Source organism: Talpa europaea (genome assembly GCF_964194135.1).
Source record: "Talpa europaea genome assembly, chromosome: 11".
Classification (NCBI taxonomy): domain Eukaryota; kingdom Metazoa; phylum Chordata; class Mammalia; order Eulipotyphla; family Talpidae; genus Talpa; species Talpa europaea.
The window spans coordinates 53,264,869-53,409,047 of record NC_140078.1 but is presented as its reverse complement, the minus strand read 5'-3'; positions in this window follow the sequence as shown (position 1 = coordinate 53,409,047).

Here is a 144,179-nt window from a genome sequence, read left to right as displayed (position 1 = left end):
TATTTTATTCAATATATCTTTTAGTTACATATTTCCAAATTTAAATCTAAACATTCAGAAGCATTTCAGTGTGTAATTGATAATCTATCATAAGTGTCTTTAATAAATGGTACCAATAATTCTCATTTTGACATGAATTATTCATTTATTTTCTTCTTAGTAGTTTCTGGCCTTTGTTTTTCCTATACACAATTTAAAATTAGATATACTTATGTTCATATATTCCAATACTTGCTCTGTAAGTATATATTTCCCCTGTTTCCAGGTTCCAAGATGGCCAACATTTTGTTTATATTGTTATTTAATATATTACAAAATAAAAGTTAAAACTCCATTGCACTTGCTCATTTTGTAGTTTAATAAAGACTCTATTGTATAGCCTTTGGTCACACAGAGCATATGAAGTGAAAATATAAATTGACAGGAATGAAAGCTCTATGGTTTCATTATGGTCTGAGTATAATTTCACTAGAACTTCTGTTTTGTCACAATGTTGTGTGTCTAACTCATTCCCCTCTGGAAACCAGGAAAACTTAAGAATGGATCAGCTATTCTCAAACTTCAGTATGTGGGAAAGGCACTTAAAAATTTAATCCAGAAACTCTGTGAACCCTTGATTCACTATGTATATGCATAGACTCTGTTCTCTTGACAAAACGTGACAGCTTGGTCCCCAGTCATCCAAGCATAGAAAGGAGTAAGACAAAAGATCAAATTTTCTCTTGTCTAAAGTGATTTCTAGAAAATCTAACACAGCATAACTATATAACATTGATCAAATCTTAAATACAGTGGAAGAGAGATGAAAATTTGGTATTTTAGCTGGATAGAAGTGAGCTCACTAAATGGAAAAGTAAGAGTTGGTATGAGATAGGCAGGTAGTAGTCTCTGCTATAGGAAGCGAAGGAGGGGAGAGGCACAGAAGCAGGCAAGAGGGATAGTAAAGGAGAGCTACTGTCTCCTGAAAAAAAAAAAAAGGGAATGGAGGCATCACACTCCCAGATTTCAAACTATACTACAAAGCCATAATCATCAAAACTGCATGGTATTGGAACAAGAACAGACATACAGACCAATGGAATCGAATAGAAAATCCAGAAATAAACCCACAGATTTATGGTCAACTAATCTTTGACAAAGGAGCAAAGACTATGCATTGGAGCAAAGAAAGTTTGTTCAATAAATGGTGTTGGGAAAACTGGGTCGCTACATGCAAAAGAATGAAGCTTGACCACTACCTCACACCATACACAAAAATCAACTCAAAATGGATTAAAGAACTAGACATAAGACCTGAAACCATAAAATATATAGAAGGAAATGTAGGTGAAACACTACGTGATATGCACATCAAAGACATCTTTACAGACACATCACCCAAAGCAGTGATAGTGAAGGCAAAGATAAACAGCTGGGACTACATCAAATTAAAGAGCTTCTGCGCAGCAAAAGAGACAATAACAAAAACAAAGAGAAACCCCACCAACTGGGAGAACATTTTTGCCCACAACACTAATGATAAAGGACTGATCACAAAAATCTGCAAAGAGCTGATGAGACTCAATAACAACAAAGAAAATAATCCAGTCCAAAAATGGTCAGAAGAGCTAAAAAGAAACTTCTCTGAAGAAGAAATGCAAATGGCCAACAGGCATATGAAAAAATGTTCAACATCACTTGTCATCAGGGAATTGCAAATCAAAACTATCATGAGATACCATCTCACACCAGTGAGAATGGCACATATTAAAAAAACTAGCAACAACAAATGTTGGTGAGGGTGTGGAGAAAAAGGAACTCTTCTGCACTGTTGGTGGGAGTGCAAACTGGTCCAACCACTATGGAGAGCTGTGTGGAGATTTCTTGACCTACTACACATAGAGCTTCCATATGATCCAGCAATTCCACTCCTAGGTATTTACCCAAAGGACACAGAAACATCAATTCCAAAGAGCAACTGCACCCCTATGTTTATAGCAGCACTATTTACAATAGCTAAGCTTTGGAAACAACCCAAATGCCCAAAAATAGATGACTGGATCAAGAAGATGTGGTACATATATACCATGGAATATTACTCAGCATTCAAAAAAGATAAACACATGCAATTTGCAGCAACATGGATGGCCCTGGAAGGGGTCATGCTCAGTGAAATAAGCCAGAAAGAAAAAGAAAAATACCGGATGGTCTCACTCATAGCAGGAACCTAGAAAACTTAAATAAGGGACCAGGAAAATGAATAACTATAAGAAAGTGAAAATCAAAATCAACAAAAAAATATGAACCAGAGACATTCTATGGGGGGTAGAGGGCGGGAGGGGAGGGATTGGGGTCAAAATAAGGGGGTTGCAATTGTAAGGGGAATATAAAAATAAAATTTATTAAAAAACATAATAAAAAAATAAATTAAAAAAATAAAACATCAAAGGCAGAAAAAAAAAAAAAGAAAAGAAAAGGAGAGCTACTGAGAGGAACTGAGACCAAGAAGGATTTGGGAAATAGGAAAGGCTGAGACAGGGACAGTGATTTTAAACAATATAGGAACAGAAGAAACAAAACAGCTCCCAGGAATTTTTTTCTTTTCTTTTTTTCTTTAGCCAAATTTGCTCTAGGTCTATCCAACTTGATGCAAATGGCAGGATTTCATCCTTTCTTTTTTTTTAATGAATTATTTTATTTTATATAGTTATTACATGATTTTTCATTATTGCATAATGTATGCATTTTCACTTTGGTTATATTTCCCCATACAATTCCCACCCCCTTTTTCTGACCCTAGCCCCTCTTCTCCTCCCCCTGCCTCCCACTGTAGTGTGTCTCTGGTCTACAGTTGCTTGTTGATTTTGATTTTTACTTTATTGCAATTAGTCTTTTTTCTGGTCCCTTATTTAGGTTTTTTTTTTTTTTTTTAAAGTTTTATTGCAAAGTTACTTCAATAAAATTTTTCAAAAAGAGTATCTGTTTTTGCTCTTTCTGATTCCTCACCTTTCATGCTCTTTTTTTTTTTTATAAATTTTATTGTTATATTCCCCATACAATTGCAGCCCCCCCATTCTGACCCCAGTCCCTCCCCTCCCTTATTTAGGTTTTCTAAATTTCTCAGGAAAATATTTTACTGAAATGTTGCTGAGCCTGCCACCACCTAGAGTAAGATCTGGTTACAGGATAATTAGGGAACAGAAAAACAACCACCATGAAACTTCCCGAACACCTAGTGCCTAATCAACAGTCTGGCACATTGGGCAACAGGAAGTCTGCCGATATATAATCATGGACAGGGCTGGAGAAAATGGGCATCCTCCCTTGGACACCCCCCCCCACCCCCTTCCTGCTGTCAGGAGTTCTTTCCTCTTGCTTCAGTAAATCCATGCTTGCTCTCGAGTTTGCTGTGGTGGCTGTTATTCTTCAACTGGCTTACACACCCAGACCCACGAACATCCACTCTCCTAACACTATCAGTTCTGATTCCTTATAAAACACAGGGATTAATTTCTACCAACCCTCAAGGATTTAAATAAATAAAATTTGAAAATTCAACTAACTGGTCATTTATAAAATTACCTGAGGATGATGAAGCACAACCAAAATTGATGATTGTCAGCAGCAGTAATTGAAAATATTAATACTAGTTGTTGCAATAATACCAGTTCTTTTGTTAATCAATCCTCATTTCCAGAAAAACATGTGTAAGGAAAATGAGTTAAAATCAGACTATTTTTCGCCATCCACACAACAAGGCAGCACATAACCTTGAAATGCTATGTTTTCCAGCTTTTGAATACCCAACAAACAACAGATGGGCTTTGCATTTGCAATGCCCAACACTGTATTAGTTGTGTGGCTATTGGGCACTTAACAGGTTAAAGGGGGGTAGAAGTTGAGTTGCTGATCTGCCTCTCTCAGAGTGGCAGAGTTTCAGTCTCTCTGCCTGCTTTTGTATACAGTCCTCTTTTTCAGCATTAAAGGTCTGCAAAATCCACTGAAGTCTCCAAAATTTCTTTTTTCCTCTGCGAGAATTGACAATGAAACTACCTAACCCAGGGTGGTTGCACAGCAGCACATAAAATCATTTCAAAGGATACCAAAACTGAGCTTCGATTTCAATAAGCATACACATTTGTTCTTTATGCTTTTATAACTCTTCTAATAAGTATATATAATTCATTATGCTTCAAATAAACTGATGGACATTTGTACTGTAACTAATTAGACTGAAAAAACTTTCAAAATGCTAACGGAATCAGTATATCTTGTGGTTAAGAATGTGAAATTTGATGTTGAGTTTAAATTTAGGATTTACAACTGAAGAGCTATGGGTGACCTCCCTTTTCAGTGATTTAATCTCTAAGCCTCAGTTTCCTAAATTATAGCACAGAGATAACAATAAAAATTAAACTTGAAGGGCCTCCCCGGGGGCGCAGCAGTTGAGCGCTGGGTTGCGAAGCTGCCCACAACCTCTGCAGCACCAGTTCAATCCCTAGCCACCAGCGAGTGTCCTACATGGTGCACATAGTGTCCTACATACTGCTGTGCCCTCTGCTCCACTCAGCAGTGTACTTCATCAGTCTGTCTGTTCTGCTCCCTGCTCTGGCTCTGGTGAATTCTCTCACCCTCCCGCGCTTCTGACTGTACCCAGTGCTTGTGTAAATAAATAAATAAATCTTTAAAAAAAAATTAAACTTGAAGATCTATAATGCAAATTAAATTAGATGATACATAAAATGTATAGGATTTAATAAATAGTCATAAATATCATCTTTCAAGATCCTCTCAACCAAACCCTAAAGAGTTATCAGAGATTAATTTTTAAAATAATAATCCCAAGAGCAATATGTCCCCAAATACATTGGCAGTATACTTAGGGAATATAAAGAAACATAAATACTTATAGTTAGGCAAATTGTGCCTCATGAGATACTACAACTGAGCAAAATAAGAATTTTTTCCCTACAGCTGAAAATAATTAATGGATTTTAAAACAGCAGAAAATTAAGTATTATCTAAAAGAAGAATGGTTCTAAAATATCAAGTACTTGTTTTTAATTTCTAATCATGGTATAATTAAGTAATACCATCAAGTTTTATTACTTGGAAACCAAATTTCTCTCAATTACTTGAATCAGGAATAAGCTGCAAAAAATCCTTAGAGTCTGGCCAATAATAGTACATTTTCTTTAATAATTTTCCAAATATAAGGCAAAATCTTTTTTAATTGAGGTATACTTAGCATATAACATTGCATAAGTTTAAGGTATACACTTGTAGATTTGATATGTCTACGTATTACAATATGATTACCATTATAATGTTAGTTAACTACTCTATCATGTCACATAATTATTATTTTTTTGTGGTATGAACATTTAGATCTACTCTCAGCAACTTTGAAGTCTATAGGACAGTATTATTGCCTATAATCATGACACCTTGCATTAGATCTCTATAACTTACTAATCTACTAGTCACAAGTTTGTTCCCTTAAACCACATCTCCCCACATTCCAGGCTCTGGTAACAATCATTCTATTCTCCATTTTTTACAAGTTTTGCTTTTTTAGAGTCCACATATTAGTCATATCATGTATTATGTCTTTCTCTGCAAGTACTTCTGATGAATTAGCCTTTTATGTATAATGCTAAGCTCTGAGATCTTCAAATTTTCTTATTCATTTGACTTGAATGATTATAGTCTCTCATCGCCACTCATTATATCATCACATATTTTGGGATTTACTTTTTCTTAGGAATGTTTTCAAGGCTCCTTAGTAATAGGGCAAGCATTTTTTTCAAAATCAGTTTTATAAGCAGGTATTTCAAGTTGTATAAAAACAATTCAGTGTCTGTTAGGCTAATGTGGGCCTCTTGACCATTTTCATCAATTACACATTTCTCCTCTTCTTCCTCTTCTTTCCCTTTTATACAGATATTTCTCTTGTCTGTTTCTTTTGCTTTCTCTTTTCTTTTGGCAGTGGACAACTTCAATTCCTGCCTCCTATGGATAGCATCCAGAAAGTGTTTGAATAACTAATTGATATATTTATATAACCATTTATTTAAAAACACACAAGCCCTGAAAACCTACTGAGACCCATTAGATATTTAGAAAAAAAGATAGTCACTGGCCTCAAGGACTCCACAATTACAGTCAACAGACACATAAAGTATTTTAAGGGCATTGGTAATGATAATCACAGGTTACTATGAGATCATGATCCTATAGGAGTAATTTATAAGCTACCCATAAGGCAAAAAGACTTGGTTAAAAAGGTTGAAATACCGAAGTTATTTTTATGTTTAATTAATATAACTAGATTGAAAGATCCTTCAAATACAGAAAAATATTTTGTTCATCTTTTTTTTTTTTTAGCTTCTCTACCAAGGATATTAGAGTTGTACAGTTGTTTATTGAATAAAGGAATTACCCAGACTTACTGACGATGTTGATGCTGGCACATCTTTAGCTGCAAAGAACTTCTTTAGCTTGCCCAAGGGTATATGGTTCACTTTTTAATGCTAGCCATTCACAGGAGCAATTTACTTATAGAGTAGAGAGATATCATGAGGACACTCAGAACCTATAGATATTACTTATTCCCAAGTAGGGGGAAAGCACAGAAAGGGACAGCTGGGATGTCTAGAAGATAAACTTTGCTCCAAGGACTCCTAATCCGAGCTGAGCATAGTCTACGAGCATATGCAACTACCCGAAGTGGAGTTTTTGTCCTATGAATAATGAAATCTTTAACAGTGACTTAAAACCTAGAAGGGGCCTCAGATACTGAAGATTCAAGAATAAATGATGGCATAATAAATGTTTTAGTAATCAAGTTTTAAAGGATTCGAGGTTAGCCTCTAATCAGAAAAATATGATGCTATTATGAAAATCTCAAATAATTAACTAAATTTTCCTAATCTTATTCACCTCTCAAATTAATTTTTAAAAGAGATATGAGTGTCCCTTTCTGGTTCTTTTAAAAATGAAATTATTTAGGAGTGATGATAAAATACTGATTGTTTTGTTTTAAAATAATTAGATTAAAATATTGTTTGAAGTTATTCATTTTACCCACTTGACATTTTAATGTATAAATATAATTACAGACTCTTTAAGAATGCTTAATTTTTGCTTTGATATATATGTTAGCAATTGTGTGCTTGAAAAAGAATCATAAAATGTAAAACTTTATGTTTAATCACCAGTGTCAAAAGTTATTAGGTAATAACTACTGGAGAAGAGAATGTGTGAAACATACAAAGGTCCATATTTAAGACATAATTTTTCTAATAGTTTCTCTGATTTTAAGATGTCATGGCGTCATATGAAGGTTAACAGGTCAGATACCAAATGGACTTTTCAAAAAATGTTAAGTGATCAATTTGCACTCATAAAAGGGTTAAGATTACTGGAAGCTAAAGTCCTCTTTGACCAGCATCTAGGTACATCACTGGCTAGAGAGACAATAAAAGCTGCCTCTCTTGAGCGTTCATCTGGCTAAACAAAATAAAAAAGAGAAGCTTCTTATGGAAGATGCCCCCAAATTGTTGGCAGAATATAATTCCATTAAATATTATAAAACTCAAATTTTGACATCGGAAAATATTATTTGATAAATCTGCTTTGTTAATCCTGGTGTCCTTGTGTCCCTCTCTGAAACCCAAGTCTGGTCCTCCTTTTTCTGCTGCAAGGCTAAGCAGAAAGCCCTGATAACACTGCTAAGAGGTTGCATTGGGGAAAGAGAACAGTCTTTTGACAAAGCTGATTTGTTTTTTAAATTGCATTTTTCACTGTTGAAAGTTTTGGCTAAGAGTGTGTTTAAAATCCATTATGATTGTAAATATGATATACTTTATTCAGGCTGTGCCTAAGTGCCAATAAACAAAACTTAGGAGTAGGAATAAATAAGAACAAGGGAATTCTTTCAGTTTCCTAACAGTAGAACTAGATTTCCCCAACAAAATATGATACCTAATTTTTTTAAGATGGGTTTTAGTAAAATTATAAGAAATTTGCTTTTCACAAAGATATTCTAGGAACATTGTTTTCATTTATTAAGGTAATTTTTTTTCAAATATGTAAGTATGCTTCAATTTGGTTTTGGGTTTTTTGTTTGTTTGTTTTTTAATGATTCAAACGTTCTAAGCGATTGGGATGAGCAATGTTGAGGAATCACAGTGAATGAGAATAATTTTGCACATTTTGCCCACCTCCAATCATTGCACCAAATACCTCACATTTATATTTGGTGATGTTATGATAAAGGCTATGTCTGGGTAGTGTCAAAATATCCAGATGCAAAGAGAATAGCCTACTCAATCAGGCCGCTTTGTTTATCAGCCACCAAACTCCTAGGGTTTGAAGGCTCCCTGCTGATCGTCTGAAATGATCACTTTGCATCTGGATGTTTGGCTTTGTGTAGCCACAAAGAAAGACAAAGTGCTAAATTTTACAGCTGTTAAGGTAACACCCTTTTTTTCTCATCTTATGCTTCACAGAAATAATCTTTTACAGGATAATTTTTGTATTGAATTATACAATTGATGCTCCAAGTCCAGCAAGTGAGAATCCTGTTTGGAGCAAATGCTTAGAGTAGCTTCAAGGTGAGAATTCCATTGGAGGCAAGGGGGGAGATAATGGAAACCATAGTTTATCCTGAATTCTCAGTTTGAAGTTAATCTGATAGATGTGGCAAATCTAATTATTTTTTAATTTAGAATGACTTTGCAGGAAATTATAAAAGTGAAAATAATGGGGATTTATTTGTGCTCAGGGTGGGGCATAAGAGGAGCAACTGGAGTATATTACTTGGAGTTGCAGCAATAATAAACCTTACTGATTCAACTAAGTAAACTGCAGTAAAATTAAAAATATATAAAAGTCATTCAGATTTATCACGGCTATTGCATCTGTTGAAATGTTAATGACTTCATGTTAAAATGGATGTTTATTGTAAAGGATTAAAATAAAATCACCACTTTTCTCTGAAAATACATGTATTTCTATGGCAGCTTTAGAAAATCATTGCCATTTAATAGAAATGTGTCACAGTTCCTTCGGAGTGTTGCCTTATGATTTTCTGCGTGTACTTCAGTCATGATTAACCTTTATCTGCCTTGCTGTGCCCAACTGCAATGTGGAAACAAATACTTTACTTTTCACTGCCTTAAATTCTCTATTCTTTCCAATTTGACAGTTTGAAAAAAATTAAAATATGAGAAATGTTTTGAGTTGCAGAATATTGAATTCACAAGACTTTTACTGCAAACTATCACACAAAAAAATTATCTTTGCTTAGTATAAAATTATCTGGGTTAAATTTGATAACATCTATTATAATATTTTATAGTGTAGCAGAATATATCATCAACAAACTTCTCTTTTCTAGTTAATGTGAATTCATGAAGGAGTCATGACTTGCAGTATACCCATTTAAAGGGCATTATATAGGAACAACACAAAGCACATTAAGCAAGTTTAACTTCTCAAAAGTGAAAAACGGTTAAATAATAAGAATTAATTTCTACTGACACAAATAGCTTTTATGTAAAAGATGGCTTGTCCTTAGGAAAATATATTATTTGTTCTTCCTGGATATATTCTTTTAGAATAAGGATGAGAATTCCATTTATTTAATGGAACTAAATTGAGCAATCAATTATAGGCTCAGCATTATATTCATATCTGTGGATGAGGAATAAAATAATAAAACATTATCTTTACCATTGATAATTTACAAGTTTATGATTGTTGTATTACTATATTTTCAGGCATAAGACTTGACTTGGATTAAGAAGTTACTTGGTCTCTCTGAGTCTTAGTTTCTTCACTGTTCAACTGTTTGAGAATGTATTTCAACTAGTAAAGCATATCGAACATGATATAGTAAAAGAAATATGCTTGTATTCTAGATATCTTACTTGCTAAAGAAGCTAATTGAGAAGAACAATTTTTTTTTAATGGATCAAATCTCTCCATCCAATCACACCACCCTTTTCCTCACCTCCTAGACACTGCCAACATAACTCTTTCCATCACTGTGTCCACTCTGTTGTATATCTGGTGTAGTGAGTAGAGAGGAAAATCAAGAAGACCAGGGAATTATCTTGAAGTAGAGAGAGAAAAATTATATAACAAAGGTTTGGTGGGACAGCAGGAAGACAATACTTTAATGGATACGACAGCTAGGAGACTATTGATGGAGAGATGTGTGATTAGACCAAAAAGAGTTAACAGAGGCTGTTTTGAGAGGTATGAATAAAGAGAATTTAAGAAGTCTTTGATGTAAATAATTTATTAAAAATTTATATGGTATCTAAGAATTTTTTTTTTAAAGATTGTAGTTATTTTTAGCTTGCATTGCAATTTATGGTCTCTTTCTTTCATTATAATCCCAAAATAAGCCATTAAAAAACAGTTTTATTTGGCTTACATTGAGATCATGGTAACACAGAATCTTTGAGTTGGAAGGAAACTTATTTAGTCCACTATTTCTCCCAATGCAAGGGTTTTTTTTTTTTTTCTTTTTAGCTCAAAAAATTTCCCTTACCACTATTTCAATTGGTTTTATAGTGAAATATTAACTTCTGATGAGTCAGAACATTTCATTTCTACACAAAACTTTCTTAAACTGAATGAAAACCTACCTTCCTATTTCCACAAATAAACTAAAAATCCTGTTCTCTATAGAAGCACTTTAATTTCATCTAGTCACCATATACTAGTTCTTCTGATTTTTCAAAGATACTCATTATCTTTTTGCACATTTTATTATCTTTTGTCTAATGATAGAGTCATATTTAGACTTACTCCTCACCTCTAGTTTCTAATCACCCTTTGAACAAAATTTACTTCCAAACATATTATTCCTGATATCTCTGATATGTTTAACATCTCTCCAATTTTCTATTGCCCCATGTATCTGTAAATGTGTAAAAACATAAAACAGATGGGATACTAAAAAAGGGATATTTTTTTTTTTATAAAGATTTATTTATTTATTTATACAAGCACTGGGTACAGTCAGAAGTGCGGGAGGGTGAGAGAATTCACCAGAGCGGGGAACAGAACAGGGAGGCTGACGAAGAAATACACTGCTGAGGGGAGCAGCGGGCGCGGCAGGAGAGGTCTGTCACGCCATGTGGGACCCTCGTGGGTGGCTGGGGATCGAACCGGCGCTGCAGAGGCTGTGGGAAGCTTGGCAGCTCAGCGCTCAACCGCTGCGCCACCAGGGGAGGCCCAAAAAGGGATAATTTAAGGAAGGTTTATTCATGAAGAGAATTTTCAAAGGTGTGTGTGTGTGTGTGTGTGTGTGTGTGTAACTGTAACTTGGCTGATAGCGTCTGAGCTACAAACTCCCAAGGCCTAAAGAAACAGGCAAAGACCTGTTTATGAGAATGTGAGAGGAAAGCACGGTATAGAATGAACCCACCTTGAAAGAAGCAATTACCTTCTGAGAATGTACACTATCAGCTCAAAAGGACTCACCAGGAGGGAACCAGGAAATTGATACATGTCCTCAATCTTTTCACTTCTACCGATCTCCTGAAAGGGGTCTCCATTGACTGAACACAGTGAGAAGCCAAAAGATCAGCCTCCCAGAGCAGAAAGCAAATGGAGAAATGTGGAGAGAAGATCTAGAGTAGAAATCGAAGACATCTGACACATTTCATAATAACGTTGTACATTTCCCAAAATAAAATCTTCCACTCTGCTATGAGGTCACCAGAATCTTTCAACTAGTTGTGTTACTATTTAAGTTGTACGCTTTCTGCTAAGCAAAAAAAAAAATACTATTTTCCACACTTATTAGAACTCTATTGGTATGGAAAAAATTGTCAAAAGTAATCATAATATAGAACTCACTTATGTACTGTTATACTGTTTCTAACATTTCACACACTTAAATTTCTTAGTTGTCCATAATAAAATTTAGCCTGAAAAAAACACCATTTTAGAATCTGGGCAGGGTGGACTATCATAGTCACTGATACTGCCTATCATAACAAATAATACTGAAAAATTAAAACTTCTAATAGAGATAGGTTGTTTTGTTCTTTTTACAAAAGAAAGGGGAAGGAACAGAAAAACAAGTTGGGGAATTGACAGTAGAATGGGCTACATGCCATCACTCTTTTAGCTTGTCTTTAGTAAGCTTTTTGCCAATACAGAGTACAATAGACCTCTCTGCATACCTGATGTTATCCTGGATAACAGCCCAAACCTCCAGAAATCTAGGTTGCACACATGAAAAACTTGAAATATTTGCATTTATTAAAAAAACTCTCTGAATAGAAGTATTTTTTATGCAACCCAGTCTGCTAATTATGAGTTCATTCATTTATAGGAAAATGCACTCTCTTCTTGCCTATATACTTGCCTTAAAAGAGTATAAAGAAAAGTGAAATAATCCAGAGAACCTCATGTACCCATTATGGTACTTTAAAAAGAAAAAGAAAACATTCCATCAAAAAGAAGCTGAGATTGCTTTGCATGTATCATCCAATTCACTTTCATAGAGCTTCTGAGATGTGGCTAAAAAAGGTGTCATCATTCCTTAAGGTGTCTTTTTTTTTTTTTTAATAGAGGCATGTTTTATTTATTTATTTATTTGTTTGTTTGTTTGTTTGTTTATACATGCACTGGGTACAGTCAGAAGCGTGGGAGGGTGAGAGAATTCACCAGAGCCAGAGCAGGGAGCAGAGCAGGCAGAAGGACTGAGGTACACTGCTGAGGGGAGCAGCGGGCGGCAGGAGAGGTCTGCACACCATGTGGGACCCTCCTCCGGTGGCCGGGGAGCAGCCGGGGATCGAACCGGCGCCGCAGAGGCCGCGGGCAGCTTCGCAACCCAGCGCTCAACCACTGCGCCACCAGGAAGGCCCCCTTAAGGTGTCTTGATGCCATTGTTGCCCAGTAAATTGTAAGTATCACAGGCTTAAAATAAATACTTCAATTCTAGTTATGCTCTGGTCAAGTCCAGTGCTTAGTAGCTCATAATGTTCCCTCAAATCAAGTATGTCCAATTTTTTCTTGTGCTTCTCTCCTGAGACTCATTTCAAACTTGCAGTAATCATTTATTTTAACAAAGTCAAAGCACTTCAGATCTGGTAGGCTTTAAAGCTAAAAGAGAAATTTGGCAGCTATTTCCATGATTGGCTTGGGAGTGGTATGCTCAGTCACCCTTCATAAGACCTTGCTCTACTTCTGTTCAGATTCACGTTACAATACAAAATAGGAAAAATGCCATCAAGCATAAAAAGAAAGTCAAGTAAGTTGATATCCAAAAATGAACTTTACTAGAAAGTATAGCAAGTATGGGATATCAGTATCCAGATTTTATTCAAATCTGAAGATAAGTAATTTTTATGTTAAGCAATTGTTAGAAAGGCATGGGAGATGGATGTGGACATGTCAATGTAAAATCATGGTTGATAGACACCGACAAATGGGAGCATAAACTTCAGTTAGCTCTTGTCGGCAGAGGAGCCCAATAGAGCCTCCAAGGACCTTAAAGGTTAACAATAAAATCTCAAATTGAATCTTCATTTTCAATGTGAGCCAATCTGTTATAAAGCAATGAATTGGCATGAACATACCAAGGCCAATGAGTACAGTTAAGCAAGAGCCTGTCAGCACAGCAATACTTTATCACCCATGCAGAGAGTAACTCTCCATGACATTAAGGATGCTCTATTTGATGGAATGTCACAGTTAGTTGACACTGGCCTTATCCCGGATCGTAGATTCTCTGTCACATCCTGCCAGTTTAGAGCAGGACCTAATGATTACAGTGTTTTACCTTACAAGCCCTTATGGAAAACCAAAGCTGAGTTTAGCTGTGTAAATTGCTGCCCGGCACCAGAGTTGCCAATTGGAAATGATTGATAGAAGAGATGGTTAGTCATATAGAAGAAAAGAAAGTGAAAAGGATTGTGCACTAATCTTAGGGGGAAAAAAACTTATATTATAATCAAATAGAAGGAAAATGATTAACGAGAATCTCAAAGAAAAGAAGTAAAATTGTCACTACATGCAGATAACATATTATTTTTGGAAAACCCTAAAGCGACCACTTAAAAAAATGTTAAAACTAATAAATGAGTATAGTACAGTTTCAGGCTATAAAATCAACATATAAAAATAAGAATTTCAATATGCAAACAATGAACTAGCAGAAAGGGGAATGATGAAAATAATATCATTGTTATCATAGCAAAAGGAATAACATACTTACGAATAAATTTAACCAAGAAAGTGAGGGGCCTATACTTTGAAAACTAAAAGGCACTGTTTAAGAAATTGAAGAAAATGCAAAAAAGTGAAAAGATATTCTGTGCTCATATATCAAAGAATCAGTATTGTAAAAATGGCCACTTTACATAAAGCATTGCACAGACTGAATACAATCATTGTTAAGATCCCAAAAGCATTCTTCATAGAACCAGAACCAAAAAAATCCTAAAATTTATAGAACCACAAGAGATCCTGAATAGCTAAGACAATCTTGAAAAAAATATTAAGGTATCATGCTTTCTGACTTCAAACTGTAGAAAAAAGCTAAAATATTCAAAGAAGTATGGTACTGAGGTGGGAGGGGGAGAACAGACACACATATCAATGGATTACAATGGAGATCCCAGAAATGAAGATAGATAGAGAGATAGATAGATAGATAGATAGATAGATAGATAGATAGATAGATAGATAGAACTAATTGATGACAAAGGTGTCAAAACATACAAAGAAGAAAGGAAAGTTTCTTCAACAAATTGTGCTGGGAAAATTGGGCAGCCGGTTGCAAAAGACTGAATCTAGACTACTATTTACACCATATATTAAAATCAATTTAAAATGGATTAAAGACATGAAACCATAAAATACATATAAGAAGACATAAATGATAAGCTCTTTGACACTGGCCTTAAAGATGTTTTTGTTGATTAGTCTTCAAGAGCAAGAGAAACAAAGTATCTATCTATCTATCTATCTATCTATCTATCTATCTATCTATACCTATATATAAATATAGATACATTGTATATGCACATATATGCATATATGTGAATATCATATGAACATATATGCTACATGTATATGAAAGATATATATATGAAAAAGAGAGATAATATAAACAAATGCGACCAGATCAAAACAAAATGCTTCTGCACAGTGAAAGGAATCATCATTAAAACAAAAAAAGCAGCTTACTGAATAGGAAAAGATTTGCAAACCATGTCAGACAAAGAGTTAATATCCAAAAAATGTAAATAACTCATACAACTCTACAACAACAACAAAATGCAACCCAACCAAAAAATGGGCAGAAGATCTATATTGACATCTGTCTTTGCTGAAATGCCTAATAAATACATGAAAAGATATTTTGCTTTGCTATCATTAGGGAAATACAAATCAAAACAAAATGAGATTTCACTCTATACCAGACTTTTACCAAAAAGTTAATAAATAATTAGCATTATCTAGGATGTAGAGAAAAAGGAACTTTCATTTACTGTTGCTAGGAAAGTATATTGATGCAACCACTATGGGAAACAGTGTAGAGATTCCTCAAAAAAATGGTAATCCAATTTCTGAGTATTTACCATAGAAAATGAAAACAGTAATTAGACAAGATATATATACCCCTATGTTCATTGTGGTACTACTATTTACAGTAGCCAAGATATGGAAACAACTCAAGAACATTCTGATGGATGAACACATAAAGAAGATGTTTGCAATAGAATACTACTCAGCCATGAAAAAGACGAAATCTTGACATTTTCAACAATATGCATGGACCTCGAGAAGATTATATTAAGTGAAATAATCAGAAGGAGAAAGAAAAATACCATATGATTTCACTCATTTGTGAAAGATAAAGGAAAAAAGGACTTGAACAAACAACAAAAATAAACCCCTAACTCTGAGAATATAATGGTGCACAGAGGGGAAAGATCGGGAAGGGTATGGGCAGATGGGCTTGTTGGTGGGGGCTGACTAGACATTTGATGGTGGGTGTGGTGTAACACACACACACACACACATACACACATAAAGATATATTTATAAATATATATATTTCTCACCTCAGCATACACACACAAATACACACACACACATACACACACACAGTTGCTGAGGTGAGAAATTGTACATCTGGAACTTACAAAGTATTGTTAACTAATGTTACCTTAATAGAAAGAAAAAAAATAACCCTAAGGATACAAATGAACAGCCAGATGAAGAGGTACAGAAGGCAAAATCCAGAAATTTCACAAGCAAAAGAGCTTTTTTCCCTTTGGACTTAGTTGTGCTGTCATCTTGGCAAATAGATGTGTTCACTAATCCAGAAGCTCTCCAAATTCCATTCTTTGAGGATTTTTATGAAGATGTCATCATGCAGGTATTATCTATCACTAACTCAACCTCTAACTCCTCTACCCTTCCTAGAGAATGTGTGTGACACTGAAAATTCCCAGCCTCTCATCATGACTCCATGCAGGAGCCCACCAACAGTCACCTCATTAGAACAAAAGACAATCCTATCACCCAGAAAATTCCAAGAGATTTAGGAACTTGGTGCCAGACACACCTCTCAGAGGAAATTAATTACACAAGTCTTAGGAGCTCTGTGTCAGAAACTGGAGACAAAGATTGAACTTTATAACTAAATATTTTCCCACCATCCCTATTTATAAAGGTTTGAAGAACCCAATGTCAGGAATTGGTGGCAAAGACTAATATGTGTGTGTGTGTGTGTGTGTGTGTATGTGGTGTATTTCTCTCTCTCTCTCTCTCTCTCCCCCCCCCCACACACACACACATATGCATGGTGCGTATTTCTATTTCATCGCACTAAGACTGAGAACTAATGCTCAAAAAGCTGTGATTTGCACAGACAATTTTGTGTCCAGTTTAGAACTCTGTCAAAATACAATTTAAGTCCATATGGAAGCAAGGCCTATTTTAGGATTTTAGGCAAATTCCAGGTTCTAGAGGTGGCAGTCTATTAGGTATCAACACCTCTGTCTTCTGTAATGCTGAAAGAAATGTCAGAAAGTAATTTGCAAACAAACGAGGGACCACAGTTTGGCCCTAGGAGCTTCATCAAATGCTCTTTGTCATTCCTAAGAAATAGGTACTAGGTGTCAAACTGGAGGGTCTAATACACTCCACTGAGCCCACAGACACGCCTCCTCCTCCCCTTTTTCTCTGACCAGAAGTCCTCCACAAATTCTCTGGTTGTTGTATGTCTACTACACAACTCTCCTGCCAAACAATGCCAATAGCTGGCTAAAGAGCAATACATAATTTTAAAGGGAATGACTTAAATTTAAGAGAATAAATACCAGTAACTCAGAGCCTGGGGAACAAGGAGGCATTCCATAGAAAACCTAGGGAGGAGAGTGGCCGGGAGAAGGGAAAGGGACAATGAGGAAAGAAATGACAATATTCAGGGAGCAGAGCCAGTTTAGTTATGGCAGCTAAGTAATTTCAAGCCACAAAAGGAATTTTAGGCTTCAAAACTCCAGCTTTCAAATAGTGTTATAATTAGTATTATTTTCAGATTAAAGAAAACACCACTTTTGTGTAACAAATTACCTCCATTTTAAAAGCAAAAATAATATATTTCACTTCATAAAAAAATGCCCAAACGGAAGCATTCTTACATTAATTATTTCAGTCTATTCAAAAAGCATATCCCTGCTTGCTTTTTATTATGCCTTCCAGCTTCTACTTTGAAAAACATGTTAGGAAGCTGGAAGGTATTTTTTTTAAAATGAAAGGAAAATAGAAAAATAAATAATCTTTGAAGCAATTAGAGCCAAAACACAGAATACATAAATATACATGTACATATTTCTTTATTTGCCCCCTAGATTCAACTCCCCATTTTCTTCCACCTCCCTTTCTTGGCACCAGAACATGAAGTATCTTTCTTTCCGTGAGCTTCAACAGCAGGCAAGTATTCGCCCCAGAATTGAATCAGATTCTGTTCTGTGGATTGATTGGCAAGAGTTTTCATAAAGGGGGTGGGGTCCCCAGAGGGCAAATACATAATTTTCATAATGCATTTCTTTTTTCCCCCCAGCCTAGGAACCTAAGTCTATTTCTGAACCATTTTCTCTGAGAGTAATAATTAGCAGTACATTGCAAGAGACAAAACACCCTCGTCATTGCTTTGTGGGGTCTGTAGTTGCTCTTGTAAAATTACCAAGAATATAATTTTACTGTGGGAACAAAGAACATATGTAAAGTAAATATTGTTACAGGTTTTAGAGTTTCAGGAAGAAATTTTTAAATTTGGATATTATAGAAAGCCATGGGAAATAGAGTATAAAATGGATTCTCGCAATGCTTCTCTTCGCCCAGTTTACGTGGCTGAGTAAATGTTGTCACTTTGTATGAGGAAAAACTTGAGTACAGGTCTTTCTACACATCGAAAATTGAAGCACTTCTATTGAAAACATCTGAAAAAAATAAGATGTCCCCCTCAAAAGAGCCACAACATATAGAAATCCATCTCCGAGTGAAAAACAAATACACCCCCATTTTTACAAGACTTTAATATACAATATTGAATAATAAATAATAAATGATATATTAATGTGAAAAATGATATTTAAGTTGCATATGTATTTAATGGTAACCAGTAATAAGGTGAAAATAAGTGTGTGATAATATTATTTGTACTGTGACTGAAATGGTAACTATACCTAAGAGGTTTGACCATTTGTTACCAAATCTGGAAAAATGTGCAGCTCTCAGGATGGAACCCAGCCATTCACAAAGGTAAAAGCACCCTATTTTCTGGATGGTCAGACTTCTGGTAAGACAACATTACCAGTCCAAAAACATAGCTCTGAACTAGAAAGCCTCAATCCTATACCTTAGTGAGTTCCAGATGCTCCTCTCAGGATCAGGTAAAGCTTCCTGATTCAGCTTTAACCCAAATTCTGACAGTGCCAGCAACCTGATTAATCATATCACAGCACAATTAGTCAGTGCCAATTAGAAGTAGGGATGGGGTGCCACAGAACAAGGACAAAGCTGTAGATTTGAGGGACAACAAGAAGACAAAGCAATAAAACTGCTGTTCAGTAATCACTGGTCCTCAGGATGTGCCTGAGTCATTAGGGAAAGCAAAATTATGCTCTTATTTTCCACTTAAGAAGAAGGCAAGTATATCAGGAGTCCTGAAACCTGGCTGAATCTCAGAAGGAAAAAAGGATATTCTGGTTCAATAGGTCTGGGGAAGATGTGTTCAAGGTCACACATTTTAACATAAGTCTCAAGAAAGATTTCTCTCATCTACAGAATGATATTTTGGGAGCTTTATAATTTCATAAATGAAGAAATGGTGGCACTGAAATAATGTGCTCAAGGTCCCCTAACTAGGTAATAAGTAAAAGAGCTAGTGTTCTAACCCAAGCCAGTACTACCTAGATTCTTCTTGGTTCCTCTGCAGCTTTTAGCTCATGGCACCCTTACATTGGCTTCAATCAGGACTTCTGTATCTACTGACCCAGAGAATCTTAAAGTTCATCATCTGGCACTTGTTAGAATGCAAATTAGGCACAACCTAAGTAAATTAGAATATGTGGGTGTAGGGACCAGCAATCTTTTTGCAAACTTGTCATGATAGTCTGATATATCCTAGGGGATTCTAAATCTACTGTACTAAATCATGTCAGACGTAATTTAAATAAAGCTAAAGGAGCAGGAAGCATAGTGTCTGATCTGACAACTTGCAGAAGTACCCAATCACCTTTGTTTCTAGAAAAGGTAGATGTGTCCCCAGATTGTCCTTTTGTGCAGCCCAGTCCTGGCTGGAAATCCCCATCTCCAAATCTGAGGCACTCATTCTTCTTACATTCTTTTTTTCACTTCATCTCTTTAAAAGTCCTCATCAAGAAACAGTTTATAAAGAAAACTTTATCAGCCAGCGTCCTGATGTCAAAAAAAAAAAAAAAAAGGAAGAGAAACCAGCCTTGGAATGACTTGAACAAAAAAAAAAAAAAATCATTAGAAGCAAATCAGAAGTCAGCTAGAAGTCTCGAAAAGAAGCTAATAAGTCATCAAGGAACAAAAGGAACCTACTCAGCAGAGCACGGAGCACATATCTGATACCACACTCCATGAAGCACCCATTGGTGCTGGACACTTCCCAAAGCCACTGGTAGACATAGCTCAAGGTTCCATGAATAATCTTCAATTACCTACAACGTTTACATCACTCAGTGAAGATTCAATGTTCTAAAAGAAAGCATCTAAAAGTTGGACAGGGCCTCCCTGGTGGCGCAGCGGTTGAGCGCTGGGTTGCGAAGCTGCCCGCGGCCTCTGCGGCGCCAGTTCGATCCCCGGTTGCTCCCCGGCCACCGGAGGAGGGTCCCACATGGCGCGCAGACCTCTCCTGCTGCCCGCTGCTCCCCTCAGCAGTGTCCTTCGGTCCTTCTGCCTGTTCTGCTCCCTGCTCTGGCTCTGGTGAATTCTCTCACCCTCCCGGCTTCTGACTGTACCCAGTGCATGTATAAACCAAACAAACAAATAGATAAATAAATAAGACATGCCTCTAGAAAATTAAAAAATAAAAAATAAAAAAAATAAAAGTTGGACAAACCTAGATAAAAACTCCAAGTCCCAGCAGCTGAAGGTTGGGGAGTCAGACCCTCTCTGCCCATGGTAGAGAGGTCTGCAATTAATACCTGGCACCCAGGGCCTCCCTGGTGGCACTGCTCTATGAAGCTGTCCACAGCCTCTACAGCAAGAGTTCCATCCCTGGCCAGGGAGCTACCCACATGGTACAACAGACTTCTCCTGTCTTGCCGGCTGCTCCCCTCAGCACTGTGTTTTAGTCAATCTGCCTGTGCTGCTCCCCACTCTGGTGAATCCTCTCACTCCCTGGCCCCTCTGGCCTGCATCCCAGTTCTTGTGTGCAAAAATAAATAAATCTTTAAAAAATAATATAAATAAATAAATACTTGGCACCCAGCTAAGAGGCCTATGACACGCATAGTCCCCAAAAGACCCTGTACAACTAGGCTTGGGTTTCTTAGTATTTCCTTGCTGTTGTTCCTGTAGAAATAAATTAAAATACAGAGGTGTCTGAAATCTTTGGGATAGGGAACTGATATCTATGTGGGTTTTTTTTCTTTTTTTGTTATTTACTAAGCTGCTAACCCCATAATCTTTTTAACAATGCAAAGGCAAACTACCTCTCTGCTCTGAAAATCTCTGCATGCTTTAGAATAAATTAAAGCCTCTATTAGTCACACATGTTTTAGAAAATTAAGATCTTTAGAAAATCAAGGTATCACAATTGATACCTCTACTTAATTTTAAATCTTCTGTTCCTGTATATCATCTTCTGCACCTTTCCTGCAATCCCCCTTTTTTTTTTAATTTTTTTGGAACAAATATTTTTGAGAAACTCTTTGAGGTGAGAAATGGTACTGGATTCTAAGAATATGACAATGTTTAAAAACACTCTACCCTCAAGATGTTTCTAGTCTATTTTCACTATTTTTAACCTAAGATCCATAAATGCTTTCAAGAGTTTAGTAACTTATCAATATTTAGCAATATTTACTTTTACTTTCAATCATACTCTGGACATGTAATAGATAGCTAGAAATCCCATAACTTTCCATCAGTTACTCAAAGTGATTCTAGGTCTCTCTCTCTCCCCCCCCACCCCCCCACCCCCCCACCTCCATGATATTACCTCTCTCTGTCTGCACATGGCAGGCAGGAAGTGCACACCGATGTCCGTCCCTCCAGCAGCCGTTAATCACTAAAGGATGGGAGTTATTGTTTAGTCCACCCCCATCTCCCATCTGGTGAGATAGCTCTGAGGTCTCAGTTCTGTACTAAATTCCAGAGCTCCCAGGAATTAAGTTCCAATTATCCGCAATGAAACCGCTTAATGACGTCCTCTTTGCTGTCTGCCTCCACTTCCAGTCTCCCTTCTCTACTGCCTCCCACCCACCCTGTTTCCTGGGGCTGCCCCCCCCCCGCCCCCCATAAGCCACACCCAGTGTAATTCTTGTCTCAGGATCTGTTTCTTCAGGAACTAAACTAAAACAGAATGTTTAAGCCAAAGCGATTAAAATTTACTAGTCTTGTGGAAACAAACCAGAAAAATTTCAATTTTCTCCTAATGTGGTCAGCACTCTAAAGGGATGGGCATAGTGGTTATAGACCTGAGTAAATAAAAGAGGTTTGTAAGGTAAGTGGAAATGGCCTTAAATAGGTATCATTAAAAAAAAAAAACAAAAACCTAAAGAGTTTACCAAGTAAATACGTTTAAAAAGCCGTCAATCCAAGTATCTTTAATGTTTCCAATCTCTTCACCTAAGAGAATGTCATTTTCTAAAGTCAAAACTTCAACTCAGAGGACACAGGAATTTTGCAGACATGATTTATGTTTGATGAGGGGAAAAGCACATCAGTCTTGGTAATATAGAAAGGCAGCACCTCATCGGAGGCTGAGATTTCTGAGGCACGAGGGTCGAGTCCCACCGTGCGGGGTGCCCCAGTCAGGGAATCTGTTACTACATATTTGCTTGCCAGCCTGCTCTATGCTGAGTGGAGAATACCATGATAGGAACTGTTTGTTATATTATTTACTGTGTCTTTAATCTAAGCTTTTCATGTGTATGGGCTTCCTACAGAGTGAGGAGACAAATCTACTCCCAGAAGAGACTTTACAAGAATGTTAGCTGAAATGTTGAATAACGATAAATTCCTCTGAGTTCCTTGCGACTCTAATCCACCATGATGAAACTTTCATGTTTTGTCAGCTATTGTAATTTTGCTTTCACAAATGCAATACAAATTCTTCCCGTATAAGTGACTTTCACGTTTAGCGGTAACTTTCAGGAAAATTCTACTATTGTGATTTTAGATGGCATGTGTTTTAGGAGCTCTATAAAACACACATACCTAAAAGGTTTATATTTGAATTCCTTTCATTTTAGTCAGCCGTAGACAAGTTTTAGTCTACATTTTTAAATAATTGACTCCATTATATTTGATAAAATATAGGTTAGTTCTGAAGGCAATAGTTAGCACTTACAGAAAGAGCTTTTTTAAAAAAATTTTCACAGAGCTTGTAAACCTAAAATAATTTTCATGTCCCTGTAAGGCAAGAAAGAAGCTCCAGTTCCCTAGCTTTTGTTAAAAGAAACTGAGGCAGGAAACTGGGTTTGAATTGAAAACACTGAACACAGAAAAATTACAGGGGCAAGTGTTTATTATTCAGCCTAGCAAAAGTTGCTATGTCTTATACACTCTCATCAGCATCAGTTGACATAAGTGGAAACATCCTGGCTTGTAGTAATTGCAGAGGTTAGAAGCTGTAATTAAAACTACATAAAATTAATGGATGGACTTAGAAAGATTTATGTGCCTTGAAATAAAAAAAGTACTTTTAACTAGTTGAGATTTATATCTATGACTTGTCAATTTTGCGTGTGGGTGTGTCATTTTTAAAATGAGGTAAGTATGCAATTTTTCAAGTGTGCAAACATTCCCAAGTTCTCTGAGCTTCTGGTTTGCACCAAAGAGGACACAAGAGGGCCATTTGGGCCACACTATTGGAGGTTTTAACCATGAGCCAGGATTACCATTTTTCAAATGACTATAACTTACTTGTGACAAACCACTGGAATTCTGTCAAACCAGCACATCGGAGGTTTACAGATTATTCTGCCCTTCTGGATGTAAGAGAGCGTGTGCCTGATTTTGTTAAACTGAATTCTCTTAGTTTTAGAGATTTGTTGGGAAGAGAAGACATAGAAGTAAGTGACCAGCTGGGTTGTAAACCAGGAATTAATTTTTCTTCTCCCCAAGATAAACATGAAAAAAGGAGCATGTGAAGACAAGGCAGAGAAAGCAGCTCTCAAACGCCCCAGGTAGGAACTGTAAGGTCTGGACACAGAGAGAAAAGTGGAGGGAATGATTCCTATTTCTAGCAATAAAAAATATTCCCCAAGAGTTTTCTAACCCTATATCATTTCTCCAGATATTCTTACCTTTAATCTCATTATTTTCTGATTAACCACCCTTATTAATTTTCTTAACCCATGTAAATTACTCTTTGGAATTTCAAATATTTTTCAATCTAGTGATTCCTTCAAAGGGGTTTTTAAAGGCTATCTGTAAGGATGAACCTGTTGTAATGTCCTCATTTTTCAAGTCTCTGAAATGATAAATAAGGGTAAAGATTGTTAAACTTTTAAAAGTAGTTGTTATCTTGTATAGTTTTTATTGCAAAATCAAACACATATGTAAATGTCTCTACTTGGATCACTTAACAGCAAACATTTTATGATGTTAAATGTAGATGAATAGTAATGCTGTAGAATTTTTTTTTTCTCAATCCTCACCCCTCCCCCAATTAAGAAAGCGCATTTTCCAGATGGAAGCAGGTGGTTCAGAATCTGACTGGTATTTCCAGGGAGGCGGCATTGGAAGTGTGAGTTCAGGAGTAATCACGCCGTGCTAAAAGAGGGAGCTATCTTCACAGCTCAATCTGCATAATTGATCCGGTATGAAATAAGTCTTGTAGCAGATGAGCACTCTGGGGATCCCTTGTTTGTCTCGGTGTATTCAATGTCTGGGACGCATTAGCCATCAGATAAATGTATACGTGCATTACTCTTCCTCCCCGTGGTTCTGGAGCTCAACGAACCTTCTTAAACTAATGACAAAATAATCAGAGACATAAAGATGTTTCTTTTGGACAAATTTGACATGTTACAATGATGGAGTGTTTATAACTCAGACTCACCCCCTCCACTGCCACTGCTTATGAAAGCAGGCAGTGTGGGGAAGCAGGCAGCCGCCAAAGTTTCCTACAAAGATAAAAGTCGTGAAATTCTTGCTGAACGCAGTTTGGCTATCAATGATGAAACGAGTCTAGATTCTTGGGGTTGTGACTCACAGAGGCTCCATTGTCCCCATCTCATGTCTGAATATTTTAAGGTCAGATTGCAATTCAGACCGAAGCAGGTGGAAATCTAAAACTGAGACACAGTAACATTAACCTGACTATGTTGTTGGGAAAACCAGGGTTGGCGGCAGTTGGTTTTCATTTTCTGTGAAGCTATTTATGGCTCATATTTAAAAACCAGAATCTTGAGGGCATACAAGCATACAGAACTATAATAAAAAGTAAAATAAATTAAAAAAAAAACCCTCTAGGAGTTTCTAGACCATAAGCAGTGGACACACACTTTGAAAAAGTTATACCAGAGAGGCAAATATGAAATTACCTAGCAGTAAACAAAGCAATTAAACTATTTAGAGTGTAATTGTGACACATTCACAAACTCTATAGAAAATGACTTTGATATACACTAAATTAAGGCACTCACTCTGAAGCCTGGGAAAATAACCTTCAAAGTGTGAGGAGAAGTGAGCCAAGCATAGGAGGTGGGTGTCAGAAGTGCATCAAACAAGAAACACAGGATGATCCCAGGCAGGAATGAAGAGGCTGGAGTGGTGTATGCAAAGGTCAGCCAAAGAAGGACATTATTTGCATATCAGAGAGTGAAAAGGTATCCCACAGATAATGGAAATATACTGCTATACTGCAGAAGTCAAATAAACAAACAAAAGGAACACTCACAGTTGCCTTTTAGAAAGTTTTCATATATAGGATTCCAGGAGCATAATTAGAGGAAAGAAAACAAACTAGGGCGATGTTTTGAACTGAATGCCAAGTTACGACATTCAAAGTCTTATACTGGAAGAGAAGCAGGGTCTCAGAGGGGAGGTAGTGTTCGGGAGAAAGGATGTCCTGAGCAAACTCTATACAGGTTTTCAACCCATTTCATATCGGGGTTGCCCTGTAACAGTAGGAGTTCCCTCGGATCTGGAAAGTTTGAAACCCCTTGCAGTATTTTCTTTTTTTAAGATTTATTTATTTCTGCATACAGGAACTGGAGTACAGGCCAGAGATGTGGGGGGAAAGATTCACTAGAGACAGTGGGGAACAGAACAGGCAGACTGACTGAAATACACTGCAGAGGGGAGCAGCAGGGAGACAGGAGAGGTCTGCTGTGCCATGTGGGTTGCTCCCTGGCCGGCTGGGGATCGAACTTGTGCTGCAGAGGCTGCAGACAGCTTCATAGTGCTGTACTTAACCCCTTGCGCCACCAGGAGTCCCCCCTTGCCATATTCATGAGAGATGTCCAGCTATGATTAACTGTACAAGTGAAAAAATTCGATATTTGAATACTGGTGGAGAATTTCATCAACACAAACGGAATCATAGAGGTGAGAGAGAATTAAATGATTAGTATCTGCACAATATGTAGAAACAGTTTCTGATGCACAGTATGCACTAAATAAATGTTTTCTCTTTATGATTGTTTTAATTAAACTCTCATGCAGTTTCTTTCCTAGAAAGCACTTATTGGGCCTCCCTGGTGGTGCAGCGGGTTGAGCGCAGAGCTGTGAAGCTGTCCACAGCCTCTGCAGCGCCGGTTCCATTCCAGGCCAGCTGGGGAGAAACCCACATGGCACAGCAGACCTCTCCTGCCTCGCCCACTGCTCCCCTCAGCAGTGTCTTAGGTCCGTCTGCCTGTTCTGTTCCCCACTCTGTCTCTGGTGAATCCTCTCACCCTCCCGCACATCTGCCTGTATCCCAGTTCGTGTATAAATAAATAAATCTTAAAAAAGTGCTTATTTATGCTTATAATAATGTAATCATTCATGTGATTATTCGATTGAATATCTTCCTTACTAAAGGGTAAATTCCATGCAAGTAGGGACAACATCTGTTTCAGTTTTAGAGGTTTCAGTTTTATTTTTTATTGAGGTAACATTGGTTTACACCATTGTTAGTATTTTAGTTGCCATGGCTATACCAACAAAGCACCCCTGGTCCACCACCATGGTCATCTTGCTCCCTCCCCATTTTGTGCTCACCCCTTTCCCTCTGCTCTTGTTGCCTCAGTTCTGGAGTCAGCTTTCAAGTGTTATTTTTCCATTTGACTTTATCTGACCCTTTATCTGGTTTCTCTATACTCCACATGTAAGTGACATCATCCCCTATTTGTCATTCTCCTTCTGACTTATTTCACCTAGTATTGTGTATATATAACGCATCTTCTTGATCCGCTCATTAGTTTTTGAGCATTTAGACTGTTTCCATAGTTTAACCATTGTAAATAATGTTGGACTGATTATGGAAGTACGAAATTCCCATTGATTTAGTGTTTTTGTTTTAGGTAGATACCTAAGAGTGGGACTGCTGAATCCTATGGCAGATCCCTTTTTAATCTTTTGACAAACCTCCATATTGTTTTGATAGGGGATGGGCCAATCTACATTTCCACTAACAGTGTAAGAGGGTTCCTTTTTCTCCACATACTCACTGACACTTGTGACCTAGTCTTTTTGATATGCGCCGTTCTCACAGGTGTGAGGACATATCTCATTGTGGCTTTGATTTGCATTTCCCTGACAATAAGTGATGATGAACATTTCTTCATGTGTTTTTATGCATTAGACTTCCAGAAATGTTGCAAAAATTATACCAAAAATCATGTATCTTCCTTCCCAAGTTTCTTATAATGCTGTCATAGTACAATTATCAAAACCAACAAATTAACACTGATAAAAATAATACATTGAGTGGAATAACAAACCTCACTTGAATTTCAGCATTTTCCCAAATATGTATGTATATGTGTGTGTGTGTGTGTGTGTATATATTTATATATGCATTATTTATACACACACATACACACACACATATTTTTGTCTCAGGATCTAATCCATAATCCTACATGCACTTGGTTGACTTGTCTTATTCAATCTGAGAATGCTCTTATCCTTTTTCCTTCACAACCTTGTTACTTTTGAAGGGTTCTGTTCTCCAATATTCCCTCTGTTTGTTTTGTCTGGCATTCTCTCATGATTAGAATGTCCTTATATTTTTGGCAAGAATACTATAGAAGTGATGTTGTATTTTATCAGTACATCCCCTCGGGGGTACATAAATAAATGTCCATATGTTTTGTTACTAGTGAGGTTACCTTTGGCTAAGATAGTCTGCTGGGTTTGGCCACTGTACTTTTTTTAGGTTTGTTTTTATTTATTTATGCACACAAGAAATGGGTTATAGGCCAGAGGTGCGGGGGGCAAGAAGATTCACCAGAGACAGAGTGGGGAGCAGAACAGGAAGATCTACTGAAATACACTGCTGAAGGGAGCAGAGACAGAGACAGGAGAGATCTGCCACACCATGTGAGTTAGCTTCCTGGCCAGGAATGGATGTTTACGTTTCAGTGGCTGGCAATAGCTTCATAGTCCTGTGTCTTTAACCCTTGCATCATTGGGGAGGCCCTTACCACTGTACTTTTTGATGATCATGATATTCTAATCTCAACATAATGCTTGGGACATAATAACTGTTCAGTAAATATTTGTCCATGAGTTAATGAATGCCAACTGACTAAATTTCTCTGTTGAGTCAGACAGCCGAGTAATATGTTGTCTTTTTGTTTGCCCAAACCCCAACAGACTTTTTTAATGTCTCAGATAGTCTCTGAAGAGATTATGTTCTTCACTTCTCCCACTGCTGTATCTGTTCAATGCACAAGGATTTATCATTATCCTTTTGTGGGAGTGGAACTCCAATCCATTTTTCATTGAAGATAATGGATAGAAGTAGCTGGGTTGAGGTCACGTGATCCTGGAAGTCACAATCAGGAAACACCAAATTCAACTTTTCATTTCTTCCCTTTGCAACATTGTTCTTTCCATAAAGATAAGGGCAAGGTCCACATTTCAGGAATTCTCCCATGATGAAAGTTTACAGGCAGGAGCCCCAGTGAGGTTATCAAGCTTTTGCATAAATGCTTAAGCCTTTAGAGATAGTCATTATGAATGTTATACATTTCTCCATTTCCATAGTTGAAGGGGAAAAATATCTACAATGTTCTTGTACCAAATTCTAATTTACTCAGTAATTAATCTGAAATGAAAGCTAATTTCTTTGCTTACTTTGACAAATATTTTAGAACAAAGGGGTTACTTTAATTTTTTAACTGACTCTCTAATCTATTTTTGATGACACTAATCTTTTTTGGCTGCAGGCAGTGGCTGAGTGGCCTCCACATCACGTAGTCCGACCTAGACTCCCTGGAGCCAGAGGTTCAAATCTGCGCAGGGTCAATCCAGAGGAAGGCTGATAAATTGAGTGCCTTGTGATGCAGTCCTGACAGAGCAGTGATCTTTCAGCAGAACCCTTGAAAGCTGATGTTTTCTCTAGACATTAATGATCCCCAAATAAAATAGACCACAGTATCCAAAGCATATTTCTCATTAGTTCTCTAACCCCAAATGCATGAGAGAATGTTTATGATAGAGGGGGACGGTAAAAGTGTTGAAGAAGTCAAACTGTGTCAAACGCCAGCAGATCCCAAACAGGTGCAAGGGGAGGCAGATCTGCTGGGAGCACTTGACAACAAGCTCACATCTAGTCTCACTGGCATTACTGAAACCCTGATCTCTGTGCCATTAAATATTCTGGAGCAGTCAGTAAAGAATGCTTAGAATATATAGAGAAATAAGTGTGCTTTGAAAATTGTGCTCCTGTGGAAATGGAGAAAGTGAAACTCGTGGCTCAGCCCTGTGTTCTGTCTTAAGCCGATGATGTCCCATAAGATCTCCACTCTCACCACCTCATACAGACACACCCCAGCAAGCTCAGGATGTGCATGCATGAGCAAGAGAGGTTGACAGTACAGCACATCATTTCCTACCATGTTGTTCAGTAAGCATGGGATTACAGTAAGGAAAAAATCAGTCAGCTGGAGATGGGGATAGGAAATAAACACATCCGTTTCACTTCACAAATTCCACCAGTGAAAGCAATGCAGTTTGCATTGCTCTTCAATTGTGTACACACACACACACATCCTTGTTTCTTAATATTAAATAAGTGATCTATAAATTCATGTATATATATATAGAGGTCTAGTAAATGCAAAATCATATGTACGGTTTCTGATCAATTTTGTAGGTTTATGTTTTCTACTTAAAATGATTAACAAAGTAATAGCTCATAATCAAGTCTAACTAATAGAGTCATGTTATTTATGGACTTTAAAAGTAGTTATTCAACTATTAACTGAATGTGACTGTTCTCCCTAGGGGTCAACACATTCATTTATTTTTCATTCAACAAATGTTAATAAACATTTATTATGTTCAATGTAGCATTGTAGTCATTTTACCTTTGTTCAAGTTTTGCTGTTTGTATGTATGTGTGGGTGCATATATATACACATATGAAAATATTTCCCAGCTTTAACCTTCTAAATGGCAGGGATAATAAAGAGAAGAACAACTAAAATTATTGGTACATTACAAATGCAATACAATTATACAATAAAGGAATTACATTTCCGTATTCCGATGATTACCAAACAGAAACAATGTTCATAAAACTATGAAAAAATATAAATGTATCATTTGACCTCTTTTGATTACATTTGTTCTAGACTCAGTTTAAAATGGAGTAAGTTGTATTTAAAAAAAAAAATATTTAAGGCATTAGGGAGAATTTCCTGGCTATAAACCTTGTGAAAGAACAGACTATCATCTTTTTTTCAGAATAGACTCTTATAATTTAAGAGCTGAGGAGAAATACAGAGATCATCTAATTCACTGTCTCTTAATCTTTTGAAGTGTCAATTGCCTTATAAGATCTATTTAACACTGTAGACTTCCTTCTCAGAAAAAAATTTCATATACAAATGTGGTATAATATTTCAAAATGTTTATGGGCACCCCCACCCCCCCTTAATCCCAACTAAAACTCAAGATTATAAATCCTTGATCTCATTCACTATCCCATTTTAAAGATGAATAAACTGAGATCCAGAAGTTAAATGTTATAGGCTTCCTTGTATTTCCCCTACCCCAAATCCATATGTTGAAGTCTACCTTCTAGTACCTCAGAACATGACTATATTTGGAGGTAGATTTTTTTTTTTTATGTAGAAGAACTGGGGTGTAGGCCAAGGTTGTGGGTGATGAGAGGATTCACCAGAGACACAGTGGGGAGCAGAACAGGTGGATCTACTGAAATACACTGCTAAGGGGAGCAGCAGGTGAGACAGGAGACGTCTGCTGCACTATATAGGGGTTAGCTCCCACGCAGGCCAAAGTGGTGATAGCTTTGAGACTTAATCCCTAGGCCACCAGGGAGGACCCTGTAGGTAGAATTTTTTTTTTAAGATTTATTTATTTATACAAGAACTGGGGTACAGGTCAGAGGCTCAGGAGGGTGAGAGAATTCACCAGAGACAGAGCAGGGAGCAGAACAGGCAGACAGACTAAAGACACTGCTGAGGGGAGCAGCGGGCAAGACAGGAGAGGTCTGCCAAGCCATGTGGGAATCTCCCGAGCTGGCCGGGAATCAAACCAGTGCTGCAGAGGCTGCGACAGCTTCACAGCACGGCACTCAACCCGCTACACCACCAGGGAGGCCCTGGAGGTAGAATTTTTAAAGAAATAATGAAGTTACAATGAGGTCATGAGGGTGTCCCGAATCCACTATTATCATTGTCCTCATAAGAGATGGACATTTGGACACAATTGTGTACAAAGGAAAGACAATGTGAAGATACAGGGAGAAGAAAGCCATCTGCATAGTCAAGAAACTACCCCTGCTGATACCTTGATCTATTGCTTCTAGCCTCCAGAATTGAGGAACTAGATTTCTATTGTTTAAGCCAACCAATCAGGTATGTTATTATGACTCTCCTAGCAATCTTACGTAAACAATGAATCCAACTTGTTTTACTAATGTTAGAGCCAAGACAGGATCCCATTTTTCAAATCTTTCTCTACTTCAGTTCTCTTTTAACTGTTGTATGACTTTGAGTGGAAATTAATGAAACAAATCTAATGATCTTCCAGCATTACTTTTTTCCAATGACTCTATTCACTTAAAAAGTTTAAAATGACTTTTGACAAATCTTTTAAACATTCATAAAAATAGGGTGATAATTCTCTCTTTCTAGTCATAGTAAAAAATCTGATCTGGTAAAAAATAAAAATGAATTTCTTTTCTATGTAACAAACAAACAAAAAATTCAATAGTCTTTGTGACTGGTGAGTCCTCCTATCCCAACTTTTGAATAAATACCTATAAAACTAAGATGCTCTAGTGTGAGTACTTTTCTATAATAGCTCAAAAAGTCATTGCAATTACTAAGACTCATACTTGAGTACAGGAGCCAGCCTATGTAGAACCTCATCATATCACAGATAAGGTAACTCTGCAGGTATAATGTAGTGGTCAATAAGCCAGACTCCAAAATAAAAATATCTGAATTAGAATACCTGCTTCTCAAATAATTAGAGTAATGACCTTGAGTAAATTTATTAGCCTTTCTAGGCCTCAACATCTGCATCAATATGATGGAAATGATAGTAATATCTATCACATTGGATTATTGTGAGGAACAAATAAAATAATGTACGCATGTGCCCAAAGTAAACATTTAATATACGTAATATGTAAATATATAAAAAATGCATTAAGCTGAAATTGATGGAAAACTTAAAACTATAAAACTTCTTTAGGGGCCTCCCTGGTGGCACAAGGGATTAAGATGCAACTTATGAAGCTGTCCGCGGCCACTGCAGCAAGAGTTCGATCCCCGGCCAGACAGGGAGCAACCCACATAGCACAGCAGACCTCTCCTGTCTTGCCCACTGCTCCCCTCAGCAGTGTATTTCAGTCAGTCTGCCTGTTCTGTTCCCCACTCTTTCTTTGTTGAATCCTCTCACCCCCCCATACCTCTGGTCTATACCCCCATTCTTGTATGCAAAATAAATAAATCTTAAAAAAAAAAAAACTTCTATAGGGCCTCCCTGGTGGCTCAGCAGTTGAGCGCTGAGCTGCAAAGCTGCCCGCAGCCTCTGCAGAGTCGGTTCAATTCCAGCCGGCTGGCGAGGGTCCCACATGGAGTGGCAGACCTCTCCTATCTCGCCCACTGCTCCCCTCAGCAGAGTATTTTGTCAGTCTGTCTGTTCTGTTCCCGTTCTGGCTCTGGTGAATCCTCTCACCTTCCTGTGCTTCTGACTGTACCCAGTGCTTGTATAAATAAATAAATGAATCTTAAAAAAAAAAAATAAATTCTATAAAAACCAGAAGTGTTAATCTTGTTACTTAGTGTTATACAAAGACTTTTGGATCAAACACAAAAATGCAAATCACAAAAGAAAAAAAAATACGTAATTGGATAACCTCAAAATTAAAAACCTCTCTTCGAAAAACTACTGTTAAGAAAATAAAAAGCAAAAACAAAATTAAAAACTGTAATTTTTAAAAAAATGAAAAGCAAGCTACAGACTGGAAAAAAAAATATTATCCTATCTGACAAAGCACTTGTACCCAGAATATATAATACATTCTTAGAATTCAATAGGCAAATGACAAACAATGGCATTCTTAAAGGAGAAAAATATTTGAAGACATATGAAACACAAATAATCAAATGAAAATATACTTAAAATGTTAAGTATGAGTGATTAGGGAAAGGAAAATTAAAACCACAGAAAGAATTTATATCCACTGGAATAGCTGGAGTGAAAAAGATTGGCAATACCAACAGTCAGAGAGGATGTGTGTGAAGCAACAAGTACTTCATATGTCATTGATGGGAAAGGAAAATTGTACAACCATTTTGAAAAATGAATTTTCCATTTCTTAGAAGGTCAAATATAACATCTACTACATTATCCTTCCAGTCCATACTAAGTATTTACCAAAGATAAATAAAAACATGTGTCCTAATATGAAAACTCATACACAAATGCTCCTAATATGCTCATCGTGATAATGAATGTTAAGGGATGAAGAAGGAGACAAAAGCATCTTTGGTGTCCATAGAAGTGTTCACTATCTTGAGTATGACTGTGTTTGATCAGTATTTTCATCTCTCAAAAGCCAACAAATCGCATGCTTTAAGTAAATGCAGGTTTTACCTCTATCAAGTTTGAAAAACAAACAACACCAGAACAGGAGTCAGGACACCCAAGTGTGACTTAAGTTCTTATAAACTATTTGCTGGTTAGTTTTTGGATTCTGATTTGCCATGGACTAGATTATTTCTCAACCGTGTGCTTATATGAGATGTCCATCACATTAGGAACTAATGATTTAATGGTGCACAACACAAACTTTGAAGTTAGACTGTTAGGGATTACAATGTGCTTACACCACTTACTAGCTTTTTGATCTTAGTAACTTTAGCTTTCTGTGTGATGTTTCCTTGATCTGTAAAATGAGAATATTAATGAAACGTTAATAGGTTACTATACTAACAGTACTTAGGAAAGTGCCTTGGCACATATGTAATTATTAAATGTATTTGTTATTAAGGTGAATGAGTTGGTATTGCAAATGAGCATGAACTCAGGGTTCAAATCCTGATTCTGACACTTAATGGTTTATACAAGCTACTTAGGTTAACTAGCATAAGCAGTTTGCCTAGTGTGTAATTTGCTAATGCCGTCATAATAAAGAACCACAAAATGAGCGACTTAAATAGTAGACATTTATTTTCTCACAGTTACAGAGTCTGGAAGTCCAAGATCAAAGTGTTTACAGGGTTGTTGTTGTTGTTTCTGAGGACTCCCTCCTGGACTTGTAAATGTCTGCTTTCCTCCTTTATCGTCACATTGTCTTACCTCTGTACACATCTGTGTCCAAATTTTATCTCCTTATAAGGATATAAGTCATAGCAGATTGGACCATGTTATTGACCACATTTTAAATTTCTTTCTTTCCTTCTTTCTTTCCTTCTGTCTCCTTCCTTCCCTTCCTTCCTTCCTTCCTTCCTTCCTTCCTTCCTTCCTTCCTTCCTTCCTTCTTTCCTTCCTTCCTTCCTTCCTTAGTTTTTATTTTTACATCATTGTTCATTTTTAAACAATATTTATTTCCTCCTACTCCCTCAGGTGGAGTCCCCATTGAATTTTCTTCCCCAAGGCACCCGTGCACCATCAACTCAGTCCCCTGTGCTCCTCCCTTCCTCCCTCTGAACTTTCTCCCTCCTCCTCCCCTGCAGTATGTCTCTGATTTATAATAGTCTGTTTTTGCTTTGTTGTGTTTTTAAACTGTTGTGTAAAAAATATTATTATTTTTTATACTGATACCGTTCACAGCAACGTGGATGGAGCTAGAAGGAATTGTGCTCAGTGAAAGAAGTCAAAAGGAAAAAGAAAAATATCAGATGGTTTCACTTATAGCAGGAATATAGGGGAACCAAATTACTTTCTTAAAGACACTACCTTCATATATAGTCACATTCTCGAGTACTGAGGGTTAGGATTTCAACATATGAATTAAGGTAGGGGGGCATAAATGACCCCACAACACCAGAATTGAAGGGGGGCCCATGGATCTGGGACTGTCAGTGCTAAATCATAGTTCTGGGTAAAATGGAATCGTTGATTACTCTAAATTTAGTTCTGAACTTCTCTGATCTTAAGTTTGCTTATGAATAAAATAAAGATTATAGCAGAATCTATCATCAAAGTTGGTTCAGAGAATAAAATTGAGCAAGTGTATTTATGTACTTAGCCCATTCTATGAGAATTTGTTAACATGGAAATGCAGTTAAGCTGAGACGACACAAGGGATTTTAAACTAATGACCTCAGGATCGCTTGAAGGTCAAATAGTCTAAGGGTCTCCTATTAAATGAAATTTTGAAAAGTACAATAAATCAATAAGAAAATGAGATAGTAAAGGTTTTAATAATTTACTAAGAAGTTTAGCAAGGCTAGTTCTTACCTGCCCAAAGTTTGACTGTCGTAATTATTCCAAGCCAAGAGCATCTGATCTAATGTATTAGAATAACCTTAAATATCTCCTTGAGTCAAGGCAGAGTTAGAGTCTGCATTTGTGATGAATGAGTTTTCAAAAAGTAAATAAATATACTGAGAGTCTGGAGGATTTTTACATCTATGTTGGTTATAGCTTAAATGCTTTCTCTTTAACTCATGGCAAATTTCCTGTTTCCCATAATGAAAAATTAGTTGACTAACTTTCTATTGTCCTGACATCCTTGCTATAATTAACAATAAAAATATATACAGCAGTTGTTAAAATAGATCTCATTTCTTTAATTCAACCACTTCTGAAATTAATCTCTTTTTTAAGAAAAAAATAATTGCATTAGAATATAGGTAGTTTTGAATTCCAAGAAAATCTTCTGCTTTTCTTCAGGACTTTTGTAAAGTAAATAAAGTTGGATTTCTCTTAAAAATACTGAGATTTTGAAATGCTGACCAAACTGACAATGAATATATTCTCTACTTATAGAATAAAAATAAAGCAAACTTGAAAACTTTATTTTGAAAAGTCCCAAAAGGGCTACCCCAATCCATCCTAATGATAAAGAAGATGGGAGCAAAAATGTTTTGGTTTTGGTTCTTGGTTGAAGTTGGACAAAGTGGAAAAATATTTACTGAAGTTCTTGTGAGTCTGATAAGAACTAGAATTATGTGCTCGGGTGCGTGAGACTGTACGCATATCTGAAAAGAAACATTTTAATTAGAAGGATTTTGAATGTCTGATCAGCTCTGAATATGGTAAACTGTAGAAGGAGGAAGTTTAATTCCTTTATCCCAGTGCTGTTCAATATGAAGTTCCAAAAAACATCTCCAAGCACAATAGATAGAAGTCAATTTGCACAGCAGCATCGAGTGAGTGAGTTGCAGACCTCAAAGAGGTTTATAACATTTTGGTATATACAGTTTCAGTAAATGCCAAGGATCCAAGAACAGGATAGCAACAGTATCTGCCACACTCTCCAAAACAGTTTTTCCTTCAGATAATCCCACCTCAGCTAGTGATATCTCCATTCATCAAGTTGTGTAGGCAAGACAGGCAGCCTTGATTGATTCCTCCCTTTCTTTCTCCATCCCCGCCCAAATTCATCCATCAGCTTCCGGTAGCTCTGCTTTGAGTTAGTATAGTGAGTCTGACCATTCTAATCACCTGCACAGCTACTACCTTAGTATCAGAGTCCTCATATTTTACCTAGATCATAGTATGTTGCCTTCTAATGTCTCATCTTTGATCTTATACTAAGAACAATATTTTGGAAATGTAAGTCAATCATATCCTAGAATTAGAGTAGAATTTGAGCTTCAAACTACATCCTACCTGGCCCTATGTGACCTTTTCTGCTTCCAAGACTTCACAGCCAACGTTTACACATTACCATACTGAAGCCATATAGACCATCAGGCTACTCTTTGACGTATCATGCCCTTTATTCCCTGTAAGGACTTTGAATTCTTTCTTTCTTTCTTTCTTTCTTTCTTTCTTTCTTTCTTTCTTTCTTTCTTTCTTTCTTTCTTTCTTTCTTTCTTTCTTTCTTTCTTTCTTTCTTTCTTTCTTTCTTTCTTTCCTTCCTTCCTTCCTTCCTTCCTTCCTTCCTTCCTTCCTTCCTTCCTTCCTTCCTTCCTTCCTTCCTTCCTTCCTTCCTTCCTTCCTTCCTTCTTTCTTTCCTTCTTTCTCTCTTTCTCTCTTTCTCTCTCTTTCTTTCCATACAAGAGCTGGGGTACAGGCCCTTCCTCCCACAAATACTCTAACACTTTCCCCCAACTTAATTTCGTTTTTTTTTTTTTTTAAAGATTTATTTATTTATTTATACAAGCACTGGTTACAGTCAGAAGCGCGGAGGGTGAGAGAATTCACCAGAGCCAGAGCGGGGAGCAGAACAGGCAGAAGGACCGAAGTACACTGCTGAGGGGAGCAGCGGGCGGCAGGAGAGGTCTGTGCGCCATGTGGGACCCTCCTTCGGTGGCCGGGGAGCAGCCTGGGATAGAACCGGGGCTGCGGAGGCTGCAGGCAGCTTCGCAACCCAGCGCTCAACCGCTGCGCCACCAGGGAGGCCCCCCCACCCCGACTTAATTTCTTCATACCATTTATTAATTGGAATTTATTCACATTTCATTTTGTTTATTTTGTCTCCCCCACCTAAATTTAACCTTCATGAGGGCATGGATATTATTTATCTCATTCAGTGCTCTATTCACCAACCCACAGCCTCAGGACATAGTAGGTGAACAATTAATACCTGTATTTTGAATAGATTAATTAATAAACAACATAAAGCATACAAAAAGGAACGCTCCCTTCCACTATTGGATTTTGGCAAATGTTTCCTCTGATGATAATCTACTCTCCCATTCTGCTTCACATGCTTTCTTTCTTCTCCCAATATTTCTTACTTATTCTTTAGTTATCAGCGCAGACATTTCCTTAGAGAGGTCTTCTTCTGGCCCTCAAAATTAGGTTAGCATACCTTTTAATGATAAGTTCTTTCCAGGTTCTCTGTACCTTTCCTTCATTCAAACACTTATCATTGTTTGTAATTATAATTTGTTCAGTTATTGATTTAAATAAATCTCTATCTTTTTGCAATGGACACAAACAGGAAGTTTGGTCTTGTTTATTATTTTATCCCCGGCTATGAAAAAGTGCCTGGTCCATATTGAGTATTCAATATACTTTTTTTTTAAAGATTTATTTATTTATTTATACAAGCTCTGGGTACAGTCAGAAGCACAGTAGGGTGAGAGAATTCACCAGAACCAGAGCGGGGAACAGAAAAGGCAGACTGATGAAATACACTGCTGAGGGGAGCAGCGGGCATGACAGGAGAGGACTGTGCACTATGCGGGCCCTCCCCGGTGGCTGGGGATCGAACTGGCACTGCAGAGGCTGCGGGCAGCTTCGCAGCCCAGCACTCAACCGCTGCACCACCAGGGGAGGCCCTGTATACTATTTTTTTAAATGAATGATTATAAATGAATAAAATTTTAAGAGGAAATGACATAAAGAAATGCAAAAAATGGAATGAATTGAATGAAATTGATTAAAAGATACAGATTTTTTACCTCTGGCTTCAAAGTAGTAAGGAGATGTCTAAATTAAATGATATGTTGAAATCAAGTTAAGTTAGAAACAAAAAGAAACTATGGTAAAACCAGCCACACAAACATTTATCTCATCAAGGCACATGTTTTCAGTTTGTTTCCTAGTGAAAATTTTCATTCATTGGAAAATTGTTAGCTGAGAATATGAACACAATTTTCAACCCATGTTATAAACTCAGAAAATCTTTTCTCGTGTAGCATTCAATGGGCATCATTTTTTTTATTCTGTTGACTTAATATTCAAAGCTTGAAGCTGAGAGTCCATTTGGAAGACTGGAACTAAGTAAAGAAGAGGGAAAAGGGCCTCCCCTGGTGGCGCAGGCGGTTGAGTGCCACACTGTGAAGCTGTCCGCAGGCTCTGCAGCGCCAGTATGATCCAGGCTGGCCAGCGAGGGTCCCAAATGGCAAAGCAGACCTCTCCTGTTGTGCCCACTGCTCCCCCCAGCAGTGTATTTCATCAGTCTGCCTGTTCTGTTCCCTGCTCTGTCTCTGGTGAATCCTCTCACCTTCCTGCAATTCTGGCCTGTACCCGGGTTCTTGCATAAATAAATAAATAAATAAATAAATCTTTAAAAAAAAAAAGAGGGAAGAAAAGGATGGAACAGAACCTACAATTGTGAATGATATTAGATTAAACTTAAAGGATGACTTCTAAGAACACTACTTGCAGCTATCTTAGCATATATATGCAGACTCCAGAACCCAGGGCACAAAATTCTAAACATAGACCTTCCTAAATTAAGATATTGCATTAGAATTGATTAAAGAGCCACTTAGTGAAAATACACAGTCCATGATATGGCACAATAATGTCAGGTACTCTTGCAAATTTCCAAGAGAATTGGAGAAAACATTCTAAAAAGCTGTTGACAATATTTGTTATGAACTTTGAAAATATGCCTGCCTTTTATCACAATCACATTTTTTAATTATTGTAAGGAAATTTTCACAAACATGGACATTTTTACTAAGAAATATTCCTTGTAGAAACTTACAATGGTTAGATTGGAAACATCTAAATAACAATAGAGGGATACTTACCTAAGTTACGTAACTGGACAGTGGGTACAATGTAACAATTAGGAATTATAATTTCAAAGAATATTGGATCAATTCATCCATCTCTGAACAAATTACTGTTATCTGACAGGTGGAACTCAGCTGAAGTCTTCCCACTTACCCAATCCTTAGAATCATGAGTGTACTCAACCTTCCCTGAAATGCAAGGAAATACTCTGGTTGTATTTACCCACAAAAGGTATAAATACATTTGCAAAGACTTGAATGTGGATCTTAAGTGGAACAAAACATCAAATGGCTACTATGTTGTGCTTATTCTTAAATAAATGGTACAAAGAGTGGTTATATTTTTTAAATAGTTCTTTTCCTTATTCCTGATTTTTTAAACATTAATATTTATTATTTGTTGGTAGCATACTCCCCAAAACAATGCAAATTTTTAAAACGATTTTCTATTCCTTGTAAGGAAAACTCGGAATTTTAATATTTCCTATTCCCTCTCCATCTGCTTTTCAGTCTCACTAACATATAATTCCCCACTGCCACTATTTTCATATTTTATAACCCTATGAGATTCTTCTTCCTAGTCTCCCAATTGAAATTTTTGTTCCTATCTTCACTCCTTACTTCTCCCATTTAAGATCTGAACTGCTTACCTATTTTCTCCTGCATAGACAGAATTTCTCTGTTCAAATCTATAGTATGATACAATTCTCATTTTAGTATAAGTTGTAATGTCACTTTGTACAACTCCTAACATGATGGTTCAAGATATTTGTGTGTAACTTTCAAAAATCCCAACACCTTCTAACCTTCAACAAAATCAAATAAATTGGATTTATCTCCTGCTTTTTCAAAAATTACCCCAGAGATTTTTCAATATTAACCATGTATGTATCTAAATCAACACCTGATTGAAACTATTTAAAATGCATTAAATTAAATAGTTTCTGTCGTGTATGAATATGCTTTGTGCTTACAGTTACAATATTGGTTCTATCAAACTGCACTATAATAACCAGTTATTCCTTAAATATTTGGCACTTGCAAATGTAACAGAAAGACCACAAACTGTACACCAGGCTGCATGAGTCAGATGGTTTAAATTTCTCAATAAGCCCCTGCTATTTGGGCCACTCTCTGATTATGGAATCCCTAGTGAGCACACTCAGGAATCTTCATGTACCTCCTGGATTATTTATCTCCCATTCTCAAGGTTAATTCACATGAAACAATTTCTCTTGTTAAATGCCAATCTTGCCCTAAGGTATGAATGTTTAATCCTCATGAAGGTAGTGGGAGTTACATGTGTGCAGTGGTAACGGTCCCTTAACTAATTAGTGGAGAGGGAATGTTAATAAGAGAGTGATTTATATAATACTAAGAAACTGCCAAATACAGTAAAATCTAATTTAGACCAACTGGTGAAAAGCCAGACTTAACTGTTAGAAAAGTAAGAATTATAGAATATTTTAGAGGAATTATATATCACCACTTTCCAACACATTTGGTGATTCAAAGTGCTCCTCAGCTTTAAAGGAGCATGGGACATGATGTATTACAAAGTAGAGAAGATTTTGAAAACTCCTTTAAATGAATAGATAATCATGATTGTGACTATCATAATGTAGTATTTTCAATATAAATTAAACTATTTTTAAGTTTGAGACTTTTTAACTGATCCTCTTGTGCTCTTGCATAATACTACTCAGGTTAATGCATTTTTTAAAATGTCATCTAAAGACTTGTCCTGGAGACTCAAAAAGCCCAGCAAGCAGCCCCTTGTTGTCCCCTGGCTTGCAAACTAGCTAGTGACATGAGATATACAAATTTGTTAATGGCCCAATGAGAGTTAGTTACTCCTTCAATGTTTGGCTATAACACATTTATGGAATGCTTACTATATTTCAGTCACAGTTCTAGGCACTGTGGTGAAAAATTGGGTTTTTAAGGCTAGGTTAGTATCTGAATTTGATATGAAGTATTGTGGGTAGTCACTAAACAGCTTTAATCAACAAAATCTGATTTGTATCCCTGTGCATGAAAGGGGTCAGTGAAATAAGTGTCCATTGAACCAAAGGTGCAGAGGTTTGAGTTAATCATACTTTCCAGATCATCATACATTGTGAGCGTGGTCTGTGTGAGTTCTCTTTTACCTCATTCATTCAATTTTTATATTCGCTCTTATTCATATAATCCACTCCCATCCTTCCTCCCATCCTTTCCTTCCATGGAAATCATTCAAATAGGTTTGATATCTTTTATTTTATTATTGATATTTTATTTTACTTTATCACTGTGCTCTTATACAGCATGCATTGCTAATTGTGTTTACATGCATATTTGATGCACATGTAGCACTATGCTATATCATTGTTTTACGACTGCCTTTTATTCAAAACTATTTTCTTAATGCTGCCAGTTTGTTATGCATTTGACTGGTTGCTTCTAATGGTTGTACAGTATCCCAAAGCCTGAACCCACTATGATTTCTATATCCTTTAACCATGTTACAAACAACTAGATTGTTTTAACCCCACCCCCACTATTATAAAATTAAGAAGATTCTCATACTTGTTCCCTTATCAATCTGGAGGAGACTTTCTGGTACGTACACCTTGGAGTACAATTGTTCCATTATAGGGGTATAAAAATATTTAATTTGATAAGCAACTCTAGATTGCCCTCTAAGAAATGCCCCTCTTATTGAGACCTCAAAAAGAAGCATCTGAAAACTTCTCTGTTCCCAGATTGCTGTCAATAACTTCCATTGTATAGCTATCTAATTCATATCAACATAACAAGTATAAACTGATACCTTGTTATTTTGATAAGTACTTTTCTGAATATTAATACAATGAATATGGGTAATTTGATTTATGATTGTTAAACTTTTGAGCTTTTAATTCTATATACTTTTAATTAAAGTATTTTAATTCAAATACTTTCCTTACTTTTCCATTGTTATTCCTACTTCTTGAATTGAAGAAATCCCTTGTACGTGTAAGTTTCTGAAATTGAAAATATCTCTTTTTCCAACCTGCCTCTCTTGACTATGCATGTTATATCTTTCATTTAACAAATGTTTTGCTTTTGTTGTAATCAAGTTTATCCATTTTGATTTATTGTTTAGACTTTGTTGCATTTAATTTCGAAATCCTTCCCCAATTTAAGCTTTAAAGTTATGTTCCTACATTGTTTTTTATGTGTCATTTAATTGCCAAGATATGTGTTGAGAAATGCATCATTTCACTTTTATGCGAATTCAACATGACCACTGGATTTTGTACATTTAGGGCTCATGAGGAGCAAAACAACAAGAGTAAATCAAATCAAGTAAAAAAAGAAAATTATGCTATCAACAGATACAGTAAACATGAAATGCATGAGCCTGCTGTAAGTGCAAAATGCTACAACATTCTGTTAGGTACAAAGGATTTTGGAATCACCATTGTATATGTAGTTTGTCCTTAACAGAAATGTTGTTTTGCTGTGCATGACTATACACATTTATATGTTTAGCTTTCACACTTAAGTCTTTAATTCATTTAAAGTTCACTTTTTGGGTAAAATATTGAAGAAGGATCTAGCTTTCTTTATTTTTTTCCATTTGCCTGAGTTAGTTTTCTCAATATAAACCAATACACAGGTTTTAATAATTTGTTATGCTGAGCTCACTTAACTGTTCCATTGGTTTATTTGTCTATTCTGATACACATTTTATACAAGTTCAAAAACTGACTTATTTTTTAGGGCATGCCAATGTTCACTATTGTCTTCCTGAGTTTTGAATAAATTAATTGAATTGCTAAGACAAAAATTCTTACTGGAATTTTGATTGGCATTCCTTCACCTTAAATATTAAATTAGGAAGAACTGTCTCTCATTTTTTTTCACTTCTATTTTACTTTTAAAGTTAGTGTTAAACTTTCCTCTGATAGGATTTAGATTAATATTTGTTAACTCTCAGGTTTGAATTGTTTATTGGTAATGTAAATCAGCAACACTGCTGAAACTCTTACTGGTTTTATAACTTATATTTAGAAGCTACTGTATTTACTGTTTTGGTCTGCCCTGCCCAATATGGTAGCCAGTAGATACATAGTAGTCGTGAGTATTTGAAATGTAGCCAGTGCCACATGTTGAAGTACAAGTATTTTTAGAGAATTAAGTTAAGATAAATTATATTATTAAAATCACCTCACCTGTTTAATTTTTTATGTTTACAAAATTATAATTACATATGTGACTTACATTGCGTTTCCTTTGACCAGCACTGATATAATCAAAAAAATCATGTCTAATAATAGAATCATCTCTTCTTTTTGATGGTCAGATACATTATTTCTTCCTCTTTGTATAGGAACCTCTCTGGCATAGCTAATACAATATTAAATAGAGGTAGTAAATAAACAAGGTAATAAATCAAGGAAAAGATAGGACCCCTCTTGCTGTCAGGAGTTCTTTCCTCTTGCAGCAATAAATCCACACTTGCTTGCTCTCACATTGGTGTGGAGGCTGTTACTCTTCAACCAGTGTACACACAACAAGCATCCACTCTCCTAGCAGGAGCAAGGATTCAAATTCCATTTTAAAATGATTTTTTTTTCTTCTTAGAAGCATTTATTGTGTTTTTATTCATTTTCCATATAGTTTTTTATATTAATTTTTTAAATGTATTTATTTATTTTAACCCGGGGGGAAACTTTAATGACACCTATAACTGATAAAAATAACTTTTTGTCCTATAACATATTTTTGTAATCTTTTTTATTTTATTTTATTTTTTACATCATTGTACATTTTTAAACAATATTTGCTTCCCCCCACCCCCTCAGGTGTTGTTCCCATAGAGTTTCCTTCACCAATGGACCCGTGCACCATCACCTCAGTCCCCTTTGCTTCTCCCTCCCTCCCTCTGATCCCTCTTCCTCCTCCTTCCCTGCAGTATGTCTCTGATTTATAATTGTCTGTTTTTGCTTTGTTGTGTTTTGTACTGTTATTAATTTTTTTACACTGATGTCTTATTTGATCCCCCTATATTCCTGCTATAAGGGAAACCATCCAATATTTTTCTTTTTCCTTCTGGCTTATTTCACTGAGCATAATTCCTTCTTATTCCATCCACATTGCTGTGAATGGCATGAGTTTATCTTTTTGATTGCTGAGTAATAGTCCATTGTGTACATGTACCACATCTTCTTGATCCAGTCATCTATTTTTGGGCATTTGGGTTGTTTCCAGGTTTTACCTATTGTAAATAGTGTTGCAATAAACATAGGTGTACAGGTGTTCTTTTGTATCAATGTTTTTGTGTCCTTTGGGTAGATCTCTAGTAGTGGGATTGCCAGGTAATATGGTAGCTCCATTTTTAGTAGACTGAGGAAACTCCAGACAGCTTCCCACAGTGGTTGGACCAGTTTGCACTCCCACCAGCAATGTAGAAGAGTTCCTTTTTCACCACATCCTCGCCAACATTTGTTGTTGCTTGTTTTTTTGATATGTGCCATTCTTACTGGTGTAAGGTGGTATTTCAATGTGGTTTTAATTTGCATTTCCATGATTAAAAGGGATGTTGAACATTGTTTCATATGCCTGTTGGCCATTTGTACTTCCTCTGTGAAGAAATGTCTTATAAGTTCTTCTGCCCATTTTTTGACTGGATTGTTAATTTTGTTTTTGTTGAGTCCTATGAGTTCTTTGTATATCTTTGTGACCAGTCCCTTATCAGTTGACTGGGGTGCAAAGATTTTTTTTCCCAATCAGTGAGGTATCTCTCTGTTTTGGTTAATGTCTCATTTGCTGTGCAGCAGCTTTTCAGTTTGATGTAATCCCAGGTGTTTATCTTTTCCTTGATTTTCTTTGCTTTGGGTGATGAGTCTTTAAAGATGTTATTGTGATGTATGTCTTGTAGTGTTTTACCTATGTTTTCTTCTATATATTTTATGGTTTCAGGTCTTATGTTTTGACAAATGTTTTTTATGACTCTCAAGATAGTCATATCATATTTTTCCTTCAAATTATTATTACAATTAATTACAAAGATAGTCTCTGCTATTGAACCATCCTTGCATTCGAAGCATACATTCTAATTTATCATATCAAAGTTTCTGTCTGTATGTCTCCCAGAATATTGGTTTGATTTTGAGAGATTGCTGTGGCTATTCAGTGGCAACTCATTGGCAAGGAATGTGGAATCAGTTGTTTTATAATATATTTTTGCTATAGAATCTTTCAGATGTACTTTCTCTGATCATTATGAACTGTCCCACTTTATATATATATATATATATATATATATATATATATATATATATGAAGAATTCTTATTTCAGTGTTTGTATTGTGTGATAATAATTTCCCATTGCTCCAGTCAGTCTTCCAAAGCATCAGATTTAATCTAAGTCTGATTCTTCTCTTGGTTATATGATGACTATCATTGCCTCTATGTGTTTACTCATTTAAGTCCAGAAGGGAAGCATTTCTTTCTCAAACAAAAGGCAATAGCTGCTCTCTAACTGACCAACTTGATCAGATGTTCACTCATAAGCCAACTACTTAGCTAAGGAAATAGGAGAGTGTTTATCAGCCTGCTTCTGTGAGTCAATTCTTTGATTAGGGAAATGGAATAACTTGCAGTGGTGCAATCAAATTTGGGCTAATTTCCAGAGTTGGACTTGATGTTGGCAACATTTAAACAACCTGGCTATGGAGGAAGGTTACAACAGATAGTGGGATCAATAAATTCATGAAGACTGAAATCATATCAACTATAATTCCCATTCCAATTAGGTTCAGAATCTTGAACTAAAGAATTATGAATTCATTAGTTCTGGGTGTGGCCTGAGATTTTACATTCTTAACAGGTTCTCTGGTAATGTCCAAACTGCCAGTACTCTACTTTTTTATTCTACATTTCAGTTACTGTGCACATTCAAGGATACAATAATTTTGACATAATTTCTCCCACATTACATTAACTTTATTTGGTTGTTTGTTTCCTAATCTCTTGTTCTTGTGGTTTTTAGATTCTGGTTAAGTCCCAGTTTATAAAAAGGCTGAGAAATCTTCCCTCAAGTCATTATTTCTTGTACTTTCTCCAGTCCATTGCCCTAAATGGTTTTCTAGTGGTCTAAACAAGTTATGTCTAAACAAGTAATGTCCTTCCCACTTTGTAATTTAATTTTAGGGAGTAAATAAGCACAAAACAAAATCTGTAATCATATCAATCCATCTACCAAGGTTTTGAAAGCATTAAAGTAATTTATCATAAAATTATGTCACATGAATAAAAAGCCTCTGTAAGCTCTTGGTTTCATTTTAAACTTGATTTTTTCCTTTCTCTGCAGCTATATGAATGGGTTGGTAATAAATTGTCCTATGGGGCTCTATTACCTTAAGTACAGATTTTCTCTTTCATTACTGACTTTTTCCACCAACCTCAATGTTTGGCCTAGAAGATTTTACACAAGTTGGCCAGAGACAACATACAGTGTACTGAGTAGCAAAATGTATTAATACTTTCTGCACATTCCATTTCTCAGATAAGAATGATGTGTTCAACTTAGAAGGACTGATCACCCTAATGAGTTCAAGTCACTCTCCAGTTAGTTACTGACTATATAAGTCTGACCAAAAGGTAAGATTCTTTTTTCCTAAAATTATTTTTCAAAATAAGAAAGAACATCCTTAAATATCTTGTGCAGTGGTGAACCCCAATTATTCTATATTGAATTAGATAGTAGTTAAAGCAAATGTCTTCACATTATACAAATGGATTCTTGTGATGGGGTGTTGACTTATGTTTAGATATATAAGGAAGTTCTATCATTTTTAGTTCTAGAATAGTTAAGATCTAAGAAATTGAAATAAGTTAGTTTAATTAAAATGCTTTTGTTATAAGAAATGGGCATCTACTCAAGTTATACTAGATTAAGCAAGAAGGAGATTGTTTTAAGACTGCAGAATGTCTTCAGGGTAAGGGCAGAAAAGACTGGGGGTCTGGAAACCACCAGAATAAGGAACTGAATACCCAACACAAAACCAGGCAGCTCTCTCTTTTTGCCTTTTCTCTTCTCTTTTACTTGAGTTTTTTCTCTCTGCACATCACCTTTTCAAATTCTCTGTGTATGTAGAAGAAATATAACCTCCTCCAAGGCTCCTGAGAACACATTCTCCTGTCAAGAGAATAGTCCAGATGCTCAATCACCTCTCAGTCCCATTCCAAGTTCTAATAGAAAAAAATCCAGTTGTTTCATCTTAGATCAGATATCTAAGGGTATGTCATGCAGATATGATTACTGGGACCTAACTTAGGAAAGTAATAAAGTTTTCTGATAAAATTGGGCATTAAAAGTTACTAGAAAATTACAAAATACCTATTGAACAAATTAGTTTTTAAAATAGAGTAGCTGTTTTTAAAAAAATGTTAGTGTCAAGAGAACTGTTAGAAATAGTAGAGAACATAGTGGTATTCATTTAGGTTTTCTGTTTGTTGTTGTTTTTTGTTTGTTGCTTTTTTGCCTACCCAGCATGTTTTCTATCTCTCCTTATAAGGCCACATCATTTTATCATTAGATTTTTAATTTTTCACCATTTCCTAAAGTCCTTTTGATACCAGAAATCACGTCTTTTCCTTATGTCATAATAAGCAGGTTATATGTGTTACCCATGTTAGTCAGAAACACCATGGTTTGGGGATTCACATGTAATCAAGCCCATCTGATTCCCCCTGAAATCTGATATATGCAAAAGGAATGTCTTTCCTTTTGGAAAGGGAGATATTCCTTTGCATCATAAACCATAAGGATGTGAGCATGGGGTTGCCACCATTCTTACTATTTGGTACAAGACTATACCCTCAAAATAAAGCAAAAAGGCCAAAGAAAGTAGCACCAAAAACAACATTTGGGCCACTGGGACCTGAGGTACACTTTCAAGTTAGGAGTGCCAGTCACATCACTTTAGTGGTAGTGGTTGTTGTTATGTTTAAGGTTGTTTGGGTTGTGTCTCTACTTGCAATGGAAAGAATTTAACTAATGTAGTCACATTATGTGTCACAAACTGGACTATTAAATATTAATGGAAAATACAGGTCCATATTCTTTTATCCAAAATCTTTTAAACTATATTTGTTTCAGAATTCATAATTGTTTGGAGTTCAGAAAGGTGTGGAGATGTACTTATCACATATCCTATAACAAAACCCAAGGATCTGAAGTTCTGGGCAACATGCCATAATCAAACATGGTAGTATTTCTTTAACATATTGTAAGGATATTCACACCAAGTGGGATAAATAAAGTATATTAATGACCTCATCTTAGTTCAGCTTTAGTTACATTTTTACTTCCAACAGAGGTTAAGAAAATAATCTTTTAGTATTAAGTGTAGTATTTTGAAATTGTGGATAAGTAATTATGGACATAATGCTCTGTATAAAGCCACGGCCAGGCTTTATTCAGAGACTCTCTGTATCTTTAGTTGTGCTTCTTCTAAGCCATGCTCAGGTGCTGTAACATATGGAACTTACTAACCTCTTTTTGGTACCAATTAAGTCATAGGAACCCTGTCATAATGGAGTCACATAGTGGATCAGCAAAATCAGATACCTGTTTTTTGGATCTCCAATCTCACTAATACATACATGTTATGTGATCTCAGGGTTATTTTGTGTGGGTTAATGAGATGGCATACCAGTTATCTAGTATTCACTGAAAAATATTTGATTGATTCTTCTCATTCTCTACCAGTTTAGGGATCTAGAAAAATTACTCTAGGTTGTTCTTCCAGCCGTGCCTGTTGTTGTGACTATTTACTTTCCACTCCCAAAGAAATACTGAACTCTGGGCCTCCCAGGTGGTGCAGCAGTTGAGCACTGGGTTGCGAACCTGCCCGCGGCCTCTGCGGCACCAGTTTGATCCCTGGCTGCTCCCAGGCCACCGGAGGAGGGTCCCACATGGCGCACAGACCTCTCCTGCTGCCCGCTGCTCCCCTCAGCAGTGCAGTTCGGTCCTTCTACCTGTTCTGTTCTCCGCTCTGGCCCTGGTGAATTCTCTCACCCTCCCGTGCTTCTGACTGTACCCAGTGCTTGTATAAATAAAAAAATAAATAAATCTTTAAAAAAAAATGCTGACATCACTTGGCTTATGAAGGAGGTCATCCCTAGATGAGTTCACACCCCAGTTCATCCCAAGGAAGTAATGGGAAAATGTAATGGAGTCAGCTCCGTGTATCTCATGCCATTTTGCCAATGATCAATTTCAATGTGAGGGTTGAAAGATGCCTTTCCAAATATGTTCATATGCTAATCTCTGGAACCTATGAATATGTTGCCTTACATGATAAAGGGAATTTGCCAGTATGATTAAGTTAAGGACCTCTAGATGGAGTAAGATGATTCTGGATTATCCTGTGGGCCCAATATAATTACAAAGGTCCTTATAAAAGGGAGGTAAAAAGGTCAGAGACTGGATGGATGCACTTAGAAGATCAAGGAAAGCAGGGAGTGTCAAAAGAATGTAGGCTATATTTCCTTCTATATAATTTATGGTTTCAGGTCTTATGTCTATTCTTTAATCCATTTTGAGTTGGTTTTTGTGCATGGTATAAGGTAGTACTCAAGCTTCATTCTTTTGCATGTAGTGACCCAGTTTTCCCAGCACCATTTATTGAACAAACTTTCTTTTCTCCAGTGAATAGTCTTTGATCCTTTGTCAAAGATTAGTTGACCATAAATCTGTGGGTTTATTTCTGGATTTTCTATTTGGTTCCATTGGTCAGTGTATCTGTTCTTGTTCCAATACCATGCAGTTTTGATGATTATGGATTTGTAGTATAGTTTGAAGTCTGTGAGTGTGATGCCTCCATTCCCTACTTTTTTTTCAGGACAGCTTTGTCTATTCAGGGTTTTTGGTGATTCCATATGAATTTCATCAACAATTGTTCTATTGCTCTGGAAACTGAAAAAGGCAAGGAAGCAGATTCTATTGCAAAGCCTCTAAAGGGGTCAGCCTTGGGAACACCTTGACTTTCCAAATAGTGAGACTGATTTAAGACTCCATAACTTTAAAATAATAAATTGGTGTTTGAAAACCATTAAGTTTTTGGTAATTTTGTTACAGCAACAATAAGAAACCAAAGAAAATGGAAAGAATATACTTTCTGAATGGTGTATAAATAAAAGGGGAATGTTCATAGCAGCATTATCCATAATAACCAAAAGGGAGAAACAACCCAAATGACTATCAACACAGGAATGGGTAAACAAATTAGGTATGTCCATACAATGGAATATTATTTGGCCATAAAAAAGGAGTGAAATTCTGATGCCTGCTATAACATGGAAGAAATTTGGAAATAGGTGAAATAAACCAGAAAAAAAGGACAAATAATATATTATTCCTTTTTTATAAAGTACATAAAAGAGTCAAATCCATAGAAACAGAAAGTAAAATAGATGTTATCAGTGGCTAGAGGGAGGAGGTGAAGGAAGATAATAGGTACATAGGGTCTGTTTAAAATGATGAATAGTTCTGGCAATGTATTGCGGTGATGGTTGCACAACATTGTGAATTACTTAATGCCACTAAATTTAAAAATAGTTGAAATGGTAATTTGTATGTTATGCATGTTGCACCAATTAAAAACAAATAACAAGAAGGCTGGTGTTGTCCTATGCACTTCTTGGCGGCACATTCAGTAATACAATGAGTGAGCTGTTTGTACATATACAGTGCTTTGTTTTGCCTTTTTTTTTTTTTAAAGCACCAGTAGATAGGGTTGCCTCCTTTTCCTCTACTATCTCTGAGTTGCTCTCTAACTCTCTGATTCCAGCAAGCAACGACCCCACCCCATATCCAACCAAGCTTAAGATTAGTAAATTAATAACATCAGAATACAGTTTCCCCTAAAGGCAAGTTTGCTGAGATTGTCACCAGAGTGTAAATTGTTTCCCTTAGAAATGTAGACTGTTAGATCAATTTAGTATTCACCAAATTTTAGTTGTTAACAACCAAGATCAAGATTTTTGCTATATTTGTACTTTGCTTGTACCATTTTACTTTAAACCACATATTTTTGTTGGGCAAATGGTATCTGTCATCTATTGTCATTTGAAGTTCAAACACTCTGCCCTCTGCATCTTGGCATTAGTCACCAAGGAAAACATTATTTTGCCAAGCACCGGGTAGAACAAGGTATCACTCACAGAAACACAGTGAGCTCTGCCTCAGTAGTGGGTATTGCTCCCCATGACCAGGGAGACCCTCTTGCCAGCTGACACCTTTACATACCCCTGTTGTGCCATAGGATAAAGGACACCCTCCCTTCCCCGCAGAAGACAGATATAATAGACATGCGGGCCAAGTGCAATATCACACATGCCTAAGTAGAGCAAAGCAGCACACAATGAATTGTCACAGGGAGAGATATTCCCATACAAGGAGGTAAGGTAAACCCACACCAGCAGGAAGGAATCCTTAACTCTTGGTGAAGAAGGGTTCTAGGCCCAAGGCCATCCTTGTGTGTCTGGTAGAGACAAAAGACAACTCGAACAAGACCGACATTCCCAACAATTGTTATTTTAAGTTGCAAGAACATCTTTAAAAAGGAAACGTTGTAGTATTATTATAAGTATCAATTGCCATAAATAAGTGCTCTTAAAAATAAGTCTAATAAAAAGGAAAGCATGCCACCAAATTCTTAATCATTGACTGTCAAAGGATTAAGGCTTGTTTTCTCCTTTCAAATAATGAGGAGTTAAATCACTCTATCACTAAACAAAGATGTTCATTTGGCTTAATGGAAGATTTGGATGAGATTTGTGATGGGAACATCATCTTCATACTCAGATTATAGTTTATTCAGCATTATGTTCTAGTAACCCTTTATTTTATCTTGATTTTAACATAAGTAGTTTTAATCCCTCTCCTTGGGAAGCATGGAAATTATTCAACACTCTTATTTTCATGGTGGTAGACAGACACTTGATAAAGAATATACTCTCTCAAGTTGTTCCCTGACAGTAGCTATCCTATATTAGGTGTATACTAACATGAAGGGATTCACACCCATCACTTCTTTAAAAAGTGCATCTTAGCAGCCACCTTCTGATGACAGGTTCAGAAATATTACATATCTGTCCTGAGATCACACATTTAGCAAAAAAACGTGTTGGACTAACCTGAGTCCCCTAAGTCAGCAGCCTGTTTGTATTTGATGCCTATAGATTTTCCCTTTTCATGTTTCCTAGTCTACCTAGAACTAAATGCAGAACCCTACTTTTTTTCTAATAATAGGACTTTATAGAGGGTTAGCTGTCCAGGAATATTATGGTATATTTTTGTATATTTTTACCCTCTCTTAGGAGAAAAAAATCAAAATAACCACTGAGTTAGGCAGAAATATTGCTGATGAATTTAAATTGATGGTACAGAGTTATTCATTTCTAATAAACAATTATTAAACCTAACTGCATTTTGTTTTTATTTTTATTTAGTTTAATCATTTTTATCCTTTTTTAAAGGATCTCTGTTAATGTCTGGGTTAAGTTATACCACAAGTTAACCTTTTACAAGTGTAATCTTTCTAAATTAGCAATGAATTGAAAAGCAAGAGAGGCCAGATAAATAAAAGCCATCTTTCTTCTGAGCAAAGAAACTTTGCTTTTCTTTCCATTCAGCTGCTTACTTCTGTATAGTAACAGACTGAAGTAGATCATGTTGCAAAATTTGGCATCTACAAAGTTTATATTTTTCAGAATATTTAATAAAAGGCCACCAAATGTTAAAGTAATTATCCATTTCCTGTATGTGTGCAAGTTTTTTTCATCGCTAAAAATTCTTAATTAAAAAATTAATTAAATGTTTTTTTCTAATTAAGAGGCAACTGTAGACCTTGCATTCATTCCACAATGAAAAACTTTTGTTTCCTTCACTGTTGTCTTAATCACCCTCTCAAGAAAGGTAATTCTGCCAGACATCTGAAGACCTTTCTCTCCTTAAATTGCTTCCATTAACTCTTATGTCCAATACTTTAGTTTCCCCATCCATTTTTTAATCCATTTGACTTTTTTACATTAGATCATTTTAATGTACTAATCCACTTAAATTTATATGGAGTTGTTTCATGAAGAGGAAGGTCAACAAGAGTGAAATTAAGCTAAAAAAAGAAAACAACCTATAAGATGTAGATTATCAATAATTTGCTTGCCTTCACCTCAGTATGCATCTGGCTAAGAGTGTAGGACATGTAAATTTATAGAAATGAGTGTGTCTGCACAGCTCATAATAGATCAGTAGAGGCAATATAATTTCACAATTTAAAATTTATTTTAGAATTTTACAAAAGTAAAATCTACCAGTTTGTGTACATTATATGGGTTAGAATGAAAAGGCAGAAAATTTAACTACAAAGAATTATGTAGTATGTTAGATTTTTTTAAAAGATTTATTTATTTATGCATACAAGAGCTGGGGTACAGGTCAGAGATGTGGGGGGTGAGAGGATCCACCAGAGACAGAGTGGGGAACAGAATAGGCAGACTGACTGAAATACACTGCTGGGGGAAGCAGCGAGTGAGTCAGGAGAGGTCTGCCTCGCCATGTGGGTTTCTTCCTGGCTGGCCGGGGATCGAAATCATGCTGCAGAAGCTGTGGATTGCTTCATAGTGTAGTGCTTAACGCCTTGCGCCACCAGGGTAGCCCTGTACTATGTTGGATTTTGTGGGCATAAACTAACATAAATACTGGCATAAATACTCAACTCTGTCTTTGGAGTATCAGAGCCTCCACACATAAACATAGGAGCGTGATTTCATGTATGGACATCGAAAATAAAATATATGTAATTTTCACAAAATATTCTTTTTCTTTTGATTTTTCCCATATTCATTAACACAATCTAAAAACTACTCATAGCTTGTAAGCATACAAAGATGGAAAGTGAGCTGAATGTGGTCCTTGGGCGTTAGCTTTGTAACCTCTGGTTTAGACCAGAGGGTTTCTCATCTTATTATATTAGAAACAGGAGTGTGTTATTCCATTTCCACGTTTCAGTTCTTGTGTGCTTTTTATTGAATCATTATCTCCCCATAACAGGTGTGATTTAGTGTCTTATGTTTATGTTTTTAACAACATACACCGTCTATATTGAATTGAGATTCTAAATCTTATCTAAGATATAGCTCTTCATGCAAAAATTAAGGCTTTTAAGATAGGTAGAGATAGAAAAATGGGTTATAAACTGCCCTTTGTCTTCCTAACATATTACTGGGTATCTTCCTGTCACCTCAGTTTGTTTTGTAGAACAACTCCCTCATCAGGAAGCCCCCCTTCCCCCCCTTTCTCCCCTTCCTGAAACCTGACCTGCTTCACCCATGGCAGGCAACTTTCTTAGCTTGAAGGGGATTTTGTGTGTTGCCTTACGTACAAATTACACAGGAAACTTGAACTTACAACCAGTTATCCTGTTCCTTTCATCCCACAGTATTAATATTTTCAAGAAATATTGGAAGTATTTCTCTTCACATGCTGTTGGTTAGAGAAAGATGTAACTATATGTTGGGAATTCATTAATGTACTCAGAATTCATTAATGTACTCAGCTTTTGTAGAGAAATGTGGATGGAAAAATAGTCTCAGATGAAGTTCCAGCCTTCACCTGAAAGATTTGACATTCCCTCAGGGATTGTTGCAGCTGGAAGCCTGGGAGCAGAGCTCTCATGTCCCATAGAAGACAGTGCTTACTCCTTGAACGCAGGTATATAAACTCTCAGGTACTGCTGACTTTCTGCAAGTGGGGTAGAGGCGTCTCCCTCAGTAGGAGGGCAGTTGAGGAAATCTGTCCATGGAGGTCTTTGGTAGCAAAGCACACAGAAGAGAGGTGCGATGCAGAGCCTGAGGGCTGAGTGGATGAGGCAGACAGCAGTGTCCACTGTACATGTGCAGGACTTTCGCAAGGAGACACCAACAGCGAAAATCACAGAACAAGCATAAATCCACTTACATTTAACAAAAAAGTCCTCAAGGGCCTCCCCTGGTGGCGCAGGAGGTTGAGCGTGGCGCTGTGAATTTGTCCGCAGCCTCTGCAGAGCCGGTTCAATTCCAGCCGGCCGGCGAGGGTCCCACATGGCGTGGCAGACCTCTCCTATCTCACTGCTCTCCTGCCCACTGCTCCTATCTCACTGCTCTCCTGCCCACTGCTCTCCTCAGAAGTGTATTTCATCAGTCTGCCTGTTCTGTTCCCCACTCTGTCTCTGGTGGATCCTCTCACCCTCCCAAGCGTCTGGCCTGTACCCCAGTTCTTGTATAAATAAATAAATCTTTAAAAAAAAAAGTCCTTAAAACAAAGCTAAAAGAAAATTTGGAATTTTAAATCAATTTCATTTTTTTCTTTCAGTGGATTATTGTCAATGAGTGTGAGGATAGAATCAAACCACAGTTTCCTTGCTTGGGAGCCTTGGTGAAGGGTGATGAAAATTGAAGACTATGGAGGTAAATGATGAGCAAATACACGAGCCCTGTTTTCTATAGGACACCCACATGATGTTTCCAGAGGCTGTCATTGATTGATTTCCTCAAAAGATATTTTTCATGTAGTTCCTCGATGTTGCCTAGGAATGGTCCTAAAATTCTAAGAATACAAAAATGAATAAAACAAAACCTATGCTTTATTTTTTTAAAGATTTATTTATTTATACAAGGACTGGGTACAGTCAAAAGCACAGGAGGGTGAGAGAATTCACCAGAGACAGAGCAGGGAGCAGAACAGGCAGAAGGACCGAAGTACACTGCTGAGGGGAGCAGTGGGCGTGGCAGGAGAGGTATGTCGTGCCATGTGGGACCCTTGCCGGTGGCCAGGGCTTGAACTGGCGCTGCAGAGGCCTCTGGCAGCCTTGCAGCCCAGCACTCAACCGTTGTGCCACCAGGGGAGGCCCCAAAACATATGCTTTAAGGGACTTAACCTCTATTAAGAAAACACAGATACTCAGCTATTAGTCCTTCAATGAACCAGTATGACAACACATTGGTCTAGACTGTGAGAACAAAGCAGTGAAAAAATGAGTGAGTTTCTGCACTTGTGAACAATCAAGTATAGAAAAATAGGCCACAAGCAACTTTAAAATATATAGTAATCATGATAGTGGCCAACAGAGAATAATACAGAATGACTTGGAGGGAAGTTGTTTTTCGATTGAAGTTAGTAAGGCCTCAGCTTAATGATGTTTAAGTTGAGACATGACTGGCAAAGAACAGAGCTTAGGGGAGTAGAAGGAAAAACATTCAAAAAAAAAAAAAAGGATAAATGCAAACTCTCAAAATCAGGAAGGATCTCCTTGTGTTCGAAACACAGATAGCAGGAAAAGTATGAACGGGAGGGAAAGAAGCGTGAGACCAGGGCAGTCAGGGCAACAGCAAACAGATTTGGCACACGTGTCTGGTTTTCCTCCTTAAACTGAAATTAAATCTTACACCTTTTTAAAACAGGTAATGTGAATTTAAATAATAACATTGAGTTTCCTGAAAGTACAGATAGTGTCAGTGTATTGCAAACTGTCCGTGAAGAAGGAAATACATTGTTTTATCTTATAGACTAATGCATTTGGCAAATACAGTAAATGTGCAATGGAAAATTAAAATAAAGGATCAGAAAATACAAAAATTTTTAAATTACAACATTTAACAATCATTATCTTATTGCTCTAACAGTTTCTAATTATTTGGTCCCAATTGCTGTATTTATATTCTTGTAGCTGCTAATGGACCAAGAGCATGAACCACACTTTAAGTAGCCCTGAAATACATAACTGAAACTTTTAATAAGATTTTTAAAAACTTTCATTATTCACAAATAATATAGATACTTAATATCACTTAAACATATTTTATTAGAAACATGTAATCTCATCTCACATCCTGATGTAAATGTGTGTGTGTGTGTGTTGGGGGGTGTGTGTGTGTGTGTGTGTGTGATCTTATCAAAAATGTTATTAGGTCCTTGAGTTCTTTAAAGTACAATAATATATGAGCCCAATATTCCCAATGTGCTTTTGGCATTATTTATGAAAAACAGTCTTTAATTACCAAGCTTAACACATTATCCTTGGTGGAGACTCAAATATCTTTTCCAACTTTAAACTGAGCAAAAGCTTTCATCTGGCAAGGTATTGAAGCCCACTATGAAAATTTTGTGCATAGAATTATCACCAAGAGCTATTTGGCAGCTTCTCCATCTCAATGAAAAGGACTCTGTATTTTATCTTCACACAAATAACTCTCACCACCATATAAATTATTTTCTCAATTATCTTTCAACCTTTTTGCAATAAGGTTTCCTGAATAAGAACTGGAAATATCTACATCACATTCCATGTCACATTTCTTGATCCAAATTCTTTTAATTAGTTACTTAGCTCAAATCTATTTCAAGCACAACAATTTCCTGTATATCTGGAAGCGTGGAGGGAAATTTTTACCTCATCTAACCCAATCATGGACTATAACCCCATATTAATCTGGGAGACAGCCAACACTTTTCTCTGGAGTGGTGTTATTTCTCATTTAGCCTGCAAGATATTTTTGCACTGGAAGTTAAATTTCGTAATTGTGAAAGAGATTTCCAAGACACATTTTCCAGTCGATCCCAAGTGAAGTGGAAGCCATCAGGGTATCTACTGGCATCTCGTCCAATCAGAGTATTTCCTCTTACTATTTCTAAAGCACAGATTTTATGCTCTTGGGAGGGAGCCAAAGGAAGTGCTCCATCAGCACACTCAATTCCAAAGGACCATCTCATTTTATTACCTCTCCCCTCTGAATTTTAGAAAGCAATGGGTTAACCACGGTGTAAAGGGTGGTTCAGATTGCTATTTTCAATCAATTGAAAAATAGAAAAGTTTCTCTTTTCACTTTCTTGGCAGTGTCATTCCCTCTGATGCACTTGAACACAACACACAGCCCTGCATGACCACCCCAACCTACAGATACCACTTAAAACTTGGGTTGTCTCAGGAGACATTGCTGTTGACAGAGGCCTGGAGTTTTAGTGCAAAAAGCTCATGTGAAAAAGGCCCATTATTGGGCTCTGCTGGAAAAAGAGATGTCTTCCTTTGTAGTCTCAGCAATCGCTTCAAATGGGACCATTTCTAATACACTACATGTGTGTTTGAATGAATGGCTTGAAATGCCATTATCTAAAAATCTAATGAAACATTTGGCTTTATCTGAAAGAAGCACATGTTAATTGCTTATCAAACTATCAACTTTAATTTCACAAAATGACTTATATCTCTATGAGGCTGTGAGGAGAAAGCACTATACTTTATTTTAATGGCAAAATTTTCACTCCCAATGAATCTGGAGGGTGGATTCAGACAGGATCTACTGTCATTAATTCATCACAAATTTTCTTTTTCTTTTTTTTTTTTTTGAAGATTTATTTATTTATTTATACAAGCACTGGGTACAGTCAGAAGTGTGGGAGGGTGACAGAACTCACCAGAGCCAGAGCGGGGAACAGAACAGGCAGACGGACTGAAGACACTGCTAAGGGGAACAGCGGGCGGCAGGAGAGGTCTGCGCGCCATGTGGGACCCTCACCAGGCGGCCCGGGATCAAACCTGCACTGCAAAGGCTGTGGGCAGCTTCGCAGCCCAGTGCTCAATCACTGTGCCACCAGGGAGGCCCCATCACAAATTTTCTTATGTAAAACACTGTATTGTTTCTATGCAAAATAATTTCATCTTAGGGACAAATGACCTCTATTTGCAAAATCTGCTCTTTGTTTAAAAAAAAAAAAACACAGTTGTGCCTCCCTGGTGGCACAAGGTGTTAAGTCTCAGCACTGTGAAGCAATCAGCAGCTACTGTTGCACGAGTTCTGTCCCAGGCCTGGGAGCTAACCCACAAGGCACAGCAGACCCCTTCTGTCTCCCCGTTGCTCCCTTCAGCAGTGTATTTCAGTCAATCTGCCTGTTCTTCTTCCCACAATGTCTCTGGTGAATCCTTTCAGCATCCCCCTCTCTGGCCTACACCCCAGCTTTTGTATGCACAAATAAATAAAATAAATCATTTTTTTTTAAAAGAAAAACAGTTACTCATGTTATTTTTGAAAATTCTGCTAAATAGAATTCCAAAAGAAACTGATAGTACTGCTATTCTCAAGCAACCCCCTCAAAAAGTGTGTTGGATGAACTCAAGCCAGTTTCAGAAGTTCATGAATCTTTTTTCCCAAAGCTAACTTTTTTGAGGGTCTCAAAGAATACAACAAAAACTCACTGACAATGTCTGAGTGTTTAACAGAAACTCAAAGAGGTGAGAGAAATAGTAGCCTGAGGTAAAATAAAAGGGGAAAAAAGCTATAAATTGCTAAACTAGATCTTTCTCACTTGGTCCCTTTTTCTTGCCCAGTGAAGCACATAGAGCTACTGCTTACCAAGGAACAGTTTCCACACATCTGAAGGGGATGGATTAGCTAATGCTCCAATTTTCTAAGGAAATAAGAAGTGATAGGCAGCCAAGCAAACATCCTGGCCTCAGCTAGACAGGTAGTTACATGTTTAGAGATGCTGAAATAACCCCACCCACCCTTAAGTTCTTTCCCATTTGAAAAGCAGTAATAAAAATGCAACAGAAACTTTCTTCCTCCAGGCAGTACCTTTCAGTGTTTCTTTTGTTGCTCTGGCTTTTCTGACTGATTACTGTTCTAAATCAACATCCCCTTTTATTTCAACAAGCTCTACTTGAACAGCAAGACTATTTCTTCCACCCTGCCTCCTGCTCTTTTATCCTTCTTTTGGCGAGAGGGAGGCCTCAGCTGCAGGTCTTCTCATTCTATCTCTTTTTTTATGCTTGATAGATTTGACATTTTATAAATGTAAGGTATCTAGAAGTACTTCTTGGATACATGTATATATTGTAATGTGATTACTATTGAAGCAACTTATAGCACATCATTATAGTATATCACTGTCTTTATTACACAGTGCATTAGGTCTCTATGACTTATTTACTACTCATTGCAAGTTTGTACCCTTAAAAACCATAAATCTTACCCCCCCCCCGCACACACCCCCCATAAAAATCATTTTACTCTCTGCTTTTATTTTTTTCAGGCTGGACATTTTTATTTATTGATTTTTTTAAGATTTTTTAAAATTTATTTATACAGAACTGGGTACAGTCAGAAGCGCAGGAGGGTGAGAGAATTCACCAGAGCCAGATGGGAGAGCAGAGCAGGCAGACTGATGAAGTACACTGCTGAGGGGAGCAGCGGGCGGCAGGAGAGGTCTGCACGCCATGTGGGACCCTCCTCCGGTGGCCAGGGAGCAGCCTGGGATAGAACCGGCGCTACAGAGGCTGCGGGCAGCCTCACAACCCAGCGCTCAACTGCTGTGCCACCGGGGAGGCCCAGGCTGGACATTTTTAGATCCCACATGTAAGAGCTATTACACACCACTTGTCTTTCTCTGTCTGACTTATTTCACTTAACATAATGTGCTCAAGGTCCAACCATGCAGTCTAAATGTCAGGATTTCCCCCTTTATCATGGCTGAATAATATTCTATTGAGTACTGTATCTTTTTTTAATCATTCATCTGTTGATAGGCATTTAGGTTGTTTCCATATTTGTCTATTGTGGATAGTGCTTCAGTAATCATGTGTATGCGTATATCTCATCTAACTCCTGTTTTCATTACCTTTGGGAAATATACCCAGAAGCGTAATGCCTAAAGTTTATGGTAAATCCTTTAATCTTTTGAGAAACCTCCGTATTATTTTCCATAGTGGGTGGACCAGTTTACATTGCTAACAAGAGGATATCTCCACATCCTTGACAGCATCCATAGTTTTCCATTCTCTTGAAAATCACCATTCTAACAGGTGTGAGGTGATAGTTCATTGCGGTTTTAATTTGCATTTACCTGATGATGAGTTATGTGAACCATCTTTTCCATGTGCCTATTGACCATTTGAATGTCTGCTTTGGATAAATGTCTATTTAGTTCTTCTGACATTTTTTAATTGGATTGTTGCAGGAGGGGGTGGTGGGGAGTTGTTCTTATTGTGATTAAGTTGTGCCAGTTCTTTATGTTTTGAATATTAACCCTTTATCCAATATATGTTCTGTAAACATTTCCTCCCAATCTGTAGACTACAATTTTATCTTGTTAATTCCTTCTTTTACTGTGCAAAATTTTAATGTTTGATGTAGTCCCATTTGTTGATTTTTGCTTTTTTTGTCAGATCTTCCGATCACTCCCCTCAAAGCCTTCTTCCCCCTTTCCATGGAGAACTCTACCTGCCCTCCGTGCCACCACCATGAGCTCCCTCATTCCACTTTCCCCTGCTGCTACTTCCTTTCTCCTCATCTGTTTCCTACGTGCCAGGCAGTCTCTGCTCTGCAATTTCATCAGGTGGCCTGGGAGTAAGGGTGAGCAAGCTGTCACTTAAACTACCTCCATCTCAGCCAGCCTGAAATGGAAAGTGTGATAAATGGAACCGTACAAGGCTCAATTTCGTCTGGAAATTTCAAACTTATGATGTTCAAATAGGTTCATAAATTCCCCCATAACGCCTCTCTGCTCTCCCTAATACTCAATTGCAGGTTTCAACTGAGCAGGCCTCTCTACCTGTTTTTACAGCCCACGATATTGAGATCTTGGCATGCGTCTGGTGCCTTTGCTATGGCATGTTTTTAATCTAGTGCCCAGTTTGGGGATGCGGCCACCGCATATATATTTGCTGATTCTTTTCCAGAAGAGGAATGTTGACAATGGACAGCACAGGTAGTCTTCAAAGGAATTTCACTCAGCGCAGCTTTTATTTTTCTGTGTTTCTAAAAGACAGAACTGGCTTTGTTGTTGGCAAATAGGTTTCTACATGTTCTGTCCTGGGGAAAAATTTTCAAGTGGAGAATCTTCAAAATCTGTTCTTGCTATCTCACTGAGTAGAAGGATTTTTCTCTTCCATTTTCTCCCTTGCTTCTGTCGCTTATCTTTAGGAAATAGTATGAGTATACCCATGAGTATACCCATATGAGTATACCCCTGAAATAATATGAGTATACCCATCCAAATGGTCACAGAAAATTATCAGTTAGGCTTTTGGTAGGCAGCAAAGACCAGTAATATGAGTTGATTTGATTTCAGACACAGAATAGTTACGTGTGTAAAGGTTACAGAGAAATTTAGAGAATATTTTTTTCTTTATTTTTTTTCACTACTATACAATTTACACAAGCAATACCAAAAGAAATTATTTTCCCCATCTCCCTTAACTCTCTTTTCCAATTCAAGTGCCCTCATTAGATATAACAACTGCTTTTTCATATGGGATTTGCTTACTACATTTAGATCATATATAGTCTACAGAAATACACAGGCTTTGTGTTTTTAAAACAAAATGAGATCATTTTGCATACTTTGCTCTTTAACTTGCTTTTCCCCCTCAAAATACATCTTAGAGCTCTTTCCATATCATTAGATATACATGTAATTCTTCTTTGACTGCTCTGTATTGTTTCACAATCTGTCTACATCGTTTTTAAAAATATGTCCCTACTATCAAACATTTAGTCCAAAATTTTTCTATTTTTCACTATTACAAATAATATTTCAATGAACATTTTCAAATATATATCTTAATGTACACTGGTAACTTCATTTTTCTCAAGGGTAATACAAAGAAATGGAATTACTGGGTTAATGGAATATTCATTTTTAATTTTTATAAATTTTGCCAACTTGCCCTTGAAATTGGCTTTACCAATTAGGTATTTCTTTTATTTTATAAAGGTGATGCTTTCTTCCACTATGTGCAAGGACATAACATACAAGGTTTTCTTTCTATCCAACAACATGTCCTAATTCTCACAGAAATAATTTCTACCATGTTAAAAAAGAATATGTTTTCTCAATACAAGTGTTAAATTTAGAATAAAAGAGAAAAAATATGGAAAAAGGACTGAGAATTTCTCCCTATTCTAAGTTACTAATGCAAGAGAAATCTGAAAGGTATGGAAATATTTTTCATATTGAAAGTATTTATTTCAAAAAATTCTAACTTGCAAATGCTTTTAGTTCTAGTCATTACATTAATTTAAAATATAGACCTTAATGTAGGTGACATGCCCTTCCAGACACGGTGGAAGAGTTATGATTTACAAATTTTAAGAAAAAAATTTATACCCCAAAATTCAGCTATTTGAATTAAGTGTTCATGAATTTCAAAATTTGATTTTTCCAAATTATTGACCACATTCAATATTTTTCTGTGTCTAATCAGTCTTGGGCTTTTTATTTCTGTCCTCCAATAAGCCCATCCACAAGAATATATACTTTTAAGGAAAACCCTTTAAAGTATATATTCTTTGGAGCAGCAGCAAAACAGCATTTTTTTTTAATGTATATCCATGGTAAAACAGGTTCAGAAAATGCTATTACCTGTATCCATCCCACTAGATAATCATGTTGATATGTCAAAAGCTCTAGAAGTCCTGTAATTCAAAAACTGTCTAGCCTAGTTTCCAAACCCCATGATAATCTATTTTTCATATAACATTTTTAACATCCTCTGAAACTGCTATTGCAAGCAATAGACTTTGAGAAACCCTAAGTAAGTACAAATTACCAGTAGAGTAAATGATTTTCAAAGGGAAAGAAAGTAAACTACATTAGGCTAAACAGGAAATAGAGTCTAGATTCTGAGAACTGAAATTGATGATGAAAATATACCACCATTCCAGAAAGCCACAGAAAGGTGACATAAATTCATTCAACATATATGTGTCAGTACATACTGGTTCAGTGCTTGTTCTAGGTACTGAGGTAATGATTTTATTAAAACAAATAAAAAATCACTACCCATGTTAAAACATTTCCAAACGTTATTATTTATTTACTTATTTTAAGATTTATTTATTCATGCATACAAGAACCAGGGCACAGGCCAGACCCGCGGGAGTGCGAGAGGACCCACGAGAGACAAAGCAGGGTACAGAACAGGCAGATCGACTGAAACACACTGCTGAGGGGAGCAGCAGGCATCCCACCCACCGCCGGGATCCAACCTGCACTGCAGAGGCAGCGAACAGCTTCATGGAGCTGTGCACAGCCGCTTGCACCACCAGGGAGGCCCTCTAAATGTTATTTACTGAGATGCTCAAGTTCTTAAAAGTCAATAAATAGATACATTCAACTGAACATTTCTATGTATCAAAAAATACCATTAAAAAAAGCATTTTTAAGACATATATTTAGGGTATATAAAGAATGCCTACAAATCAATAAGAAAATGTATAACCCAAAGCAAAAATGGTTGAGACATCCATAGAGGAAGAAAACAAAATAGACAATAAATATGTGTAATTCTCAAACGCATAACAAATGAGTTAGATGCACAATCATACCACAAACAGATAATATTACACAGCTAAAATGGCAAAAATGAGAATGCAACATGTTAGCAAAGAAAGTGGAGGAGTTGCTAAATAGCACCAGTGGGAGACTAAATTATTATGAGTACTTGGAAGATCATCTGGGTTAGTACTGCCCAATAAAAACAAAATGAGTGTTACAAATGCAAGACACACTTGCTAGTAGTCACATTTTTAAAAGGTAAAAAGAAACAAGTAAAATTAATTTTTAATGCTGTATTTCACCGAATACATCAAAAACAGCATTTCACCATTTTCAAAATTATGAATGAAATAACTTACATTTTTTATTTCATGCTGTCTCTGAAACCCAGAATAAATTTAACATTTATAGGACATCAAAATCCTGACCAGATATATATCTCGAGGTATCTATAGCCACATGTGGTAAGCAGCTATCAATGGAAGGTATAGCACAAGTCCAAACTACGATGCTGTATCCAAGAAAACCTCTAAAATTTGAACAAGGAATTTGAAGAATGCTCACTGTAACCTTGTTGCAAACATATATTTGAATGGAAACAGAGCGAATGTCCGTCACTGAGAGAATGTGTTTAAAGAATTGTGATATCTTCATAACATACAATATGAGAGAGCATGAAAATAAATGAGCTAGAGCCATACTTAACATAAAAGCATATTGTGTGATAAAAATAAATTGCAAAATATGTAAATTATGATTACCATTTACATAAAGTTCAAAAACCTCCAAAACAATATTATTTATTCCTTCAGCATCCAAAATTATAAAATATTGGCCTCAAAAGACAAATATGAAAATGATAAACACCAAGTCCACTTGATAATAATTACTAAGGCGAAAGGGAAAACGATCTATGAGAGACGGCAGGGGTTTCAACTATATTGATGATATTTTATTTCCTTAGCTAAGTGGATTATATACCTGTATTTTTGTCATATTAGTCTATATACTTACTGTATATTTAAAATATTTTATAATGTTTGCTGGAAGTCAGTTGTGAATAGATCATTCCAAAGTAGCTAATTTTCTAGTTAATGAGAATAAGGTTTATATTCACGGGTATAAGATTTTTTTTCTTTCTACAGTGTCTATAGACGTTTGATTTGCTTTTGGAATGAGAGTTTGATCTGTCTGTACTTTTCCTGCAGTGTTCCTTTGGTGATCAGGTTTAGTCCATGAATGTTTAAATAAAAAGTGCTAAATAGACACTTCTCCAAAGAAGACATACAGATATCCTAAGGGCAGATAAAAATGTTCATCATCACTAATCATCAGGGAAATGAAATCAAAACCACAATGAGATGCCACCTCACTTGAGAATAGCCCATTTGAAAAAGACTAGAAACTGCAAATGTTAGCCAGGGTGTAGAGAAAAACGAACCATCTTTCACTGTTGGTGGGGATGTACACTAGTCTAGACTGTGGAAAAGAGTATGGAGGTTTCTCAAAATAAGAGCTCCAGGGTAATTCAGCATTCCTTTCCTTGATATCTATGCAATGAACACAAAAACACTAATTTGAAGGAATATATGTATTTCTGTGTTTCTTGCAGCACTATTGACATATAGTCAAGTGATGGAAACAACCTAATTGCCCAACAACAGATGAGTGGATTAAGAAGATGCAGTTTATGGGCCTCCCTGGTGGCCTAGGGGTTAAGTCTCAATGCTATAACTGCTACTGCCTGAGTTGGATCCCCAGCAAGGGAGCTAATCCACATGGTGCAACAGACCTCTCCTGACTCACCCGCTGCTCCCCTCAGCAGTTTATGTATATAATGGAATACTACTTGAGTGTAATAAAAAGATGAAATCTTGCCATTTGTGACAATATGAATGTATGTGAATGGCATTATGTTAAATAAGTCAAAAGGAGTAAAACAAATATTGGATGAGCAAAACAAAGGAAAAAACAAATCTAACCTGAAATATACCCTAAAAATATGATTGCAGAAATTGAGGCTACCAGAGGGGCAGGGTAGAAGGTAAGGAGCAAGGAGGAACAGGGGTCCTGGTGCAGAATGACTGTTACCTCAATTAAAAAAAAAATGTTTTTTAAAAAAAACAAAATTAAATTAAATTCTAAACAATGAAATAGAATAAAACATCTTTAATATAACTAGATTGTGCATTAAAATCTCTTCAAATTTTGCCTTCATTCCTGATTTGTACCATTAAATACCAAGTCATTTTCTTTTCTATTTCAGATTTTAACTTTTCCTTGTCTTATTCCATATGAAAGCAATTTATCTGATCTAAAGATACAACTTGCTGAGGAAAAACTGCCCCACCTATCTGATAATCAAGGAAATCTCATATCAAAAGAAGAAAAAATGGCCAAAATATTTTTAAATTATAGTATTTACTATTATTTGATGATGGTGATGGCAAGAAAACAGGAATTCTCATACTAGGTGGGTGCTAGAATAATTTGACAAAGAATTTCCAGAGGATGATTTGGTGATCAAAAGTTTACAGTTTAACTGAACCAGCAATTTTTCTTCTACGGATTTCATCCTAGAAATAACCAGTATATAGGGCCTTCCTGGTGGCGCAGGTGGTTGAGCGCCGCACTATGGAGCTGTCCGTAGCCTCTGCAGTGCAGGTTTGATCCTGGCTGGCAAGTGAGAATCCCACATGGCACAACAGACCTCTCCTGTCTCGCCCGCTGCTCCCCTCAGCAGTGTATTTCTTCAGCCTGCCTGTTCTGCTCCCCACTCTGTCTCTGGTGAATCCTCTCACCCTCCTGCGCATCTGGCCTATACCCTCGGTTGTTGTATAAAAATAAATAAATCTTTAAAAAAAAAGAGAAATAACCAGTATATAGCCACCAATATTTGCCACAGGATTATTTCTAACACCCCTCTCCCAAAGGGGGCATCTAAACATATAATAAATGATATTGAGGACATATTAAATAAACTCTGGTAGATCCACGTGATAAACTCCTATGCACCTACCAAAAAAAAAAATTGGGAATAGAATAAACAAACAAATAAATGGTGCAATTATTAGAAGCAAAACCCAGGGCAAAGCTAGGTTCCAGTAGAGGACAGACAACATGCAATCTGGAACATTCCACAAGTTAGAGGTCAGCTTTGGGTGCAAATGCAGACAGGGCTTGCTGCCCTAGTCAGGTGAACATCTCATGCTTCTTGCTTCAGTTGATGATTTTGCAAATGATTTTATGACTTGGGTTCTGTTAGGATTGTTTTAGCGTGAACAGAACAGACACAGATCTCACATACCCCATGTCACAGCTACTGGATTGAAATCTGCCCCCAACTAAGGTTACATGTATGTTTGCTCAATAGCAGCATTTTGAGACACAAGTACTTCCAACACACACACACACACTCACACACATCCGATGTCAAACTGACACATCGGACATTACTCTAGGAACCTTGCATAGTTTCAAAGAAACTCCCACCAGAATTTAGCTAAAAGGAAATCACTATTAAAAAAAGATGGGTTTCTTCATGGTAGGTATAGTCTTTGCATAATGTAAAGTGTAATTAAATCTGGTGAATAATAAAGTAAAATCTATCAGTCCATAGTTTTACTATAGAACATTCCACTCTAGCATGCGGCCTATATATTCTATATTGGAACATGATTTTGAATTTTAACCGATTGTAAAAATCACCAGGGGCTGTTGTGTGGGTGCTTTCCCCCAGCCCCTCCTGCAGTGTTAGAACCTCATAGCTCATGGGCAGGGCTCCATCTTCTCTGATAGTGGGTCCCTAAGTGTGGTACCTGGAAGGAGCATCAGCGTCACCTGGGAACTGTTAGAAATGCAAATTAGCACATTCCACTCCCGATTTATTGAGTCAGGAACTCTGGGATATGAGGCTCGCCTTCCTAATCTGTTTAAACAAGCCCTCCTGGTGATTCTGAGGTCACTAAAGTTTAAGAAATGCTTCCTCGAGCATGGTTATTCAAGTATGCTAGGAGGATCCCTCCATAAACATCACCTGGGAGTCATTAGAAATGCAAAATCTTCCTTCCCACCCCAGACTTACCGAGACAGAATCTGCATTTTACAGCTGGGTGTTGGATCACTCAGGAGGCAGGACCACTATTCTATGAATATGGTTTTGGCATCACATTTCCTGGGGTGGAAGCCCAACTCTACTTCTCATCAGACTTGTGACTTTAAGCAAGGTATTTTGTTTTGCTTGGGGTTTGGGTTTTTTTTTTTTAATTTTGTATAGATTTTTTTATTAACTTTTTTCTTACCTCAGTGTTCATTTTTGTTCAATATTTTGATTTCTCCCTTAGGTGCAGTCCCTGTTAATCTCCCATCACCACATCACCTGTGAACCATCAACATAGTCCTTGTGCTCGTCCCATCCCTGTTTAGAGTACTGTCCTTCCTCCCTCCCCTATATGCCTCAAATTTATAGTTTGCCTGATAGTTTTGTCTTTAATTTTTTTAAAAAGATTTATTTATTTATGCATACAAGAGCTGGGGTTTAGGCCAGAGGTGTGTGTGGGTGGGTGGGGGGGGGGCGGGGTGAGAGGATTCACCAGAGACAGAATAGGGAACAGAACAGGCAGATGTATTGAAATACACTGCTGAGGGGAGCAGTGGGCAAGTCAGCAGAAGTCTGCTGTGCCATGTGGGCAACTGCTTCCTGGATGGCCAGGGAATCGAACTCATGTTGGAGAGGCTGCAGATAACTTCATAGGTTGCGTCTTAACCCCTTGCACCACCAGGGAGGCCCCCTGATTTTTTTTTGACCCACTGTTCAGTTTCCCTATATTCCTCCTATAAGAAATACATATTCCTCCTGTAATTAATGCAATATATTTATTTTTTCTTCTTGTTGCATTGACATCATCACACTGACAAACAGGAGTCGTGGAACAAGCTGTAGGAAGCAGGATGCCGCTTAAGAGCAAGATCCTGGCCTTTTATTGATAGAATAATTATACAGCATCAGTTGTGAGGGGAAGGACAAAAGAAAGACAAAAGAAAAGGGGGGGCAGTGAAACTAGAAAATGTGCTATCATCTATAGTATTGTAACAGGGTGGTCCCCAGGAAAGGGGGAGGTTCCCTGCCCCACCCAAGGGAGGGTGGAGCTGAGTAGGAAGAGGAGAAGCTGCAGAAGAGACTGAGGAAGGAAGCAGGATGGAGCCAGGAGACCTGGAGGAGGCGCATGGAGCCTAGAGACATGTGAAGAAACTGTGCTTGTCTTTTGGTCGTGGACTGGGTGACACAGATGTGGGTGAGACCCGTGGGGAGGTGACAATGGCAGCTTTTATCTTGATGTTGATTTTGCTCTTTTCCTTCCGGGCTTGTTTGGTTGTTTCTGACTCTTTTCTGTGGGTCCCCACTGGAAGATGCTTTAGACTTGTGGCAGGCTTTGGGGCCTTGCTCTGGGCCAATCCCATATGGATGGACTTTTACCCACGAGGGGACGGGTAACTTTGGGTGCTTCATTTAGAAACTGGACTCTTTGCCTTTCCTGTATTGTTTCCTAGTTTTATTAAAGATCCTTCCCATTAAAGTCTCCTGTGTTTTGTGTTGATGCGGCGGATGGCAGAACCCATTTAGAATGGGCAGGTTTGCGGGGCTTGGGCTGCCCCTCTCCCTGTCCTATAACAGTATCAGGGGTTGTGAGTCTGCCCTCCAGGCACTTCTCATCTGCTTGATGACTTGGTATTATAATTGAGATCAAGCCCTAGATCCCCAGCCCTGGTTTCAGTCTTATCAACAAGGCTTTCCACTGATCAGCTTCTGGGGTCCCTTGTCATACATCTGTCCTGGGCCCCCAGGGCAATCCTGGACTTACCTCATGATGCATAGCCTTCCCAGGATGATCAAGCTTTAAGCTCTTGGTTGATTTGAAAGGTACCTTGGAAGGTTGGGATCTTATAACTGATTGACTGGGCAGTTCTGACATTGTATAGGTATGCAGAACTGTAGGTAACAAAAAATGGTGGCTGAACAGGCTGCTTAGGATTAGCAGACCCACACTTCTGACTTTTTTCACTGAGCATCATCCCTTCCATGGTGCTTCATCCATGGTGCTGTGAATGGCACAAGTTTATCTTTTTTGATTTAGGCAAATGTAAGGGCAGAAATGACCACAGGACAGGTTTTCTGTGATTCCAGCAGACAGGTGAAGGAGAAGTCCCAGAGAGAGTCCTGGAGTCCTCAGTGGCTTTTCAGGCTTTTATTGGGATTTACCAGCCACAAGGCAGGCAGGGGTGCTGGGGGCCCGCTGGCCTCCCATCCCCCAGCAAATCTTCACTCTATCTGGGCTCTCCGGCATTCTCTAGTGGTCTCTGCTTCCCTCTCTCTCTCGTGGTTCTGATCAGGGTGAAGGATGTCCTGAGCAAACTCCATACAGGCTTTGTGGACTCCACCCCCACGACACTGGTAACTACAAACCCCATGATCACCAAAGGGAAGGTTGTGAGGACCTGAGGGAGGAGTTAAGCAACTAGGCTCTCGGTTTGGGTATTTAACTGGCCATGTGGCCTGGGGTCGCCCTTGTTTGGCCATGAGTGTACTCGGTTTTTGCCAGCTCGGCAGTCATTGGGATTCCAGGTTGGCGGAATGGGTAGGACACATTTACGATCTTATCTCCCTCTTTTTCTCACTGAGTTATTCATTTCTCCATTTCCCCTTCCCTTGTAAATAAACCTTTTATCAACCTTTTGTGTGTGTCTGCAGTTTAGCATTAATAATTGCCCTTTAAGCACGCGGGTGAGGACCCACAGTCAAGAAACCCCATTTTATATCGGGGTTTGCCCTATAACAGTTCTACTTCTACTGGCGTCTCCGTGATGCTGCCCTTATAAGCCCAGTCTTAGTCCAGGTGAATCCCATCTACCTATGCCTACACCCTACTCCAGGTGTCCGCCATCAGGCATGCATTCGGGACCACAGGGTTCCATCATCTATCCTGATGGCGGGAGGGCAGAAAAGCCTGATACCTTTTACCTTACACTACAGCAAGGTATTTTGTTCTGTCTTATCTTCCTTCAGTGATGATAATGTCTCTGATAATCCTTAGAGAGTTGTACTGAAGATGAAATAAGACGAGGTACATGCAGTGCTTAGCACAGTGCCTAGCACATAGCAAATGCTCAGTAAGTGGAATTTATTTCTAATCGTCTTTCAAAGATAGTCCACTTGTGAAACATTGAGAAGGCATCTATAAATAGGCAAATATAATTTTCATGACATATTGTTAGATAATTATTACTAATTATTCTTTAATTGACAAATGCATGAAACTGAAAGTTTGTTGGACTGAGATTTGAAATTCTATGAGTAAATGTTCTAGCCTCTAAAGTCTACGGACACAACAGTTAGACAATTGCTGCAAAATTTACTTAGAGAAAGGCACACTCATCATGAACAGGTTTTTCCCAGTAAATTAAGAGCCTTAGGAGGTCTTGCTAGGCTAAATGAAGGAGCATAGTAATCAAGTGCAAGAATAATTTGGATAGAAAACTCACTTTTTGTTAATAAGAAGATAAGTGAAATTCTAGGGTTTTTTTACTCCTTTAAGTTACCTTCACCAGGCTGTGTTAATGAATTGTTTCTCATTTTAGTATTTGCTGTCCTTTTATGTTAAGCTTGCAGCTCTTGCAGGGACAAAAATAAGAGGATAAACAAAAAAAAAGTAATTATACCTTTAATATGTTTTCTCACCAACTCAAATAGTTGGGAGAATTATTTTTAATACTTTTTTTATCGGACATGATATTGTAGGAGCATCCATTTCTTCTTTAGTTGTGAAATGACAGCTCTATTACCAAATAACTTCTTCTTTCTGCATTATTTGCAAGAAATGAAATTCGAATGACTTCAAGTTTAACAGGAACATAAAGTTCAATTAACAATACACCCCTCCCCACCCAGCAACTACAGGAGCACCCAGCCACGGCAGGGACCCTCCAGAAAGGGAATTTATGAATTAACTGCTCCTGAAAAGCCAACAGAGGGAGCACAAACCATTGTTTTTTTGTGAAACATAAAAAGGGCTATTAAAAATAAACTTTCTTGATGGTATGGCATAAGTAATTAAATCTGTGTATCTGGATTTTGAAAGGCACTTATCAGGTGATAACTATTAAAATGAGTTATATCTCATTATTTTAAGTTCTGTTGAAAACAGAATAATGATTTACAAAATATATTTTTGTTATGGGGGAAATGAACCGCCCATTTTTTCTTGACTTTCTTCTTATTTATAAAGTTCTAGCAATGACCCTTCAAGTTCTCCTTGCACATTCTGTTCCCCTTCTCTGTCAGTAATAAACTTCAGCTTACTGGGGAAAGAACAATTACTAACCTCATTCCTTAAACATGTAGACCTTAAATCTGAAATATCTCTTTTTTCATTGAAGGATTATCATCCTTCTCGGACATGCAGATTTCTGTTCTATGAAAAATTCACAAACCCCTCAATGTTTTGTCTCTATGGACCTTATATATTACTTGGCTTCTCCTCAAAAGAGAACTCTAAAACAAAGCTGGTATTAAAAAGATGCTTTCTTAAGACTGCTGGTTGACCAGTTCTTGAGTTTTCAGGGACAAGTTTGATATTCAAGTGTAACAAGTTTGATATTCGAGTGCATACAAATACCTATCTACACTGCCAGTACTCGAACAATTTTTAGATATTTGGTTATTCAAAATTTAAGTAATTCTCCCCATACCTTCCTTCCCATGGTTATTCTACAAAGATGCCCACAATAATGATTTTCTCCTAGTAAAACACATTCATTTTTCTTAAAAATCTTCAGGGTTGGGGCCTCCCCTGGTGGCGCAGCAGTTGAGCACTGGGCTGCAAAGCTGCCGGCAGCCTCTGTTGACTGGACATTCACTGATGAATAATTTTCTATGCACGTCATAGTTTGTGAGCAGTGCAGGATTTTGCTAGCACCAAAAAAAAAAAGGTGGGAGAAGGTGGGGGGTGGGATTTAACACCTGGCTTTATTGCTTTGTTACAGTTTTGATAGTAGCAAGATTACTGGCTATTCAAATATTATTTAAGACAAACTGCCAGATGCTGAAGTCGTACAAAAGGCCTCTAAAAGCAACTGGCCCCATAAAGCTCTTCGTTGCCTTTCTCCCCCCACTGCTTTTCTTTCTGTATCAGCAAACTGTGGTTGGCTGTTTCTCCACTATTCAAACATACCTGGTCACATTGGCGTTCTATTTGTCAGGGTGACTTTTAGATGAGGTTTTATGTACGCCCTAATCTAAAACATGAACTCTCGCAGCTCCCCACTCCTGCCTTGTTTAGGGGCTTGGGAGGATCATATTATAAAATTTGGTGAATATTGTCATTAGAAGTTTCCTATGAAACATGCAATCGATTGAACTAGGTTGCTGGTCTGAGCTCACAAAGATAACCTCTTAAACTGATTTGTGGGATACTGTGTCTTATTATTTTCCCATCTTCAATACAATCTTGTGTTTGACCCCCCATAATATCAGCATTAAAGCTACCCCCATACATATGGCTGCCAGAATGTAGCAAAGGAAATGGTGAAGTGATTTAAATTCTTTACCACTGAAAGCTTTCATTTCATTGATGTTCAAAAGTAAGTTGAACTATCTAGCACAGACTGCTCAGAAACAAACAAATCTATTTGCTATGCACCAATCAAACACACAAGACCAATTTGCAGCTACCCCACCTTCAGACAAGTCATGGAAGGTGTAGAGAAAAACCAACCCAGGATCTTCTCTTTATGGGCTTCAGGCTGCCACTCAATTAATGAAAAGAAGTGACAACAGAAGTTAATAACTATTCCTGATCATTGAAGCAGTGTATAGAGGAGCCTGGGAGGCAAAAAACTGGGAGAAATTGAAGCTGATGGGTGGAGCCTCATGAATATCCTCTGTGCTCCGTTACTATCCCCTTTCCACAAGGCAGCACCGTGGCATCTGCTCCCAAACTGTTCCCATCCTGTTCAAAAACTGACCTGCATATATATTGGGCTTAATGACCAAATGTTTAAAAATTCATTGCACAAGAACAGCTGAAAGCAGTTGATTGGTTTGAACTTTATTGTATGCACCTTGCTTCCCAGAGCGCAGTAAAGGGGAAGGTCAGCTGGTAAACATTTGGGCATTTAAAAATCAGAGGCCCTAGGTTTCTCAGTCCTCCTGCCTGTTTTCTTTACCTACAGCACAGGCCCTACTAAGTAATCTGTGCTGAGCTGGCGCTTTGTTTCATCTGGTCTGCCCTGTCCTGACCCAGGGGCATCAGAGCAGACCTGGAGAAGTGGTGGCTGCTAATTCCTGTTAGATTTCTGCTCTGAGTAGTTTCTGGAAATACTGTCCTCTTTGACTGAGGGGCCATATCAGTTCCAAGGAAGCAGATAATTTTTTTTTTCTTTCTTCCAATCCAGTTTATAAGTGATTGTGACTCCTAAGGAAAAGCAACCTGGGGCCTCCCGGATGGAGCAGCGGGTTGAGTGCTGTGCTGTGAAGCTGTTTACAGTGTCTGCAGCGCGGGTTCGATTCCTGGCCGTCCAGGGAGCTACTCACATGGCGCGACAGACCTCTCCAGTCTTGGTCGCTGCTCCCCTTAGTAGTGTTTTTTGTCGTCAGCCTGTTCTGTTCCCCGCTCTGTCTCTGGTGAATTCTCTCACCCTCCCGCAACTCTGGCCTGTACCCCATTTCTTGTATAAATAAATATTTAAAAAAAGAAAAGAAAAGCAACCTCTCTGGAAAAAGCCAGATGGTAGCCCAGTGCTTCAGATGGGCTTCAGATGGGCTTAACACTGGACGGGATTTTAGAAGTTTGCCCCCTGTGTGTACCAGCAGGCACCAAGATACTGGAACTTTTATAGTGTCATCCATAAAGTTCAATTTCTCAAATCATGGCATTCACTTGGAATCTATTGCTGGGAAGAGAGACTATTTGTTATAACATTGACTGCTCAGCATGAGAACACTGTTTAATTAATTCAAACTCCAGCTCACAGTAGACTTCCTAAGTAGATAAAGTTTACCCTAATTCTAGAAAAACCAGTAGAACTTTTAGTTCCATGCTTTGTTAACAACTTTTCACTCATTGCTTTCCCTTCTTCCTTGTCTGCCTGTGCAAACATTTGTGCTTCTCAACTGTTGGAGCAATCTTGGGTCTAGTCATCACTGATATGAAAAAACCACAACAAAAATAAGGCATTGAGGAGTCTGTTAAATAGAAGATGTTGGACAAAGGCATTTCCGGAGGGAGGGAGAAAGAACGAGGACTAGTGGATGAGATGGTCTACTTTTTCTTCCTGCAGTTTCAGGCTATTTCCTCCTGTGATCTCATGGTATTTACTGCTGCTTCCACCCCTGCCATCATTTCCATTATAAAAATTGAGTTCTTGTGCTTTATTTGGGGGCCCTTGGGCATATGAGTATATGTGTGTTTTAAACTCACTCTCCTCTTTAACTGATTTATTCCTTCTTCTTTATAATTTTCCCTTTCTCAGTGTGTAGCCCTTTGTCATTAGAATGATAATCATAATAATAGCAGGAATGTAATTTCCCATAATGCTAATAGTAGCTGTGTGCACATACACACCCAGTTTATTCTTAGATTCATTTACGCTCTGACTTCTTCATCTTGTATTTAAATACAGCAGGTGTTTATCTTCATCAAGAAATGTTTGTTGAGCTCCTCCAGGGAGCATGGGGCTGTCCCTAGGTGCCATGGGCTTACACAGGGCAGATTCAAAGACATGGAAATACATTTTTTTCCCTTTAAGATCCAAGAATGTGCATTTTGTTTCATTTCTTCAGATGCTGGAGGTGGCAGAACCTTTAATTCTGCTTACCTGGAAATCTCTCTGCTGTGTTTGCAAGACATACCAAAGCATATTAACAAATTATTGAGTGGTGGCCTGCATTTAATATTGTGCTCTGCTTCGAAAGTGTAGTTGAAAGGGATTCTCTGTTTTCAGCCACTAGAGAGAAAGAATAGATGGTGATTATATAAGTACTCTTCAGCAGCCTAAAAACACGACATTACTCTTCACAGTGCCTTTATGATCTAGGCAGGCTTCAGTGGTACAAAGAGTTTTTTTAATTGTGTTTTGAGTTTAAAAAAGCGCTTCCTATTTTTCTTATTTTTTGAGAGATGTATTCTGACATATTTAAGTTGAAAATGTAAGAATGTGTATCACTAATTGAAAAGAATTCATCAAAAATGACACAAATATTCAAAATATAAACAATTGCTAAATCTCAAGGAAGAAGAAGAAATAGCAAAAGATGCTTTCCTATAGTTAGTCTTGCTGGGTATTCACAGAGTGAGCAAAGGCAGTAAGCAGTACTATTCCTGTTTTGCTGCTGTGGGTAATATGAGTAAGGGAAGCTAACTGCTCTACACGATGTGGCAAATAACCCAGGATCATTGGGGCACTGGTGGTGGGTAGGGTGTGAAAGTACATGTGCATAGCGGTTTGAACCTATATCCTTGGAGCAGTTACAAATATGTGAACCCACTTGACCTCAATAAATATATTTTAGAAAAAAGTAACTGATTCTATCAAGATCAAAATTCAGATTTTCTAATTCCAAATCTAGTAGTTACTCCCCCACCCCCTCCATTTAACTGTAGTATAAGTATTAAGTTCTCAGTTGAACAGTTAATGCACCTAAATCTTTCAAGAACTGGGTTGAGAGTTTTACTTTCAAATTGAATCAGTGAATTAAGCAGAGAAATTTTCCAAGGTAAAACTTTGCATATATTCTAAGTTTTTTTTTTTTTTAATAATTTGAGGTTGTTTTATTCCATTCTACCTATGGAATGTCTTAAAATTGGTAGGATAACAAAGTATGAAAAACTGAACTTTTGGAGTAAAACAGGTCATTGTCTTTGTAAGATATTTTTCCTCTTAGAACCTCAATAGCCCATCACCGTAATGTGGATAAGAGAAGCCCCTACTTCATAGGATTGTTGAGAGTATTAAATAAGACCTTGTGCATGAAGTGCCCTTCACAGTATCTGTTATAGAGTAAAAGCACAATAAATACTAATCATTAAATAACAGTCATTAATTTAATGAGGCTAAATTAAACCTCAGCCAGTGTACCTTTGAAACTTGCAATGGCTCTAAAAATTGAATATTTCTGCTTAAAACAGAAAATAATACATTGACTTCAGGCCATCCAGTCACCAGATAGTACAACCAGAGGAAGCGCAACTGCCAGGCTGGTCACTTATCTGGAAGTAGAGAGCAATGGAGATAAAAGATCACAATAATTTAAGATAATGTAATTCAAGCCCTTGATAATAAAAAAAAAAAAAAAACTAAGGTTTCAAAAGTTGAGTGGACAGCTCAAGAAGATGAAACTGAATGATTAGCAAACAGGAGAATATGCTCCGGGTCATGAGTTCCCAGAAGTGTAAGCTGAAGTAACAGTGAGATACTTCATTAACAGATTGTCAAAGAAGATTATTTAAAGTGGCATTACCAATGTGGGAGTACACAGAAAAAAAGCAATGTTATATATTTAAAGTGTAGATATAATTTTTTTTAAGATTCATTTATTGATGCATACAAGAACTGGGGTACAGGCCAGAGGTGTGGCAGGATTCACCAGAGACAGAGCAGGGAGCAGAACAGGCAGACAGACTGAAAACACTGCTGAGGGAAGCAGCAGGCGAGACAGGAGAGGTCTGCCGTGCCATGTGGGTATCTCCCTGGTCAGCCTGGAATCGAACCCACACTGCAGAGGCTGCAGACAGCTACACAGCTCTGCGCTCAACCCTCTGCTCCATCAGGGAGGCCCAGGTGAAGATATAATTCTAATAACATCCATGAAGAACACATTTTGTACATGGTTCAAAACATCAACCCCATTTCTGGGAATCTATCACATGGATGTAGAAGCCCCAGTATGCAAGTCTGTAAGTATAAAGACACATATGCCAGTGTGGCTCAGCAACAAAAGGTAGCACTAATGGATGATTATTAATATTTATATGGTACATTCATACCATGAAATATGTCTATTAAAATGAATGCATCAGTCAGTACTCTTCAAGTTGACTCTCAGGGTTTCTAATAGTGTTATTGAGCGAAAAGAGAAAGTGTGAAGAAAGGTTTGCCATACAGAGACATGTTAGTAAAGCAAACACTGTCCATAGGTTGACAGGCTGTGTATGTGTGTGTCTCATAGTCAGAAAAATGAGCACTGAGGAAAGGAGAACAGACATGAGGGTGTCAAGCAGACTTATGGCATATAAGAAGCAACCAGAAAAAATTTAAGTACACAGAAAATATACCCACACACACCATGATAGATGTCATTTAATTTATGGTATCTGTATATTGTGAATATTTTACATATGTGCATAGAACAGAGAAAAAAATTCTACTTGAATCTTAACTTACTGAAAGTTAATAGAGTACATAATAAAACAGATTACAGTGTAATTTGGCATGATGCTATTTAAAAACAAATAAACTGATAAACCTTTTTCATGTATAGAAGGTATTTCAATAAATGACATTGAAAAAAGTAATGGTAGCAGTCAACATTTATTATTATGCACCATTCTTCCACACACCCTGCAGATATTAACTCATGTCGGGTCAGCCTCACATTTACAAAAAACATTTCTGCAGTCCCGGCATGTGCCAGGCAGTGTGCAAGGTGCAAAGGATACAGACCTTGCTGTAGATGAGCTCCCTGGTAGCCTAATGTCAGGATCGATTGGAAGAGGCTGTCTGCTGTGTTGAATTGAGAAAGACGATGACTCTCCATGCAGACTCCAGGGAGAGTTTGGTGATCAATTAGCTCTACGTCTGCCGTGACTGAGAGGACTAGAGGTAGCACAAGACTTGCTGACCTCATAATGGCTTATGTGGATTCCAGGAATGTCACAGAAATCAAAGTAGACAGAGACTGTCCTGTTTAGAATGGCTGCCCCAGGGAGTTTGGGTGGTGTGTCAGTATTTCCATGTAAACTTTGATCAGATTTTGCCTCTCCCAACACTACCCCCACCGTCCTTACCCATCCAATTGTCCTGTTAGTTCCTTAAGTCAGTTCCCCAGGACTCTAGGTCACTGCTTAGAAATGCAGACTCCAGGATTTATTATTGCTGTCTCCTAGCAAATACATGAAATTCACTTTGTTCAAACCACCCAAGCATGACAACTCTAATAATGATGTTTTAATAGTGTCTACTGTGTTAAAGTTTTTTGAAATCAGATATCTAACATGAGCTAATATAAGCAATATCACAGGCCCCATTTTTTTTAATAAAACAGTTCCTTAAATGAGAGACTCAGTTGTACTGTACTGATAAAACCTAATGATTTCTAAAATGACATTTTACTCCAATATTTATAATTTCATTGTTAACCAAGATTGTATTGTGGTATTTTAGAATATAAGCAATAATGTTCCTCAGTCTAAGTACATTGAATTCACCTCAGAAAATATAGGTAACCAAGTATTCAAGACTACTGACACGGCAACTGTCCTCTTAAACTATATGATTATACTATAATGTCAAGTTTTTTCTAGAATGGAACAAAAAGAATCCAAATTCTTTACTCACTATGCTGACTGGCTACTCTGAAAATTATTGCTGTTAGGTGACTTGCAAATTTGTGTGTGCATATATTCAGGTTCAGCTTTATAAGGCTGACATTGTTTGGGGCTAACAGATGTGTGCTTACATAGTTTTAAATGAAACCAAGCCCCAAAGAGGCTCAATAAACAAATGACAATGTTTGGAAAAGAAAGAAGTTTGTTTCCTTTGATAGGGTGCACAGAATTTAACCAACCTGTGTTTATAATTACTGTCTGGTTTAGTTAGTGCGAAAGAATCTACTTGCTACTCACTTATAAATAAACAAAATAGATCTACTTTCCTATTCTGCAGCCAGTCTGTTGGAGTTTATTTTTCTTTTTCTTTCTCTTTTTTATTGACTACAGACCACTTACTTTATGTCCAAATTATGCTGTTGCATTTTAAACATTCTTCTGGTTTGGGGGATTTTTTCTCCCTCTTAATTCTTGGCCTGACTTATAAAGGTGACACTTTCTCCCATATTTCAAATCTACCCAACTCCCCTCCCCACTGAAACTGTAAATTACTAAATTTAAGTCAGTTGTCCAAATGTGGACATTTGGTTGGGTACCAAAGGTAGTATTTCCTTTTTTGGAAGGGGATGGTGGTAAGCTTGTATAGAGAACAAGTTGCTACTACCCAGTTAATTATAAAACAGTATCAAATGAACACTTAATTTGGAGTCAAGGGAGAATATTGTATGGCATATAAAGTCAATTGTTTGGATCTCCAAAACAGGTACATATTTTTGTATGAGAAATTATATGCCATCATTCAAATACATAAGATGCATGCCGTATAATTTTTGAAGAATTGTAGGAATTCATTAACTGTGTTGAAATCTTCCCTGGGAGATTCTGCTATCAGTAAATCTATTGCATTCTTTTAAGTTTATTGTTACTTAATTGGAATAGGTCTATTCAGTTAAACTTGGAGTTGGCTTTGCACACTGCTTCTTTTATTTTTCCCTCAACTTAAAAATTAATTGTGCTATCCTAAAGATAGGTCATAAGGAACAAGATATTGCATTTTCATTTCCATGTAATAATATTAAAAAAATCTAGTTAACCAAATGCTTTCTCAAAATTATCTTGCTCCTCAAAATTAACATTGCACTATTATTTATTATTAAAATCATTCTTCACTGTAAAGACAGATTTTTACTAGGGTGTGGGTTTACTTTTTATGAAGATTGCATTAATCCATCATGAAAATTTTAAAACTCAATAAATTCATTTTACCATAAAAGATGTATAAAGCCATAAGCATTTTCCAGATGTGGATGTGGATATAAGTAAAGAAAACTCGTCTGTTCTGAGAGAGGAAAAACTGTTGACATTTCTTTGAAGTGTAATCTCTTTTGTTTATTTGGTTTTTAATAGCTTCCAGCAGTTAGCCACATATTTTTTAAGTGATGTTGCTCACATACTCTTTTTTTTTTAAGTTGTGAGTGGCATTAACTTACTGCCGTAAATTTTGAGACTTAACCTGTAAAGGAAGGAGAACTTCATTGAGATGGATAATTGAGTAATTACCAAAAAGTGCAAGTCACCGCTTTCCTTAACAAGTGTTCTAAAATAGAATCTATGGGTGGCACAAGGCAGGAAGTCAATTTGCTCATTTTAATATTTATTCATAAAGGACAATCTTTAGATGTTGTCTATTCTTTTTCTCTGTCAATCATTTGACCATTCAATCCAAGCTACATGGAAGAATGGAGATTTCCATTTCACCATTGTGCAGCTTCCTGCATGCCCTGGCATCCGTGTGTGTGTGTGTGTGTGTGTGTGTGTGGACAGCGGCAGCACAAATATACTAAGAATGAGGGGGAAATTTAGAGTGATAAAAAATCATTAAAATTGACTGCGTGGCTGAAAAGTCTGTGACACTGAAAAATGGAAACTATTTGGAAAGTAAGTGAAGACTTAAAAGAATATATGTACAAGCTTTTGACATTTCATAATGATTTATATAACAGGCTGCATGAGAATTAATTTGATATCAGATGTAAAGGCAGTTGTGACCAACTGCACCAAGCAGGAGCATTTAAGGTTGAGGAAATTTTTTTATATATATAAATTAAATGTGAGCACCATTTTTCATTCTGTCCAATCAATGCTTGTTAACTATTACTTATAATAATGTGATTCTCCAAAGCTCAGTGTGGTGGCTTTTGTACATATGTAACAGCCTTGATATTATCTGCAAAAATTTTAATTTACATGTATTTAATGTTGCATTTCCCTTTGGTTGAAACTTTTTTTTACATATTCAAACCAAAAAATAAATAGTCCTGAGATTTCAATATCATGCTACTAAAATGATCATTTTTATTGGTATAAATAAATGGAAATGGATCCTATAATTTTGAAGAAAATCCTAAGCAAGACCAACTTGTTTCATGTTTTTAATGCAGTTCCAAACAATGTGCTGAAAACACTGGTAATAAAATTATTTTAAGGGATGCTCCTTGACCAGCAACTCAAGCTACATATTAAGATTTGCTCTGTTTTTCATGTGTTTTCCATCAAGGAAGTCTGTGGTTACCTTCCTGATTCTGCTGGACTGGAAAAACATAGCTAATATGGTGTGATCTGGAGAAAGCTTTGATGCAGGGACTTTGCAAATAAACCTCCAGATGCCATATGGTTTACATTCATCTCTCAATTTATTTCCTATAAATGTCTATTGAATATTCCATTGAACCAACACATGTGAAACTAGAGCTGAAGAAAAGAACAGTATATAGAATACTTTGTGGCAGCAAGTGATTATCATATTTCTTTCCAGATATTGCTACCAGCCTTAAATGCATGGTAAATTAGTCAAATGCCAAAGTTCTCAGACTTAGAGTGAAAATAAAGAAAAAATATTTCAGGAGTTATCAAAACAAACACTCCGTTTTTATGTTTTGGGTAAAGTATCACACGCTCCTGAGCAGGAGTTAACGTGTGGCAGCTCTGAATCTGTGTGTGTAAGTTGCTACCACTTAACAAAGTTCTCTATGCCTGCAATGCCGAAATAAATGCTATTAAGATCCTGCACAGAAAGAAAATAAATGTTAGAGGAGTTTCACATGAAACTGTTTGGGGATTGACACATCTTTTATCATCCTCTGGTTTTTTCAGTTCTGGAATCCAGGCACCCCCTCCTATTTCTGTACCAAGGAAATGGAACAAAGTAATTCTTCTAAAAATCACTGTTTGCTTAATGCCTCTTTCCCAAAATGAATTCATTCTCTTCCCTTTTTTGACCAGTGTTTCCAAAGGCTGTTGTCTCAGATGATTGTGGGAGTCTATCTTACAATTTTAGAGAATCTTTTTTTCCCTAAATTCACTTTCTGATTTTGCCTTCCAGTGAGAATCCATTTTCTCCCCCAAACATCACTATTAAAAGTAGAAACATAGCACCATACAGGGATCTCATATATGATCCAGCACCTTCTTCACACTTGTGTTACTTCCAGTGTCTATTATTGACCTATAAACACTGATACCATCACAGGAAACATAAAGACCAAATATGGGTGGGGAGAAAGAAAGAATTTCCTTTGGATACAGAATTTTGTTGATTTTCAGAACTCAGTCTTCCGAGACTTATGTTTCATGTTTTAATGTTAAGCAACAACAATATTAATTTCTAGTAATATTAAGTAATATTAATAAGGTTAAATGAAGTAAATCAGGAAAACACAACAGTGTTATGAACTCAAATCCATAAGCAAAGAACCACCTAAGTTCTTAAGATAAAAGATAAAACAATATATTTTCAAAACACTCTCCAGTTCTCAACTTGTTCTCTGGGATTACACAATTTTGGGTGTTCCACATCACCTACACAATACATGATTAGGTTTATTTCCTCAGCAACAACAACAAAAAATAGTCATCAGGGCCTCCCCGGTGGCGCAGTGGTTGAGCGCTGGGCTGCGAAGCTGCCCACAGCCTCTGCAGTGCCAGTTCGATCCCCGGCCGCCAGGCGAGGGTCCCACATGGCGCGCAGACCTCTCCTGCCGCCCGCAGCTCCCCTCAGCAGTGTACCTCGGTCCTGCCTGTTCTGCTCTCCGCTCTGGCTCTGGTGAATTCTCTCATCCTCCCGCGCTTCTGACTGTACCCAGTGCTTGTATAAATAAATAAATAAATCTTTAAAAAAAAAAAAATAGTCATCAAACTGAAAATTGCATTCTTTAACCAACACTTTAAACATTGTATACCAAAACCACATTGCCAATGTATTGTATCAAATAGCAAGCAAACTAATAATGATAAAATTAATGGGGGGAGCACTTAAAGTAACTGAAACTTTTTACTTTGGACATCATTATTTTTGTAATACCAAAACTGGGGGGAGGGGGAGAAACCTTTTTATTTAAAATGTACTTTGAAGTTAAAAACAAATATCTTCATTTTTTTTTTTTTTAAAGAGTGAATGTCAGGGGAGAGGTTAATTGTTTATTCTCAACCATAAAAGGTGCTTGAGATATTTTCATGTTCTTTTCCATTTATTCTTATTACAAAATAGTCATAACCAAAGTTTCCTTCAAAAATAAGTGGCCTTAGGACCTCCCTAGTGGTGCAGGGGTTAAAGTCTCAGCACTATCATGCTATTGTGCCACTGCAGCATGAGTTCCATCCTGGGACAGGGAGCTGACCCACATGGCGCAGCAGACCTCTCCTGTCTCACCCACTGCTCCCCTCAGTGGATCTGCCTGTTCTGCTCCCTACTCTGTCTCTTGTGAATCCTCTCTTCCCCTCATACCTCCTGCCTACACCCCAGTTCTTGTAAGCATAAATAAATAAAAATAAATCCGAATGGGAGATGCTGGTGGTGAGGAGATATATCCTGAATATGTGAGAATAATGTATTCTAATGTACATTTCTTATTTAAAAAATGCTTTCATGACCAAAGAATTTCATTAATTCCCAAAAAGAAATTTCTAATATGTTAATTCCACATCTCCATAACATATAATTAAAGTGCTATTTTCTAATTTTGCAAATTAAATTTCTCTTTTCAAAATTCTGTCAAGTGAAAATTATTGAGTGTCCCCACCTATGCGTAGTCATTTGCTTCTTTTTTGGCTTAGCATTTCTTTTGTTTATTGAGGTAAAAATGCTTCCCAAGCAAAGTAACTCCTTTTAGATGGGTGCACTTACCTTGAGGTCAAAGCACGCGGAGAGCCGAGAAGAAACAATTTGAGTAATTTTCTCTTCTCATTTTTGAATCAAAATTCCAAAGATAAATTATGAGTGTGCTCCTTAAAAATAAATTTGCTGCTTTGAATTCCACCCAAAAAGCCAAGCCCCAGGTAGAAAATCACATAATGGAGACTGCTGCTTGTGACTGTTGTATCTTGATTCTGTGTCATCCTACTTTACGCAAGTGTGTTAAACGAATAAAATTTAGCACCTCTACATGTTTCTTCCTCTGACTTCATTTGTGGTTCTGAGTTGATTTACTAAGGGGGAAAATGTATTGAAAATGTTTGACTCTGCTCTTTCCTGTGCTTCAGAGGTTACCAAATTTCAATACAAAAGAATAGATGCCTCTTGCTTGTTTCTCTGGTCCCTGCACAAAAACAGAGTCCAACTTCTGTTTCATCTGAGCTCTAGGCCTTCCATTAATAATCACAAGCTGACCCTGTGTCCCTGGGGCCTGCATCCTTGCCACCTGGTTCCCCTGTGCCCCAGCCCTGGCCCACTTCTCCTGTGCCTGATGGACAGACTTTCTATCTAAACCCACAGACTTGGCTGCTCAGCTGAACTGTGAATCCTACTGCCAAACTAGATATAGAACACTGAAATAAAATATGATTGATTTTTTTAAGGGCAAATACACAAATTTCAAGTTACTGTGCATTAGTACTAATATATAACCAGGCATCAACCTAGTAAGGATAAATGCCTTATAGGTGAGTAGACATTTCTTTGAAAAAAAATATTTATGCGTACAAGAACTAGGGTACAGGCCAGAGGTGTGGAGGTGAGAGGATTCACCAGAGAGAGTAGGGAGCAGAACAGAGATCTACTAAAATACACTGCTGAGGGGAGCAGTGGGCGAGCCAGGAGAGGTCTGTTGTACCATGTGGATTTCTCCCTGGCCAGGGATTGAACACGCGCTGCAGTGGCTGCCAATAGCTTGGTAGCACTGTCTTTAACCCCTGTGCCACCAAGGAGGCACCTGAGTGGACATTTCTGATCACCAATCATGGTGTATTTATTTGATCCTAAGGGAAGTCTGGCAAATTAAATATTGCTGATTTCTGACTATTAAATGTAAGGCATTGGAAATCATCATTCAACTAGTAATTTCTCTTAACTTGTTTTCTAATGACAGATATAGACATGGCCAGATGTTCTTTGTCAATAAAGAATTTACTGGATTTGTTCCCCGGTGGCGCAGCGGTTGAAACGCTGGGTTGCGAAGCTGCCTGCAGCCTCTGCAGCGCTGGTTCGATCCCCGGCCCCTGGGCAAGGGTCCCACATGGCGCGCAGACCTCTCCTGCTGCCTGCTGCTCCCCTCAGCAGTGTTCTTCGTCATTCTGCCTGTTCTGCTCCCTGCTCTGGCTCTGGAGAATTCTCTCACCCTCTGGCGCTTCTGACTGTACCCAGTGCTTGTATAAATAATAAAAAAAAATAAATAAATCTTTAATAATGAACTAACTGGACTTGAAAGGGCAACATTTGGATCTCCAAGTAGAAGTTGTTTCCTCTTACAATACGCGCGTGTGTGTGTGTGTGTGTGTGTGTTTTCTAGAAAGATAGAGGTGAGTGACGAAGTTAAAAGATTTCAAATAGAGTTTGTTCTATATTCCCTTCCTGACTATAGACTAACTCCTCTAAATGGAGAAAGTCTCTAAAATGACATATATTTCAATATTTCTGATTCACAATCCATTTTATGTTTTATTGATTTACAATACTACAGTTTCACATCTAGTTAAGTACACACATCACACCACACCCACCAAGAGAGTTCCAGTGCCATCCACTTCTACCCATTTCTCCCATCCCCCTCCCTTTCCCTCTGGTAATTACCATATTTTACTCAGAGTCTAAGAGTTATTTTGTCATATTTTGTTCATTTGCTTTATTTATCTTCCACATCTGATTAAAATCATCCGGTAACTGTCTTTTACTTTCTGACTTATTTCACTTCACATAACCACCTCAAATTTCATAGAAGTTGTAAAAGGTAAAATTTTATCTTTCTAATGGGTGGATATTATTCCACTGGTATATATACCACTTCTTGTTTTGTTTTTCCAAGCACATTTTTTAAATGCCAGCTTTATTGAAATATGATTACACACCATAAATTTCAATCTTTTAAAATGTACAATTACATAAATTTTAGTATATACAGAGTTGTGTAACCATCACTGCTAGTGATAATGGTTCACATCAATTTCAGAATATGGACATCAATTTCACAACGTTTTCATCACTCCAAATAGAAACCCCGCACACATGAGTGGTTGCTCTCTAGACACACCTCTTTCCAGCCTCTGGGACTACTAATCTACTTTCTGTTTCTATGACCATTTCATATAAATGGAATTATACAATGTGTGACATTTTGTGTGTAACACATTTCATTTAGCATAATGATTTTGAGGCTCATTTATGTTGTGGCATGTATTGGTATGCTATTCCTGTTTGTTTTCTGAATAATATCCCAGTAAATGGTTATAACACATTTTGTTTATCCATTCATCAGTTGATAAACACTTGGGTTTTTATTGGTTCTTTGCAGTCACAGGATTTGACACCACAGCCAGCACTTACACATATATGAAATATCATTACACAAAGTTGCTGATGGTGCTTTAGAATTCAGAACCACAACAGCACAGCTTACAAAATCACAGAAGACATAATTTACTGGTCAGATTCCCTGTTGGTAACAATGATTGCTGCCAAAGAACAAGGATAAAACAGGCCTGCACATTAGGAATGTTTAAACTTTCCAAGTGGTCTTATTGGTTGGAGAGTTCCTAGCTGCTTTTTAATACTCTTAAACATAAGATTACTATTTGAAATACCTTATTTCCATGAACTCAGAATACGAAAATCAAATACATATTATTTGCATCTTATGTCAGGTCAGGATTAGCTAAATTGGAAAAAAATACCTTCAAAATAACATATTACCTCAAAATACATCTTTATTTTTTCTATATCCTCTACCTGTATCACTCAGTGAGAAATTTACAAAAAAAAATTTTCCCATGTAAAAATTCATTTTTTTTTAAAGATTTATTTATGCAAGCACTGGGTACAGTCAGAAGCGCGGGAGGGTGAGCGAATTCACCAGAGCCAGAGCGGGGAGCAGAGCAGGCAGAAAGACAAGTACACTGCTGAGGGGAGCAGCGGGCGGTAGGAGAGGTCTGCATGCCATGTGGGACCCTCCTCCGGTGGTTGGGGAGCAGCCGGGGATCGAACCGGCACTGCAGAGGCTACAGACAGCTTCACAACCCAGCGCTCAACCGCTATGCCACCGGGGAGGCCCTAAAAATTCATTTTTAATCCCATTTTCTGGATGCTATTTTCCTATGTCATCTCAAATAATATATGGGAGACTACCTGACTATAATTTACTAGGCAAGTGAATGAAAAATGCTTTCATTTACATGATTAACATTAATTAACATTGTTAATTAACATTGATTTTTTTTAACTTTTTCAGCTGAAGTGTAACACTTAACATTGACCTTAACTTTTAAAATAAAACCTAGGTGTTAAGAAAGCCCAGGGAAGTTGATGATTGATAACATGTATTATGATCTAGCTCTATGTGATCTGGGTGGAAGTTATGGTAATGTGCATTGTACCATATAAAACCCTAATGATGGTTAATGTTAGCTAATTAAGATGAACACTGAATGGAGTCAGCCTGGCTCATAGGGGTATTAACATCCTATTAGAGTCTAACAAAATATTATTTTAGTCAAAACCATATATAGTGAATCACTTTAGATTCTCACCAAGAAATGCGTTTGGAATCAAACTGGACATTAAAACCATATTCTAATCATTGTTGCCAACAGAGATAATATTAAACACCTTCTTGAATTTAATGGTATGCCATGTGGTTATTTGTCTCATTTTGTTTTAATAAATCTCAAACATAGAAATATGCTCTACTTGTTTATTATCACCTAAGAAATCATGAATATTTGCCACTCCTTTTTTTTTTTAAATATCAGATATGTTTCCTGTTAACCCATCTCAGTACTTACAAGAGGATTTAGGTAATTCAAAACAGTCATTTCTACTGACTACTGAAAATATCCAATGTCTCTACTCCCATATCTGGTATACCATTCATTACTTTTTAAAATCCCAGTAATACATCTTTGCCATGCATTTAAATTGACGTAACTGTATAATTTGAGCAAATCACTTTGCCTCTATGGGTTGCAATGTCCTTTTGCTTAAAATGAAGGGCTAGTACAATAAGGTAGATGCCTGTAGATGCTAAAATATTTTATTTCTCATAAATTTAGGTCAAGTGTTCAATGTTTTCATGGAGTTTCTTGAATAATTTATATTTTATGGAGTTTCTTATTGTAATTTTAAAGATAATGTCTATTAGTGACACTCTAAATAATTGGAGGAAATAGGTTCATAACTCTTCAAATGTGTCACCACAACATACCTTCACATGTTCTGTTGAGCTCCCTCCCTTTTAGCTCCTCATCATCCCCCCACACCCTACCCCCTACCCCCCACCTCCACCTTTGGAAACTTCAAATTCACTGGCATATTTCTATGATTTGCTTTAATTTAGTTCTGTCTGCTCATTCATTTTGTTTCTCTATATTGAAATGAATAAAATCACCCTCTATTTGTCTTGCTCTTTATGTCTTATTTCACTTAACATAATCCCCTCCAATTCCAACCATGTGGTCACAAGTGGAAAGATTTCATCTTTTTTTTTTTTACAGCTGAATAGCATTCCATTGTTACATATACCACATCTTAATCCACTAATATGTTGTTGGGAATTTAGTATATTTTTATAGCTTGGACATTCTAAAAAGAGCTGCAAAGAACACAGAGGGCAAATATGCCCTTGAATTAGTGTTTGTATATTTTTTTGGTAGATATCCAGGATAGAAATGCTTGATCATATGGATTCATGTATTTTTAGTATTTTGAAAAATCTTCATACTGTGTTTTCCAAAGGTGGTGGATCAGTCTACATCCCCACCAAGGTATAAGGATTTATTTTCCTCCATACCCCATCCACACTTGTTGTTCATGATCTATTTGATATGGGTGATTATCTCCTATGTGAGGTGATATCTCAGTGTGATTTTGATTTGTATTTCCCTGATGACTAGTGATAATGAATATTTTTTAAGTGTGTCATTGGCCAACTACATAATATGTCATTTTTGGAAAGATGTCTGATTTAGCTCTTCTGCCCATTTTTTGATTGGGCTATTTGTTTCCTTTTTGTTGATTTGTATCAGTTCTTTGTAGATCTTGAGTATTAGCTCCTGTGGAATAGATTATATGCAAAATATTTTCTTTCTTTTGGTAGAATGTATTTTTATTTGGGAATAGTTTTTTTTTAATAATAAATTTTATTTTTATATTCCCCATACAATTGCAACCCCCCCATTCTGACCCCAATCTCTCCCCTCCTGCCCCCCACCACCCAAAAAGTGTCTCTGGTTCATAGTTTTTTGTTGATTTTGATTTTCACTTTCTTATATTCATTTCCTTGGTCCCTTTTTAAGTTTTCTAGATTCCTGCTATGAGTGAGACCATCCAGTATTTTTCTTTTTCTTTCTGGCTTATTTTCTTTGTTGTTGTTGAGTCTTATCAGCTCTTTGCAGATTTTTGTGATCAGTCCTTTATCATTAGTGTTGGGTGCAAAAATGTTCTCCCAGTTGGTGGGGTTTCTCTTTGTTTTTGTTATTGTCTCTTTTGCTGTGCCGAAGCTCTTTAATTTGATGTAGTCCCAGCTGTTTATCTTTGCCTTCACTATCACTGCTTTGGGTGATGTGTCTGTAAAGATGTCTTTGATGTGAATATCACGTAATGTTTCGCCTATATTTCCTTCTATGTATTTTATGGTTTCAGGTCTTATGTCTAGTTCTTTAATCCATTTTGAGTTGATTTTTGTGTATGGTGTGAGGTAGTGGTCAAACTTCATTCTTTTGCATGTAGCAACCCAGTTTTCCCAGCACCATTTATTGAACAAACTTTCTTTGCTCTAATGCATAGTCTTTGCTCCTTTGTCAAAGATTAGTTGACCATAAATCTGTGGGTTTATTTCTGGATTTTCTATTTGATTCCATTGGTCTGTATGTCTGTTCTTGTTCCAATACCATGCAGTTTTGATGATTATGGCTTTGTAGTATAGTTTGAAGTCTGGGAGTGTGATGTGGAAGATTTTATGATGTGGAAGATTTTTAGTCTGTAGTCCCATTGTTTATTTTTGCTTTTGCACTTCTTGCTATTGGAGTCAAGCACCCAACGATTGCACTGAATCTCTATCCTTTGGGAGACATGGCCACTTTAATGTCAGTTCTTCTAATCTATGGGCAAATAGCATCTTTCCTTTTATTTATATTTTCTTCTATTTATTTTAACAGTGTCTTATAGTTTTCATTGTGTATGTCTTTCACCTCCTTTGTTAAGTTCACTCATAGGTATTTAATTATTTTTGGTGCAATTATAAATGGAATTGTTTTCTAGATTTCTTTCACTCATGTTTGTTGTTTGTGTATAGGAATGCAACTGATTTTTGTATATGATTATGTAGTCTGTTATTGATTTATAGTTTCTAATTGGCTTTTATTGAACTCTTCACATTTAGAGATTTCTTTGTATATTATCATGTCATCTACAAATAGTTATAGTTTTATTTTGTCTCTTAAAATATAGATTCCTTGAATATTGTTCACTTGACTAATTTCTCTAGTTGGGACTTCCAAAACTATGTTTGCTAATAGTGATGATAGTGGACAACCTTGTCTTTTACCTGCCTGATCTTAGAGGGCAAGTTCTCAGTTTTCCACCATTAGAATGATATTTTCTGTGGATTTCCTATGTATGTCATAATATAATGAGGTATGTTATGTGTATCCCCATTTTTTAAGAATTTTTAATATAAATGTATGTTGAATCTCATCATATGCCTTCTCTATATCTATGGATATGAGCATATAATTTTTATTTTTCCTTTTGCTGATGTGGTGAATTGGTGAATTACGTTGATAGAGCTGATGATGTTGGACCATCATTGCATCCTTGGATAAATTCCACTTAGTTGTGATGTATGGTCCTTTTAATGTATGGTAAATTCCATTTTCAGAGATTCTATTGAGGATTTTTGTATCTATGTTCATCAGAAATACCGATCGGTAGCTCTCTTTTTTGTGTGATGTCCTTGTCTGATTTGGTATCAGAGAAAGCCTGCATTCATAAAATGTGCTTGGTGCAGTCTGTGTAAGTCTCTGATATCTAAGAGGTATTCCAGTTTCACCAAAAGCCATAGAACTCACTGAGTTCATAATTTATCTATTAAATAATCTTTTCGGGGGTACATTGGAGAACCTCTTCTTATTTTTTGTATTCAATATTTGAATGCCTAAGCATGGTGGTAAGCAGTGAAGACAAAGACATCAGGGAAGGTGTTGTCTGATAAGTGAGGCAGAAACACTTTAATATCATTAGCTCAGTCGCTTGATGGGACTTAGTCCCCAAAGCTTATAGAGGAAATGCTTGCAGAATTGTCTATGCATTGTATACTACTCACTAGCCTATTAGACTATTTTGGTGCCCTCTTAGAGATCAAGTTATTAATTGGTGTGCCAGAGGCCGAGAACTAGCATGTTCCATGCTACATCTTCTATTGCTTCTTGAAAGAGATGATCTGAAGAAAGACACTATGTTTATTTTCATTGCTTTTAGTATAACTATTTTTTTTTAAAGATTTATTCATTTATTTTTATTTATACAAGTACTGGGTACAGTCAGAAGCGCGGGAGGGTGAGAGAATTCACCACAGTCAGAGCAGGGAGCAGAGCAGGCAGAAGAACCGAAGTACACTGCTGAGGGGAGCAGCGGGCTGCAGGAGAGGTCTGCGCGCCATGTGGGACCCTCCTGGGGCGGCCGGGGAGCAGCCGGGGAACGAACCGGCGCCGCAGAGGCTGCGGGCAGCTTCGCAACCCAGCGCTCAACCGCTGTGCCACGGGGGAGGCCCTAGTATAACTATTTTTGAGAAGCTGTGAAAGAAGAAAGGAGTTAAAATAGAATGTTAAACTACATACTTTTAAAATTTTAACTTTTTAAACTATGTATTTTTTAAATTTTGGTATACATTTATAAAGCCAGCCAGCTTCTATGAAACAATAAATTATATATTGTTACACTGGTGACATATAAGTAGAATGGAGGGATTGGCTGGGGGGGGGCGGTGAGTAACATTCTTCATTTTACTTTAGTCTGGAATTGACAGCTGTCAGCTATTTGAACTCTTTTTTTTAAGAAGTGGCTCCTATCATTTTGTAATTCATGTGAATTAAGAATTTTAAAATTGACTTTTAAGCCACAGGGGTAAAAAAACTGAAGTATTATTTCTCATGCAACCAATAAAATAATAGATACAGTGTAATCCATTGTTCAAATGCATATGTAAATGTATAAACATATATTTCATATATGTTTGTAAATATAGAAGAAAGACAGGAAGGACATATTTCAGAATTTAATAGCGATCATAGTGATTTCTCTAAGTGATGAGATTTCAGATGGCATTGATTTATTTCCATTTTTGCTTCTGTAAATTTTCTAAATTTTGCAAAATTAGTAACAGAGTGTTATCTTCTTGATGGAAATAAAACTTTTTCAAATGCGTTTTGATGTACCGGTGGCTCTAATTTCCACCATTTTCCTGTCTCCTTTGTAAGGAATCTCTGGTCTGAATCTCTTTGTAAGATCTGCCATCTATGCATTTACCTGTGGGCAGCAACCAGCTCTGACTGTTTGTTTTTCTCTTCTCTGTACATAATGGCCTTTCCACTACTCACATCCTAGGGTGGCTCATGTTGGAATGACTGACAGTGAATCAAAATTAAAAACACCAGTTGGCATTAAAGGTCACTGCTTTATTAGAATTATTCATTCAAATACAATTAACTTACCCCTGCTCTGGGGGGAAAGGAAGAGTTTACGCCAGGGAGAGGGAAGGATCTAAGGGGTTCTCCATTTATAGCCGTTCTCTTATTTGAATTTTTTTCCCCCAACAACTTTATTGACATGACAGGCAGCTTGAAACAAAGGAAGGGCAGAGTAAGAAGGTGTTTCCTTTGATATACATGAGGAATGGCTAACTTCCTTATTTTTAACACAAAATAAGTTTTGGGACCAATGGATTCTTAGTAAACCTTGTTCAATAGTGGCCAATGTAACACAGAGAGTCAAGAGTGTGTCTCCCTTTTGAATTCTAGTAAGATAGAGGTACGTTGGGCTTCCCCGGTGGTGCAGCAGGTTGAGTGCTATGCTGTGAAGCTGTCCACAGCCTCTGCAGCACCAGTTCGATCCCCGGCCACTGGGCGAGGGTGCCACATGGCGCGCAGACCTCTCCTGCCACCCACTGCTCCCCTCAGCAGTGTACTTTGTCAGTCTGCCTGCTCTGCTCTCCCCTCTGGCTCTGGTGAATTCTCTCACGCTCCTGCACTTCTGACTGTACCCAGTTCTTGTATAAATAAATAAATAAATCTTTTAAAAAAATGATAAAGGTATGTTGAAGGAGCATGGCTCACCACTATTAGAGCTCCTCTCAATACCTAAACAAGGAAGTTCTATCATTTTTGGATCTTGGCTACCTTTGACGTTCTAATGAAATCTATGGGCATTGCTACAGTGATATATACACCACATATACCCAAAACATTACAAACAAGTTCATGAGTTCTCTGTTAGAGTCCTTTCTAGAATTAAGAATCCCTTTTCCATGTCAAGAATCTCCTCTCTTCAATATGTTTTTATCCATTCATTCAGTTTTGGGATCAGACAACCTGGGCTTAAAATCCTGACATGAACTTGAATAGGTAACTAAACCACTCTAAGGCTATAGCTTTGTATCTGAAAGGGAATAAAAGTAATGCCCATCCAATGACTGTTTTAAGGGTTAAATTAGAGGGAATTTGTAATGCCTTTAACTGTACCCTTTAAGTAAGCAAAAAGTTTGGTAAATATTACATGTTATTATTTATTACTTATGTGGTACTAAGAATTGTTTTTTAAAAAAAAATCGTGATCCGTGCCTTCAAGAAACTTCTCAAAGGAAATCACAAAAGAAGCAACACAGAATAGCGTGAAATGTATTGAAGCAAAAAGTAGATTAGTGGTAGTCTGAGATTGGAGGGAGGTGAGGATGGGGATTGATTGTAAATGGACATGAAGCTTCTTTTGGTGTGATGGAATTTTTTCAAACTGGATCATGGTGATGAATGCACAGTTCTATAAGTTTACTGAAAATCACTAAATTATACTTTTTAAATTAGTGATTTTCATGATATGATATAAAAATGCCACAAAGAAGCTGTTAAAAATATAGAACAGCATGAGAGTTGTGAACATTAATATAGGCGAAGGCTGTGGTTGTGCCAGAGGAAGGAATGAAACTATGTTAGAGAGGAAAGTTCCACAGAGAAAGGGATACTGAACTGAGTCCCAAAAGATAAGTAGTTGTTAACAGGGTGGGTGGCTAACACCTTTTTTCAGCAGAGACATCATGCATCAAGTCTCTCAGGCAAGTAGAATCAAAGTAACATGCAGAATAAAAATAAAGTTGTTGTCTCTTTGCATTTAAAATATTACTTTCTTTTCATATAATGCAGAATGCCCAATTCAACAGTGTTATGGTTCTCCTTCCAAACCTATTAAAAAGTATGCTTGACTCAAAAAGGAATAAGGTAGACCTGAATTTGTAGCTATACCCCTTCCTCTAAAGTCATTGGAATATAGCTTTGAAATTTGTTAGTCCAACTGTCCCAAATTGCAGATAAGGAAACTGAAACTGAAACAGAGACTCTGTTAAGCCTTTTGACCCTATCCCAGTTAAGCAATTTAAAAATCAAAAACAAACAAACAAGCAGACAAAAATCTTGTCCTTGGTACCCCCTATCAGGGTGCATAAGGTTTTCCTTTGTGTGCGGTTGTGCAGCAGAGAGATGCTTTGCAGCCCAATAGCTCAAAATACTAACTTAGTCCTTGAACTCAAGTAATAGCTTCATTGCATACTAATTTCAGTCCATGAAAAGCAGGTTTTGTTTATGCTTATTAATGTCTTAGTAGCTTGTAAATAATTGTAACAACATGCATAAAAAGAAAAGTCTGTCAAATTTGCATATCATTTGTCTGAAAATCAAAGAAAATATCAACCTAAGATTGCTTTGGACTACATCTTACAAGTCTTTGACTAGAAAAGCAAGTGCTGATGTTAATTGTTCAATGAGTAGAGAATCAGGGTTAGCGTGAAGTCCTGTCTCACCCTAGTTGGGACTCTCAGCACCACCTGGAAGGTCAGTTAACACCTCAGCACACACACAGTTCTTCCCTAGGCCTCTAGCATTAGTAAAAGACAATCTTCAAAGAGGATGGAAGGGGTTAATATTGAAGGGCAGTCCGATCAAAGAAAGAAAGATGATTGGAACATAAAATATGTGTCTGAAACTGTGCTGACAATCCACTTTCACAAAGCCCAACGTTTGTGTGTTGAGTTTATGGATGTTTTAGAAGATCAGCTTTCAAGGTAATATTTCTAGGCATATAACTTCATTCTTTAGAACAGACTCCAAAGATATTTAATTCCCAGAGTTTAGGGCACTCTAATTCTCTTGATGACTCATAAAATGAGAGTCACCATTGATTCTATACATGGCTTGGAAATTATGATTAATCATACTCCCCCCATTTTTCTTGGCACTTCCTGTTTCCTTCTGATCCTAAGACCATAGCAAAGTTTGCCAGAGAACTTGACTTCCTATATAATTACAAATAATCATAAAGCTGTGTGTGTGTTACTTTCTCTTAGAATGAAGCAGTGCAGTCAGGTCAAGAATGGTGTCAAATAAACAACTTTACTGTTTTGAATTTTTGAAACGCTAAGGCTCCAGATAAAACAACTGCCTGCACACAATATCCCCTGTGATCACATGTCATGATTGATGACAAGTCAAAACACACTTTGTTTACTCAGCTTTCATGTGAATGTGGTGATCAGGATTTTGTGTGGTTCTGAATGTTATTAGATAAATAAGGTCCAGTAGAGGTAGAGGTCTGTTTTCCAAACAATGGAATGTTTCCTTTCCTTACCTTTTGAGGTCCACTTTAAAGAGAAAATTTATAACCAGTTTGCCACTCAAAAGGCTTGAGTTTCTTCAATTTAAGTCTTTTCAAATAAGTCACTGGTATATATTCACCTCATTTAATGTGGTCTAAGGCAACCTTAGCACTATTGGTGTTTGGGGTTGAATATTCCTTGTGGGGTGTGCCCCGCACAATGTAGGGTATTTAGCAACATAGTGGCCTCTGCACACTGGGTGCCAGTAGGTCCCCCTAAGTTGTTACAGCCAAATTTTTCTTGAGACCTTGCCAAATGTCCTTTAAGGGCTGAAAGCACCCCCAATTTTGAGCCATTGGTCTAGTGATTGGAATATACTAACAAAAAAAGAAAGTTTCAATATCAAGTAAAAACAACCCACAAATGTACTATCTGATGAACCAGTAAAAAATTACAACAGGAAGTTAAATATCCCCAACAGTAATGAACTATTTTGACTAAGTGAAATTTAATTAGGTGATCATTTAAAAAAAGGCAATCCTTTGTCCATATGCCCCAGTCTGGAGTGATGTTCCAGTATCACTGTCATATATATAATATAATTTAATATCGCTAATATTAATATATAAATATATAAAATATGAAATATAAAATATGAGTATATTAGTATATTCCAAAAATAAAATCCAGGATTTTTTCTTCTTTTTCTGCATAGTCCTATGGTATGCTGAAAGAAACAATGATCTTCAAGTTTTCTTTCAGGAAATACTGCACCAACTCAATGGGAAACACAAGTGAGGTCATTTTTTTTTTGTCTTGCCGACTAAAACATTCCCCTGAGAAATTTCAGTCATTTCCTTATAGTACTATAGTTTATCTTTGGCCTTTCCTTGAGCATATTTTAAGAAATTCTTCGCATATTCATCTTCATTGGCGCTTCTGTTGTTATAATGAGGCATTTGTTATAAACATTAGTGACCATAATCAGATTTTAGTTTGAAACCTTATATCGGCAAACTTACATAGGAGAGAGTAGAACTGCAGACAGTGTTACTGAAGAAACAGTTAACACAATTTAAATAAAAAGGTTTATGGCTAATTTCAACTCATTTAGTGAATTGTAATTATATGATTACCTATAGAACCTCCATAGTATGGTATTTGAAAGATCAAAGTTAGTGAAAAGTCAGCATGTAATTAGTTTCTTGCTTTGGAGCATTAGGTAGAATTACTGCAAAGAGGCAAAACTATCATTTTATAGAGACCCTTAGGAGATTTATAATGATGGTAGACAAATATATGCATACAATATCAGTTGGTGTGCTAAAATTTAATTTTCGTGAGGAAATGTGGTTGAAGATGATCACAATACATGGGGATGTTCTTATTTTAATATTGGTGGATGTTATTATTAGAGAATCATATCAAAAGATATGTCACCAGGGAGAAAATATCATTTATAAATCACTAATGAGTAGCAAACAGTGTTTAGCTTGGAGGTATGAGACATCTCTTCACAATGTGCATTTATGATCAAACACAAAAGATCAAGTGCAGAAAGAATAGTAGATCTATATTTTATCTCATTCTACTAAGGAACAGAAATTCAGCACCTACATTACATTTCCTTCTCATTTGAAAAGAATCTGCAATTAGTAGAAAAAGATTTTTTATTGTGTTTAATTTGGAACATAGCCATTATGAAAATGCATGATTGTACAGATTAAAAGTTGTATAGATTTCATTTATATCCTCAGAGTAATACATAATGATGCAATAAGTTTATCTAGTGGAACACACCAGGAAATCTCATGGTTGACAACAGACATCGTCTGGGGGCTTTGTAGAGATGCCTTGATTTTTAATGTAAGGTGAATTCAAATGTTTCTCAAGCTCTAGAGTGTAATTTTGGGAACTTACATTGCCAATTTTTAAAATTATTTTTAAGGAAAATATCAGACAAAATCCCAGGTAGATCAAGGATTTTGACAATCTCTAATCAGCATCTGAGCTGTCTTTAGGGAAATTATGAGAACACCTTAAGTGCCTCATTCTTTAATGAGAAGATAGCATCAACCTTGTTTTCCCTAGCTCAACAGACTATTAAAACTTATGTCTCTAACCCTCACTGAAAACCCAGATATACTACCACCCAAGCCACAATAATCCTGAACTATTTTTTAATGGTGCGTATGTGGGTCATCCATATTTTTTGGAATATCTCATATTTGCCAGTGATCATTGGAAAACTATGATCTAAGTCACACTATTCTTTAGTATAATGTCATAGAACTGTACTAAAGATGGTGATAAGGTAGGGTCTTTAGACTTTTAGAATTGCTGTTAACATTTAGAAGTGTTTTGTTGTACCTGATATGTAAGCCATATTATTCACATAACAAAGAACCTTCCTTATGAGACATTTCAGAGACTCGTTTCGTATCCTAGTATCAAGAATAGTACTTCTCGGGCCTCCCCTGGTGGAGCAGGTGGTTGAGCACCTAGCTGTGAAGCTGTCCACAGCTTTTGCAGCACAGCTTCTACAGCACTGGTTCGATCCCGGCCTGCTGGCGAGGGTCCCACATGGCTCGACAGACCTCTCCTGTGGCGCCTGCTGCTCCCCTCAGCAGTGTATTTCGTCAATCTGCCAGTTCTGATCCCCTCTCTGTCTCTGGTGTAACCCCTCACCCTTCTGCGAATCTGGCCTGTACCCCAGTTCTTGTACAAATAAATAAATCTTAAAAAAAAAAAAAGAATAGTACTTCTCTATTTGAGGTTTGAGTATTTCAAAGAGTTGTTTTACTTTTTTCTTATAGACCATAAGACCAATTTTGTAACAACATGGGCAGGATTAGATGTCATCTAGAATGTCCTTGTTGGCCTCCCTGGTGGTGCAAGGGTTTAGGAGGCAACCTGTGAAGCTATCCGCAGCCACAGAAGCATGAGTTTGATCCCCAATTTCGTAACTATAAGACCTTATAGACCGATTTTGTAACTTTCAATGTTATCCTATTGATGTTAACTTCCAGGAATGTTGAAGTCAAATATGTCTTCCATAAAGTGCAAAGGATGGAATGATAGACATTTACGGTTCAAATAGCCTTCTTTGTTTCATCTACTGTCATTACCAATGCTTTTATTTTATTGATATTTCTTACTTATTCTAACTTATCTTGCCATAAAATATGTTTTTGTAAATCATCTTAAATATTTCAGGGAAACAAATAGATATAATAAAATAAAACTACCATAGTCTACAGACTATATATACTTGTTTGTTCACTTTACCTAAAAACTCAGGGCAGTTCTACAGGAAAATCAGATTGGCAAATTTATCTGTTTTCTATGGTTCATTTGTGAAATGCTTGCAATTTCTTCATAAGTCCTTCCACCAGTTGACTCTTGATTGTAACAGGTTGACTCAACATAAAAAGAAGAAAGAACTGAAACTATCAAGAAGGTAAGGATTCAAAGAGCAGAGCAGGATATTCATGGGAAAGTCACAGAAGCTTACAGCCATGGAGCTGAGAATATATGATAATGCACATAGATATTTCTGAGAGGGGGCTGCACAGAGCAGCAGCTGATTTCTTACTAGCTGGGATCCCCTCTGTTGCTTCAGGGAATCACTAAGCTTCCTGAGTGAATCATAAGAAAATCACTAAGCATCTTCAAATAAATTCTGGTTACTAGTCACTGGAGGATGCTAAATAGAGTTGACCATGTGTGAAACTTTGTGTGCACAACTCACATCTGTGGTATGGATCATGTAGCCTCTGACTTTTGGTTTGAGTTGATACTTAAAATTCCCCCATTCATTTGCCTTGCCCCAGCACTTTATTATATATGGTCTGTCTCCCTCCAACAGCAGTTGTTATGTTCTATCAGTTCAAGGTACTCTGGAGTTTCATTGGTTGTTGCTTTGTGTTTCCCCAAGTTTCTCCTGCTGAAATGAATTCTATTTACTCCATATTCCCTATATTTTAAGTCAGAAATCATACTTTGATAAATGTAGTGAAAATCATTTTATAACACCTCACATTTCAATTTGAAGAAGACAAAAATGCTTTGCAAAAAAAAAAAAAAAAGATTTACCCTAACAACGTGGGCAGGATTAGATGTCATCTAGAATGTCCTTGCCGGCCTCCCTGGTGGCTCAAGGGGTTAAGACACAACCTGTGAAGCTATCCACACCCACAGAAACACGATTTTGATCCCCAGCCAGGGAGCTACCCACATGGCGCAGCAGATCTCTCCTGACTCACCCACTGCTCCCCTCAGCAGTGTATTTCAGTCAATCTGCCTGTTCTGTTTCCCACTCTGTCTTTGGTGAATCCTCTCTCCCCCAACACCTCTGGCCTACACCCCAGTTCTTGTATGCATAAATAAATAAATCTTAAAAAAATAGTGGAAAGTCCTTTACTATTTTTGGCAAATAATAATAATAATAATAATGCCAGGTGATCAGTCAGAAAGTATGTGACTGAATTGTTTGTATTAGGAAACAAGACGTGTAGTAAGTCTAGCAAAGTAAATATTTTTAAAGCAAACTATTTATAATTAAGGCATTGAAAAATTTACTGATTGTTATTAATGCTGTTAAAGATCAGAAGAGAAGCTCCCTTGGAGAACAGAGCTAGAAAAGAGGTTTCTGGGGTCATGAGAATATTCTGTTTCTTAATCTAGGTGCTGATGACAGTACATATAAATTTGTGAGAATTCATCTTGCTATATGCTTATGGGTTTTGTACTTTTCTATATGTTTTTTAAAATGATTTTTTCTTATAAAGTTACTTTTAGAAATCTAGAAGAAACTGTCAATCTCATACATTTCTGGTGAAATTTTCCATGGGTGTAACCTCTATGCAAGAATTATCTATCAAATTTATACATGCATGGATCTCTCAATCCAATAATCTTCCTTTCATGAATTTCTCCTACCAGAAAGTTGCACACATAAAAATATGATATATGAATAATAATATTCATTGCAGCATTTTCTGTGATAACAAAAAATTAGAAACAGTCTAAAATTCCATCGGTAGGTTCAAAGCATGGTACATTTATCTAATGAGATGCTATGCCAAATATTTCAAAATTTCAAAGTAAAATAAGATACTTCCCAAGTACTAATTTTAGAAGACCCCAAGTAATATTTAGTGAAAGACCCAAGGTACAAAATGAGTGTGTGTATTAAATTAAATACATTAAATACATGCATATATATATATATAAAATAGGTGATAGATAGACAGTAGATGGATAGATGTAGATACATAGTATTTTTAAAAATTTAGGAATTGTACTTAAGGCCATACAAGAAACTGAATAAGGTAACTTTAACAGTAGTAATCTATTTTTTTGTTATTTTTGAACAGCTAAGTGAAGTAACCCTACAAAATCAATTTAATCTAAAATAATTACAAAGTTTAAAAAATAGACTCCAAATGTGATAAGATTGATACAGTAGAAATTGTATTGTCACTCAATATGAAAAGAATATGCAGTGACTAAAAAATTGTTACTTACAGCTTAACCTTTGCTGAAGTGAACCCTGAGTCAAAACTCTCTGGAATCCTTCCCATCTCTGTTCTTACTATCTAGAATCTGTTTCAGAAATGTGGTTGGGAAGAGATTGTTCCTTACTGAAAATGGACCCATCTTCCATGCCATAGGATGTGTTTGAGGAGCTGACTTCTCACAAGTTCTCCCAACTGCTCTTAGTTTCCTCTTCTTTCTCTTGGGCACATTCTCTTTTGATGAATGAATGAAAAACCAGTCATATAAAATAACTTTATGGAGGCCTCCCTGGTGGTACAAGGGGTTAAGTCTCAGCATTATGACACTATCTGCAGCCACTGCCCCAGCCAGGGAGCAACCCACATGACACAGCAAACCTCTCCTGTGTTGCCCGCTGCTCCCCTCAGCAGTGTGTTTCAGTCAATCTGACCGTTTTGCTCCCCTCTCTGTCTCTGGTGAATCCTCTCACCCTACTACATCTCTGGCCTACTACATCTCTCACCCTACTACATCTCTGGCCTGTACCCCAGCTCTTGTATGCATAAATAAATAAACCTTAAAAAATAACTTCCTAATTTATCTTATTTATCTAACTTATCTAACTTTTCAGTTAGATAAGCTATCTAACTGAAAAGTTAGATAAGTGATAAACAGACAGACACAAAAGGAGACCCTAGCAAGCAAATAACCCATTCTTCTCATAAATAAGGGAAACAAAGGCCCAGATTTCTATGGTAATTTGCTTAAGGTCACACAAGTGGTATCTCCTCCAGAATATGAATCCAGGTTTTCTGACTTAGAGTACACTTTGTAGAAAGTCTAATTCTTGTAGCTGAAAACTGACTGGCCAGAGGTATGACTTCATGCACTAACTACAGAAACCCTTTGAACACCATTCTGCCTCACAATGAACATCTTTTTTTTTTTAAAGATTTATTTTTATTTTTTCATACAAGAACCTGGGTACAGGCCAGATGCACGGGAAGGTGAGAGGATTCAGCAGAGACAGAGCGGGGGACAGAACAGGCAGACTGAGGAAACACACTGCTGAGGGGAGCAGCAGGCGAGACAGGAGAGGTCTGCTTGCCCTGTTGGTTGCTCCAAGGCTGGCGGGGATCGAACTGGCACTGCAGAGACTGCGGACAGCATCACAGGGCTGCACTCAACCGCCTCTGCCTCAAGGGACGCCCCTAAATGTGAATATCTTAATCAGAATTTGTTCCTCTATGCCAGAGGCCTACCGGAAATTTTATAGATGGATGCAATGTAACTCCTGGAAGCAAAATATAGAACTGAGGATGGAATTCCAAACCAGCTGGTAGAGACTTCATATGAAATTTGGAAGGAAAGAAAATGGGGTCAGTTTCAGTAGGAAGCACATTTTACATATTACATGTACTACAAATATTTTGTCAATATCTTAGAAAAATTAAATTTGGAGAACATAATGGTAAATAGGCTTCATATATTATGCTAGCTTTGATTATTTGGTAACCAAAGGTCACTTTTAAGGTTTTTGAGACTGCATTCCACAGCATATGGGAAGAGAAGTATATGATTGATTAACGATGTCAGATGCATGTGAAGGCATGGGGTATGACTATATATATGATATTAGAATCTACCTTTATTCATTTTACCAGCTCTTCAGCAAGTATTATTTCTCAGTTACTAATGACGTAATGTCACTTAAGATGCCTCTGCATCATGTACGGAAGGCAAACACTCAAAAAATTCCAAGACTTCCAATTAGATCCCAAATAATATCTTCTGCAAGCTATTAATGATTTCTTTCTTTCTCTTTGAAATCAAAAGCACAAATCATTTACATCATCTGTTTAATTCAATCCAACATAGATTTATTGAAGAAAATTAGGGAGCATTGTGTGCCAAACAATTCAATATATCAATTGTCTCAAAGTCTGCAAAAACCCGTTTCTGGAATAAAGCACACTTCCCTTCTTTGTTTCCAAATGTCTTCCATTTCCTCCCACTTTCCCCACCATGGAAATATCAGTCACTTCATCCCAAAGCAAGTTTTATCAGAAAGTCCACATTTAAAGATTGTGGCATGAGGTTCCCTAATAGAAAGTTCTGTAACCTTCCTCAAGATCCTCTCCATTCTATCTATCTTTCCCAGATACACAGTCCATTCTTTCTGTGGAAGGAAACAGTGTAAAGAATGCACCTCCTTCAAGAGGCGTCGGAGCTCTCTAGGCTCCTGGGGTCGCGTGCATACACATGCTGTCGGGGCAACCGGATGGACCGTCTCTCCCAGTGAGTGAAAGTCTTAAACTAAGATTAACCTTGAAGCTCAAATTAGATAAAACAAATAGAAATTTCTCCGCAGGAATAAGAGCTTACTATAAAGGAAAAGTAGTTCGTAGCCCACATAACTTTAATTAAGATGAAAGGGTTTCCGAGTATCTGGTTCCTTGACAATCTTATGTTTGAAGATGTGTGTTGAACTCAGCATGAAGGAACTAGTCTATGCAGCTCATTATTCACTTTTACAAGGGCCTACTTTGGGAGCTCTTTGTAAATCTCTGGCGTTCACTTCCAATTTTCTTTCCAAACATGCCTTCCTCTAGGCCTTTGTTACATTCTTAGGGAATCTGTCAACCTCTTTATTGCAAGGGCAGGCACACCTTGAAGCTGAGACACCCCCTTCCAGTTGTGGGAAACATCAACAAACTAGAGACACCCACCTTTTGCCGGTGGCTGCAGCCACGTGTCGGACATCAGGTGCGCAGGCCGTGGGTTGTATGATTTCTCACAAGCAATTCATTAAGAAAAGTTTGTTGGTGTGTGTGTGTGGGTGGGGTGGTTAAGTAGGAAAAGCCTGGTAGGCAAAAGTGTACGCACAAAGAATAAAACAGATACGTAAACACATTGAAAGACAAGAAGACACTTCGCTGATGTTGTTAAAAAATTGACTGGAATTTTTTCAGCTTGTCTTAGTGATACAGTTTTGATGCTTTAGATAAGCATGCTTCTATTTTGTTTGGTGCTTTTAAATCCTGGCTGAATATCACTGCTTATCATGGAACTTTATAAGGAGCAGATGCTCAAGGCAGATCTCTAGGGTGTCCAGAATAGCAGTTAAGCACATGGACGTAGGCATCTCCCCAGATGTGCAGAGTTAACCTGCAAATCACTGCTTCTTTGATGAGGCATCAGTTACAAGCCTTACCTTAAGGTTAATTTTTAATCTGTAAAAATGAAAATTATAGTAGCACTTCATAGTGGGAGGAGTAAACTACATAATACATATAAAATCCATGTGTGTCAGACTTATAATAAGTAGGTAAATGTTAGCCATTTCTTTATTATCATTAAAAAGAATGCAGGTCAAAAAATATGTGTGCGAAATATTTTCTGATGGTTTAATGTCATTCCTTCTAGATGGGATCTTGGATAGAATATTTAATTCCCAAAGCCTTGGACTCCACATCTAAAAAATGGGAATAGTACTTTATTTGCTTTGGGGGTTATTGTAAAGATTAAGAAGGAACATATAAAGGAAGTGTGAGCCTGGTACAATGCCTGACAGTAACAAAAGCTAATGAATGAATATTAGTGATTATTATTTAAAGGCTATTTGGCATATTTTGCATAAATACTGTGCTTAGGAATCCAGGATGTGAGTGGCACCTTTGAACTATTCCCTTCATGAATCTAGTTAAAGTTGATATGCAAAGTGTGGGGAGTATACTCTCTGTAGAGTAAAAGAGCAAATACTACCATACTTGCCCAGCTGATTTTTGCAATTTAAAAAATGTGGGGTCTATAACTAAACCAAACTAATATAAGTAAACCAAAGGAAGCAAAGCAGCCTCCTTCCATCCCTCAGACCATTAGAGATTCATGATGCCTCTTTTTAAACAGCAAGCAAAGCCAAGAAATCTGTAGAAACTTAATTCATTTGTGTTTTCCAGTCTAACTTAACTATGAACCCATTTTCCCTATAATACCTATAAGTGACAGAGACTTACTGACTCATACCCTGGCAAATAAGTATAATCCTAAATAAAAAAATTAAAAGCATGGGTGTATTTAAATCAGATTCATTTCTGATCCTGAAGGAACAGCAATTTCTCACAACTTTTTATGAATTATTATCCTGCAGGAGTATTCCTCAAAACAGTGCTTGCATAAAGTTAAATGACATAAAATAAGTCAACACCAAAATATGTCTTTCTCACATCATCAAAGAAGAAACAAAACTAAATTGTTATCAGTTTAGCAGAAGCCCAAGATGGCTGAGTGATACAGTCCCCAAGACCCTCTCCCTTGGGCAGGGTGATAATCTCAAATGTGTAGAGGTGGGGGTAACCATCAAGACTGCAAAGCAATTTCATAACAAATACATCACAGTAACCTATTTCCATATTTAAAAAAAATTTCAATTTCCTTTTTTTTTTTTAAAGATTTTTTTATTTATTTATGCACACAGGAGCTGGGGTATAGGCCAGAGGTACAGGGAGTGAGAGGATTCACCAGAGACAGACTGGGGAGCAGAGCAGGCAGATCTACCAAAGCACACTGCTGAGGGGAGCAGCAGGCAAGACAGGAGAGGTCTGCTGTGCCATGTGGGTAGCTCCCTGGCAGGGGCTTGAACTCATGCTGCAGTAGTCATGGACAGCTTCATAATGCTGACTCTTAACCCCTGGAGCCGCCAGGGAGGCCCCTCTCCATTTTCTTAAAGCAGCCACTGGTACTTGCCCACAGTAGCAGAAAAGCAGTAAGGAATAGTCAAACTGTAGCAAAGTAGAGAGATGCACTGCAGCCTTGTAATGCCCAGGAGTGTGGGTCCAGGGCCATCACACCTTCAGAATTCTTTTTTAAAGATGTATTTATTTATTTTTGCATAGAAAACTTGGGGGTAGGCCAAAGGATTGGGAGTAAGAGGATTCACCAGAGACAGATTGGGGAGCACAACAGGCAGATCTACTCAAATATACTGCTAACGGAAGCAGTCGCTGAGACAGGAGAGGTCTGCTGTACCATGTGGGTTAGCTCCCTGGCCGGGGATCAAACTCAGGCCACAGTGGTCATAAAGCAATAGTGCCACCAGGGAAGTCCACAACCTGAAGTTGTGCATTTTCAACCGAAATATCTCAGGTTTTATACATTTGCTGAAATTGGTAAATATACAAATTGACCATGGGCCCAACTGGCTAATTTTTGATCACTTTCCAGGGAAGAAAATTTTAAGAATGTGCTGAGGGAATTGCAAGGTACTAGTTCAATAGAGAAATAGTACCCATAAGCAATTAGGGGGGATCCTCAACATTGGGGTCTCTCTGAAAGTCAGATCAATGCATGTTCAGCCTTTCCATGGTGGGGCTCAGATTCTAGGAGGGAGGTACTGCAGGTCTGATGTGGACAAGGGAACATATTGCCCTTGGGCACAGCTAGTTAGTCATTCATTTCACTCATATCCATTGAGCACCTACTCTGTGCCATTCTAGAACCTTGGCATGCCTCAAGGAACAAAACAAACCTGTCACTTCTCTCATAGAACTTAAGTTCCAGTGGCAGGGAGTAAAAAAAAACTTGACACTGCTTTTTCATTTATAAGAGTCACATTAACTACCTCAGGGAGGTAGATGGGAAGATAGTTAATATATAAATAAATACGTGTTCATGGTAATGTATACTATGAGAAAAAATTAAGGCACAGTTTAGGATAAAGAGTGATCAATTCTCTATTAGGGCAGAAATTAAGACAAGGCATTGAAATTCAGGACATAGTACCTGACATAGTACCAGCTCAACTGGGGACCTATACCATATACCAAGCACTTGCTATATGCCAGGCTTTGTTTTACAAGTTTTACATATATTAATGCAATTTATCTATACAGTCATCCCTGGAGATTGTTGCTCTGATCATTTCCTTTTTATAAATGAGAAAATAGAGGCTGAAAGGACTGAGTCTATGGCCTTCCATCACAGAGCTCTCCAAGGGACAAGTGGGTCCACCCAAGTTTGTCACTTGCTTACTCAGGTGATGAGGACTTGCTTTGGAAGAGGAAGAGATGGCCAAAAAAGCCAATCCCATTATTTGCCTCCTTCATTCCTCTCCCTCATTTCTTATTCAGTCCGATCTCCATCAAGACATGTATACAACAGAAAAAGGATTTGATTTCTAAAGGGAATGCAACATCAGAAATCCAAAATACATATGAGAATAAAAGCATCTAGCTAATTTCATTACATTTTATTTTCCCCCAACATATTCCATACCCAATTAAATTTTATTTTAATTCCCTATATTGTTAGTGAGTAAACAAATTTGGATTTATAGAAAACTAAGCTTTAAATATAATTGGCAATAGGGTATAATTTTTTTTTTAAATTTGTGTTTGATTTTAATCCTGGTTATGTCATGGCTATTTTCTAACTTCCACACATTTTTGGTATGCTCATCACTCAACATAGAACTTTACTCCTGATAGGTACTCAGTGCATTTTAAGCTGAGGGGTTAAAGCCATAGTTCTATTTATTTATTCACTGGTGCTCTTGTGTGAGTGTCTTCAAAAATTCCTAGAGCGCCTCAGAACAATTCTCTAAGTGTGAAGTGGTGTTATTTATAACACCCAACCTGTGGAATAATGTTGTAATCAAAAGAATTTGCCTGCAGAGCAAAGAGCAGAATAAACTTTTTATTCACTTTGTGCAAAAAGCCAAAATTAACATTATTTTGCTTTTGCATTTGGTGGAGAATATTTAATTCAGCTCTGGATAGGGAGTTTTTAGGATTTTTAAAAATCATTTGTTGAACTGAGGGCTTCACTGCTCCTGTGAAGTCCATCATTTCCTGGTATTAGGTACAGCTTTTCATTTAATTAATTTTAATACAGTAATTTATTTTTATATTTTCCTCTAATCTTGTCAACCCAATGTGGATTCTGCTTTTAATAAAGTACAGGGTAAGCTACTTAAAGTGGACTAATTGGGTAAAGCCTGACTTGTCCATCTGATCAGAACGGACATTTGGAGGAGGGAGGGGGCCATGGAGAAGGCAGGCAGGAAAAGGGAGGAAAACCCGTGCTCAGAATCCAAGGGGCATAAGCAGCAAAGTGAGTCAAACTTGCTGAGCACAGAGAGGATGCAGTTGGAAACAATGCAGCTTCCAAGAGAGAGTGCACAAAATTCATTGTCTTTATGATTCAAGCAGCAGACAAGCTACTGAGAGTTGGAGTGGTGGTGGGGGTGGGGGCTGGAGGGTGGAAAGAAAGAGAGAGAAAGAGAGAGAGAGATTATTCAGATATTGAATATAAATGATATTTCATTTTGCAGACCTATACACAATCCTTCCTACAGCTCTGTCCCTCAGCAATAATGTTCACTTGTGCAAGAGTGTACACTTTTATGTGGGTTCTTGGTGCTAAACCTTTGTTCTCTACCCTAGAAGTAAACTATTGATGGGTTTGTAAATAATCTTGCCTTTTATTTCAGTTTAGTATACATCTTGACTATGTGATCATAAACCACACATGTGCTAGACACAGGGTTAAACAATGAAATGTAGTTCTTGCCTTAGAGGAGTTTATACTCTCTTGAAGTCTAAACCTCAAAAAACATATCTGATTAAGTTGGGGTCAGACTAGTCACTCTGGGAACCATGAAGGTCCCCTTCAAATTAATTCTGTGCTCAATGAGGCTAGTGGCATGATGGCCATGGAAACCAATTCTGGAGGTTGGGTTTAAGTCCTGAATCCGTTATTGAGTAGTTCGCTGGTCTTAGGAATCATATAGTTTTCCTACTTGTAAAATGGAGATGTGATAACATCAAACTCAGGGATCTAGCGGATTAAATGAAAAGACTGTGTATGAGGAGTGCATGTAGGCACTATGTATTTACTAGCTAATACTTGTTATTTTTCAGATTCTTCTGACTACCAGTGATCTAAAGCAGCTCAAATTGGCTTAAGCAACAGAGTCACTGACTCACTTTTCCCTGCCTTATTTTATATCGGCTTCTCCCTCAGGAGAGTTTTCCTAAAACCCCAACACAAACATTCTAGCGTTCACTCCACAGGAAAAGAGAGCTTCTCCTTTTCTATTGTCCTGACAAAACTTCCAGGACTCCATTTCTCTAACAGAGTCGAGTCATCTGATCATCCCCAGTGTCTTTACTGGGAGGATGATATTAAGACGCATCTGCACTGCGGGTCACTGTCAGCACATAAACAGAAGCTGGAGGCTTCTGGGGCTCAGAGATAGATTGTGGTGATTCCCTAAATCTGGGTATGTAACTAAATGAAGAGGGAAAGGAGACTAGGCTGGAAAACCTTAACTCTCTACCACAGATACTAAAATAATTCCCTGCAAATGCCAAATGTCCCACACCAAAGGATTCTGGTGTAATAAGCAGTCAACCAGGGCATTCACTACAGGGATAAATCCTGGTTTTTCCAAGTGTTTTTTATTATAGAAGATGTGATGGATTTTGTTTAAATTGTTTTAATTAAAATATACATGGACTTTTCTAAACTCAGCTTCTTGCAAAATATCTGCTCCCATCCACTTTCCATTCTTTTACAAGCCCATTCATTAACCTATGGTAGCTGCTGCTCTAGGAATCCAGCCACCGCTTTTATCCTGCCACTCACAACAGCACCTTCTCCATCCCGAACTTTCTTAGCCTTCTACCTCTGGTAAGGATATCCATCGCTATTCTTCCTCACCTGTTCAGAAGCATTGCTAGTACCTCCTACCCTGTTACTTCTGCTATGTATTTTAACACTGAATTTACCACATAAAACTACATTTCAGGGAAGTCCTCCAATTGTATCCACATGTGCACTGTGTTTCTGCTAACACCCTAGCAATTAGAGGAGTGTCACAAGGTTAAGTGGAGACACAGAGGTGACAAGAACATGACAGTGAAGAGCAGGTTTGGAGTATCAGAGAGGAAGGGTGGTGTATCTAGGACAACAACATGGAGAGATGAAGGAATAAACAATGTCTGAGGGTTATGTGGAAACTAAACCAGTGGGGTCCTCTCATAGTCCTCATAGTCCTCTCATAGTCCTCATAGTCCTCATCAATGTGAACCTACTTCTGTCTCTGAATGAGTCAGCAACAGACCCTGAGTCATTGTAAGTTCCTCAGACTTCCTGTGACAGACCACCAAATTTTCAGTCCCCCAGGATGCTCATTGCTTTATAGTTCTGCTAAAAGGGAGGATAGGAGGAATTAGTAATGGCAAAGCCACACCTACAGCATGAAAGGGATAGCCTTAAAATTGATGATATGTTCTGCTTTCAAAATCTGTCAGTTGATTTTTTTTCTCTGAGTTTCTAACCACTAAACATTAGCATGGTAGGATTAACTTTTTTTTTTTGATGTTCTGACATGCATAATTCTACTGTGAGCATTTGTGTCCACATGCAACAAGAAGGGTGGTACAGAGTAGAATGCTGCTTCTGTGCAGAGCCTGCTGTGCCACCATTCAGGGGTTGTTGCAATGCTGACTGCTACAAAGTGATATCAAAGGAAAACTCTGTGGGAACCATAGTATTCTACAGCACTCTAACCAAATATGTGTCATCACACTGACAGGATCTCAGCAAATTCTTCCGAGTGAAAAAGCAATTAAAAACATTCTCCATCAAATTATTATGAATTGTAGCAATCTTCAGAACAAGGTCTCAGGGAAATTTAGGAAAAATGATAAGACCCTGGTATCATCTCTTCCTCCACAGATACAGTAGAGCAACATGTGCCAGTGAGGAAGCACATTTGGAGGAGACCTGAAGTCATTATGGCCAACATCTCTACAGGGATGAGAGACAGACATAAGTGAAAATGGTAGGAAAACCTTGACATGGTATGCCAGGGACAATATCAGGGTATTGGGAGAGGTGCTCATCCCTCCACTGCTTGGTTACCTATGCTTTCCTGTTACCTCTAGCTTACTGCAGCCTGATGAGTGCATGTCTCCTTAGGAGAAAACAATCTGTAGAATAAAAAGCATCATGTTGCTTACAGCTAACTTCCAAGGTTCTGAGAAGCACTGGCCTTTCCCTGTTCTTTTTTTTTTTCAAAGATTTATTTATTTATGCATACAAGCCCTGGGGTACAGGCCAAAGGTGTGGGGGTGAGAGGATTCACCAGAGACAGAGTGGGGAGCAGAACAGGCAGTTAACTGAAATACACTCTTTTTTTTTTTTTTTTAAAGATTTATTATTTATTTATTTATTTATTTATTTGTACAAGCACTGGGCACAGTCAGAAGCATGGGAGGGTGAGAGAATTCACCAGAGCCAGAGCAGGGAGCAGAGCAGGCAGAAGGACCGAAGTACACTGCTGAGGGGAGCAGCGGGCAGCAGGAGAGGTCTGCACACCATGTGGGACCCTCCTCCGGTGGCCGGGGAGCAGCCAGGGATCGAACCGGCGATGCAGAGGCTGTGGTCAGCTTCGCAACCCAGCGCTCAACCGCTGCGCCACCGGGGAGGCCCTGAAATACACTCTTGAGGGGAGTAGTGGGCGAGTCAGGAGAGGTCTGCTGTGCCATGTGGGTAGCTCCCTGGCCGGGGATTTTACTTGTGCTTTAGTGACTGCAGATAGCTTCATAAGTTCCATCTTAACCCCTTGTGCCACCAGGGAGGCCCGCCTTTCCCTGTTCTTGATAAACCTTGGAGGGCATAAATACGAAGCAGTCTGCAATTTTCCACAGTGTGGTCAGGGCCCACAACCCCAGTTCCAGTCACTGCTCTTGCCTGAGCTTTAGGGGAAAGGCACTGTCCCAAACACCTGCTGAATTCAAAAGTAGGCTGTACTGATGGGTCAATGACAATATGGAACATCTATGAGAGCACAACAAGGGGTGTCTGCCTTGACCAGCACAACTAGCACAACCCTTGCTTGCCTCAGGTGTCTACAGAATGAAGCTTATCCCTTGGAAATCTATGGCATTTACTTTTAAACCCCACACATACATGCTCATTCCCCATGCCCCGGCTGGACTCCTGGACTGCCATACTGCACTTACTGTTGAGCTCCAGTCATCCTGATTGATGATGAGGCTCAGCCAATACAACAAAGAATGCAGAGTACCCAAGGCCAACCCCCTAGGACAATACTTTGCAATCTGCAATTCTAATATCAGACTATCACTGTAGGACTAGGAAGGTAAAACATGTAGCTGAATCCATTGAAATAAGTAGAGTACCAAGCAGAATGAGAAGGCAAAGGAATTCCCCAAATCAATGGAATAAGATAAAACTGGGGCTGGGGGCGGGGGTGAGGAATCTTAATGCAATAGAACTGATCAAACTTCCAAAGACTTCAGAACAAGTCTTAATGATACTTACCAAAATTAGGAGAACAATGAGTAAACAAAATGAGAGGTACAACAATTACAGAAAATATGAAAAAAAAAAAACCTAACAAAGGTCACATAAATAAATAATGTAATAGTTAAACTAAAAAAAAAATACAATAGAGGGGCCACCGATAGACTCAATGAAGTCAAGAAACAAATCAATGAGATGGGAGAAAGGATACTAAAAATCATACCCTAAAACTAGTAAAAAGTAAAAAAAAGAATCAATAAAAATGAAGGGAACATAAGAAAGTTAGGGAACAGCATCAAGAGGAGCAACTTTTGTATCATGGGGATTCCAGAAGAACAAGAATGAGTGGGGTGGGAAGAAATCCTATTGGAAGAAATATAGCTGTACTTCCCCAAACCAGGGATGGAAACAATCATCCAGATACAGGAATCTCAAAAACTTTCAAACAAATTAGCCCATATAGGTACACCAAGACAAATTAAAATAACAAAAATTAAACATAAAGAGAGTCACATATAAGGGAACCCCCATATGACTATCAGTGGATTTCTCAGTAGAAAACTTATAGGTCATAAGGGAGTGCCATGAGATAGTCCAAGTGCTTCAACAAACAATCCTGTAACCAGCTAGGCTAACACTCAGAATTGAAAGACTAGTGAAGAGTTTTATGCAAAAAAAGTTGGAAGAATCCATAACTTCTAAACTAATCCTGCAAAAAATATTAATAGAACTCCTATAAACAGAAAATAATGATCTCTAAGAACAGAATAAGTATCCAAAAACGCAAAATATGTAATGGGGGGTTAAAAATAGGGACTGGTGGAACAAATTCAAGATTAACTTGCTTTCAATTTAAGGTAGATTTTTAAGTACACAATCCTACATATAGACTACATTGTATCCTCAGAGCAAAAATACCTAAAAGAAACAAGATAAAAATGGAATCAAAACACTATACATAGGGGCCTCCCCGGTGGCGCAGCGGTAGAGCGCTGGGTTGCGAAGCTGCCCGCAGCCTCTGCAGCGCCGGTTCAATCCCCAGCTGCTCCCCAGCCACCGGAGGAGGGTCCCACACCCCGGTGGCGCAGCGGTAGAGCGCTGGGTTGCGAAGCTGCCCGCAGCCTCTGCAGCGCCGGTTCAATCCCCAGCTGCTCCCCGGCCACCGGAGGAGGGTCCCACATGGCGCGCAGACCTCTCCTGCCGCCCGCTGCTCCCCTCAGCAGTGTACTTCGGTCCTTCTGCCTGCTCTGCTCCCCGCTCTGGCTCTGGTGAATTCTCTCACCCTCCCGCGCTTCTGACTGTACACAGTGCTTGTATAAAAAAAAAAATAAATAAGAAATAAAAAAATAAATCTTTAAAAAAAAAAACACTATACATAATTACCTTTCAAAATACAAAGGAAAAGAACAGAACAAGAACAAAAAAAACAAAGAGAGAAACTGCAAAAACACCTAGAATACAAACATCAAGTGGCAATAAATACTCAATAGATGAGAGAGAGAGAGAGAGAGAGAGAGAGAGAGAGAATTTCCATAAATGTCAATTCCTGAATTCCCCAGTCAAAAGGCACAGAGCTGGATCAGAAAACAAAGTATAACTTTCTGTTGTATCCAGGAGACTTATCTGATCTCCAAAGGTAAACACAGCCTCAAAATAAAAGACTGGAAAACAATCTTACAAGCAAATGTCTCTTAAAAAGGCAGGTACACCACACTTACATCAGATGAAATACACTTCCATTAAAAATGTAACAAGAATCAGGGAGAGACCTTACATAATAACTACTGGATCAATACAATGTATCAAGAAGACATAACTCTTATAATTATATATATACCAAATGTTTGACAGACCTAAAAAGAAGCATCAACAGCAACACAATAATTGTAGGGAACTTCAATAACCCACTTACATCATTTGAAAAATCAACCAGACAGAAAATCAAAAAAGAAACAACATCCTTAAACAAGGAATTAGACTTGATGGATTTAATAGACATTTAGGGCACACCATCCCCCAAAAGCTAAGTATACATTTTTCTCAAGTAGGTGGAAGATTCTTAGGAATAGACCCCATGTTGAGTTACAAAATAAGTGCCAATTCATGAATACTGAAATTATATAAAATATCTGATTGCAATGACATAAACTAGAAATTAACTGCAGAAAGAAAGAAAAACCTCAAGTCTTTGGAGACTAAAAAGCATTTCAATGAGTAACTGTTGGGTTAATGAGAAAGTCAGAGGAAATTTTAAAAAATACCCAGAAACAAATAAAAACGGGGCATGGTTTCTCAGAACTTGGCACACAGCATGGTATATGGTACACAGCAAAAGTAGTATTAAGAGCAAACTTTAAGACAATACAGGCCTACATCAAGAAACAAGGGGGACCTCCCTGGTGGCATAGGGGTTAAGTCTCAGCACTATTTTGCTGTCACCTGTGTGACCTGAGTTATATCCCCAGCCAGGGAGCTAAGCCACATATCATAGCAGACCTCTCCTGTCATGCCTGCTGTTCCCCTCAACAGTGTATTTCAGTACATCTGTCTCTTCTGCTCCCCGCTCTATCTCTGGTGAGTCCTCTTACCACCACCCCCATACCTCTGGTCTACACCTCAGTTTTTCTGTGCATAAATAAATTGAAAAAAAATCTTTAAAACAAGAAAAAGGAAACAAGAAAGAACTCAAATAAATTATCTAACTTTAACCACTAAGAATCTAGGAAAAAAGAACAAATGAAAGCAAAATCCATCAGAAGGAAGGAAAGAAAAAAAATTGCGTGGGCTTCCCTGGTAGTGCATCGGGTTGAGTGCAGCACTGTGAAGCCGTCCACAGCCTGTGCAGCATGGGTTGGATTCCCGTCTGGCCAGGGAGATACCCACACGGTGCAGCAGACCTCTCCTGTCTCTCCCGCTGTTCCCCTCAGCAGTGTCTTCAGTCCCTCTGCCTGTTCTGCTCCCCGCTCTGTCTCTGGTGAATCCTCTCATCCTCCCATGCCTTGGCCTGTACCCCAGCTCTCATACAAAAATAAATCTTAAAAAAAAAAATAGTTGAAAAGATCAATGAAACTAAGAACTGGTTCCTTGAAAAGATAAACAGAATAGACTTGCCTCTACTGGACTCATTAATAAAAAAGGGAGAAAACTCTAAGTAACAGAATCAGAAATGAAAGAGAAGTTACAGCAGATATCTCAGAAATACAGAGGATCATAAGAGACTATTATGATCATTTTTTTATGCCAATAAATTGGATAATCTGGAAAACATGGACAACTTTTGAAAATCACAAGCTCCCTAGACTGAATCAGGATGAAATAGAAAACTTGAACACATCAAGGAAGGAAATTGAAGTAGTAATCAAAAGCCTCCCAAAACAAAAACCCAGAAACAGATGGTTTCACTAGTGAGTTCTACCAACCTTCAAAGACAAACTAACACCTATCTTTCTCAAACACTTCAAAAAATTAAAGAAGAGGAAATTCCTCCAAACACATTTTATGAGGCCAAGATTACCTTGATAGCAAAAGCAGACAGGAACATCACCAAAAAAAGAGAGAAATAAAAGTATAAAGCAATATCCTTGATGAATGGAAAAGCAAAAATCCTAGCAAACAGTATTCAATACAATATAGTAAAAAAAAAAAAAAAATCACACATTATGGCCAAGTAGGATTTATACCAAGTGGATGCAAAGTTTCAACATCAGTAAATCAATTAATGTAATTTGCCACAGCAACAAAAGGAGAGATAAAAATCATGTTTATATCAATAATTGTAGAGAAAGCATCAGACAAAAATAAACAACCACTTACAGAAATTCTCATATGTGAGAAACCCCCAGTAAATTCCATACTCAAAGGTGGAAAAAATGAAACCTTTTCCTGTAAGATCAGGTATAAGGCAAGGATAGTCATTTTCACCACTCCTATTCAGCATAGTATTGAAAGTCCTAGCTAGATCAATTAGGCAAGGAAAGGAAATAAAAGGAATTCAAATTGGGGTGGGAGGAAGGGAAACTATCACTATTGCAGATGACATGATAAAATACAAAGAAAACTCTATAAACGCTACTAAGAATTATTATGAATAGCAAATAAATACAGTCAAATGGCAGGAAACAAAATCAATATGCAAAAATATGTTGCATACCCATATGCAAACAATGAATTAGATGAGCAAAAATCAAGAAAAACAATTCCAGTAACAACTGCATCAAAAAGAACTAAGCACTAGGACTTAACAAAGGAAGTAAAAAATCCATATAATCAAACTAAAACACATTGTTAAGATACAAAGAGATAGAATGATATTTTCTGTTCAAGGATTGGGAGAATTAATATTGTTTAAATGGTCATTTTACTGAAAGCAATAAACAAATTTAATGCAATCTCTATCAAATTTCTAATGGCATTCTTCAAAGAAATAGTGCAAACATTACTGAAATTTTATGGAACCACAGAAAGCCCCCAAAAACCAAAGCAATTCTGACAACATTGAAGAATGGAAGAATCATGGTCCCAGACTTCAACCTATACTACAAAGCTATGTTAATTAAGACAGTATGGCACTGGACTAAGAATAGACATCAATAGACTAGAATTGAGAAACCAGAAATAAACCCTCACTATAGAGAGAATTCATTTTTTTTACAAAGGATCTAATAGTATCCAATGGAGAAAGAAAATTCCCTTCAACAAATAGTGTTGGGAAAACTGGCTAGCCATGAGCAAAAGAATAAATTAGATGACTATCTCACACCATACATAAAAATTAATTCAAAATCAATTAAAGACTTTAATGTAAGACCTGAAAATAAAAAAATATGAAGAAAAACAATTAAAATAGTCCACAATGTGGGCATCAGGGTTATCTTAAGGGATTCAATTCCAACTGTTAAGGAAACAAAAGCAGAAATAAACAAATGGCACTACATCAAACTAAAATGTTTCTTTATAATGAAAGAAACTATCATTAAAATAAAAAAAAAACCACCCTACTGAATGGGAGTCTCATACATCCAGAACCTATATGTTCAAAGATGGATGAGTGGATTAAGAGGATATCTACCATATATATGGTGTATATATATATAGGTATAGATATAGATATGGTATATACATACACATACATAAACACACACACGATGGAATTCAACTCAGCTATAAAAAGAGAAGAAAGTTTGCCATTTGTGATAACATGGGTTTTGTACTCAGTGAAATGGTGAGAATGAGAGATATACAAGTAACAAACAGTTTCACTATATGTCGAACACACAAAGGAACAAAGCAACTGAATTGACAAAACAAACCTTAGAAATCTGACTGGAGACCTGAGGTGACAGAGTAGGAGTATGACAGGCTGGGAGCACAGGGGGCAGGTGACCCAATGGAGTGCTGCACTATGGGATAGGGTTATTTGTTCTTTGGTGGTGGGTATAGTGTGGTACCATATACTTGAAAAGGTGTTAATCTATATCCCTAAAAAAAAAAAGTTACCTCAATAAATGTTACCTCAATAAAATAATAGCTTAAAACCTAGGGGAGGGTGAATTGAATTTGAAAAAAAGAATGCCTTCACTCTCCATTTTACATGGCTTTCATTCTACACAGAAAAATGGACATTCCCTTACTGCCTGAATACATACATAGTCATTGAAACATGGATCAAATGACAATGGATTGTCTAGATAAAAGGAAGCAAAGGCACATGCATTTATAAATAGTAAAGAAAATGTCAAGCAAGGAGAAGACTTACCTGTCAGTGTAATTGACACTTTATGAAATGAATCTGAGATATGTAATACTCTGCATAGTTGAGTCATGTGTCCACAAGCTAGGTCATGACTAGGCCAGATAAAGCATAGTAGTTACAGTCTACTAAATATAATAACATCATATTTTATTCTCTTATTCAGCTTTTTGTTGCTAAATTGGTAGAATACTTACTATGGGGGTCTTTCACCTGCAGTGGGAAAGAATTCTAGTTTGCATCTGCCATTACAACATAAATTATGTAATGTCTTTCAGATCATATACTAATTGTGCGATATATTCTTATGTAATAAGTGTGTGACTGATATATGCTAGACAGTGTACTAGGGATTACATGTTAATAAAATGAAGCCATGGGGGCAGAGAATATAGAAAAAGAAAATTGAAAAAATAAGACAATATTAGAAAGTGATTAATGAGTAAGTTAGAAAATGGGTATAGGCAGTCAGGAAAATGGCGCCCCAAGTCCAGTTGCCCCAAGCTGATTTATCAGTCTGAATAAGGGACAATTGCTTGGAACTGGGTGGGTGTCCCCCAAACCCAGATGTCCCAGATCCGTTTATCAATGCAATTGAAAAACAATTGGTGGGAAGCAGAAGGTTGCCCCAAGTCCAGATGTCCCAGGCCCAGGTGCCTCAAACCCACCTATAAAACTGAAAAAGAAATAATCAATGGGAGTCAGGGTGCTCCCCAATTCAATTAAAAATGGAGTATTCAGAACACCAACACAATAACGCAATGCTAAAGCAATAAACCAAAGCTGCTTCTGGAAAGACAGGCCAGATAACATGGGAAACTCAGTGAGACTCTGTAACCTAGGAGACAGCGTGGGCCCCAACAAATCACCAAGAGACACAACTCTGAGACACCCAATGGCCAAAACCCCACTTCTTTCTCACTATACTCTATAAGTACCTACTCCTTGTCCCCTCAGTGGCTACCCACTTGGGTCCCTTCTCTGTTCAGAGAGCTTTCCTGCCTTTCCTCTGATCTATCAATAAATCTCTTGCTGTTCTGCCTAACTCTGGTCTTAACACTGATTCTTTTCTTATGCAGACAAGACAGGATCCTCACGACCGAGTTCAATTCTGTGATAAGAACTGTGAAAATAGGGTGAGTGATAGTAAGCAACTGATAGGTCTTTCCTAAATCCTTTTGAGGATTTTGATGTCTGGATGAGCCACCATCTAACAGTGAACAAAGAATTTTCCAGGCAAAGGGAACAATGTAAAAGAAACAGCTAAAGAGAAGTGAACATTCATTTACTCAAAGGTCCGGTCTAGAAAGACTTATTGAGTCGTACCATGTACCAGGCATTAGAATCCAACAGTGAGCCAAAGAACAATATCTATTTCATAGCACTTACATGCTAGAGGTGGAGTTGGATAATAAACAATAAGCATGATAAATAAGCCATATTTCATGTAAGAGTCTGATAGATGCTCTGAAAATTAGTGCATGGGGCTACCAAGAGCAAATGAAAAGATAGTGTTGACATGTTTTGAACAAATGATGAGACTTATCTTTGGGAACTGAACCACAGACATGGAATAGCCAGAGTAAAAAGTCCTCTGGCAGGGCTAGCATGTCTAGGGAGGTCAGTGTGGCTAAAGTCTAGTAAAGAAAATGGTGAGAATATTTATGTGTCATTAGAACGTGTAGGGCCTTCTAGCCAAAGTTAGAATTTTATTAATACTTGGAGAGAAATGTGGAGCTACTGCAAATTTTGAGCAGAGGACTGATATATATATATATATATATATATATATATATATATATATTTAAAGGATCACTTTGATTGTTGAATTGAAAAGAGATCCTGAAAAAGCAAGTATAGAAGTAGGGAGAACAGTTAGGAGGCAGCTGCATTAATCTAGGCAAAAGATGGTAGTGACTTATACGAGAATTGTTAAGGATGGTGGGGCATGGGCACATTTGTATGTAAAGCCAGTGGGACTTTCTTTTGGGTCAAATATGGGAGCATGAGAAAAAGAAATCAAGGATTACTGGCGAATGAGTAGAAGAATGGAGTCACCATTAATGAAGTAACTGGAAGTAGAACAGCTTTGGTGATGGAGGAATGGTATGTTCAGGATTTGCTTTTGGTCAGGTAGATATTGAGCTGTTATCAGGCACACAAGTAGAGATAATAAATACATGATTGAATATATTACTCTAAATTTCAGGAGAGGTTCTGTTATTTCACACTATTGGGAGTAAACGATATGGAATTATAAATAAGGTGAAGGGTTAAGCTATGCAGAACCCCATCATTAAGTGACTGGGGACATGAGCACCAGAAAGGAGTCTGAGAAAGAGTAATCAGTGGAATAAAAGGAAAATCAAGCAAGTATAGTGTCCCTGGGGCCAAATGGAGAAATGTAGCCAAGGGGCAGTGATCCACTGTATAAAATGCTGCCAGAAGGTTAAAATAACAGAGGACAGCAGAACAACCATGGAAAATAACAGCATATATTAGCAATTTTGGCAGGGTGTCAAAGAGAGGGAAGCCCATTGAAGTTAATTAAAAAGAGAATGAGAAGATCGGAATCAGAACAAGCAAATATAAACAACTACTTAAGGAACTTTCTGGGAAGAAGAGCAAAGATATAGGTCTGTAGTAAGCAAGACAAATATGGTCAAGAGAAGGGTTTCTGTTTTGTTTTTGTCTTTTTAACATGGGGGGAAAATGCATGTTTGTATGTGGATGAGATTGATGTTGTAGAGGGAAAACTGGTATAAAAAAATAAGCGTTTTTGGAGTAATGCTATTGAATGAGCAAGAGATGTTGAAGCTGGTGTTCTGGTGAAGGGGTATTTTAGGATCAGAGAAAGTTTCACTGTGAGCACAGAGGTTAGTAGGTGAGTGTACAGGTTAATAAGAGTAAGTTAATTTCTCCTGTTTCTTCCATCACTCTTGGAAGAAAACAGAGTCAGGGGGTGATAGGGAGTTCCGGGGGGAGATGTGACAGTGGCAGAATACATAGACAGGTTCTCCATGATTACCTGTCAGGAGCAAGAACCCACCTGAAAGCAGGAAACCAGGAAGTCTGTGTACCTGGTGCTATGGGGAAAGCAACATGGGAGTGAGGGGCAGGGAATATGAGGGGGTTATCTTAAGTGAAGGTTGGTAAACCTGGGTAGAATTTAGATTATTTAAACTCTGCACCTTTGAATTCCACTACTGACAAAATAAGGTAAGAATACATAACCTTTCACCTCTAGATTTCTTGATCCTGTGTGAAAGCGAGAATTAATTCTTAAGTGTTCTTGAATGGCTCAAATCTCCTGATCATTAAGTGTGGGTTGGAAAGTAAAGTTTCTCATTCACACATTTTTCTTCTTATTCTTTGACTTGCTTTCAAATTTGCTTCAATAGCTTGGTCTTCAAATTGCCTTCTCTTTCTGGAGGTTGCTTTATGACTTCAGCTCTAAAACTGTTCATAGAAAAGCAGACAGGAGTTAATCACTGAGATTGTATTTCTTGAGCAGAGATGATGATGGTAATTTGAAAGAATATGAAGGTTAATTGATTAAATGTGTGATTACTATAATTTGATGGGTAAGTCTGAAACCATGAATAAACATTCTTTGGGGTTCTAGATTGATCTAAAGGTAGGGTCTTCTATGGGAATTTCTTCCCTGCCTCCTAATATTTTCAGATGAAGTCCCTTTTGCTCTTTGTTGAGGATGTTGATAACAGCATCATTTATAACATTATAGAAAAATTACAAGTATACTAGGATCCAAAAAATATCTTGGAATTATAAAATAAAATTTCCACATAACTTAGAAACACACCCATTTTTCAATTCTCCTTTTGAAAATTATTTAATAACATGGGGAATTACTCATGGTGTAAATGAAAAGCATACTAGAATAAAATGTTTAATATAATCTTAATTTTAAGTGAATTTTTAAAATTTATAACCTAGGATATGATAGACCATAAATTCTTACAAAACAGAGATTCTCTTCTTGCAGTATAATTATAAGTACTTTGGTTCATTTCTCTTTGAAATGTTTTTATTTTACAATTTTTCTATAAGGAACGTCTCTTTTTTTTTAAAAAAAAGATTTATTTATTTATGCATACAAGAACCAGGGTACAAGCCAGATGCGCAGGAGGGTGAGAGGATTCACCAGAGACAGAGTGGGGAACAGAACAGGCAGACTGACGAAATACACAGCAGGAGAGACAGGAGAGGTCTGCTGCACCATGTGGGACCCTGGCCAGGCGGCCAGGATCGAACCGGTACTGCGGAGACTGCGGACAGCTTCACAGCGCTGCGCTCAACTGCCTGCACCATCAGGGGAGGCCCAGGAATGTCTCTTTTTTGATGAAATGAAAAATAACTAATTATGAAACTAAACTAGTCTAGTTTTGAGTAAACTAATCACACTGGAATAGTTTGTTCTAGTGTGATAGGTTTTGATTACTATCACTTTGTAGAACAGTTTGAAGTTAAGGAGAGTGATACCTCCATTTTAATTCCTTTCAGTATTGTTTTGGCTATTCAGAATCTTTGTAGTTCAGGGCCTCCCTGGTGGTGCAAGGGGTTAAGCACCGCACTATGAAGCATGAGTTTGAACCCCAGCCAGCCACAGAGAAATCCACATGGCGTGGCAGACCTCTCCTGTCTCACCCACTGTTCCCCTCAGCAGTGTATTTCAGTCAGTCTGCCTGTTCTGTTCCCCGCTCTGTCTCTGGTGGATCCTCTCAACCCCCAGCCCACCCCATCTCTGGCCTGTACCCCAGCTCTTGTATGCATAAATAAATAAATCTTTAAAAAAAATCTTTGTAGTTCAATACAAATTTTATAATTGTTATATTTCCTTGAAAGAATGCCACTGGTATTTTATGGTCATTTTTATAATGTATCCTGAATTCAGGATATCTTTACATTTCTTTGTTTCTTATTTTATTTTACTCTATTTTACTCTTTATTTTACTCTATTTTACTCTATTTACAGATTTCAGTATATAGGTCCTTCACTTCCATTACTAATTTTACTCCAGGTAGTCCACCCTTCTGGGTGCAATTGTAAAAGGCATTGTCTTCATAATCTCTCTTTTCTCTAATTCATTATTGGCATGCAGAAATGCCAAAGAATTTTGTGGGTTGATTTTGTATCCTGCCACTTCACTGTATTCAGATTTTCTATATATGTCACCATGTCATCAGCAAATGGTGGTATCTTCACTTCTTTTCCAATTTGTTTTCCTTTAATGTCTTTTTCTTGCTTAATTGTTCTAGACATTTCTCCAGAGAAGATATACAGATGTGCCACAGGCATATGAGAAATGTACAATATCACTTATTATAAGGGAAATGTAAATCAAACCACAATGAGATAGCACCTCACCCCCATGAGTATCAAATATCAAAAAGATTGGAAGCAATAAATGTTGGCCAGGATGTGGAAAAAAAGGTATACTAATCCAGTGACATTTAGTGGGAATGTAATTCAGTCCAACTTCTATGGAAAACAGTATGGAAATTCCCCAAAAATATAAAAATTGAAACATCATCTGATCCAACAGTATGACTTCTTGGTGCTTAAGCAACGAATATGAAAACACTAACTCAAAAGATTTATGCATGCCTTTGTTCACAGCAGCATTATTCATGATAGCCAAGTCATGAAACCAAGCTAAGCGCCCATAGACAGAGAACTAGATCAAAAAAAAATTATTGAGTATATACTCCATTGAATGCTATTCATCTGTTAAAAAAGGTGAAATAGTGCCCTTTGGGGCAAAAATGGATGGATCTTAAGATGATTAAATGAAACAAGTCAGAAAAGGAAAGACAGTTACCAGATAGTTTTACTTATTTGTAGATACAAAAGAAAACTGTTAAAACATATAGAAATAATTCTTAAACTGGTTATCAGGGAAAAGGGAAGGACGTAAGGGAAGAGCAGTGATTGGGTGATAGCTTTGGTAAAGCGTGAATGAAGCATGTGTACATATGGAAGTGTGATGTTACACCCCCAAAATTATATAGTTAATGACAAACCAATGAAATTTGTAAAGAAAAAATAAAATAAAACTTATATAGCACCTGACTTTGCCAACACTTTTAGTGCATCATATATAGTTCATTTGAATTCTCACAGCATGTTGAGACATAGATAATATCTCTGTTTTACAGGTGAAAAACTGAGACACAGAGAACCTACATAGTTTGCACAAGGACCCAGAGTTAGCAAATGGCAAGGTAGAGACTCCAACCCCACTAGTGGTCTCCAGAACTATGTTCCAGCCCCAAACTAGTTTGTTAGTCATTGCACTATGCTCTTGGCTTTACTTGTGATGATCATACCCATCTGGGCATTATTGCCTTTTTATCCATTGTTGCAGAAAACCCTTTATATCTGGATTCAGGTTTGCTTCTAGGTAGAGAATCTGTGTTTAGTTGTGGATTTGTTGTGTTTGGGAGGAGGTGAGTTCAGGTTTGTTGTATTCTACCACCTGGGCCCCACACCCCCTTCACTTGCTAATTAAGAGCAAGATAGGTTAAGTCCCTGTCCTTAGGGAGCATTCAGTCTTATAAGATGATAGACATTAATTCAATAACCACGCAAAATAAATGCATAAATATAAAATTTAATAAATATAAAGAAAAATTTAGAACCTGTGGGGATTGTGTGTGTGTGTGTACATGTGTGCAAAATGAGGACATTATGCCCTGCTAAATTACAGGATGCCTCTCTAGGCTCATTTCTCTTTCTCATCAAGCCCATTATCATACCCATTTCATAGAATCATAGTATAATTCTCTGACTACGCTGCAAGATAATGCAAAAAAGGAAAATCTCAATAACTTCCTGCTTGTTATGGGCAAGAATCAATGAGATACCCCTACATTTAATGCTGGGCAGTGTGGATCAGCCCATTCTTGGGCATAGGAACAAATTTTTCCTTTCAGAAAGAATCAAGAAGAAAACAAGTATTTGGGCAGAGGTGTATATCAATATTGGTTGCTGTGCAGAAAGCTGCCAATATCTCCCACCAGTATATGTCCTTGTAAGTTCCTGTTGCCCCTTTGGGTGAGAAAAAGATGAAATCACAGCATATGGAATAAAGTTAGTTTGAATTTTTGATTAGTTTTCATTGGTACAGTTTTATACATTTTGATGGTGTAGTCCAGAAGAATTGTTAATTTTTTCTCTTATCTTTTAGCAGAGAAGAGAAAGATGTCTTTAATTAGACACCAGGCCTTGTGTGGGTAGGACAAAATGAACTGTACAATCTCAATTTCTCTCTGCTTCTCTCTGCTCCTCACACCCTCTCTCTGTGTGTGTGTGTGTGTGTGTGTGTGTGTGTGTGTGTCTCTCTCTGTTTCCATATATGTGGGATATTTGGCCTGGACACACTAATATATAATATATGTGAAATTTTTCATTATGAGATCTTTTAGGTATCAGATTCAACTTTTCTGTCTAAAATAAAGTTCACAAGACTTTAGAGAATAACCTGTCTAAAGCATAGTGTCTTCTCAACTGAAGAGATATCAAGTTATCTGACATCTCAGATCTGGGCAGAAATTATCCGAATATAACCGAGCATCCACACTGAGGCGCTCATGCGGACCAGATCCCACCTGCCGTGAATGATTGTGAACTGCTTCTTACCACTCTTGTTTGACTGAACATCTCAAGAGGGCAGGTAAGCTGTTCCTGAATGACAGCGAGAATCACTTGTCTCAGTCTTGTACTCTTATCCACATAAATATATGTGTTATCTCTCCATCACAGAGGTAGGGAAACTTTAAAAAGCAACTAGAAAACTCTCAATAACTGCTTTTAACAGTCACACTCATCCATCTCTGCAGCACCTCTTCGGATGATTTTTCTCTCTCAGCTGATTAGACTACAGGACTATAAGGTCTGTTTGATACCTTTCTTAGGAATTTGGAATCAGAAAAAAGAGAAAGTTAATTTCTCCACAAGAATATAACTTCTCTGGAAAAATGAGAGATACTGGGTATCATTTTTTGTCTGTCTCTTCTACCAGATAACATGGTCCTGCGAGGAGGAAGAAACAGAAGTAAACTCAAGCCTAAGAACAGTAGAGAATGCCTATGGGTCCTGGCTGACTCTGGGACCCTGGCTCTAGTGCTTCCTGAAGTCCAACAGATTAAGTGCCCAAGAATCCTGGGGTTGTCGTGTATCATTGCTGTGCACTGTCTTCTTTCTACTTTTCAGTTGATTGGTTGGCTTCACTTATACCAAGCTTAATCACTGTTACCTGGGGATGAGAGAGTTTTACCTCACATGGTGACTTAAATAAATCAAAGAGAATACTTTACCAAACCCACATACATGGCAACTTACTTTATTACTAGCTGCATTAGGTCTTTTTCCCGGATGCCTATAGATGTGATAGGAGTGCACATGAATTACCTATTCTCACTTTAATGTAATGAAGTCGTCAAGCCAGCAAAAGAAAAATGCAAAGAAGTTTTAGTTTAAGAAAAAGTAGCAGGCATTTCCTAGAAATAGCTCTGACCCAAACCCAGCCAGAGCAGATTCAACCGGAGGGATATAAACAGAAATCACACCCGGACTGCTATAATTAAACTAAACTAGATTTTAGAGGAAATTCTTCTTTGTGAAAAGCAAAGAATGTCTAGAATGATTCAGTCTTCCTAAGCACTTAGGAAAGCAATTATCAAATTTGTGGTTTGCAGGTTGAAATCTTTTTCAAAACAAATGGATCAATGTAAAAATAAAATTTGAGAAATATTTTTGATGAAAACTGAAATAAAATGATGCAGATGTCTTAGGGGTACAACAACATTAGATGTTTCTCGTAGATGAGTCTCCACCCAACACGTCTTAAATAATCAAGTTTGGTAAAGCTTTTGTCATTATGTTTTTGTCTCAATACTCTTGCATGTTAATAGTCCCTTTAGCCATATTTTATCTTCCTATATTATGTCTGATTATACTAGTCATATCTAAGGATATGAGTCCCTGATAACTTTAAGAGGATTAATATAGAGGAAATAGGCTTTATTAGTTTGGATTTGTTTTATTAGCATTCTACAGTTTGATTAGAATGAGAAAGTCGAGAGAGTGTTATTTGCCAAGCAGAGTAAAAATAATATAAAATGAAATAAACTGAGCCTCAATGTATTATTGATAGAACACGAAGTCATTTTGCATAGCATTATTGTAAGTACAAAGGTCCTTGTGTGAAACAATAAAGGAGAACAAAGACACTTTTTTTTTCCCGTCTGCTCTTAGTTCTTTACAGATACCTTTAGTTAAGTGAAGGGCATAGTTTTTCTTTTAAAGGAATTTAGACAAGAAAATACCAAAATATACCAGACAACTATATTGAAATATTTACCATTTGTTGATTTGAGACATAGAGTGAATGACAGATTTCAGCATAATATTTGCAGAGGGAAAAAGAGAATTTTCCATGAGCATCTAGAATGTTATTTTACCGGGGTTTATGCAAAAAATACATCTGAGAAAAATGAAAATAAATCTTGAAGAGAGGGAGAATTACTCTGAGCATATAACCATATAATATCAACAGTTTTTAAGTGACTAGCAATAAATAAATAATGTTGTTTAGATATTTTTTCGGTCTAACTTTTGCAAAAATGAAGTGAGTTCTTTTGTAGAATGGCTAAATGATAAAATGGGTGTGGTCCTGGAAAAGTAATTAAAATATCAAAATGTCATAAGTGCATGTTTGCAAATGTTTCTCTTCTACTTTTTTTTTTTAAGTCAGTGTGCTAATTTTATTTTATTTTATTTTATACAAGCACTGGGTACAGTCAGAAGCGCGGGAGGGTGAGAGAATCCCTGCCAGAGCGGGGTGCAGAACAGGCAGAAGGACCAAAGTACACTGCTGAGGGGAGCAGCAGGCATAGCAGGAGAGGTCTGCGCGCCATGTGGGACCCTTGCCAGTGGCCGGGGATCGAACCAGTGCTGCAGAGACTGCGGCAGCTTCACAGCCCAGCATTCAACCGCTGCGCCACCCGGGAGGCACTCTCTTCTACTTTTATCTTCTCTCCCAGCCCTCCAAAGTTTGATACATTCAATAACTGGTTATAAATTTGGAGTTGTTCCCTGTAAAAGCCATTCTGAGTAAAGGCATATGATTAACTAATATTGTTGGCAGACCAAAGAATAATAAAGTGGAAAGAAATTAATTGGAAGGCATCACATTTCCTTTTTCTTTTTTCCTTCTTTTCTGTATTTCCCTTCTCCCCTTTTTTTTTAAGTGTAAAATTTGTGAGTTCTAGCCTATGGAACAAGAAACCTATTCATTGTTTGAATAGAAGATGTAACAACGGAGATAGTCAGTCTACAATATACAGAAACTATTCTACTTGCTTAGTAAAAGAACCCCTTCCACACAAGAGAACTGTCTTAAGAGGAGAGAGTGAAATTGTACTCAAAGTACCATAAAAGTATGATTGTTTGATGCAAAGAGTTCAAATAATTTTGTTCAACACTTCTGAGATTTATTAATATTAATACATGTACTATTATTAATCACACCACGGTATAACTGTCTATTGTATGAACCTCGTGAAACTTATTGATCCATTCTTCTCTTCATGTGTTTTTTTTTTAATTTTTATTTTTTTAAACAATATTTGCTTCCCCCCACCCCCTCAGGTTGATCCCCATAGAATTCCCTTCCCCATGGCACCCGTGCACCATCACCATAGTCTCCTGCTCTCCTCCCTCCCTCCCCCGCAGCATGTCTCTGAATCCCTCCCCCTCCCCCGCAGCATGTCTCTGAATCATAGTTGTCTGTTTTTGCTTTGTTGCATTTTTACTGTTATTACCTTTTTTTACACTGATGTCTTGTTGGGTTCCCCTATATTCCTGCTATAAGTGAAACCATCCAATATTTTTCTTTTTCCTTCTGGCTTATTTCACTGAGCATAATTCCTTCTAGCTCCATCCATATTGCTGTGAATGGCATGAGTTTATCTTTTTGATTGCTGAATAATATTCCATTGTGTATATATGCCACATCTTCTTGATCCAGTCATTTATTTTTGGGCACTTGGGTTGTTTCCAGGTTTCATGTGTTGTTAAAGTATTCCAGTTTTTTTAACCAATGATGATATGAATATTCTTGTACCTGTCTCCTTGCGCACATGCACAAGGATTTTTCTAGTACATATTTCTAAATATAGAATTGCTGGGATGAAGAGAAAGCAGAACATCTTCAACTTCACTATGTATTGTAAAGTTGGTCTCTAGATAACTGTGGCAATTTACACTCCAAAAATGTATGGAAATCCCTACTCCTTCTCATGTGTGATAACTTTTGATATTATCTGATTTCTTAATTTCTTTGAAATCTAGAAAGCATGAAGTGGAATTTTTATTTGTATTATTCTTTTAATATGCTTATTGAGCACTTACATTTTCTCTCATGAGGACTGCACATTCCTATCTGTGTACTTTTTTAATTGTACTTCTCCTTATAGACTTTAGGAGTTCTCCATATGTTTTGAATGATAATTATTTGTTACATGCATTGCAGATATATTTTTTCTGACCCGTGTGTATTTTACCATTGTTTACAGCATATTTTATTTTTAAAACAGGGTCTTCAATTTTCATATTCTTTTAAAACTCTTCTTTAGGGCTTCCCTTGGTGGTGCAGCGGTTGAGCGCTGGGCTGCGAAGATGCCTGCAGCCTCTGCAGTGCCGGTTCGATACCCGGCCACTGGCGAGGGTCCCACATAGAGCTGCTGACCTGTCCTGCCGCACCCGCTGCTCCCCTCAGCAGTGTACTTCGGTCCTTCTGCCTGTTCTGCTCCCTGCTATGGCTTTGGTGAATTCCCTCACCCTCCCACGCTTCTGACTGTATCCAGTGCTTGTATAAATAAATAAATAAAATCTTTAAAAAATAAAAAAACCCTCTTCTTTACTCTAAGATCAAATAATTTTTCTCTTCATATATAGGCATTTGATCAACTGGAAGGTATCTGTGCTGTGAGGTAGGGATATGATCTTCATTATTTTACTTAGGAGTTACCACTTGGCCCAAGATAGTTTGAGTAATCCATCTTTCTCTTCACATCACTAAAGATGCTCTCTACATATTCTTTTATGCTATATTCCTGCACAAAATCCATGTTTACTACTAAATCATATATAGTGTTGTAAAGCAATGTTAAATCAAAATATATAAAACAAAGTCATCAAAATTGCATTCGAATTCTAAAAAGGAATCCATGTATACTAATGTCATATTGTTATGACATTATAGTCATTATTGATACCTGCATGGTATGCACTGCCCTACTCAAGCTTTAGTATTGTCTTCAGAATAACTTAGCCATCCACATTGCCTTCTTTATCCAGATGAATTATAGGTTCATATATAGCAGTTACTATTTTGTTTGAATTCCAAAAATTTTATAATTTGGAATTGACAAAGTCATATCATTGAGATTCTACTCATTCTTGATTATCTCTCCTTTCTTTCAGGTCTTCTTTTATGATATTTCTAATTGTATAAGTTGGGGTTACTTGAACTATATAAAACAGAAAACCTAAAATAACAGAAGCTTAAACAAGAGTTTCTCTCTCATATAAATGAAGTCTAAAGATAGGTGTTTGTAGAGCCAGTGTGGCAGGTCCACATCACCAGGGACCAGGTGTCCTTTCGCCTTTCCAGTCTACCATCCTAGGTCATGGTTTTGTTTTCAAAGTGACGTAGCCATCCATGACAGCTCCCACAACTCCCAAGTGTCTCGTCTGTCTTCACCAGAAAGAAAGGAATGCAAGAAGGTCTTGGTGTGTATATCACCTGCTTGATGAGTGTTTTGGGGAAATGCACCCAATTACTGACAATACCTATTGCTAGTCAAAAGAGTGTCTCATGTCCCTATAGAGGTACAAGGGAGGCTGTAAATTTTGACTTTTTAACTAACCACTGCTGCTCCCAAGATATAGGGGGCTTTGTTATCAAGTTAAAAAGTATAAGCAGATGTTAATAGTTTCTGTCACATAATGCTCTTACATACAATACATGTAACTTTAAACTTGTTCCTAGGTACCTTTTATTTTTGCTGACCATTATGATTTTGTTCATTTTCATTTCTTAATTGACATTGTTGATATATAGAAATACTTTTTCCACTTTTTGTATGTTAATCTTTGATTAAGCAAATTGGAGAAATGTTATTTGTCCTAACAGTTTGTCAGTGGTTTGTTTATATTTATATTACTGTTATGGACTGAAGTGTGTCTGCTCTAAAACCTGTATGTGAAAGTTGTAACACAAATGTCCAGTAACGTAGATTGTGACTATACTTTGTGATAGAGTCTTTAAAGGGGTAATTAAGTTAAAATGAGATCGATGGGGTGGATCCTAATCCAGTATGACTGTTTCCATATAAGAAGAGATTACTGGGCCTCCCCAATGGCGCAGCGGTTGAGCGCTAGGCTGCGAAGCTGCCCACCTCCTTTGCAGCACCGGTTCTTTGGCCCCCAGCAAGGGTCCCACATGGCACGCAGACCTCCTACTGCGGCCACTGCCCCCCTCAGCGGTGTACTTTGGTCCTTCTGCCTGTTCTGCTTCCCAGCTCTGGGAACTATATAAAACAGAAAACTTAAAATAACAGAAGCTTAAACAAGAGTTTCCCTTCTGCCGTCCTGCTCTGGCTCTGGTGAATTCTCTCACCCTCCCGTGCTTCTGACTGTATCCAGTCCTTGTATAAATAAATAAGTAAATCTTAAAAAAAAAAAAAAAAGAAGAAGAGAAGAAAGACTGTATGAAGACACAGGGGACATACAGCCATCTAATAAGACAAGGAGCAAGGCCTCGGAAGAAACCAACAATATGAACACCTTTATCTCAGACTTCCAGTCACTGGCAATGTAAGAAAATTAATTTTTGTTGTTTAAGTCATCTGGATTGTGGGACTTTGTTATGGCAACCCTAGGAAATTAATACAAATGAAAACAATCACATCTGCAAATAAGGGGAATTTTATCTCTGACCTTCCAATGCTATAGCTTCTATCTCTGTTTCTAATCTTGTAACATCTAAAACTCACAATGACTTCATTAAGCAATCTGAAATTTCATCATTAATTATTTTTGCTCCAAATTTTCATAGGTATAAAGATTACCTACACAGTTTGCTAAAACCGTAGAGTTCTGCAATCCAGCTTCCCAGTAGTCTTTCCACTAATATGCTTTAGGTATCATGAAATTTGTTGCTAAATTGCCAACTTGATTACTGTTTGTAGTAATATATAACTCATTTGAGTTATAGTCAGAAATGTCTATTGAGTTAACTTATATTTTGATTATCTCAGATTTTCAGTAACCCAGTATCATCATTCATCAAACTGTTCTGTGTTGAACTGGTTTGTTATGTATTAAGAAACTTCAAACAGATGAGTTTGCTTTCTTCAAAATATACCCCTGATTCTTTCTGCAAGTTGGCTTTCATTTCAAATACCTACGTTTTACATGACCCCTTGCCAAAAGCATGGTGTGGTCCATAAGCCTTTTTTTTTTTTTTATTGTTGCTCTATTGCATAGCAACTAATCTCTTTATTCTCATTTGGAATGTGATTTATGTCTCAAAGACAACTGCATTGTGTGCTTTCATATCATAAAACAAAATAAAACTTCTACTGCCTGAGAGTTCATTTTGTATTTATTGTTGTGTTATTTTGCATACGGTCACAGCAGCTATAATTAGTGAACCAAGAAGTAAAAAGTACCAATACTGAGCTAAATGAGCTGATGAGTGAAAATCATACTTTGTGCTTCTCTAGTACTTTCCTGCTATCTCTTTCATAGAGACAGATATCATGGAAGTCATAATCAACAGGTGCAGTAACTGATCTCTAAGGAATTTATAATTATTGTGAGGAACTATATGTCAGTCACTGATGTAACTGATATAACTCTTTGAGCAGGACTGATCTGTGGACACACAATCCTCTTCAGTTTCATACATGTTCAACAAGGTCCATTTTAGGTCCCCGGTTCATATCCGGGTACCTCTTGAACTGCAAATCAAGATGTGAGGAACTATATGTCAGTCACTGATGTAACTGATATAACTCTTTGAGCAGGACTGATCTGTGGACACACAATCCTCTTCAGTTTCATACATATTCAACAAGGTCCATTTTAAACTAAAGTACTACAGCCCAGAGGGTAATTCACAATGAATGGATGTCATCATTTTTTTGTGTCCCACAGTTTGGTTGACTAGTACTATTGCCTTAAAAAGATCATTTTTTTTGTTTTTGTTTTTGTTTAATATTTTATTTTATAAAATTCTTACATCATTTTTTCATTTTTTGCACAATGTATGCATTTTAATTTTGGTTATATTCCCCATAAAATTGCACCCCCCCTTATTTGGACCCTAATCCTTCCTTTCCCCACGCACCCCCCTATAGTGTGTCTCTGGTTTATAGTTGCTTGTTGATTTTGATTTTTACTTTGTATTAATTAGTCTTTTTCCTGGTCCCTTATTTAGGTTTTCTAAATTCCTGCTATGAGTGAGACCATCCAGTATTTTTCTTTTTCTTTCTGACTTATTTCACTGAGCATGATCCCTTCTAGCTTCATCCATGTTGCTGCAAACTGCATGTGTTTACCTTTTTTGATTACTGAGTAATATTCCATTGTATATATGTACCACATCTTCTTGATCCAATCATCTATTTTTGGGCATTTGAGTTGTTTCCATAGCTTAGCTACTGTAAATAGTGCTGCTATAAACATAGGGGTGCAGGTGCCCTTTGGAATTAATGTTTCTATGTCATTTGGGTAAATACCTAGGAGTGGAATTGCTGGGCCATATGGAAGCTCAATCTTAATGGGTTGAGGAATCACCACACAGCTATCCATAGTGCTTGGACCAGTTTGCACTCCCACCAACAGTGCAGGAGAGTTCCTTTTTCTCCACAACCTCGCCAACATTTGTTGTTGCTAGTTTTTTTTAATATGTGCCATTCTCACTGGTGTGAGGTAGTATCTCATTGTAGTTTTGATTTGCATTTCCCTGATTACAAGTGATGTTGAACATTTTTTCATATGCCTGTTGGCCATTTGCATTTTCTCTTTGGAGAAATTTCTTTTTAGCTCTTCTGCCCATTTTCTGACTGGATTATTTTCTTTGTTTTTGTTGAGTCTCATCAACTCTTTGTAGATTTTTGTGATCAGTCCTTTATCATTAGTGTTGTGTGCAAAAATTTTCTCCCAGTCAGTGGGGTTTCTCTTTGTTTTGGTTATTGTCTCTTTTGCTGCGTAGAAGCTCTAAAAAGATGATATTTTAAAGGAATCAAATTATTGTATTCTAAGATAAAATGACATACACAGACCCTTTCTTTCTACCCCCTTTGAATTTTATATTTATCCAAAGGTTCATGTATTCAAGCAGACATTTAGCAAAAACATTTAAATGCTTACTCTCTGTGTCCAGCACATACTACGTTGTTGATACCACCCTGCACAAAACAGACATGGCCTGGATCTGTACTTATGGAATGTATACTAATCTTTATAAGGGTTACAGATTCTCTACCAAAGAAGATCAACTAAAGCTGGGCTGTCAGGAATAGGTACTGTGACTATCTACATTTAGAATTATTAAAATTTCAGTTATCACGTACACTAGAATTTTAAATGCTCATGAGGCTGGTGGCTACCATATTGAACAATACAGAGAATATTTCCATCATCACAAAGATTCTGTTGGGTAGAACATTTTCATTGTCCAAAGGCTCTATTGGAAAACCCTGTTCTAGAGTTTGAGATACAGAATTGGCCAAACAAATAGGTAGAAAGATCAATACTGGAGACCTCTCCAAAGAGCTATTCAAAAATATGGAAAATATCAAGAGAGGAGGAAAAGACTGAGGAGATTACTGAGGTAAAAGATAAAAGCATAGTTTAATAAATAAAGGGTGTAACTAATGTCTTCCTCAGCCATTGGATGAGGCACTTTCAGTGCTGTTCTGCAGCAGATGAGGGAGCTCCAGGAAATTTCCAAAAAAAAAAAAGGATTTGGCCGGGAACATCTCCAACAGAGAAAAGTTCAATGATTGTGTGAAATCACTTGATGCTGACTTGGCCAAATTTCTGTGGTAATTTTGATCCTCACAAAATGTCAGTTATTTCACACACACACAAAAATATTTGTAATGCAAATTTCAGCTACTCTGAACAATTTGCCAGCATTTCCCATATTTTACCTTTGAATTTTGTCAAATTTCAAGATATTTTGTGTTATATACAAAAGATATTGTAAGGAATTTTTTTTCTATTTCTTTTTAAAAATTAGAAGCTCTCATGAACTTATGTTTTTCATCCACTCCTCAAAACTGCGATGCCAGATCCATTAAATCTCTTATCAAACAAATATTTGATTTAAATGTAATTATATATTAATAAAAATAAGAATGGCTGGTTTGTTTTCAAATTTGATAGCAGTTGGAATGATGTGTATGTTATTCAAAAGAATTAGATAATTGAGAAGTAAAATAAACTTTAAAACGATTGGCAGAGAGAAGTCCTAAAAAGACAAAAGACAAAAGTCCTAAAAAAGTCCTAAAAAGACAAAAAATCTCCCAAACTTGAAAAATATGAGTTTTCATTTTGACAAATTCAATCATTATAAGCAACAGATAATAAAAATTATTGCTTTCAAAAACTCTCCACTGTTTTAAAATATCACTTTAAAATACTTTATAAACATAAAACATAAATATATCACTTTAAAATACTTTATAAACATAAGAACAAAATTTCTGAACATGTTAACTATCTTGCCTCAATAGAACCTTTAGAAAACATGTTATTGCCTTAAGAGGGCTAAAATCAGGGCATTCTATAGAACTTAAACATCAATTCTATCTTTCTTCTTTCAAAGGTGCCCAAATCAGAAACAAAAACAAAATGAACAAATCTATCACTCATCCACTTGGCTGTGATAAATCAATACCAGTAAGTATGAGATTTGAAAGCAAACTTACATCCATCTGAAAAGATGTGATACTTTACCCCTATATCATATACAGTGTAGCAAACTGACATTACCACAATAGTTTTTTTAAAAAAAAAATTAAATTAAAAAAAATCAAATAATTTTAAATTAAAATAAATTTTAAAAATTAAAATAAAATATTTTTTAAAGAATAAACAAAGATTTTCTTACTTCTAGGAACATAAATAGGAGTTTCCTAATTCCTTATCCTCATCATTTGTCTCATTTACTAGAATAGATAGAATTATCACAGTCAGAATCTCATCAGTGTTCTATTTGGAAATGAGGACCTCGCAAATGAGGCAAAGAGGATATAATGTTAAGCAAAAAGCTCAGCCACTTTTACTCTTCTACTGAAAATAGAGTAACGGGTGTGGCTGACACTAAAAAAGCAACTGGGGCTAATAAAAATATATTAATACATATAGTCACAGGTACTTATAGAAATATATATAGTTATAGCTATAATGAAAAATGTATTCAAACTCGTAGTCGTCATTTGTAGAAATTCCAAAGCAGAGCTTAAAGGAAACAGTTTGGTACCCATGAGGTAGGGAATTCTCCCTGGATTGCATCACTGAGTCCATTTCCATAACATGGTTCCTTGGAAAGAAAATAAGTTAGTTTGGCTTTGTTGATCTACATCCTCATTGGAATGCTCTAGACAATCCATTAAAATAATGCCAGTGTGAAGTAATGAATTTTGAATTATAGAATGTCTTTAGAAGATATATTGTTTACACTAGATGCTTATTCTAAGGGCTTCCACTATAGAGTTACACTAAAATATCTATTAGATGTTCTTCCCAAACCTGTTTTGTTTGTTGAGATGGTTGTAGATCACTAGTGATTATCCTTGCTGTGTCTGACGACGAGTCAGTCATCTGTCTTAGTAAATGGTGGGACTCTGACTTATGACCTCCAGACACCTCTGAACTCAGTTGTCTGAGTCCAGAATTTTGAGAGATGGGGGCAGGAGTACCAAATGTATAAGAAGCCTATAGTGCAAGAAGCCTACAAATGTGTAAGAAGCTTGCAGGCAGTGAGGACCACCTGGTTGTGAGTTCCTGAATAAATAATCTGATGGGCACATCTGTTTATCACAGGGAGGAAGATACTATCCTTTTTTATCCTGATAATCTACAGGTAAATAATCCTGTTTACCTGAGCCAGATTTCTGTGGTTTGAAAACATGTTTATTTCCACTCTTGACTATTTGATACTTGAATTTTTGCTTTTCTGTCTGTAGATCCAGTGGTTTTCTGAGAACCACACCTGCAAAATGAATGCAAACACTAGGTGGTTTTTAATTAGATTACGGAATTGTCCGCACTAAAATACATGTATTCAAATTCTTTTAGTCAGGAAACTCTTCCTGAGATGGACCAGATAGTTGATATTTTAGGCTTTTCAAGACATTGAGTCTCTGTCACAGTATAAAAGCAACTATAGTTAATATATAAATGAATAAACATGGCAGTTTTCAAATAAAACTTTATATATGGGCAATGAAACATGAATTTCATACTATATTCATGGGTCATGAAATGTTATTCTTCTTTTGATTTTTTCCACCATTTATTAATGTAAACCCATTCTTAGTTTTCATGCTCTTCAACAACAAAGCTGGATTTGCCCCCCAGGCTATAGTTTGCCCACCCCTGCTTTGAAAGTTTTCCCTGAGCAATTTAAGGATTTTTCTTGAAATTTCTTTTTCCATATCATTAATGACTTTGGCAAATATTTTTAAGTAGGAAAAGAAGAACTTAATTATCCAAATTGTCTCCTGTTAAGTAGAGGGATCAGGTTGAAACATTTTACTGTAGTTTGGCATATCCAGGAGGATATGGGCCCTGTCACTGTGGCGGAAACTATCCTCACTAATCCTTTTTTCTTCCTGAGAACACACTTCCAAACCTCCTTTGTAGTTAGTTTAAGGTTGCTTGAGTTTTGGCCAATATACTGTGGTCAGGAATTATGTAATTACTTCCATCTCCTGTGAGATCCTTGGCTCTTTCTCTATTCATTTGTCAATGGTTGGATGTAAGAGCTCCAGTAGAGGACTTTAAGTCCTTGGAGGGTAGCAAGTTGACAGAAAGAATAAGCTTTTATCACTGAGCAATCTCAGCCATTCAATACCCAGTTGGGCTGTGACATGAGCATTTGTGTCATTAAACCACATAACCATGGAGTATTATTACCACACCAGAGCCTAGCTTAGCCTGACTAATGAAATCTGCTTTGTCAAATACTCGAATGCTTTGCAGAGTGTAGCGCATAGTAGGCACTTGTTGATAGCTGTTGGTGGATGACTGGATGGAGCTTGTGAGCGATAGGTATAGACAGAAGCTGAGTAAAAGTCATAGAAGCCAGAAGAACATGGAGTTCCTAATTTTACTCCAAGGAATTAGACTTTCTCTTTTGAGAATGCGGGACCAATAACCATTCTGGAAAGGAGGAAGTAGTCTCAATATTTGTATTTTAAATCAACAAGAAAAATTTAGAAACTTAAAATGCTATAAAAACATGTAATACAATCACTGTGTTAATGTCTATAATGTCACTTTGTATATTATTAAAATATACATGTGATATATAATCTGGACCTCAAGTGAGGAGGGAATGTATTTCAGGAAATGGTCAGAGACACTCCTGTCTGAGAAAGTGAAGTCAAGCTGAAACATGAAAGCCGAGAAGCTTGTCCAAGGCCAGGAAGACAGACAAGTGCAAAGGCCCTAATGATGGCATTGGTATGTTTGAGGAGCAGACAAATGGTGATGCTGGATCACAGTAAGAGAAGGTGCGAGTAGCAAAGCATTTGGTCAGAAACTCCATTTGACTCATTAACATAAGCCCTTACATCATGGTCAGAAATAGGGATTTTTTTTCATAAGTGCAATGAGAAGCATTTGAGGTTTTTTTGTTTTATATTTTAATTTTTATTTATTAATATATATAATAACTATATATTATGTATTATGTATAGCATATATTAATAACATATATTTTTCATCATTATTCATTTTAATACAATGTTTGATTTCTCCTCTCAGATATAATCCCCATAAAATCCCCACCACTGAGTCGCTGGTGAACCCTCACCATAGTCCCTTGTGTTCTTCCCTCCCCTGTTTTGATCCCTCTCCCCCTCCCTGGGATGAATGTCTCTGATTTAGAGTTTGCCTGGAAGTTTTATTTTTGTTTTGTTTTTTCCTGATTCCTTGTTCAGTTTCCCTATATTCCTCCTATAACTGAAACCATCCCATGTTTTCCCTCTGACTTATTTCCCTGAGCATGATCCCTTCCAGCTCCATCCATGTTGTCACAAATGGCATGAGGTTATTGCAGTGGCAGGAAGGCCACAGAGCAGGTTATCTATGATGGGAGCAGACAGGGTAAAGGAGAAGCTCGGTGTGTTTCTCAGGCTTTTACTGCGCTTTACATGTAGTGCGGCAAACAGGTACATGGCAGGCAGGGGTCCTGGGGGGCCAGGAGGCCAGAGGCCACCAAGCTCCTGGCAAGTCTTCACTCTGGGCTTCCCTAGCTTCTTTCCCCTTCTCTCTCTCTTCTCTTTCCTGTTTCTGCTTCTCCTGGTAACTATCTCAATACTCCTCCCATAGCCCACAGAAGTAAATAACACAACAATGTAACAACTGCAGGACAATCCTAATGGTGGGAGGGCAGAAAAGCCTGAAAACCATTTACCTTACAGTTATCTTTTTTGCTTGCTCAATAGTATTCCATCATGTATACATACCACATCTTTTTTATCCAGTCATCTGTTTTGGGGCATTTAGGTTGTTTCCATATCTTAACTATTGTAAATAGTGCTGCAATAAGCATAGGAGTGCAGGTTTCATTTTTTTTAAACTGTCACTCCAACAACTGTGTGGAAAAGAGATTGTAAATAAACTAGAGCACTGCCTGAGCAATTGTTGGGGAACTCCTATTATCCAAATAAGAAGTGAAAGCATACTCGGAGGAGTTGGAATGAGTTAGATTTCCTTGGGAAGAAGAAAGTACTCACCACATAGGAGGAAACAACCAGAGGAGGAAGAGACTCATAACGGGAAAGAGTGCTTACCCGGGCTGTTTGAGATTCCTATTAACTATCCAAAAGGAGACTGATGAATATCAGTTTAGAGTTTAGGAAAAAGTCAGCACTGAGATATAATTTTAACAGCCATTAAACATATTAATTATAATTAATGCCTTGGAACTTTATGAGATCATCTAGGAGAGAGTATAGCTGGAACAGAATTGAGCCATGGGGTATTATAACAATTAGAGATTAAATGAACTGATAAAGAGAAACAAACAAAAGAGACTGAAAATAAGTCAGTACAGTAAACAGAAAATCAAGTGAATGTTGCTTTTTAAAACCAAGGAAGAGAACTCTTGAAGAAGAAGGAAACACCCTTTCATATGCTGCTTGAAAATTCAAGTAAAAAGTGGACAGGAAACTGACTCTTGATTTCTCCACATGGAGATGAGGGCTCTTGGCCAGGGCCCAGTGGGGAGAGATATGGGGAAAAAACTGGGGATCAAGAGAAAGAATGGCCATAATTAACTCCCAGGAAGTTTTCATTGCCAGGAGCAGAGCAATATGGTTATAGAGGGAAGGAAATTTTCAGAAAAAGAATGTGGCTTGAGAAGGTTTTGTTGCATCAGGCAACACCACACTGATAAAGAAAGGGGAGTCATGGAGCAGGCTACGTAATGCAGGATGCTGCTGAAGAGCAAGATCCTGGCCTTTTTCTTGACAGAAGAATTACAGAGTATCAGTTGAGAGGAAGGAGGACAAAGAGAAAAGGGAGGTGGTGAAACTAGGAAGTGTGTTGTCATCTATAGTATCAGGGGTTGTGAGTCTGCCCTCCAGGCACTTCTCATCTACTTGAAGACTTGGTATTGTAATTGAGATCAAGTTCTCTTTCTCCAGCCAAGGTTTCAATCTTATCAACAAGGCTTTCCACTAATCGACTTCAGGGGTCCCTTGTTAGACATTGGTATCTGTGCCCCAGTAGTTCCCAGTTATATCTCGTGATGTATAAATCGGGAATACGTTTTATGCATTGATCATCAGCCCCCCGGGCGTTCCTGGTCATACCTCATGGTGATGCATAGCTTTTCCAGTGTGATCCAGCTTTGTGCTCTTGATTGATTTGAAAGGCACCTTGCAGGGCTGGGCTCCTGTACCTAACTGACTGGGCTGTTCTGACCTTGCTTAGGATTTAGAACTGTAGGTAACAAAATGGTGGC